At 36.7% G+C, this 144,179-nt stretch overlaps 1 protein-coding gene across 5 annotated transcripts; it reads right to left on the bottom strand.

Moving 5' to 3' along the window:
- Positions 1-60,350: 60,350 nt before the first annotated feature.
- On the bottom strand, positions 60,351-140,358 carry arhgef28a (Rho guanine nucleotide exchange factor (GEF) 28a). Of its 5 annotated transcripts, none has more exons than XM_067408444.1 (36): positions 140,195-140,358; positions 134,690-134,736; positions 119,575-119,725; positions 114,045-114,545; positions 107,653-107,833; positions 107,315-107,504; positions 105,034-105,094; positions 103,737-103,783; positions 103,454-103,520; positions 96,974-97,074; positions 95,108-95,397; positions 94,042-94,237; positions 93,787-93,901; positions 91,259-91,345; positions 90,557-90,596; positions 89,987-90,088; positions 89,328-89,451; positions 86,892-87,027; positions 86,630-86,685; positions 86,315-86,375; positions 86,055-86,187; positions 83,956-84,074; positions 83,439-83,579; positions 83,085-83,335; positions 82,666-82,791; positions 82,439-82,556; positions 82,110-82,361; positions 81,873-81,949; positions 80,991-81,169; positions 80,764-80,855; positions 80,123-80,305; positions 78,165-78,397; positions 76,622-76,669; positions 73,350-73,865; positions 66,681-66,999; positions 60,351-62,916 (listed from the first exon to the last, which is right to left on the bottom strand). In XM_067408444.1, the coding sequence occupies exons 2-36, from the start codon at positions 134,720-134,722 to the stop codon at positions 62,759-62,761; spliced, it is 5,484 nt and encodes a 1,827-aa protein (XP_067264545.1). In that variant the 5' UTR covers positions 134,723-134,736; positions 140,195-140,358; the 3' UTR covers positions 60,351-62,758. The 5 variants fall into 5 exon arrangements, with proteins under 5 accessions (XP_067264545.1, XP_067264546.1, XP_067264548.1 ...); XM_067408445.1 differs by having other exon boundaries at positions 93,826-93,901; XM_067408447.1 differs by lacking the exon at positions 89,987-90,088.
- Positions 140,359-144,179: the final 3,821 nt, after the last annotated feature.

The following is a 144,179-nucleotide window of genomic DNA, read 5'->3' as shown; positions in this document are numbered from 1 at the left end:
TTGCTACTGACCTATAAGGCTCTAAATTGTTTAGCTTCTGTGTACTTAACCGATCTTCTACCGCCCTACAATCCTTCACGTTCTTTAAGATCACAAAACTCTGGACTTCTGGTTGTACCTAGGATATCTAAGTCCACTAAAGGAGGGAGAGCATTTTCACATTTGGCTCCTAAACTCTGGAATAGCCTTCCTGATAATGTTCGGGGCTCAGACTTGCTCATCCAGTTTAAATCTAGATTAAAGACACGTCTCTTTAGCCAAGCATTCAAATAATGCATCTCATATCAGATTAATTGCCCATGACTATCTTTGCTTAATGTTATGAACAGCAGCTACGCTAATTATTCTCCATTTGCTTTTCTGTTTTATCTTGGGACGCCCGTCCCAAGGTGACTAGAGATGACATCAGCTTCAGCTTCATATATACTGTATGTGTATGAAGAAACAGCACTGACAAAATCACATTTTGGGATTTAATGATGTATTATGCATTTGCACTGTCTTCAGTGGCTTGAAAGAGTGAGACAGAAAAAAACTTAGTTTCATATAATTGAGTTTTGAAAAGAGTGATTTATTCCTTTAACAGCTGAGTAACCCCATCCTTACTCTTACTCTCTCTCTCTCTCTCTCTCTCTCTCTCTCTCTCTCTCTCTCTCTCTCTCTCTCTCTCTCTCTCTTTCAACACAATGGACCTCTTGTTGTGTATCAAGGGGCTTGGGAGTGATATTACCCCACTTTGCCCCACAGGAAACAGAGCAAACACCCAAGACCTCTCCCGTCTTTTCTTCTCCTTCATTCCTGTGCTCTCCATGTACCCCCACAGCACAAAAAGACATCCTGTCAACCCACGGATATTAGATAAAGTGGAAATTAACTATATTGGCACATCAAATAAAGCAGTTAGATGAAGATTAAAGCCATCTAAATTGCTGTATCATATTACGCACTGGCAGCACATCAGTCATTTAAAATGAAATATTTGATAGCTAAACAATGCTACAACATGTAGTACTCAGATATACAATACATGTTTGGATATAGAAAAGAAAAGCTGTCTTAATATTGGCCATGCCACTCTCATGGACATGCATAAGAGGAGGTGTGACATTAAAATGCATACTGACAAAGCTAGTGAGAGCATCAGTCATTTTCACACATACGGCTATAACATGTTTAATCTAGCAGCAGGTGTAGGCTACTTCATCATTATTAGACCTGAATAAACACTGCGGGCGACAGCTCTCTGGCAGGATTTGGGGAAATTTTGAAGATGTACTGGTTTTAGTTCATTACTTTGGAAATGCAAACAAAAATAAGGCAGGTATTAATACACATTTAATACAGTCTTTGCTTATGGGTGTGTAAATATACTGATTTGCTTTCTTTTACTGTATGACCTACCGTGGAAGTAGGTCAACAGGAAGAATTCATTTGTATCCACCTGCTTTAAATGAACAAACACACAGCAGATGCTCATAAGTGTGTTTGTGTGCATGAGAGTATTTGCACACACTGTTGAAATTTAAATTAGATGGCTGGTATGACAGAGTCTCTCTTCTCACACCCACACACATTCAAATGTGCTGTGAGCAGCAGTGTATGATGGTCATTTCTCATCTTTGTTGTTTGTGGCTTTTCTTTGTTTTTATCTGTTTGTATAACATCTACAATCTTCTCATTCTATTTTTTCTTTATCTCTTTATCTTCCCATAGGTGTCAGAAATAATTGCCTTGGAGCTGTGGCACAACGGGTAGTGCAAGTTCATGATTTATAAGAGCTGCAATGCTCACAGGGACACGGGTTTGAATCTGGCCTGCACCATTTTTCTGTCCCATTCCTCATATCTGTCTGTCCACATTCCCGATTGTCCCTGTTTTAAAGGAAGAGTCTATAAATTAAGAAAAATGGCTTTAAGCTCCAGTTATTTTAGTACCTTCTTTGAATAGGATACACATTATAAGGCCTGAAACTGTTAAGAAGGATTTAAATAAATAAATAAATAAATGGTCAGTAAAAGTAGATGCTTAACCTTTGGAAAGTTTCAGCATTAACAACTGGCTAAATTTTATGTTTTTGGTCATTTAAATTATTAATTTTTATAACTAAATATAAATAATTACAAATAATTTTGGTAACACTTTAGTATAGGGAACACATATAAACTATTAACTATGTCTTTTCCCTCAATAAACTCCTAATGTACTGCTTATTAATAGTAAGTAAGATAGTTGTTAAGTTTAGATATTGGGTAGGATTAAGAATGTGGAATAAGGTCTTGCACAATAAGGCATTAATATGTGCTTAATAAGTACTAATAAACAGCCAATATTCTAGTAATTTGCATGTTAATAAGCAACTAGTTAAATTGCCCTAAAAGAAAGTGTTACCCTAATTGTTTGAATTTAATTGTTGGATGGTCAAGAAGGTCAAAACCTCTGAAGTAGGACAGGCCAAAATCCCCATTTTTGGGAGATGTACAGATATTTGATGTTTAAAATGAGCTTCTCTTCATGGAGGTCAATTGTTAGATGGTAGTTTACTGATTACTGGTTTATGTGTAATAAAAGCATTTGTGGAAAGTGCTATTTCATGCCTCTTTTTGAACATTATTTTGAGCAACGACACTGTCCCCTGATCATTCTATTTTTCTCCTAGGTTCCATATGCGTTTTATCAAATCAACTGAGATAATCATTAGCTTACACCATGTGATTTTAGTTTGATTTGCATGCTAGGCGGAAGAGAAGGAAATGTTTAAACTTTCTCTTTGCCCCAACGCAGCCACAAACACACACCGAACCTCAATTTGCATTCCTCACTAACAGGTGTGACATCCAGCTGCTTCAAGAGAAAAATGAAAATAGATCAGTGTTTTCTCGGTCAAGGAAATGAATTCTAACGTGCTGCACTGTTGGATGGAGCAGAACTACACCCAGGAATGGAATGGGGAATGCAGGGTGGCACATAAAGAATGTGTGTCTCTGTGTGAGAGAGAGAAAGCTTTGTAGAGCCTCTGGGTAACCAAAATTGTTCTTTTGCAGTATTTGTGCAGGTTCATCATGTGCTTGCGTTGTTGAAGTGTGCTGCAAGAGGAATGGAATGGATGTTTGTTATTGTGTTTGTGTGTGTTTTCTGCTCTATTTCTGGAGAAATGGAGGTATGTGCAGTTATCTACAGTGACATGCATGCCTTATCATTTGTTAAAGCCATTGTGTGTTTTATATGGCAGGTGGGTCTTTCAAGTTATTTAGAGCAGGAAATATGTACACTAGTGTTCAAAAGTTTTGAGTCTGTGAGATTTTTAAAATGGTTTTGAAAGAGTCTGCATTTATATAATCAAAATACAGTGTGTGTGTGTGTGTGTGTGTGTGTGTAGATTCCATACTTCTTCCTTAGGATGAAGCCATAATATCATAATATGAGGTCTGTTCAGGGTGGTGGGATACAAAAACCGGTTAAAGGTGCCCTAGAACTTTTATTTAAAATGATGTAATATAAGTCTAAGGTGTCCCCTGAATGTGTCAGTGAAGTTTCAGCTCAAAATACCCCATAGAGTTTTTTTAATTAATTTTTTAACTGCCTATTTTAAATGAGCCGATTCAGGGCTACTGGCCCTTTAATTCTCCTGCTCCATGCCCACGGAGCTCGCACTTGCCTTGAACAGTGCATAAACAAAGTTTACACAGCTAATATAACCCTCAAATGGATCTTTACAATGTGTTCGTCATGTATGCGTCATGTATGCGTCGGATTATGTGAGTATTGTATACTGTTATATTGTTTACATTTGATTCTGAATGAGTTTGAGGCTGTGCTCCTTGGCTAACGGCTAATGCTACACTGTTGGAGAGATTTATAAAGAATGAAGTTGTGTTTATGAATTATACAGACTGCAAGTGTTTAAAAATTAAAATAGTGACGGATCTTGTCTCCGTGAATACAGTAAGAAACAATGGTAACTTTAACCACATTTAACAGTACATTAGCAACATGCTAACGAAACATTTAGAAAGACAATTTACAAATATCACTAAAAATATCATGTTATCATGGGTCATGTCAGTTATTATTGCTCCATCTGCCATTTTTTGCTGTTGTTCTTGCTTGCGTACCTAGTCTGTTGATTCACCTGTGTACATCCAGACGTTCTGCCCTTGTCTAATGCCTTTTTATAATGTTGGGAACATGGGCTGGCATATGCAAATATTGGGGGCGTACACCCCGACACATCTGTGTTATGTTGAGATTCGCCTGTTCGTCGGAGGTCTTTTAAACAAATGAGATTTATACAAGTCAAGTCAAGTCAAATTTATTTATATAGCGCTTTTACAATTGGTAATTGTTTCAAAGCAGCTTTACATATTAGAAGCACAGAAAAAAAAGGGAAGTGGTTAAAACTGTACAAACAAGCGTGGTAATATGTAACATATACAAGATGGTGCTACATTAAGCCAATGTCGGCTGACTTCCAGGGGTGGAAAAAAACCCCTAGGAGAAAAACCCAGCGTGCTAGCACTGGGAAAAAAGTCCTAGGAGGGAAAAAACCCCTTGGAAGATATATATATGTAAATGTATATGGAGATCAAAATCTGAATTGTACATTTTTATAATAGAGATTAAATATCGATTATATATAAATATATGTAAGCGGATACGGGGATTAAAAATCTGAATTATAGATGCAGCCAGAATTGGATCTTTAGGCCCATTGTCTCCTGGGCTACGTTGTGGTCAGGTCCAGACACAGGTTCTCCATCTGATCTGGATACGGCCTGGGTCCAGCACCCGGCAAACCTCAGGATAAGCAGAGAGACAGATATTAGCGTAGATGCCATTCTTATTCTGATGTACAGGTATATCTAGTGTTATAGGAAATGTTCTCGGTTCCGGCCGACCTAATTATTGCAGCGTAACAATCCTTTAACGGATTTGAAAAATATTAATGTATTGATAATGTGTTATGTGTATGCAAGAGCAAAGAGATGTGTTTTTAGTCTAGATTTAAACTGACAGAGTGTGTCTGCTTCCCGAACAATGCTAGGAAGATTGTTCCAGAGTTTAGGTGCTAAATAGGAAAAGGATCTGCCGCCTTCAGTTGATTTTGATATTCTGGGTATTATCAACTGGCCTAAATTCTGAGATCGCAATAAACGTGAAGGACTATAATGCATTAAGAGCTCACTTAGGTACTGGGGAGCTAAACCATTTAGAGCTTTATAAGTAAGTAGCAAGATTTTAAAATCTATACGATGTTTAATAGGGAGCCAATGTAATGTTGACAGAACTGGGCTAATATGGTCATACTTTCTGGTTCTAGTAAGAACTCTAGCTGCCGCATTTTGGACCAACTGTAGTTTGTTTAAAAGCCGAGCAGAACAACCACCCAGTAGAGCGTTACAATAATCTAGTCTTGAGGTCATGAATGCATGAACCAACTGTTCCGCATTTGTCATTGAGAGCATATGTCGTAATTTAGATATATTTTTTAGATGGAAGAAGGCGGTTTTACAGATACTAGAAACATGACTTTCAAATGAAAGATTGGTATCAAAGAGCACACCCAGGTTCCTAACTGAGGACGAAGGTTTAATGGAGCACCCGTCAAGTGTTAGAGAGTATTCAAGGTTTTTTCGTGAGGAAATTTTTGGTCCAAAGATTAGGATATCAGTTTTTTCTGAATTTAATAATAAGAAATTTCTTGTCATCCAGTTTTTAATGTCAGCTATGCATTCTGTTAGTTTTGTGAATTTGTAGGTTTCGTCAGGGCGCGAGGAAATATAGAGCTGAGTATCGTCAGCGTAGCAGTGAAAACTAACACCATGCTTCCTAATTATCTCTCCTAAGGGCAGCATGTACAGAGTGAAAAGCAACGGTCCTAATACTGAGCCTTGTGGTACCCCATATTTAACCTGTGATCGATACGACATCTCTTCATTAACTACCACAGACTGATAACGTCAGAAGGAGGAAACAATGGAGTTTGAGACTCACTGTATGTCATTCCCATGTACTGAACTCTTGTTATTTGACTATGCCAAGATAAAATCAATTTTTCATTCGAGGGCACCTTTAAGATTTATGTTGGAATGAATTCCAACCAATAGTTTTTTTATGTAAATTCCTCATTCTTCTCATGACTGGCATAGTTGTGCCTCTTGTGCAACTCGTTTGTAATCTCCAAAAATAAGCACCGAAATACCTGCTTCAATGACAAGGATCTCACCAATTTTGCAAATTTTCATTTTTAGATTTGCTGCAGTGTTCAAATAGTACATTGGTCATACAAAGTCAAACTACAGGAACTACACGTTCGGTCAAAGAGTATTGCATGAAATTGGGTCTCATAGACCTGAATATCATAGATCTGTCTTGTGACTCAGATTTGAACCTACCACCTGTCAGTTACCAGTCCAAATCTTTAACCATTAGGCTAAACCAATGTTTTACTTTCATGTTGATTGTGGAGGTAAGTGTTATGCAAGTGCTAAAGGGATAGTTCACCCAAAAATGAAAATTTTGTGAACATTTACTCACCCTCAAGTTGTTCCAGACTTGTATGAATTTCTTTCTTCTGCTGAACACAAAAGAAAAACAGTTCATGGGCCCCACTGACTTCTATGGGGCCTATCAACTGTTTGGTTACCAACATTATTCAAAATAGCTCTTTTTGAGCAGTAGAAAGCAATTCCTATAAGTCTGGAACAACATGAGGGTGAGTAAATGATCACAAAATTTTCATTTTTAGGTGAACTATCCCTTAATGCCCTTAATATTCCTTTAATCTTTGATTAAAATTTGGAAAATGTGCAAGAAGTGTCATGTGATGGGGAATTAGGTGCTTGCTGGGCATTCCACAGCTGATAAAATGATGTTGTAATGACTTGGAGCAGTTTGGACACTGTTGAGGTCTGAATAAAGCAGGCACAGATGCGTATCATTCCTCATGGTAGATGTTCTCTCACCTCAATGCACTACCACACACTTCAGTGTTACTGAAGATAATTTGAAAATTCTTTTTAGAAGAATGCTTGGACATTATTCAAAAAGTATGTATGAGTGTGTGTATGAATAAACCAATTATGTTCTCGCTAACTATATCTCTTTGACTAGAAGGGGTCAGCCACCTTTGCATCAGTATTTTTGTCTTGTTTACCTTTAACTAGATTATTTCTTTTGATTAAACACTCCTGCCATTCATTTAATGGAAACATTGTGTCCATTATATAATGTTTTTTTTTTTTTCAGCCTTTCTGTCTATTGAACTTGTTTTCACAATTAAAAGAGCTCCAAGATGGCTGAATTTCAGAAAAGGCAGTTGCTGGGAATGAATGTCTTTGTGCTGGGCTCCTGCTGAGCACTGATCCAGTTCCAGCGCACAGATGACTATTTGGTAATGGGAAAGCTTTGGTCTGGATGAATATCCTCTTCTTTTCTTAAACACTTATCCTGGATTTCACACCAGACTAGTCTAATCTGTACCGAGTTACAGAAATAGGGAATTTATACATCCGGCTGAGATTTACTCTCCTGTTCACGGACACACTTACACATAGACAGACATATGCTGCCTGATATCCTATTAAAATTACAAAACCAAGCAATACTAACACGTTAAAAGAATTCAGAATTAATGCATACTTCCTTTTTTAGAGATCGAGATGGATAGAAGGATAGAAACTCTCTCAAGACATATTCAGAATGCCATACTACCCATTAGGCACATTTTCTGTATGCATGATCAACTCCATTTGGTAAAAATGTGCAGTATACAACCAGACCGCATTGCAGTATATAATGACTTGACCTTCTATTTCGATTATGACAAATTAACTGGAAGTAATATCAACTGCGATTTGAAATATTAACTTGGTTTCTCATTATCAGACCACCAAAAGTTAATCTGCTGTATTTTACACAAAATTGGATTTTAAAAAATTACGGTATTAGTTTCCAAAATCACAAATAGATGCTTCTTGCTTATGTAACCATGTACATAGTGAGGTCATATGCAAATTAAGTAATTGCATTCTGCAGTTAATACAGATATTTTAAATATTATTAAAATCTCATGCTACGGTACATACCGTGTCATATGCAGTTTGGTAGTATTCGCCAGTCTTTGTTGAAGCTGCTCAGTGAGAGTTGAGCAGCACACAAGGCTCTAGTGTTGTAGGCCAGGGCCAGGGTCTCGCCCAGCTGTCTGCCCAAGAAGGGTGAGCTTAGGGTGGGCCTCTTGTTCCTGCTCCTCCCCTCCAGAGCAGCTGTCAGGAGCTTGGAGAAATGACCTATTCAGAGCAAGGACATAAGAGCAGTGTTTAAGAGTCCTGGTGAAGACTGATGGGCTACATTCACATACATGCACACACTTACATTCATGCATACGTGAAGTGGGCACACACGAGATCACGTGGTAAACACAAATTGATTCACACACAAATGCTGACACCTGCATGAACACAAAGAGTTTCTTACAGAGTATCACAAAATGCTCTATGAATATTAAATACTTCACAAATAAAGATGCACACATCCATATTACTTCTTTACTCTTCAGCCCCTTTTCAATGCTTGGTGATCAATCTCATATATATTCTTAACAAATGCATTTTTCCTTCTAGTTGTAAGTGCCAACAGCTTTGTGATTTCATTTCAAGTGCTTGTCAAAGGTGAGCATGCAGGCGTAGATCCATTTCCTGTAACCCTGTGAACGTCTCCATGCTGTCTAAATATTTATGAGCCTTTGGACGACTCATGCAATGGAAAATGTGATGGAAAATACGTACACTGTGACCATTCCCCACCTTTGACCAAGACATCGAGTTCAAGCAATCCATCATGCACTAACCTGAAAATCTAAATGAAAAAAAAAAAAAAAAAAAGACTTTAATCAGAAAAGAAATGTTACTTTTACATAATGGCTTAATGTGTGTGAATGAAAATTTAAAGCAGTCCAGGAACAACACTCCTGACCTCGACTTCTGAGTAAATTGGATGTGCGACAGGGTTGAGTCTGTTAACAAGCAAGCTGAGGGTAGGTAACAAGCCATGAAAGCTAGTCAAAGCATTTCAGTGAAGGTGTCAGCAGCTGCTGAGAGATAATGCAGTAAAACTCAGCTGATAAGGAGATTAATTTACAATTCTTAAATGAACATCTGCAAAGGTTCGTTCTTCATAGCCTGTGCAGAATAAATCACGTCTAAATGTACCCGCACACCTCCACATGCGACAAAACGCACGCTGCCTTGCCATAATCCGATGATGGATTTTTATGACAAACAATTATACCGTCCCACAGAAGTGCTTCTGTCCGCTGAGGATGGCGTGTTCATTTGCATCCACTGAATGAGCTGTTGCCCCGGTCTAATGTGTTTGTACCTTGAGGCCCTCTGCAATGACTGTCATAGTGAATGTTGGTTGATTAATGCTCTTCCATCAGCTGCTTTGAAGGTTTTAGTATTCTGTCAAGTAGAGGTGAAGCCATACTGTGGAAATAAGCTTTTGGCAAAGGTTTAAGTAGTGGCATGTTTTGCTAAAGTTATCTGAGCACTTACTGAGTTTGAACACTCATGCTAAGTGGTTGCTTTTAAGCCCGGCTGAATCTCTTAGCATGATAGCATGCTAAAACAGAGGCATCAGACAAACTGAGAGCTGATTAGTCAGCAGTGAAGACACACAGTGTGATCCTTGAATATGAGGTCATACGTTGGTCAACGTAATTTAGGAGCTATTTACGTTCATTTACTCTACAACAGCGTTTTGGTGGCCTGAAAAAGCAAACTTTTTTTTCAAAGTGCAAATGTTGTCATCTCAGTGTAAACTGAAAAAACGTGAATCTGTGAAAACAGTGACGTCATGTACATGCGTATAACATATTTATTCAATCCACCTTATTTTTCAACGTGTTTTTTGTGAATGTGCAAGACTTCCAATTTATTAGCCACTATAGGAAAATAACGAGAAGAATATCAAAGTGCGGTAAACTGTAAAAATATGGTGGATAGGCTTTGTAAAAGAATGCGTATGGGCAGGCGCGTAGTCTTTCTTTACAGATACAGCGTTTTAGTCATTTTCGGATCCGTGTCAATGGGGATAGTTTTGATAACGTTGTCATCTGTACAGAGAAAAAATATTTACGTTTTGTAAATGTACCCTAAGGAACATAGTTAACCAGCTCAACCAGAGTTAACCTGAACAGATTTTCCTGTCCCCCTTGAGTTATGGTCCTGATGAACCATCTAAACCAGTACTCCAACCTTATAGTGACTCAAACCCAGCTTACAAAAATATGTTCTAAGAACATTTTCTATAATGTTCCCATTAAGTTATGAAAATAATATTCTCTGAAAATTTCAATTTTTTAAAAAATGTTTATTTTTTCCTTGGTTATGTGAATGTTAGAAAAAAAACATTTAAGGGAATGTTTTCTCTTTTTCATAATTTTGCATTTAGTATCATTGAAAAAATGACTTCTGAATGCTCTCTGTCTAAACCATCTGAAAAAAAAAGTAAGTAGTAAGTAGCTAATAATGTTTAAAAAGTGTTCCATGATGCATTAATAACACTTTTAAGCTAATGTTTTAATAACATTATTAAAGACCAGATAGCTTTGAAGGAACGTTCTATTAATGTTACTGGAAGAATGTTTGTTCATAACTTCATAGAGAACCCCGCCAGAACATTAGCTAAAGTTCTGAGAATGTTAGCTGGAAAGTCCCTCTATAGTCCCTCTATTAGTCAGATGTCCTCATTTATACTCTTAGAAATGTTTTTATTGGCAAAGAAGGTTCTTTACTGGAATATGGTTTAATGAAGAACCCTTAACATCCATGGAAATGTTCCATTTCACAAAAAGTTCTTTAAATTGGGGAAAAAAAAAAAAAAAAGATTCTTCAGGTTATTGTTTTTCACTAAGAAAAAAATATATATTTCCACTAAAAGTTTCTTTTGGGAACCCAAAATGACATTGCTGTCAAAACCCCCTTTTGGAACGTTATTTTTAAGTGTGAAGGGCAGGATAAAATATTTTCAGTATTTTTGCTGTAATTATGACAAAGTTGCTTGTTTTCAAACCTTTATTTATTGACCTAAACTGGAATTATTTATATATTTAATTAACCACAATACATTTTGTAATTACAGCAGTTTTAATAACAGCATGTTCTTGAGTAAAATCAATAGTTATTGAGGGAATTGAGAAACATGATTTCAGGCCCCCTGGTTGAGAACCATTCATCTAGACAAACTAACAGTTTGTGTTTGTTGAAGATGACCAGCTTTGTCCAGTTAGAATCCAAGTTAATCAAGCTATCATAAAGGCAAAGAACGTTTAATAAAAGAAATCCCCTCCATTTGATATGCATGATCGCACACACACAAGTCAATATGGTGCTTAAACCATTCACCTTCTGGGAACATCTTATCTTGGGTGGTTTGATTGTGTTTTCACTGTGGCAACGTTATGATTGAGGAATGCACCTGATGTTGCAGGCAGTGACATGACGAGATCTACATCAAGACTGTTGATGTTATGCAGGCTGCATTTCTCAAATGTGTGTATGTTTGATTGTGCAGTCTGACATTCACTGGTGTATGAGCAGCACATGTCTAGGCCGTGACTGCAAGTGAAAAAGAGTGTCATTGTGAAAAAGCATGTGTTTGTTTGTGTGTTTGGCTTGCACTCTATTGCATATCCACCACATTTCCACTCTTATCTCTCATCTCTATGCATGGCAAATCATGAGTGCACACACCCGGCTTTGAAAAGCTGACAGTGTGTTTGTTGATGTCAAGCACCAGTGTGTTTCTGGGATTATATCCTCACTTTCTTCTTTCTTTGGTATCCACAAGAAGAACAAAGGGAGGCAGGAATCCTCAGAAGGTTCTGGGGTTTTCCTCTCTCATTTTGTGATGAGGGTTGCTGAAAATCTTTAAGATAGAGGAGAAAAGAAGAGAAGAGCTATGCTGTTTTCAAAGTCTTCCTTTTAGGTTTTGTTGGATAATTTTAGAATTATTCAATTCCTCTGATTGATATCCTAAGTAGATCATAGAAATTATTATATCATTTCAGAATTAGATTGTTTCCTAAAAGCACTGTAATTTAAAGGTGCTCTTGAGTAATGACAGAATGCTTCTACATTGTATGTTACACACACACACACACACACACACACACACACACACACACATATATATATATATATATATATATATATATATATATATAATGTACCTACTTACATATACCTACCCACATATAATATATATGTGGGTAGGTATATGTAAGTAGATACATATATACATATAGCACCTTTACATAATAAATATTGTCTGTTGTGACTACTTAACCCACATAGTGTGACGACATGTCTTGCTAAAAGGTCTGAATTTAATGAACTATATATTTTCTCCTGAGAAATAATGGTGGAAATGTTTAATTGATTTTTTTTGTCAAGACTTTAAGTCTCCCTGATTGCCTTTTTATTGCTATCATGAAAATAAAAAAATAAAATATATTCATAAATAATATAACATTATGCAATGCTAATTGTATTTACAGATTCATTAAGTTTCCATCTATTCAAATTACAGTTTATTAAAACCACTAAACATCCATAGTGCAGATTAAATAGAATTAAATTGAAATGTAGATTGAAAAATGTGGCATTTTTTGTAATACATTGGTTTGCTGGTCATTTACTTGCTGCTCACAATTTCAATAGAGTTATGCTAATATTTGCATTAAATGAGCCATATCAGATAAGTAAACATCATCAGATTAGTCTGTTGAATAGGGAAAGATAAGTGCACTCTGGTTATTTTATTAAAAGACAATATCGCATTGTCATTAATGCAGCCGAATCCCTTCACTGGATTCTGATGCGTTTGGTCATTGTCCATTCTGACTTAAACTGACACATAGTTTAAAAGGACAGAGCTGTCAGTAAAGAGCGATCTTGTTTTCACGTAAAGTGTAGTTGATATGCTCATGAACATCTCTGAACAAATGAGGAAAGAATCCTCTGGAAGGAAAGTATTTGCTGTATTTATGTTGTCATTTCATCTTCCTGGAAAATGTGTGCTTGAAGAGAAGCTTCTGAAGAAATTCCCCAGCAGTGCATGAGTAAGAGAGAACTGTATCCTACAGATTAAACATGTTCAGCCTCACAGAGACTGGAATCCCCCACACACCCCTGGAGTCTCCGGAGATGGAAAGAAACAGTCACAGATTGCGCTTTTATTGAGATTTTTTTCAGCCTCTACATTTGTTAACAATTCAGAATAATTTAATAATTCTGATTGAAACCCTTAATTATGTTTTTTGGAGCGAAGTTTGGGGGAAAATGTTACATGCTGAATTCACAGTAACTCTGCATGCATCTAAATGATGCTCCTCAGTTCGTTTATGATGCTGAACAAATGGTTGAACTGGATTTATGGATATTAAAAAAATTTAACTTAAACTCTTGCAGCTTATGCTGCATATGCTGGCTGAGGCAAGTTTAATAATGCATAATTACATTGTTCCAATATCTTACAAGCTTTGGGCCATCAAGACCCTTATTCATTTTAATAAAATTTTAATATTCTCTTTCTCTCTTAGTTGCTCTGTCTCTCTCTCTCTCTCTCTGTTTCCTTTCTGCTAACAAATGATACAAAAGTGTGTGCTGTTTTGCGGAAATTAAGACGATGAAAGCAGGATAATTCACCTCTGGGGAATCTCTCTTTCTCTTTTTCTGTTTCTCTCACTATCCCTCCTTCTTTCTTTCTCTCTCTCAATGAGTAGCAAAGTATACTGTAATTATCCATAATGCCTGACATATCAAAAGCACATTAAGGATGACTTCAAAGGGCTTTCAAGCAAACACATGCATTAAGCTGAACTAACTGCTCTACTGATGTCCTCCCCTGAGTCCACTGACTTCTTTATATGCGAGACAAATAACCTGCCAGGTCTCATTTCCAGCTTCCCTTTGTCTTCACTACTCTTTCTATAAACGTCTGGGTTCAAATGTCTTGAAAGATAGATGAGAAACTGTTTCTTCTGTCTCTGTCCAGATGATCTGCAGTTTTGTCATATAAACACTGTTAGATCAACAGCCATTAGTTTCATTCGCCTTGCTAATTGAGTTCAGATACGGCACATGTCCCGTGTCTTTTGTTTGTGATAACTGCTCATGCAATCATTGGAAAAAAGTAACAAAAGCATTTACATATGTTTTGCATTGAACTATATGTGAACTGTGGTCGAATTAAAGGGTTAGTTCACCCAAAAATTTAATTTCTGTCATTAATTATTCTCATGTCCTTCCAAACCCAAAAGACCTTTGTTCATCTTCGGAACACAGATTAAGATATTTTTGATGAATTCCATGAGCTACCTGGCCTCCGATAGCTTGCAACACAATTGCCACTTTCAAGGTCCAGAAAAGTTGTAAAAACATTGTTAAAATATTTCCCGTGACTGCATTGGTTCAACCTTAATGTTATAAAGCGGCAATACTGAGTCGGCATTCTGACGTAAAACCTGGATGTGTTTACTACATCAACAGCATAGGAGACTGACATGGAAGAGAAGAAATTGTTGAATAAATTCATTATTTTTGTTTTGTTTTTGTTTACAAAAAGTATTCTCGTCGCTTCATAACATTAAAGGGTTTGTTCACCCAAAAAAATGAAAATTATGTCATTAATGACTCACCCTCATGTCGTTCCATACCTGTAAGACCTCCGTTCATCTTCGGAACACAGTTTAAGATATTTTAGATTTAGTCCGAGAGCTTTCTGTCCCTCCATTGAAAATGTATGTACAGTAGAGTAGACTGTCCATGTCCAGAAAGGTAATAAAAACATCATCAAAGTAGTCCATGTGACATCAGTGGGTCAGTTAGAATTTGTTGAAGCATCGAAAATACATGTTGGTCCAAAAATAACAAAAACTACAACTGTATTCAGCATTTTCTTCTCTTCCGGAATCCTTTCCATTGAATTGATTCCATTGAATCCTTTCATCTGTCAGCGTTGGTAATGCACTTATACGTCGCCGTGGTTGTTTTTGGCGATTAGGACATCTGCGACATGCATGCTTATACACCGTTTTAAAAAATATAGCAATACCAAAATACAAACAATGTAGAATAGCTTGAAAACAGCGTGCGTCTCCATCAGACTGTAAACAAAGTTCGGGCACACCGGATAACACGTCAGCAGCGTCTTACATCAGCAGCGTCACTGCGGAGTCGTGAACCACACTCCGGGGCAGAAGGGGGCGGTAATGCACAAATAAGCTGGATGCCAACCATCATAAAACAGGAAAAAAGAAGAAGTGGAGTCACGAACGCGGATTGACAACAGACCCGGAAGAGAATACAATGCTGAATAAAGTCGTAGTTTTTGTTATTTTTGGACCAAAATGTATTTTCGATGCTTCAAAATGTCGAGGATGTCCTAATTGCCAAAAACAACCACGGCGACGTATAAGTGCATTACCAACGCAGATGAAAGGATTCAATGGAATCAATTAAATGGAAAAGGATTCCGGAAGAGAAGACAATGCTGAATAAAGTTGTAGTTTTTGTTATTTTTGGACCAAAATGTATTTTCGATGCTTCAAAAACTTCTAACTGACCCACTGATGTCACATGGACTACTTTGATGATGTTTTTATTATCTTTCTGGACATGGACAGTCTACTCTACCGTACATACATTTTCAATGGAGGGACAGAAAGCTCTCGGACTAAATCTAAAATATCTTAAACTGTGTTCAGAAGATGAACGGAGGTCTTATGGGTGTGGAACGACATGAGGGTGAGTCATTAATGACATAATTTTCATTTTTGGGTGATCTAACCCTTTAAGGTTGAACCACTGTAGTCACATGGATTATTTTAACAATGTTTTTACTACCTTTCTGGACTTTGAATGGTGCAATGACGTCGCTGCCTGTGTGTGGTTCAGAAACCTCTCAGATTTCATCAAAAATATCTTAATTTGTGTTCCGAAGATGAACGAAGGTCTTGCAGGTTTGGAAAGACATGGGTGAGTAATTAATGACAGAATTTCATTTTTGGGGGAACTAACCCTTTAAGTTTAGTAGTTTTTTATTGTAACATAAAGTGGCAGAAATAAATTAACAGTATCTTTATGATGTCATGGCCCATAATAGCATAATACCACAATGAAATCCATATTCTTAACAGGACTGTGCTTACATAATATTAACAGAATAATTTTAGAACGCAATGACCTGTGCATGTAGATTTTGTCACGGATGGTTAAGTAGCTCACAAAGACGATGGAATCAGGAAACAAACTTTAATTCAATAACTCACTGAACAGGCTGGAAAAACAGATACACCTCAACATTAACGTAAACAGGACAAGGAAATGATCAGAACACAGGGCTTAAATATACATGCAGGGACTAATGAGATAACAAACAGGTGAATAGAATAAGTAATCAGACACACTGGGAAACTGGGTCAAATGACAGGCACGGGGGAAAACAGAACCAAAACACAGCATACATGTTACAGATTTGATATGCGAGTTGATTTTCCATCATTTAAATACACTAATCAAATTTTTATTATGTTATGGTTTATATTGTTAATATTTATATAGCATGTGTAGTCACATAATTAATGACTTAATTCATTCATTTCATTTATTGCCATATATCCAGCATTCCGTTAACACATGTATGGACTATGGAGAAATATTACGTGTTCTTTCAGATAATCTAATGGTGCGAGCAGTCTTACTGCACAATGACCTCACAAAAATGACTGTGGAAAATACCATCCACCCAGAAATTGCCTCTTGTTTTGTTCCAACACACAGATGTTCAGAACCACCCACCACAAGCTGGGTGTCAGAACAAATGGAGAGAAAGGAAAGAGAATGAGATACAATGAGAACATGACAGTAAAAAAAAAAAAGAAGAAGAAGAAGAAGAATTACAAGGAGGTACATACAGTTGAATTTCTTTTGTGGATTTGAACAAAATAAACAGAAAGAAAATGTCTGCTGCCTTTGTTGTTTGGACTTCTTGGAGTTGATTGGTTAATTCAAACAAAATTAACATTTTGTCATCATTTATGCATCATGTTGTTTCTTTCTTCTGTGAAATGTCTCAAAAGAGTTTGTGTGTGTTGTTTTTTTGGTCCATACAATGGAAGCCAATAACAAAAATCATTCTTCAAAATATCTTCTTTTGTGTCCCACAGAAGAAATTAAGTCCTGCATGTTTTGCATGAAATGAGGTTGAGTAAATGATGACCGAAGGCTTATGTTTGGGTGATTTTTCCATTAATGGTTCTACTGGGTCCTATTAATATCTGGTGTTATTGAGGTGGTTTAGATGAACAGCCTTGAAACTGTCTCATTTGCAGCAGTTAGAGCAATAAACGGCTGCATGCTTGAAACATGCTAAATTATTCATTGATAATTAATAGATTCTTCAGTTTCTCATAAAGCGCTTACTCATAGTGATCCTTGATGGATGTTCTTGTGAAAACCTTACCATATATTGATAACATTGTAAACAGCTTCGTTTGATTAGCCATGCTTACAACTATAAGCAAAAATGAAAATTCAGTCTTCATTTACTCACCCTCATGTCGTTCCAAACTTGTATGACCTTCAACTCTGACGAGTGAAAGTCAAGTTGGCCCAAAACAACATTGGACCCGATTGACTTTCATTAGAATGGACATATATAGATATATAGATATTCTTTAATATATATTAAAGAATGGATGTTTTGGAAACAATATTAGGAGTAAATGATGACAGAATGTCAATTTTTGGATGAACTATCCCATTAAGGCTTTTTTAAATCAAGATTAAGCCACTGTTTTTAGAACGTATTAGACAGATTTGTAACTTGACACTGAAAGCTGTGCAATTCAGCAAAAATATTGCAAAACTGCAAACTCAGATTGGCAACCAGTCACCTACACAGAACGATTCTACTACGGCTTTGTGTTATTAGCCAAGTTGTTGTTTAATTGCACTAGCTTTCAATGTCACTGAAGTGCCTCTAAGCAACTTAATGTTATTTAAGCTACATCATTTTATTTATTATGTTATGTTTTCCCTTCTGAGGGCACCGAAAACCGTAAATTACCCTCTCCAGAGACAGCAAGGAAGAATCGTATTACTGAGCAGCAGATTGGCTCATAAAAACGTAATCTCCATGGCGAGTAGCACAAACACACGGATGCTTTAAAGCTTTCTGTATGCTGTTCGATAATGTCAAGGTTTTTCTTGCTGAGGCAACAAAAAAGCAGATGTCGAGGGCATAAGAGTTTCACTCCTTACTGATATGTGATGTATATAGCTTATATCAGTCGCTAAATCTGCAAAGCCTATTTTATGAAGTGGAAGCAGCGTTTCTGATCACTTTCTGATGCGAATCTCCTCTATTTGGTACATTATTTGTCATTTGAAAGGTAATGAGGGACTAATGCCATTATGTTCGGGCCTGTTATTGTACACAGGCTGTGGTCAGAGAAGGAAATGTAACACATGGCACATGGCCCTAAATAACCGTGCTGTAGCCATAGTGATGGTTCAAACAAAAGCCAGAGTGGTACATTCTGCTCCGACCATAGCGATACATCACTGACCCACAGGACTATGATAGGGTTAATTTAGTCTTAGGGATACGCCCTGGTTTTTACAGGGGATTGTGAATGTCATTTCTGTTCTTTGGAGATTTGTGTTTGTGTGCATGCATGATGTGTGTAATGACAGAGGGCGCATGGAGTGAAACGGCCTGTCATCAAAAAGATGAATGTGTGTCATTACGCATGTGAGTCTAAGAGTAAAAGCAAACAAACAAATATTAAAGAAAGCTTTCACACAAAAATGATATTTGAAGAATTGTTTTGTTTTTATCCATACAATGAAGTCAAAAGTGGTCCATTGACTTTCATTGGACATAAAAAAAAAAAAAAAAAAAACATGATTGCGTTATGCATAAGAAAGAAAGTCGAACTGGTTTGGAATGACATGAAGGTGAGAAAATGATGAATGATGCTTGCCACGCTTTCAAATGGACATGTGAAATTCAGAGTCTCAGTGCAGATTAATTTTTATCCTAGCCAGATTTAGGCTGGAAAATATGTTGGGTATGTGAAAAGTGTGTTGATGTGATTTTCTGTCAAGCCTCTTCCAAAAATCAAAGCCCTGAAGCTACAGTTGTGTTGCAAGAGTGTCAGTGCCAACAAGACAAACCGTATTGCAAAAAGTGTAAGAACATTTGTTGTATATTGATATTTCAGATGCTATGAAAACATATGTAGCGCTGAAGCAACAAATACTGAAAATTAGATCCCATAACAACACCCACCAGAACAGGAATCCATTATAAAAGCATGTGAATGTATTTTGCAGCTACTGTAACCTCCGAAGCTATTATCTGAGCTACTGAGTCACCTTTTCACAACCCCAGTGTTTAAAACTTTATTGAAAGAGTATCCAGATGTGCAGAGCATGATCAATATCAGTGTTCTGAAGCACTGTGTGTGTGTGTGTGTGTGTGTGTGTGTGTGTGTGTGTGTGTGTGTGTGTGTGTGTGTGTGTGTGTGTGTGTGTGTGTGTGTGCGTGTGCGTGTGCGTGTGCGCGTGTGATTTGAGAGCATGTTTACACACATGTTTTGGTCGGTTGCTGGAGACGGTTTTAGTCTTAACCAAATGAGAGTGTGTAAAAGTGGGTGGATTATTTTAATGGATAGATTTAACACCCTTTCATGATTTAAAGAGGCAATGAAAAAACAGCTTACACTCAAATTATGTTTGCATTCTTGGGTAGAACAAGCTCACAGAAAAAGCTATAATGTACATACACAAACTTTTGTGCACATATGCACTTAAGTAGCATTTATTATTTTTCCATCTCACAGCACAATTATAAAGTTTACATTCTTTTCTAAAGAAAATGTGAGATAGTTAACTCCTCTCCCCTGAGCCCAATAAATATGTTATATCATATATACTTATACTATGTTAAATAGGGCCTTAGTGGGCCCATCTTAGGGTCTGGGAGAACTTTCTGAGTTGTATTCCCTTGACAACAGTCCTTCACACAGGTAGTGCAGAATACATGTACACACACTCACACATTAAGAAGAGGATGACTGTTCATGAATGGGCTGCTTTGTAAGGTGTGTGTGAAACCCATTACTGTTAAAACAGACCAGTTTGCTGTGCAAGGCCAAATAGTTAGTCTCGACTAAATTGTTGAATAGTTTTAAAGGTATTTCTGTCAAAAGGGCAGCTCACGTTTAACACTATACATTCATTCATCCACAACAGATGTGAAACATACAAACCCACAAGGGCGTATGCTGTGTGGGCATATGCATTTACCATGTGTGTTAATGAGTTGAGAAACAGCTTAAAAGCAGATCAGTGAAGTCACGCACATTGACCTATAGCGTGTGCACACACACACACACACACACACACACTTACTGTAGAGTCGAAGTCAGTCAGATTGGCTTTATTGTTATTTCATCAATATACAGTGTGTAGGCTATGGATTGAAACTAGGGATGCACCAATAGTATTTTTTGGGCTGATATGATACCGATTTTAACCAATAATTATTGGCCGATACCTATATTTGTCACTTGCTCTTTTATTTGAAGTTTTGTCATTAAAATAGATAGTGTTTAGTAGTGTTCAAAAATGCATGCATTAGGTCAGAGGATGAAAACTACTGTTAAACATACCTAAAAAGCACTGTTTATATGATATGTATCTTTGTTCTGTTGTATTTATGTATTTATGTTTGCCTGCTGAATGTTAAGGCGAGACACTACAGGTGAATAGGGATTTTTTTTTTTTTTTAATTAAAAGATATCACTGTGAAACTTCTCCAGTTTATTACTGGCATAAACATAAGAAAAAAATGTATTACAAATTTTGTGTAAATGTATGTTTTAATATGCAAATGAGGCCTTATATACTTAAATATATGCTCATTTGCATACATTTCCAAAAACAAAATCTGAAAATTGGAATGGGCCAGGTTTAAATTTTTTGGTTATATTTGTTGACATATTAGATGAAAGGGCATTTACAGAAGGGATTCTGGATATCTTATTTTGTGCTTGAGAATACTCACAATAGCCTTAAAAAACCTATTTTCGCCATGTTTTTTTGAGTAAAATGACCTATAATTCAGGATAGGAATAATATATCAACAAATCCCTCTGTAAAAGCCTTCAGAATATAGTTAAGTATAAGTCTGGAAAAGGTGCTTGTAGGTGCCGCTGAAGTGGATATATCTGACTCTGAGTGTGAGGAATAACTCATTTTGAGAAAATGGCCTTTAAAGTTTTTATATTGTATAAGTTCATTTATTTCTATTGAAACTACAGACCTACAAACAATATTCAGTTTATCAATATCAGTATTATGTAATATTTAAAACACATGGAAATTGATAAATTATTAAATTATTAATAACAAAAGCCTTACATGGACCCAATCCACGTTCATTAGAAATGATTTGATGATGCAACAATAAACTGGCAAGTACAACTTAATGCAGGGGTGGCGAACTCTAGTCCTAGTGAGCCACAGTCCTGCAGAGTTCAGCTCCAAGCCTGATGAAAAATCACCTGCCTGTAGCTTTCTAGTAACCCTTCAGACCTTGATTAGCATGTTCAGGTGTGTTTAATAGGGTTGAAGCAAAACTCTGCAGGACTGTGGCTCTCCAGGACTAGAGTTCACCACCCCTGCATTAAGTTGTACTTAGTTTATTGTTGCATCATCAAATAATTTCTAATGAACATGGATTGAGTCCATTTAACATTCAGCAGGCAAACATTAATACAACAGAACAAAGATACATATGAAATAAACAATGCTTTTTAGGTAGGGTTAACAGTATAGTTATTAATCCATGTTAATGCAATTTAATTACAATTGTTTATTGATAATTCTTGTTTGTTCATAATACATTAAAATGGAAGTTGAAATGCTAAAAGCATGTATGTAGAAATTTACATTTATAAATGCACATGTACTGTTCATTGTTGTTTCATGCTATATTAATGTTAATAATTTGAAACTCTTTGTAAAGTTTTACCAAAACAACAACAAACAGAAGTCTATGGTAAGTCATTCACAAATCTAAAATTTACTTCACACTTTATTCTCCACTAAACTGCTCTGCATTGTCCTCACTGTGCCTTGTTCTGTGCTGTTGTATCTATTTGCACTCATTTGCCCGGGGTTAGCATGAACGCTCGGGACAACTGGTTTTAAGCCTTGTGAATTTAAATATTCAAGAGCAAGACACAAAACAGAACTCAATTCTACTCAGTGTGTGAGAAGTTCGCACACATCCGTAGTGTGCGCCTAAGACAGTGTGTGAATAATAATGAATAATGAATGAAGTTGGAGATGAAGGCCATAGTAACCCATACTTGGAATTTGTCCTCTACATTTAACCCATCCAAGTTAGTGCACAAACATTTGGAGTAGTGAACACACAGACACTGCAAACCTTGAAATAATTCACACAAAATTATATCAAAATGGCCGTTGAGTATCTTTGTAAACATAGTCGGTTATGTCTTAAATGAACGTAAACAGAACGTAAAGGGATAGTTCACTCAAAAATAAAATATCTGTCATCATTTACTCACCCTCAAGTAATTTCAAACCTGTATGAATTTCTTTGGAAGAAAGAAAGATATTTGAAGAATGTCAGTCACCAAACAGATCTCACCCCCCATTGACTAACATAGTATTTGTTTTTCCTACTATGGTAGTAAATGGCAGATGAGTTACTGACATTCCTCCTTTGTGTTCAGCAGAACTCAAATATATACAGGTTTGGAACTACTTGAGAGTGAATAAATGATGACAAGAAAATGCTCACTACTTCACTAAATACCTTTTGTAACTTTAATATGTACTGCATTTAATTTATACAGTGAAGAATGTGCAGTGTTATTTTATATTTGTTTACCTTACTTCTGTCCCTGAAAAACGCTGTTTCATTATTAGTTCATGATATCTAATGTTAATGAACTGAGCCTTATTAATAAAGCTATTTAATTATATAAAGTTAATAATAAATACATACCTAAAAGAAAACTTTTTTGTATTTTTAGACGTAAAATGTTTATTTTTAAATCATTTCATAACAAAGAAAAAGCAACAATACACACATGCCAATGCACTCAAACACAAAGGAAGTGTGTTCAGCTAGAGAATGCTGACTGTGAAGCATGGAAATCTAATATAGTTGGTTATGTCACTTCTCATAATTTCACATTTCTCTCATGATACAGATTTGCGATTGGTGTGGAAGATTCTCTTCACGTTCAGTATGACTTTTCTTAAAAACACATATTACTATTCCAAGCATCTCTCAGAGAGAAACAGATTTCCTTGAGCTCTGTCACCTGGCCAGGCGTAATCCATCATGCTGTGCGGGTCTCAAACAAACACACTCATGAAAGATCTCACCTTGTGTGGCCTTGATTAAAATGGGACCAAGTTGAAATAAATTTTATTTTAAATAAACATGCCACCTGCAGGACTTCATGATTGCTTGAGGTGATTGGTTGAAGAGAGTGAAGTCAGGGGGGATTTTAATGAATGAGTACTCGTGAAAACAACGTCAGGGTGTTGGTGAAGGTATTATGAAGACCCAAGTTCGAACCGACTCACTGTGGATATTTAAAGATGCTGGAAATTACAACAGGTTTGAAATCCCAGAGAAAGAAAGAAGGAGTGAGAGGAAACACACCACGGCTCAGTGGGGAATGTTAATTAGTCTAGATTACAGTTATGACTATGATTGATGAATATTTTATTAGCTTTGATTACATTCAACTATTGTTACAAATTTAGTTTTGACATTTCAGTGGAGACTAAAAGCTTCTTTTAAAGCCAGAAACAACAGCAAAGAGTGTGGAGCCAATAAACTGCCACAAATCACTTAACAAAAATAAAACAAAATACAGCATTGATCATTTCTAATTGTTTAACACAGATAACACTTCAGAGTACGGTTCTATACATTAACTTTAGCAGTTGCTAACATAAACTATCAATGAACTACAGTTTTACAGCATTTACTGGTACCTTATATTTAATCTAGATTCAAATGAATTTCTACATATATTAAAATCATTTTTAACATTTCAGTTTACAAATTCACATTAGTGAATACAATATAATATGAACATGAATTAAGGGTTCAGTGTGTGATAATCAGATACTTTTTGATTGAGTTAAGGACCTATCAGCCTGGGCCATCTAGAGTTTCATGACAGAACTTTGAATATAAATTTACAAAAAAATAAAACTACTTTTTCAAATAATTAACTGAAGTTACTTTATTCCATTTATTGACTGAAACTTCTCCTGTCCGCATGTTGAGAGTAATCGTTAGTAAAGGTGCAAACACGATGATTATTGTAGTTATAGACTAAAAGTGAGCAGGCATTCATCTCACTTTCACAAAAACAGATTCAATATTCCTCAATAAAAACACTGAAATGCAAACAGAATATTGTACAAACATGCAGTAATTAAATATGTTAAATAACATATACTTTATGTATTTAATCTCACTTTATTAACAAATGTATTTGCTGCTGACCTTGTCTGGTCCAATTCAAGCATATGAACAAGCAAAAATGACATTAGATTTATTTATTTTTTTCTGAAGTAAGAGTGTTGAACTTTATTCTCCTGCATCTATATTCTTCTGTGATCAAGAACGGCAGCACAGCTGAAAGGTTTGTTTGAACTTGTACCCTTTACTTTACAGGTATGAATTTGCACTTCCTTCATACTGAGACTTATTCATTTCACTTTCAGAAAGGGCCTTACATTTGCCAAAAATATAACTTTTTATTGTTGTTGTTATTGTTATTGTTGTTGTTGTTGTTAAAAAACAAACAAGCAAGCCCAGCCCTGGGGCCTGTTTGAGAAAGGAGGTTAAGTGAAAACTCTGAGTATATTAACCCTGAAATGAGGGAAACTCTGGGTTTTCTGTTTCATAATGGGAGGTATGTCAAACCTGAGAAAGCAGGGTAAGTCAAGCCTGTTTCTGAAAGAGAGGTAACTTATACTCAGAGTCAGTTACCATGGTAACTTACTCTGTGAACCTAACCTGGTCAGGAGCAGGTTTTCTTCGGTAAACCCAGAGTTTCCTTCAGTCTCCTCCCCTTTTTAAAGTGCAAGTGATGTTTAAAAAGTTAACTCACTCATTCACATTGCAAAAATGCTTTTCATACAAAGTTTTTTTTTTTAATCCTATTTCAATTAAATTTTTTTTTTTTTTTTTAATTCTTAAATCATGATGGATTTTCTATATAAGAAAATGATATAGGATATTTAGTCTTGTTTTTTGGGGGATCTAAATCAAGTGCATTTTACTTAAGTAAAATTATCAATATCTGCCAGTGTGGTAATAAAAATAATCTTAATGCAAACGGAAAGTGTCGGAGTGTCTACCCAGGTGAAAAAAAAAGTGCAGTAAAATACACTTTATTTTAGTACACTTATACTTCCATAATGTACAGTGCTCTATTTCCGTGCACTTATTTTGTACTTAATATACTAAAAGCTCTTCTTTAGTACTTTTTAAGATCATCTTAAGAACAACTCAACTGCTATTTTGTGACACCATGAATTTGAACTAAAATGTGCTTTTAACATACTATCTCTGTATAGAAAAATGTATTTAGTTACCACTTGTAGTACACTTGAACCCATCTTTCAAACACTTTTAAAAATGGACTTATGATGCATTTCAAATATAAGATTAATATATAATGAATATATACAAAATGTATTTATAATATATTGCCTTCAACATTACAAATACATTTTGTATATATTTATCATATATTATTCTTAAATTTGAAATAATTCATAAGTGTATTTCCAATGTCTGATGAGTACATTTAAAGTTGTATGAAAGATGGGTTCAAGTGTATTAAAAGTAGTAACTAAATACATTTTTTTAAATACAGATAGTATGTTAAAAGCACAGTTTAGTGTATTTAGTGTATTCTACTGCACTTTTTTTCACCTGGGGAAAAATGTACTTATAACTAGTACATTAGTTATATATTTGTAAGAAAATCAATGTCATTTAAACTACTGTATAAAGGTCTGCTAAGATTGAACTAATTTTAAAGCATTGGAAGCACACTTTTAACAAATAAAACTCCAATGTATATTTTTTTAATTTCATTGCACTAAAAATCAATTTTAGCAGTAGTGGTATTTAGTATACTTTTCCAAGTGCAGTTAAGTACTACTGAAGTACAAATATACATTGAAATAGTGTATTTACAGTGTATAACTTTGACATTTTTATTTAGCACAAAAATAAAAGAATGTACTAGCTTGTATTTAAGTATTTTTAATGCACTCAAGTAGGCCTATACTTTTTTTCACCTGGGTATTACTAAGTGCAAATTTACAGTAGCTCTACCCACCAGTGTCACACCAGGTTAAAATTAACGCCCGTTCTCGTGGCTGCAGTGGTGTAGGCAGTAGTGTGTCGGGTGCGGAGAATTAACTTAATGATATGATTGACTGGTTCAAATTCGCCTTTTGCCGAGCTCGCTATTCTCCCTTTTCCCATCACATATCACATCAGAAAGGCATTTATTTTCAATAAAAATGAAGAAAAATTTCTTAAAGTGGAAGTAAATTGCCTAACGAGTGTTTAATAATGATAAAATCATTTACACTCTTATTATTGCATCCTGCATTATTTATTTTTTTTCTTCTTCTTTTTTGCATGTGGGATGCCATGAAAATAAATATTAGTTCAATAACTTACCATTATATATATATATATATATATATATATATATATATATATATATATATATATATATATATATATATATATATATGAAATATATATATGAAATATATATATATATATATATATATACATACACACACACACACACACACACACACACACACACACATGTTTGTTTTTGTGAATTGTGGGGACTTTCCATAGACTTCAATGCATTTTACACTGAACAAACTGTACATTCTATCCCCCTACCCTGCCCCTACCCCTAAACCTAACCCTCACAGGAAACTGTGCAAACTTTTACTTTTTCACAAAAACTCATTCTATATGATTTATAAACCCATTTACATTGTGGGGACCGCTGGCTGGTCCCCACGATGTAGGTGAACTCAGGTTTATATTACATCATGGGGACATTTGGTCCCCACAATGTAATATAAACAAAAGCACACACACACACACACACACACACACACACACACACACACACACACACACACACACACACACACACACACACACACACACACACACACACACACACACACACACACACACACACACACACACACACACACACACACACACACACACACACACACACACATATTATGTAAACACAAACTTTTGTTGTAATGTTGTTCATTGTTAGTTCATGTTACCTAATAATAAACTTATTGAAACTAATTGAAACTGCTTACAGTGAGTTTGATCTGATTACATGCTAAGAAAACAGAAACATATTAAATGGTTTAGGGAGGTATTCATTTGGTTTTCTGCATTATTGCTGCACAAGCTATTATTATGTGTATTACCAAAGTTGAGTTTTATAGTCATATAAGACTAACAGATCTCAAAGTATGTAGCTGTATGTAGTATGTATGTAGCTAGGATGTAGCTGAATCCAACCTGAGCCAAATTAAAACACATGGAGAAAGGCCTCAGGACTAACTCTTTCTCTCTTGACCATGATGTCATGTTTCCTTGGCAACCAGGCAAAAACTTAGATGACCTTTGTGACTTGACTGAAATCACTGTTTTTAGAAAATGCTTGACTGCAAGCCAAAATGACACTTTTTGAACTCCTCCCTTATTTTCTTGGAAATTTCAGGACCCTGTCTGCCAGGTCTTGTATATTGATGTTCAGCTAAAATCAGCTGAGGCAAAGGCCAGTTAATATTATTGACAATATCTGGCATACCATTACAACTGTGACGATTCATCTGTTAGGGGTGCGTGTGTGTGTGTGTGTGTGTGTGTGGTCCTGGTAAACCCTCCATTGTATCAAATGCTCCCACAAGGATTTGGGAACAGCTTATAAATATACTTTTTTTTTTTTTGGAAAATGTAAAAATGCAGAAAGGGTAGATATAGGATTAGGGGATAGAATATACAGTTTGAGTAGTACAAATAAAAATATCATGTCTATGGAAAGTCCCCATAAAACATGGAAACGTGTGTGTGTGTGTGTGTGTGTGTGTGTGTGTGTGTGTGTGTGTGTGTGTGTGTGTGTGTGTGTGTGTGTGTGTGTGTGTGTGAAGTACACCTGATTTTCTGATTTCTTTTAAAGTTTTGTTTTTCTCCCTCTGTACTTTTATGACATTATACAAAAGCAGAAGTCTGACAGTGACAGTAACAAATCCATGACATGTTGTAATAATAGAAGACTGACTTCAGCAAATTTGCTTTATATTAAATGAAACTGTCATCAACTTGTTTTGACTGGCTTTAAACCAAACAAAATGCTGAAGATCAAGCTAGACATAAAAGATTTACTAGACAGCTGACAGTTCATGTATAAAAGAAAAGTGTTGATCTCAGTGGAATCCTCTTTACCTGTGGACTAGGAATTATGATTTATACTAATCCTCTATGATGCTGTCATGTCATGTTATTTGTTGTGTTCTTGCTTAGCGTGAAAAGAATGTATTTTCAATATGCCATCATACAATCATTATGTCTCCTGGAGGTTAATTCATAATGCATAGAAAAATAAATCATAACTGTCTCCCACAGGCATTCTGTACTTGTTTATACCTTACATTATCCACGGAAAAGCTAAATAAAAACACTCTTTGGCTGTTGCATTGCATCTCACTGCTTTTTTAGCTTGCCCATGAAGTACCATGTTTTTAGGATGTCAAAACTTTGTTGAGGCTATATCTTCTGTCTTATGTCTGTTCATACTTTTTTAGCAAATAAGCAAGGACCTTGTAGTATCATTCTAAAAATGTTATGCGGTGCATGTGTCTTTTTGCTGGTTTTTTTTTTTTTTTTTTTTACTAATTTTTAAAAAGTAAACAGAAGAATATGTTTGTAATATTTCAAGATGACTACTTACTGGTCTGAAGCAACTTAAGTTTACTTGATTATCCATATATGATTTTTTCATATTAGAATGTGAGTATCAGATATGATGCATCAAGCTTTTGAGGAACGTTTATTTGTACATCTCTCAATCATCACTGTAATGCATGTTTTGCCCCTCACAATAAAACTACTAAAACTAAGCATTTAAATTAAGGCTGTCAAAACTAACGCATTCTCTTTCACACTTGAACAGACAAAAACACATAAAATGCCCTTTTTATCGAGTATCCTCATAAGTCTTGAATGAAATAAAGTCTTAAATGCATGTAAAGAGTTGTGAGAAAATAGGATGTGTGAGTCAGATCTATGTGGATCAGGTCTTAAAGTGACATCAGCCTAATAAACCTGCTGCAGTCTGTTATTGATATTAATCAAAGAACAAAACAGTGAAAACTGATATTTATTATGCAACTTTTTTTTATGTAACTAGTCTGCTATGCTTTTATAATGATCTCATTGATTTTAATTACAAACAATCAGAATTACATCTTACTTTTTGCCATTTAAAAATCAGCAACTGCACTTAGCTGCAACTTAGTTTGGGCCTCTGAATAAAACTGAGGTGTTTTTTTTTTTTTTTAATCTCCTGGGGTATGAGCTCCATATACCCATATATCATATATCATACTAAGTCTTAAAAGCCTGATGTATCTTATATTATACTAAAAAAAAAAAAAAAAAAAAAAAAACAGACATATGCAAACTTTATTTATTTATTTTGTTTTTGTCTAAATCTTCAAAAAAAAAAAAAAACCACTGAATATTATTTTATGTGTCAGGCTTTAAAAGAAGTTCAACTTTTAAAATTTAAAACTGCATTCTTTTCCATTTGTCTGTGCTATCTCTCGCTCTTGTTGTCGCAAGAAGGTATGCTTTGCTTAAATACTGCTTACAAAGTACATTTAGTGTACCACCTTTAGATAACGAGAGAAACATAATGGACATGCCAATGTATTGTCTGCATTCTCTCTTGGATGCAGTATGCAGTAGTGATAAAAGTTACAGTGCTATTTCCCAAAACCCATTACAGTAAGATGCCTTGTGCTGTGCTGATCGTTAAGGGCCTTTTTATGACTGTTGGTGGGAAATCAAATTTACAAGGTAAGGTAAACAATTACACACCTACAGTCAGGCTCATCTCAGTCCTTTCAATGAAGAAGAATGTCTGAATCCCTGTGAATTCAGACATTCCCTTTTCTATTTCAGGTATCATGTGTTTCCTGTCATGTGTTACTATAGCAACTTGAAACCTGGCAACATTAAATTTCTCCGCTCATGAAGTGGTTGACATTAAGCAACATATTACAAAATGTGTCTGAAATCACACTAAGGTAATGTGTGCTTAATGCAAGATGAGATAAACTGAGCACATGATGATGAAAATGAGTATGAACATGTATGTTGCAACCATGTGTCGTGCTGAAAAGAGTATCATTAGAAGCAAACAAAGGTTTTTTAGTTTTTTAGACAAAGTCTTGTCTATACTATACAAGTTATTAAAAAAGATAGTGTTCCAAAGGTCTGTTATCAACACACGCACACATGATCTGATAACCATCGCATTAATAATTTGGGAAGGAAATAAAAAATTGTATCTGGTAAAAAAAACTTGTTGTGTGCAGAGTTTCATTAATATTTCATATGGAGCCCATGTGCATGTACTTCTTTGTAGAATAATACATCAGACATTCCGCGTCTCGTTTCCCTGAGCTCGACTCCCACACATGCACCGTATTGTTCTAACTTTGTTTAAAACGGTATGTTTGTGTGGGGGTGGTTTGATATAAGGCCTATCTCATTTGAATATACAGCAGCGCCTGTGCTCATTGAGTGGGGACCTTTTGTCTTTTTAACATTCAGCAGCATGGGTATTAGAGACAAACAGTATAAACCAGAGACTGAGAATATGAAACCATGGCAACAGCAGCCGGGTGCAATTTGACCCGTGTGCTTCACAAAATACCATTAATGAAGTGTTTCTACAAATTTCAGATGGACTTACAAAAGCCATTCAGTTAAAGGTGCCCTAGATTCAAAAATTGAATTTACCTCGGCATAGTTAAATAACAAGAGTTCAGTACATGGAAATGACATAGGCTACAGTGAGTTTCAAACTTCATTGTTTCCTCCTCCTTATATAAATCTAATTTGTTTAAAAGACTTCAGAAGAACAGGCGAATCTCCACATAACACCGACTGTTATGTAACAGTTGGGGTGTACGCCCCAATATTTGCATATGCCAGCCCATGATCGAGGCATTACACAAGGGCAGGACGTCTGAATGTGCACTGCTGAATCATCAGACTAGGTAATCAAGCAAGAACAACAGCGAAAAATGGCAGATGGAGCAATAATAACTGACATGATCCATGAGTACATGATATTTTTAGTGATATTTGTAAGTTGTCTTTCTAAATGTTTCGTTAGCATGTTGCTAATGTACTGTTAAATGTGGTTAAAGTTACCATAGTTTCTTACTGTATTCACGGAGACAAGAGCCGTCGCTATTTTCATTATTAGACACTTGCAGTCTGTATAATTCATAAACACAACTTCATTCTTTATAAATCTCTCCAACAGTGTAGCATTAGCCGTTAGCCACGAAGCACAGCCTCAAACTCATTCAGAATCAAATGAAAACATCAAAATAAACACTGTCCTTACGCGATTAGACATGCTGCATGACGAACACTTTGTAAAGATCCATTTTAATGGTTATATTAGCTGTTTGAACTTTTTTTTATGTTGTTTAAGGCAAGCGCGAGCTCTTGGGGCATGGAGCACCAGATTTAAAGGGCCACACACCCTGAATCGGATCATTTATACTGTTGCCCCAAAATAGGCAGTTACAAAAAAGTGAATAAAAAAAAAATCTATGGGGTATTTTGAGCTGAAACTTCACAGACACATTCAGGGGACACCTTAGACTTATATTACATCTTTTAAAAAAAAGTTCTAGGGCACCTTTAAGTGGTCAAATAATTGTACGGGGAAAAAATGGTAACTCTTTACAGTTATGCACTATTATGAACTAACAAAAAACTTGTGCAATATTTATTAATCTTCAGTTCTACAGGTTTTACCATTTCAAGTTGTGTAAATTAGTTTACGAGGCACTCAGTAGTTCTCTAGCTAGTTCTTTAGCTTGTGCAGTGGTCGTGGTTTTTCCCACGGAATTGGGAATTACACAGAATTACTCTGTTGTCGCAGGCTGTGTTTTTAGGCCCTGTTCACACTAGTGCGTTTTAGTTTTTAAAAGCATACGTTTTGCTATGGTTACGCCTGTTGTTTACACTACGCTGGTGTTTTCGAACCTCGAAAATGGAGACTAAAATGCTGCAGACCCCGTTTTAGTTGGAAAACACCGGGGTTGCGTTTCAGTATGAACAGAGCAAAACGAAACTTTTGAAAATGATGGCATGGCTGCCCACGTTCACTCTGCGGATCCTTGACAACCATGTAAACACTTACATGGAGATTGAACTGCAATCTTTGCTGGCTTTGTTGTAATTTTTAGCAGACATTGTGCAGTTAAACTGCATTAAAAAAAAAAAAAAACTGCAGCTACCTATGCAAAAGAGGCATCTGTTTACACTTCTATGCGTTTTCAGTCATGTAGTGTAGACGGAGATCGTTTCTGAAACACTGTGGAAACGCTAATGTAGACGAGGATCGTTTTCATTTTAAAATGCTGTTTTAAAACGAAAATGCACTAGTGTAAACGGGGCTTAGTCCGCGTGTTGAGGCGAACGCAATTTTTACCGGGGAGTCCCTGAAACTCGATTGGGCTAATTTTGGCCTTGATTGGGTGGGTTTTCGAGTAGATTTTGTTACACAAACCTGGCAACCCTGCTCACCGACGGCTTAAAGTTGGCCAAAGGCCGACCGTTGGCTTGGTGTGTAACGGCCTTAGCATCGCTGTTCTTCATGTCACCACAATGGTGTTAAACTGCCATCTGTTAACATAGATCGGCATAAGCGTCTCTAAATGTTATGTAAATTTCAGTGAGTTTTAAAGAGCAGTCTACACAAAAATTATTTCCCTTACCTGCCCAACAAAATAGAAGCAACTTAGAGATCACTAGTCAGGATTTTCCACAGCATCCAAATCTTTGCCGTACTGATGTTTACGACTGATTTTTTAGCTTTGTTAGTTTTTCAGTCTTCTGGCTTCAGACCTTTTGTGCTTCTTCAGCCATACTGCTATTGAATCTACAAATGCGGCAAATAAAGAGCATGAAGATTCTCTCTAATGTTGAGAAAAACAATGTCATTTCACAAACAGATAGAGAGGGGTGACCCATTCAAAATATAATTAAAACACTTTTTTTTATGAAATATTATGCGTACAGTCTTCATCTCATGTGAGTGTACACCATTCAGATGACTCTTTACAAAAACACATATTATTTCTTAATGTATACATCTTTTTACGTAGACTTATGAATTTACATTAAAATGAGCTAACCTAATACCCTAAAGATTATATGGGCAAACAAACTTGTTAACTAATATTAACAGATTAAATTGAATTTTAAAGTGTTACCAAAAAAAAAAAAAAAAAAAAAGAATTGAATTAATTTACCCCAATTGAGATGTTGAGACAAAACTGCACAGACTTGAAAGTGAACTTAGATGAATGAAAGGTTTGAGATAAACATCATTTCCCAATTAACAAGAATGAGGAACTTTCAGCATGGTGTCTCGTTCCCATGAAGCAAGTCAAAGATATGTCAGCCAAAAGATTAATTAATGTCAGTTGGGGTAGATAAAAAACAAAACAAAACACTGTTTCTTTCAAATATGGCGACAGGGACTCTCGTCCTGTCAGTAAATGATAGTATAAACTATCATTATCAAAGCTGTCAAAACTAAAATAATGCAAATAGCATCCTGCATGGTTCTTAGCATTCTTTAAAGTCAGGTTTCCTTTAATCTCATGCTGGTCTGTTAACGGCTTCATAGCGTGCATAGTTTTTATGTCACAAACAAGGATGGCTCTTGAGTGATTTAGTTACAGCTTGCTGATAGCCTAAAGGGCAAATACTTCATTTGTTAGCTAACCCTCGGCATGCTAGCACCAGCAGGTAATACAAGGACATGTGATTATGATTGAACCTGAACAGCATTAATGCGTTTTCCTTTGTTCTCGGTGTTGTTGTTTTTCCTCCACAAATGTGTTGTTGCGATTTCAATGTAAGATATAAGCCTACCCACAATTCCACAAAACCTCTAGTCTATGCATTCCATTCTCTTTTAGTTGAAAGAGAGAAACAAGAAATGCCAGCAGCTATGAAGTGCCTAGCAGCAGACATTTTCAACACCTCTGGCTTCTAAACTTCAGAGCTGGCCGGTAGATCTATATAAAGCTCCTGATTCAGAGCAGGTCATTACATTTAGGAAACTCTAGAATGTTTTTACTACACCACAAGGGCACTGTAGAAGGGCCTGAGACATTAAAGTTGTTGGAATTAGAGGGTGTGCGAGTGTGTGTGTCTTTATGTTTTACGAGGCCATTTTGGATCTTATTAGAGACTTGGTTTTGTGTTTCTTCCCATGAGAACAAGGTCTTTCCCTTAAACACTAATATGTTGCTGTGTAAACTGTGGTGTTGTCAGTACAGATAAATGGCAAGCGTTCCCCTGTACTCAAACATGGAAAGGCTTGAATTAGAGCTAACTCACTGAAACGTTTGCTAATAATCTGGCTATCAGCATGCACACACCCACATCCACACTTGTTTCTTGACATTTACTGCTAACTTGACTTCTCACCTTTCCTTTTATTGAATAAAACAAGGCGTACATATCAAACCAGTGTGTGTTTGTGTGTTGGAGCCGTTGTAAAGGGTGGACATCAAGAACAGAGAGAATGTGTGTTTGTTAGCCTGTGCACGCTATCATCTTGACCTTTAACCTCTTCTCACTCTGTGTACAGGTACCTGTTAATTAGGTTTAGTACAAGAACACTGATTAAAACACAACACGCTAATGATAAGACACACCCCCTTGTGTGTGTGTATGTGTATAGCAGAGAGCTTAGATCGTTTTGTGCTAAAACAAGAATTCCTATGCTACTAATTTGAGATTTGCAACACCTAGTAAACACTATTTGCCCTTAAGTGAATAAGGAAGTCAAGTCACCTTTAATTCTATTGCGTTCATACAATACAGATTGTTTCAAAGCAGCTTCATTGTAATAAACAGGAAAATAACAATCAATGATTCAAACTTCATCAAACATAAAACAAATTCAAATTCTGCTGTAAAGCTTTACAAAGACAATAGTGTTGTTATTCAGCTGAAGTCAGTTTAGTGTTGATTCAGATCAATAAGGTTCATCAATTATGAAATGCCTTCAAATTCAGCTACAAGCTACGGAACGCCTAAAGGGACATGGTGGTGAAAAAAAATGTGAGATGGGAGGAAAAATAATAAGTCGATGCTTTTGTGTTCTCTCACAAATGTTTGCCTTTCCTCCGAAAAACTCTCTTTGCGAGAGAACGCAAAGGTTTTGCGATCGAACTCAAAGTTTCTCGGGGGAATGCAAAACATTTGCGAGAGAACGCAAAAACAGACAAATAATTTTTCCTCCATTTCATATTTTTTGCCTTCACCATGTCCCTTTGGGGGCTTTGTAATAAGCAGCTCAACAGAAGACAATAGTGTCATTATAAGTTGATTCAGTTTAGTTTACTAATAAGTAAGTCATTTAAAACATAATGCAAACAAGCAAAAAATATTTAAATGTGAAAACAAACTATTCCTATATTTTATTGTTGTTCTGGTGACTTGACATTTTAATTTGTGGCTGTTACGCATGTAATAATATCAGCAATGACAGATATGTGTAAGGTAGTGTTGGGCCTGGTAGTCTTGTTATTATTAATAGAAAGTGTGCTGACAGGATGGTTTCTGCAGTAACCAGTGCATTTGCAGGTGCTTTCATAAAGGCCAGGGCAGTGATTGACCTCAAATACTATCATGTTTAGATTGGAATTGTATAAAATAATCAACATTTATTAATTTGGGTAGTTGTGTGCATTCACAGCTCACAATGTGGTCTGAAGATAAAAAATGTGATTTCTTTCCTGTAAACATGAAGCTTCTCTATTTTCCTAGAAGGAATAATAGGCTTAACTTATCAGATTTGTCCCTCACTGATCTCATCAGAAGTTGTTTATTACAAGAAGAATAAACTTTGCTTCCGTGTGACCTTTCGCTGGAGTTGGTAATGTGCTGCAGAGGTACCAGGTTAAAAATGAGAGACATAGCAAAGCTATATATATATATATATATATATATATATATATATATATATAGAGAGAGAGAGAGAGAGATAGAGAGAGAGAGAGAGAGAGAGAGAGAGAGAGAGAGAGAGAGAGAGAAAGAAAGAAAGAAGCTGGCACAAGTATTTACTTAAGAGGATAGCAAGATCTTAAAATAAGACCAAACAGAATAGTGATAAGGTTCACACAAGACACACAAACACATGTAGCTGCTGAAAGTCAAGGTTGACTAAGGACAGGGAAGCAGAATGCTATCAGATTTTCCGCCGATGTGTCTCGTCTTATACGATATGGTTCTTCTGAAATGTGTGTAAATGCGAGTGAGTGGAGAGGTGCGATAAAGTTTAAATGAAAAGCAGAAACGGGCGCAGCAAATAAAACAGATTTATCTTAAAATCAGAGGCTCATATATCCCAGCTGACTCATCCTCTGAAAATGTTTCTGTCTCAAATCACTCATGTCCTCACACACACATACACATACACACACACACACACACACACACACACACATGTTTGTTTTTGTGAATTGTGGGGACTTTCCATAGACTTCAATGCATTTTACACTGAACAAACTGTACATTCTATCCCCCTACCCCTAAACCTAACCCTCACAGGAAACTGTGCAAACTTTTACTTTTTCACAAAAACTCATTCTATATGATTTATAAACCCATTTACATTGTGGGGACCGCTGGCTGGTCCCCACGATGTAGGTGAACTCAGGTTTATATTACATCATGGGGACATTTGGTCCCCACAATGTAATATAAACAAAAGCACACACACACACACACACACACACACACACACACACACACACTGAGTTTCAAATGTTTTATGGGGACTTTCCATAGACATGATGTGACTGCATAAACTGTATATTCTATCTGCTAACCCTAAACCTACCCATTTTTACATTTTCAAAAAAACATTATATTAAAATGATGTATAAGCTGTTTTCCTCATGGGGCCTAAAAATGGGAACCTACAACACAGGGAAAACCTGAACCACACACACACACACTAGAAGAATACTAATTGTCCTCTAATCCAGACATGTAAAAGTGATTATACTTGTGTTTTTCACAAACACTTTTTGTGATGGAAGTCTCTATGGAAGTCTCAGTCTATGTCTCAGAAAATGTTCAGTCCAAATACAATGATAGACACACAGTCACTGAGCTCCAAAAACAAACAGCAGTCTCCTGAACCAAAACAACAAGCTCATGCTGCTTTCATGCTATGATGTAATTATCGTAATTAAGAGATGGCAACCCATGACTCAGATTTATGCATTTCTATTGCAACACTATCAACGTGAAATGAATCTGCAGGTTTTTACCTGAATAAAACTCAGGAAGTTGTTTACGTTCATTATTATTGTAATGTTATGTGCTTTTCAAGCTAGATTGCTAGCCTCTCTGAAATTGCCTACCCTACCTTTAAGTGTGAGATGTAGAGCAGCTGTGGCAATGTGATCTCATAAAGAGTGAATTTATGATTTTATCTCTCTGACCAGACAGGGCTAAAGGGGTGAGCTCACAGCATCTTGTTTCTGTTGAGTTTATATAGAGCGGTACAGGTAAGGTAAGTCTAATCCTCCGCTGGATCCTTCCAGATTTTCCTATTGGTTTTTATAATGGGGTTTTTCAATTTATAAGTAAAACAAAGCCTGTGGTAAACATAACTTGACAATACTTTGACGTTTTGTTCTACAACATACACTGCACACACTCACACCCCAAACCGTCTTAAAACACACATTTTCATGAATATAACTGCTTCAAAATTTGTGTTTTCGATATGGGTGTGTTTAATTTCCTTTTTAGAACAAAACGTCAAAGTATTATCAAGTTATGTTTATCACTGGCTTTATTTTACTCATGAATTGAAAAACCCCATAGGAAAATCTCAAAGGAACCAGCAGCGAATTAGACTTACAGGTTCTGACGTCATACTTGCACCACTCTATACATTGATAGGGGTCCAAAAGTCTGAAAATCTGGGCTTCAAAATATAATTTAAGTATAAAAATAAAGTGAAACAATTAAATCAAATTAAATTAAAATTAAAACAGTTAACAAAAGATATAAGAAATATTTCTGCCAGGACCACTATCATCAAAGACGATTGACAATTTCATAGAGTTTGTATTGGCGGTATGGTTCTGTTCTGGGCAAGAACTCCCTGTGCATCCATGCAGCCTAGCATGGATAAGAGCAGGAAAAGCAGCAATAACCCCCCCTAGGGTAAACAGAACAGAACCAACATAAATGTATTGCAGATATTATTAATGTTAATTAATTTAAAGGTGCCCTAGAATTAAAAATTGAATTTATATTGGCATAGTTAAATAACAAAGTACATGGAAATGACATACAGTGAGTCTCAAACTCCATTGTTTCCTCCTTCTTATATAAATCTCATTTGTTTAAAAGACTTCAGAAGAACAGGCGAATCTCAACATAACACCAACTGTTACGTAACAGTCGAGGTGTACGCCCCCAATATTTGCATATGCCAGCCCATGTACCCAACATTATGAAAGGCATTTGACAAGGGCAGCCAGTAACGTCTGGATCTGTGCACAGCTGAATCAACAGACTAGGTAAGCCAGCAAGAACAACAGCGAAAAATGGCAGATGGAGCAATAATAACTGACATGATCCATATTTTTAGTGATATTTGTAAATTGTCTTTCTAAATGTTTAATTAGCATGTTGCTAATGTAGGCTACTGTTGTTTAAAGTTACCATCGTTTCTTACTGTATTCACGGAGACAAGAGCAGTCGCTATTTTCATTTTCAAACACTTGCAGTCTGTATAATTCATAAACACAACTTCATCCTTTATAAATCTCTCCAACAGTGTGTAATGTTAGCTTTAGCTACGGAGCAAAACCTCAAACTCATTCAGAATCAAATGTAAACATCCAAATAAATACTATACTCACATGATCCGACACATGCATACAGCATGCATGACGAACATCTTGTAAAGATCCATTTGAGGGTTATATTAGCTGTGTGAACTTTGTAAATGCACTGTATTATAGAGTCGCAAGCTCGATGGGCAGGGAGCACGAGATTTAAAGGGCCAGCAGCCCTGAATCGGTGCATAGTTAATGATGCCCCAAAATAGGCAGTTAAAAAAATGAATTAAAAAAATCTATGGGGTATTTTGAGCTGAAACTTCACAGACACATTCAGGGGACACCTTAGACTTATATTACATCTTGTAAAAAAAAAAAAAAAAAATGTTTGATGGCACCTTTAATGTATACATAATTTGAGAAATTAGTCTGATTCAAAGGGGAATCAGAAGGACAAATCCTGACTGTATGATAGGAGGAGCTGGGGATGGAGGAGGGTAATTAGCTCCTGAGAAATGTGATAGCTGCTGATAATACTGAAGGAGCTTATATATGGATGCTGTGATAGGTATTGTATTCCTAGACGTGAGTCACCTGAGAGTCAACTGATGCGAGCTTGACAGATGTGACCTGTCAGAACTAACTCTACGCTTTTTCTTATAGAATTTTTCTTATTCATATAAAATATAATTTTTAGATTTTTTTTTTCTCTTTTTATATAGTTGGTAAAAAAAAAAAAAAAAAATTATATATATATATATATATATATATTTTTTTTTTTAGAATATATATATATATATATATATATATATATATATATATATATATATATATATATATATATATATATATATATATATATTATATATATATATTCTAAAAAATAAAAATAAAAAATGTCTAAATATATTTTAATGAATTTTGATACATTGTATGTTTTGGTGTCTGATCGGTAAAAGCATGAAGACAGTCCCTCTGCTTTCTGTATTCTCCCCACATCTGACTGCAGGTAAACTTTCCCTGAAGATAATCAAACAAAAACCCAAATATGCAGCTTTGTGTGATGTGGAGGAGAATGCTGTTTAAAATAAACTCCAATACAAAAGGAGGTGAGGAAACCTCAGAAGAAGTGAGAGAGAGAAAGACAACACCCTCCCTGACTAATGGAACAGTCACTGGAGCATGAAGGTAAAGGCAGAGCGCATATTGTATAAGACTGATAGAATTATCCTGCCACAACAAAACACAATGTGAGAATGAACTCATGAATTGGAGATGGTCATGAAAATACACAAATGGAGGGAGGAGATGGACCGATGTTAAAATAAGGAAAGGTCAGACTTTTCCCTGAGTGGGAACGAGACTGAGAGAATAAAAATGAGGATGTCTGGTACTGTTTTGTGTGCTAGTGTGTGTGTGTTATAGTTTCACAGGTATTTCTATCAAGATTTAGCATTTGTGAAACTGATTGCCCTGTTGTAATCAAGGGGTCCAGGTTTGACAGCAAAAAGTGCCATTAAAAAACTAACATACAGTAGGCATATATCACTAATATTTCATTATACTACCAGAGCATGAATATTTCCCTCAATGATGCCTTTCACATCACAGCTCATGATAGTTGCTAGTCAAGGGTTTGGGACTGTTCTTGTCGCACCATCATCCATTGTCATGATGTGTGCACTTTCAGAGAGATTAGTTTAGTCATTTACAGCTCAAGTGCTCAAAAAAGTCATGAGCAAAGACAACAGATTTTAAATCCTGTATTTCTGGTAGTTTCTGAGCCAGCATGCAACTTTTTTATGGACCTCTTTGTGCTATAAAAAATTTCAGCCCACTGAAATTTAAAACTTAATTTTAATTGCTGCCTTAAATTTTCAAGTAAAATCAAAGTTACATCCTGCAGTGAAAGTTCAGTGCAGTTTTACGACCACTTTGAAGTATTAATAAAATCAAGTTGAAACTGTGAAAACATTAAAAGAGTAGAAATGACAAGTTAGACAATTGCAGTCTACTGAACAGGACAACAGCTAGAAGTCATTATTTATTCAATAAATTCATTTTGAGAAGTCTGTGTTCTTTGACCCAAGATAATTAAAATCAAATGATATTAAAATATTATATTAAAACAGTCAAGAAAAAAAAGAGTGCAGCCCTTTTTTTACTCTTTCATACAATTGTTCAAAACAAGTCAACATCATACAATTACCTCCTCTCCACAAAACCATTAGTTAGTCTATGCAAAAAGATTTCATATAACAGCATGAATTAATGTAGTGTCACGCTATTGATTGATATCAGTTGTTCCTGCTGTTGAAATATCTGTTGAAAATACTGCCTTGTAATCTCGGGTGTACATCATCATTGTAATCGGCACACAGCATCCATTGCCAGTCAAACCCAGTGTGTCCACCTAAATCCAACCTTCAGAGTCTTCACTTTGCGCTGGGACTCATAATTGTCCCCATCCCGTTTGTGTGTGTATGTGTGAGTGTGATTGACAGTCCTCTGACTAAACGGCCCTGTGCCACCCTGTGCTCCCTGCGGGCTGAGATTCGCTCATTAAGCGCGCGTGTGTGACAGGCTGGCGGTGATCTACTGCTCTGGGCTGCCTGGCCCATGGCGCCTGGAGATTTATAGAGTCATAAAAGGACCCTCAGCCCCCCTGCTACCTGAAGAGAGAGAGGGAGGAGACAGAGAAAGATGTGGGGTATGTCAATGACAAGAAGTTCTAGAAAAGAAGTTTGGGAAACCTTAAAAAGGAACAAGTCTGCGCTTAAATTTATAATTCATTTATATGACACATCAAGCTGACAGAGTACTGAACTCAAAATGCCCTTGGAAAATAATACACAAGAACGCTCCTTCATTAGCGATGTTGTGTGGGAGTGTAGGTGACCGTCAGGCCGCCACAGGCCCTTCTAATTGCAAAGGACACTTTCTCCCTGTCGCTCTCTGTCTTTTCTTCTTGAAAGCAAAGGTCCAAAATTGACAGGTGTGATGCTGCATGTTGTGACTGGTGGACGAAGGAACATCGTTATAGCAAGAGGGGAGGAGAGGTGATCAGACACGCAAACCTGTCGTGCTCTCTTCACCCGTGAGTCAGAGATGTGAAAAACAAATGTGATAAAATGACAGAGAGTTGTCATTTTCTTAATGCTACATTGAGTTTTGTTTGTCACCAACTGTTTAATCGCCCATGGAATTACACCTTTGATGGTTTAAAAGTCAATGAGAAATCCAAAATAAAGAAAAGGATAAAAAAATCATACAGGTCAGTGAACGTTCTTATTATTTATTTATTTTTTTAAACATATTGTCAAGATTCGGTCTTCGGTCTTCATGACTAAAGAACTAGATTGCGGGTACAAGCGGCCAAAATGGGTTTCCTCAGGATGGTGGCGGTAGGGTGAGACAGGATGAGAAGTTCGGCCATTTGTGAGGAACTCGGAGTGGAGCCTCTGCTTCTTTCTGTTGAAAGGAGCCAGTTGAGGTGGTTCGAGCATTTGGTAAGGATGCCCCCTGGGCGCCTCCCTAGGGAGGTGTTCCAGGCACGTCCAGCTGGGAGGAGGCCTCGGGGAAGACCCAGGATTAGGTGGAGAGATTATATCTTCACATTGGCCTGGGCTGGGAACGCCTCAGGATATCCCAGTCAGTGCTAGTTAATGTGGCTTGGGAAAGGGAAGTTTGGGGTCCCCTGCTGGAGCTGCTGCCCCCGCGACCCCATCTCGGCTAAGTGGTTAAAGTTGGATGGATGGATATGTTGTCAAGGCAAAATTTATTTTGCTTACAAATACCATAAATTAATAACTCATAAACATTAGGTTTTTGAGAAATCACACTACATGCCATTGATTTCGCTAACAAAAGTTTTCAAATATTAATAAACAGTGAAATAGTTTTGTTAAAATATATGGTAAGACGAGTCATATTCACTATGAATTAGGCCTACAGCGTTTGCCTCAATAAGCTCCTAATTTACTGCTTATTAATAGTAAGGTAGTTGTTGTATCGTTTAAGTTTTTATATTGGGTAGGATTAAGGGGTGTAGAATATGGTCAGAATAAAGCATTAATATGTGTTTTATAAGTACTAATAAACAGCCTATGCAAGCTAATAAGCAACTAGTTAAAAGTAAGAATTGTTCCCCATACTAAACCAAATATATTTATTTAGAAATAATAATTATTAAAATTGAATTATTTTCTATATATACACTCTAAAAAATGTTTGGTTAAAAACAACCCAAGTTGGGTTGAAAATGGACAAACCCAGCAATTGGGTTGTTTTAACCCAGTGGTTGGGTTCAGTGGTTTGCCCAACCTGCTGGGTAGTTTTATTTAACCCAACTACTGATTAAAATGACTATATGGCTGGCTTAAAATGAATCCAAAATAGGTGAGAAATTAAAAATCAGACACATATTTACTAGAGGCAACAATAATAATCAAAAGGTGTACATTTATTAATAAGCAATTTAATAAATGTTTATTGTTTATTATTCATTATCTTATTAATAAATGCTCATTTATTAAACATATTAATAAATGTTAATTTAAAGCATATTTGGGTTCATTTTAAGCAAGCAATACAGTAATTTTTATACAACAGCTGAGTTAAATAAAACTACCCAGCACGTTGGGCAAACACTTAACCCAACCACTGAGTTAAAACAACCCAATTACTGGGTTTGTCCATTTTCAACCCAACTTGGGTTGTTTTAACCCAGCATTTTTTAGAGTGTATTATATATATATATATATATATATATATATATATATATATATATATATATATATATATATATATATATATATATATATATATATATATATATATATATATATATATATATATATTTTTTTTTTTTTTTTTTTTTTTTTTGATATGGCAGCACTCCGACATGTATTGTAGTTGCATGAATTGGATATTGCAAAGTATTTTTAAATAAACTAATGCTGCCTTCACATGCTATTTGAAATTTCCTACTTCTCACTTCATGGTCATGATTACGAAGTTGTTGCATTCAAGTACTTCGTTGTCAGAAAGAACAGAATTTATGTAGGACACCAGTGCTGTGTCCTCATTCGCCTACTTACACTATGCCATAAAAGTATGTATTGTTTTTGTGGAAAAAAAATAAAATAAAAAAATACTTTTGTGTGTAGCAGAAGAGAATGTAAACTTTAAGACATAAGCTACTACTTCATCATAATTGCATCTTTAACGGACACTCTATCACTTAGTTACTTGCATCCTGTCACCTTTAAACTGCCCTGTCAGTCATCTTGTCACAGTTAAAATCCTCCACATTCAATTTAATTTAATTTTCTACTGTTTCAGAGAGAAATGTAGTCGCAAGTTGATCCGCCAGTCAGGGGTCTTTAATGCAGAGAACTCTCCTCATGTTTTCATAATGATGCATTTAAATGTTAACCAAATGCATGGTTATAGTTCACATTGCTGTTGCAGACGAAAATAGTGTGGATAACATTGAATAAATATCTTTTCGTGAGATAAGACACTGATTATTAACCTGTTAGCATTCCACTGTACCACTCGTGACACATACCATGCAAAAGAGACCTTAAAAATGCTATCTTAACCGCTCTACTTAACCAAAGTCCCTTTAAGACAAGTCATTTCACTCGGCCATCTTTGAAACGCCTCTCGGGCATCCTGGGCATCATGCAGCTCCTATCTCTTTGAATGGGGAAACATTAAATTCTCCAAAGCTGTTTGCCAAGCTTTCGATTAAATTTCATATTTGTAATCACCAATAAAATCTGACAACAACTGTCTTATAATGTTTTTTTCCAAACGCTGGAATCACGACAAAAAAACCCTGTATTTTTTAGGCTGGATCAAGCTAATGCGCATCTCTTGTGCCTCATTTCCTCACATCTGTCATGTTTGTAGTTTTTTAAAACTTTTTTATTCATGTTTGTAGTTCTAATCAAATCCTCATCCAACGCGCAATGGGTTATGGGCAATATTAGCTGTTGAGTGTGCATGGATCTGCACTTCAGATTCTTCTAACTGGAAAAAGTAGACCATCTGCTTATTTTTTGAATACTCAACATATTACATTTTGGGACACTCTAAATCTCATTTCAAATACTATTTAGGATGATACTATGCAAATTGGGATGCAGCCCAGATTTATTCTTGCCTATTTATTGGGAAAATCTTATTAAAGGCAAAGTGATTTTAAGCATCCCATTCATTGACAACATTCGTTGCACCATCGAGATAGTCAGCTTGTTTTTTGCGATTTTAGTATTTTGGTCAAATAAAGGTCAAATACAATTTTTGCTGTGTATAAAACATATGCTTCAAATGAGTACTCATGTATGTAAAATGCACTACTTTAAAGACAAGACAAGTCAATGTAGCTGTTTGGGGAAAAAATAAATAAATAAAGAATACCAGTCACAGCAGCAATCGTTCTCCCCTCTCTTGGGTATCAAAATGATCCCAGAGCTTCCCAGTGGTAAACACAACTTGAGAGGGCATTCGTGTCCAATTTTCAAATACAAATCAGTATTTGAAATTCCAACGTGTCAATGACCAAAAAGCCAAAAACACATTTTTGATCAAAGCAACAATTCTCATTAGCATTTAGACTCTCAACAAACACAGCATGTGAATCCCCAAGCTAAATGGCTTATCATTATGTAAAATCAACTCAAAATTCATTGTCAGCTTTTCCTACAAGAATTTTAATGATCTGTAACACAAGACCTGTTGCCAAATGATTCGGCACCATGCTGGTGGAAAACTCCCTGGTAGCCAAGTGCGTGTAGGAAACCCTCAAGAACAAGGATAAAAAAAGTGTTTACACAGCAGATAAAAGTGTGTAGAGGGAGTGTTTTCCAAAGTTTCCCTCTTAAAGTGTTTTAGCATCACAAGCAATGACTCATGCAATAAAGAAACGTTATTGAGCTCGGAGCTCTTTCCACAGTAAAACACACGCACATACATGACAGATGGCAGGCACTTGACAAAGACTTCTGTTTTGTGGCCACTTGCTTTAATTAATACGTGCACTCTGAGTGTTGGCATTAGGCTTCAGAATTTGACGCTCAGCATCACTGGCCCAGACCAGATGAACAACAAGAAGAGCAGGCATCTTTGTCCTCTGAGGGAGGGTGTTAATAGTATTTTCTTCTATATTATTAATATATTTCTATAATAAAAATGTCCCTCATCAGACCTGCAGACATTTTTCAGTATTAGTTGACGTGACAGCGCCTGTTGTGTCAAAGCCTAATTATATTAAAAATAACATCTGTAAAAGTGATGACAGCATTGCATGCCAAGTCAGACAAATGAACATTTGATTTGGGTGAGACTGAGTTATTAATAACTATAACTTGTATACTATAAAGCTTTCTTCTGACACTTTCACATGACTGCATATTGTTTAATTCTTCACCAATGAGCAGGCTGACATTAAAGTATGATATTTATACATTCAAGGACAGGCCTTAGCTTATTTAAAGTTTGCACTATAACGTTGACCAGATGCTGGATTTGGATCGGTGTGTTTATTTTCAGTTGCTGCTGCACCAGTTCCGTCTATCATTCCTCCAGTGTTTTGCGTCGTGGCTGTTTGTGATCACGCTGTGTGACTCCACAGGGATGTTTAGAAGTAACTCACTTATCTCAGCAGTTTACCCAAATGTACAACTTCAGAATGCTAGCAGGGAAGCCCGAGGCTACTATTCTCATTACATTCTATCCCTGTATTTCTGTAAAACATCATGTTGGCAGAGATATGCATGTAGCCTATAACATTTAAAGCATCTCTTGATTTCTTGTTCTCTTTTACATTCTAAATATACAAAATTTAAAACAATACACTGGAGTCCAAAGGTCTGAGTCCACTAATATAAAGAAATTTATGACATAAAATGAGTAAGAAAATATTGAAGATTCTGCACTATTTTTTGGGTAATTTTGTTACCTACACTTCAGATTGAGTGCATGCATAATATATATATACTATATTGCCAAAAGTATTGGGACACCCCTCCAAATCATTGAATTCAGGTGTTCCAATCACTTCCATGGCCACAGGTGTATAAAATCAAGCACCTATGCAGACTGCTTCTACAAACATTTGTGAAAGAATGGGTCGCTCTCAGGAGCTCAGTGAATTCAAGCGTGGTACCATGATAGTTTGCCACCTGTGCAATAAGTCCATTCATGAAATTTTCTCACTACTAAATATTCCACAGTCAACTGTTAGTGGTATCATAACAAAGTGGAAGCAGTTGGGAACAACAGCAACTCAGCCACGTAAAATCACAGAGCGGGGTCAGCGCATGCTGAGGCCCACAGTGCACAGAAGTCGGCAACTTTCTGCAGAGTCAATAGCTATAGACCTCCAAACTTTGTGTGGCCTTCAGATTAGCTCAAGAACAATGTATAGAGAGCTTCATGGAATGGGTTTCCAAGGCCGAGCAGCTGCATCCAAGCCTTACATCACCTAGTGTAATGCAAAGCGTCGGATGCAGTGGTGTAAAGCACGCCACCACTGGACTCTAGAGCAGTGGAGACGTGTTCTCTGGAGTGACAAATCAAGCTTCTCTGTCTGGCAATCCGATGGACGAGTCTGGGTTTGGTGGTTGCCAGGAGAATAGTACTTGCCTGATTGCATTGTGCCAAGTGTAAAGTTTGCCAAGTGTAAAGTTTTATATAATATATAAATATATATATTATAATTTTCTTTTATGAATAGTAATGTCATAATTTACAAAAAAAAAAATGTTTTCAACATTAATAATGATAAAAAAAAAAAAAATTCTTGAGCCGCAAATCAGCATATTAGAATGATTTCTGAAGGATCATGTGATACCGAAGGGGGAAGTAATGACTGCTAAAAATTCACATTTGGCTTCATTGGAATAAATTACATTTTAAAATGATTGTGGAATAGTATTGTAGAATTATTTTACAATATTACCGTTTTTACTGTATTTTTGTTCAAATAAATGCAAGCTTGGTGAGTATAAGAAAGTTGAATGCATTAATATGTACATTCATTAGTGGAACTCAATATTGTGCAGATATACAAGGCAGATTATTACATTTTCATAAAGTTATTATGAAAAGTCAAAAAGGGCATTGTTTGCAAAAGCACTTGGGTATACCTTATATTTGAGTTATGCTAATATGTTACTGGGCCTTGGGTTGTTGTAAAGAAATCAATGAATTTACTATTCTACATCTCTCGCTCATGCTCTCCTCACCTACCTATGTGTGTGGGAGACAAAGACATAAGAGAAAAAGACGGAGTTCAGTATTTTGCTGAACCGGCTACTTCCTTAGCAATACAAATGTACCATCGTTTGCCATGCCAATTAATCATGCTGAACTTGAAAATAAGAGAAAGAGAAATGGATGTTTTATAACATATTGATCTGCATAGCTGATTTATGGTACCTCAAATGTTGTTCATTAATCAAGGGCTCATGTGAATTAATGTGAATTATGTTACATGCCCTTCATACATTGATTTGGTATTAATCTATTAGCTTTAGAATACAGATCATGTGTTACAAGCGGTTTGTGAGTGCATATATGTGCTCATTTGTCAGGGGCATTTTAAAATTGAATTTTATATGTGATGACTGATACCACTTGCAAAACATTCAAAGAGATGTTTCAGCATGCAAATTACTTTGTATGCATGTAATCTTATATCACAGTGCTTGGGTATGTGTTCAGGGTCTTACAGGGAGACTTAATTTACAACTTTCCATTTAGAAGCCTCCAGACCTGCTGTGCTCAGCATGATTTTGAATCAAACCTGCGCTGCATATCTGATCATGTTGAGTTCGTTATCTAAAGTACACATCCCTTGTAGTGGTTTGTCTTCTATTCTGTACTAGCCTTGACCAAATTAGAGCGCTGGGAGAGTGTTTCAGTTGGCATGTGCAGGAACAGAACTTATCCAGTTTTAACAGATTCTGTTACGCCCTCATAACCGCCAAAGGAGGAACAAAGGTTTTGTATTTGTTTTCGCACATATTTTGCAGAGTGGCCTATTCACAAAATGTTGGCACAAAAATATACACAAGATTTTAAAAATGTAAAAGGCATCTCTGGAATCTCACACTGAATTCTTTGGTGGTTTAATTATTGTATTTTTTTTAATCAGTGTTTTTGAATGAATGATTTAAAGGGATAGTTCACCTAAAAATGATTAACTAACTTACCCTCAAGTCACCCTAGGTGTATATGACTTTCTTTCTTTAGCCAAACACAATCAGCTCTTACAAGCTTTATAATGGGAGTGAATGGTGATATATTTTTTTGAAGCCCAATCGCATCCATCCATCATAAAAGTAATCCATATGGCTCCAAGGGGTTAAAGAGTTAGTTCACTCAAAAATGAAATTTCTGTCATTAATGACTCACCCTCATGTCGTTCCAAACCCGTAAGACCTTTGTTCATCTTCAGAACACAGTTTAAGATATTTAAGATTTAGTCCGAGAGCTTTTTGTCCCTCCATTGAAAATGTATGTACGGTAGAGTAGATGTCCATGTCCAGAAAGATAATAAAAACATCATCAAAGTAGTCCATGTGACATCAGTGAGTTAGTTAGAATTTTTTGAAGCATCAAAAATACATTTGGTCCTAAAATAATAAAAACGACGACTTTATTCAGCATTTTCTTCTCTTCCGGGTCCGTTGTCAATCCGCGTTCACGACTCCGCAGTGACGCTGCTGACGTGTTATCTGGTGCGCCCCGAGCTTCGTTTACAGTCTGAGGGAGACGCACGCTGTAAACAAAACAACCTTCGCAAACATGTCTAAGGATTTCGACACAGAGGAAGACTTGCATTTTTTTGCTCAGCCATATTTATTTGAACCCGAAGGACGAAGAACTAAGAGCGATGGAAGAAGCTACGTCAGCAGAGTCACTGCGGAGTCGTGAACGCGGATTGACAACAGACCCGGAAGAGAATACAATGCTGAATAAAATCATAGTTTTTGTTATTTTTGGACCAAAATGTATTTTCGATGCTTCAAAAACTTCTAACTAACCCACTGATGTCACATGGACTACTTTGATGATGTTTTTATTACCTTTCTGAACATGGACAGTCTACTCTACCGTACAAACATTTTCAATGGAGGGACAGAAAGCTCTCGGACTAAATCTAAAATATCTTAAACTGTGTTCCGAAGTTTAAGGTCTTACGGGTTTGGAACGACATGAGGGTGAGTCATTAATGACATAATTTTCATTTTTGGGTGAACTAACCCTTTAATAAAGGACTTCTGAAGTAAATCGGAGCATTTTTGTGAGAAAAACATCCATAATTATAACTTCATAAACAATAAATACTAGCTTCCGGTAACGTCCGTCCGTGTGTTTAGAGAAAGTCGAGTTCCAGTGTATGACGTATAGATGTAGGCGTATAGCATAAGTAGACGTCTCTCACAGTTCGAACAAACAGAGCTGGGCAACACACTCAAGCTTCTCTGACATTTCTCTTTAAAAATGTTCATTCATGACTGGTGTTTTGTTTTACTCTATCCTCTGCTCTTCCGCATTCATCAATACATCATGCGTCAGGTTAGAGGTGACTCTTTCGCCAGAACTAGACTCGCATATGATTGTTAATGATATAAAGTTATAATTATGGATATTTTTCTTACAAAAACACATCGCTTCGCTTCGGAAGGCCTTTCTTCATGCCATGGTGCTGTTTGGATTATTTTTTATGATGGATGGATGTGCTTTTTGGGGCTTAAAAAGGCACAATTCATTCCCATTATAAAGCTTGGAAGAGCCAGGATATTTTTAATATAACTCTGATTGTTTTTGGCTGAAAGAAGAAAGTCATATACACCTAGGATGGCTTGAGGGTGAGCAAATTATGCGATAATTTTCATTTTTGGATGAAGTATCCCTTTAATGACTCACTAATAAAGACTGTCACTTGTCACCACCTACTGGTGCAACAATCTAACCTGCAGAAAGAGTCAATGAAAATCCCCACCGCACAGACATCTGGAACAAACAAGCAGAATGATTCAAATATTAAATGCTGTTGGACTATAAGTAATGCTGGATATAAGCACTCTAGTAATGCTGCTCAGTCAAACAGGTCCAGAATTGTTGTATAAAATGGAATTATCCCACTTTGAGTGAGTGAGTTTTCCAACAAAGTCCAGAGAGCATCTTATGCACTGCTGTACAAATAGCATTTGATTACGATTACGATGTATCTGTGCTAATGATTTAATCAGTCAGTATTATGTTAAATGTATATAAAATTGTCTGCAGCAATTATCATGTCATCATTAAGCACTTATCATCTAGAGAATTTATTGACAGCCAACTGCAGTTTCTGGATTACACACTGCTGTGATGTGGTGTGTGGGTTAGCTGGGGAGCTGTAATGTTTTATTACAGCTGCAATCTTTGTGGATCACTGAGTTCATGAGATATTAAGCATTTGCTTGGAGGTCACACACAGCGGGGCGTTAATGACTGGCACTTAGTTTAAAAGCTGCTAGTCTCTCTGACTCATGACAATAATGACAGAATGTGTGTATCCACAAGGACATGCTCGAAAGTGACGAGTTGGTTTAGCTAAATTATACATAATCACATAATCTGCACTGTTTTGGCCCTTTCTATGTTTAGTTTTTTTTATTCTTGAGACTTGTAGAATATAGAGATCTGTAAGTACTCTTTGTTCATGTTATCCAGCTCTGAAGAGTTATGTGGAGTAATATCCCCTTTATGCAACATAGATATTAAGTGTCTCCACTATGCTATGTTAAAGGCGCTGTATGTAAGAATTTCTGTGTTAATCCCTTTTCATTGCCAATGTGTGAACAGCTTGTAACCAAAAAGCTCATAGACTGATTTTTATGTGTATTTAGCACGTTTTTGCCAAGACAATCAAAAGGATGTGATGTTTACGTGCGCTCCTGAGAGCCTCTCTTCTGTTCTATGACACATGAAACAAATGCTATTCAACAATGTTCAGGTTAATGCTGAAGGAGCTATTCTGTAATGTCAATGTGTGAGGCAAAGGAAATGGATTCATTTAAAGTAGTCTCACATAGCCAGATCTATATAAACTATAGTCTCAAATATACTTTATAATCGAACCTTCATAACAGTGTAGTTTTAATGACCTAATCTGTCGACTTGATGAGTGAATTGCAGAGTTTGTGCAAACATATTCACATCACATTATCAGATGCGGTTTTCTCACCGCTGTCATTTTTTGATGAGCACCGTGGATGGCATCTAGATATTTGTTACTTTTTACTTCTAAGCAAAAAAAAAAAAAAAAAAAAAAAAGGAAAAAGGAAAAAATAGAATTTTGCAGTGCATATCAGTGCATTGAATCAGTTCAATGTCAGTTTTTACAATTTAAAACTTTTTTTTTTTTTTTTTTTTTTTAAATGTAATTTATTAATGTGATGGCAAAGCTACATTTTCAGCAGCTAATTTATTACTTTAGCCTGTCTTCATTGTCACATGATCCTTCAGAACAGCAATTATTTGAAATGTTTGTAATATTATAAATGTCTTTGCTGTCACTTTGGATAAATTTAATGCATCCTTGCTGAATAAAAGTTTTTTTTTTTTTTTTTTTTTTTTTTTTAAATGGCCGTAACCTTTTGTGCTGATAAAAAGGCAACAGTAACTCAAATAACCACTCGTTAATAAATGCTTTTCTTACTTACAGTTTTTGTCTTGTTTCTAGTCCAAATATCTACAAATTCTAAAAATTTTTCTTGTTTTCAGGAAAAAATAGGTAAAAATTAAGTGAGTTTTCCTTAAAACAAGCAAAATAATCTCCCAATGGGGTAAGCAAAATAATCTTTTTCAAACTGAAATTAGAAAATGCTTTTTGATTTAAGAATTTTAGGATATTTTGACTGGAAACAAGACAAAAAATCTAAGTAAGAAAAACATTTTTTGCAGTGTACAACTGAGGTATATGCAGAAGAGCATCTCTGAACACACAACACGTCAAACCTCGAAGCTACAGCAGCAGAAGCTCCAAAGAATTGGACAATAGAAGATTGGAAAAAAGCTAGAGTTCTGCTGCAACATTCAGATGGTAGGGTCAGGATTGAACATAAACAACATGAAAGTATGAATCCATCCTGCCTTGTATTAGCAGTTCAGGCTGGTGGTGGTGCTGTAATGGTGCGACCGGGAATATTTTCTTGGCATTCTTTGGGCCAAGATGTTTACAAGGTACTCCTACTCTTATCTTGTATTCTAATAATGCTAGAGAGATTCAGACATACTTGGGAATGTATGTTTCACTCCTTTTACTTTTTCTCCCAGTTTAAATAGTGTGTGAAATAACATTTTAAGTTAAGCATCGTTTAAATGCCACAGCCTATACCTGAGTATTGTTTCTGACCATGTCCATCCCTTTATGACCACAGTATATCTATCTTCTGAAGGCGATTTCCAGCAGAATAATGCTCCATGTCACAAAGCTCAAATCATCTCAAACTAGCTTCTTGAACATGACAGAGTTCATTATGTTCAAATGGCCTCCACATTTACCAGATCTCGAGCGCCTTTGGGATGTGGTGGAACGGGAGATTTGCATCATGGAAGCGGAGCCGACAAATCTGCAGCAACTGGGTGATGCTACCGTGTCGATATGGACCAAAATGTCTGAAGAATGTTTCCAGCACCTTGTTGAATATATGCTATGAAGAATTAAGGCAGTTCTAAAGTCAAAGGAAGGTCCACCTAATAAAGTGTATATTTGTGAAGACAAAACTTATGGATGTTTACAAGGTACTCCTACTCTTATCTTGTATTCTAATAATGCTAGAGAGATTCAGACATACTTGGGAATGTATGTTTCACTTCTTTTACTTTTTTTTCCAGTTTAAATAGTGTGTGAAATAACATTTTAAGGCTGATCCACAAGAACTCTAGTGCTCTTCACTGCAGAGCAAGGACAAGTATGGTAAAGTATGAAATGTGGCATCATTACTTCCCTGGATGTATGAGGATATCTTTATGAGGACATAGGGCAGAGAGGGGCGCTGGTCCTAATGAAGAGAGATGGAGGAGTGTGGTTTTTAATAAGCTGGGATGGGTCCTGATGACAGGCCAATCAGGACAGCTATTAACTCCTGCCCTTGTGACTGCCTGAAAAAAATAAGAACCTTTCATTATGAGACAAAGCACAAGTTGCATACACATCGTTACGAGGCACTTGTTCTCACCCGGCGTGATATAGGATGGGTGTCAACACGCAGACACACACAAACATGCACAGTGGGGTAATTTCAGGGAACAAAGCCGCCTCCAGAAGCTCACCGCTGAGAGAGCAGGTGGGTTGACTGGGATGGTAATAACCTTAGTCAGCTGAACTGCAGAATGAACCTTCATCTTCTATCATGCAGACTTCATAATGTTGCCCTGCTGGTCCATGCACACACACACACACACCACAGACATTATTAAAACATCCTTTCAACGAGGCTCTCTCTAACACACACACACATGAACACATGTACCCCTGACACAGACTCACTTTGTGGAGGACTCCCACCCACACAATCACTCTCAACTCTGTACGACTTTACTGAGGTCACACTGCTCCTGTAGATTAACACACACACACACACACACACACACACACACACACACACACACACACACACACACACACACACACACACACACACACACACACACACACACACACACACACACACACACACACACACACACACTCTATCATACAGAGTCATTATTACTCTTCTGTGCTTTTATCTCCCTCAAGAACAGCTGAGACTGAGTGTAGTGAGTCATTAGTAACATACACACAAAGTGACGACAGGTGTGCGTGTGTTTGTTATTGTCCACGGCGGTGACATGTTGAAAGGTTGAATATATGTGAGTGTATTCACCCACACAAGCCGCAAAGGCCAAACGGTATCAATTACAGACACTGTGTGTGCGTAGCAGGTTTTGCGAAGGACTGAATTAAACAAGTGACAAGAACAGCTGGCATATGACTTCACAAACCATCAGTGACAGCAAGTCAGTGCTCTATCTATCTATCTATCTATCTATCTATCTATCTATCTATCTATCTATCTATCTATCTATCTATCTATCTATCTATCTATCTATCTATCTATCTATCTATCTATCTATCTATCTATCTATCTATCTATCTATCTATCTATCTATCTATCTATCTATCTATCTATCGAAAATGACACCACAAATGTGCAACAGCCGCATTTCCTTAGAAACTGACTAAAATCATTTTCACACAATAAATATGAAAATGGTCATGATTTTTTATTTTGCTTATATTATGTATATGTATATTTTTATAAACATTATCATTTAGATTTTTGATGGATTTTCACATTCTAAGATTTAAAGTACAGAAAAATCAGGGTAAAAAATTTGTGAAGGCATTGTAAATTTTTCCAGACAGTTTTAATGGGGCCTTTATATAATAAACAGTTCTGTTAGTACAGTATTTACATATTTAGAAGTTTGTGGTAGTAAATTAAATTGTTTACATTTTATTTATTTATTTATTTTAATTTTAGGATTTATTTATTGAAAAATGAATAGCTTTATTCAGCAAAAATCCATTAAATCAAAAGTGATAGTAGAGATGTGTATAAAGTTACAAAGGATTTCTATTTAAAATAAATGCTGTTCTTTTGAATATTACATTCATCAAAGTATCCTGAAAAGATGTATAACAGTTTCCTCAAAAAATGTATTATCTGTTTTCAAACCTAGTAATAAGACATGTTTCTTGAGCAGCAAATCAGCATATTCGAATGATTTCTGAAGGATCATGTGACACTGAAGACTGGAGTAATGATGCTGAAAATTCAGCTTAACCGTCACAGGAATAAATTACATTTTAAATATATTAACATAGAAAAGTTATTTTAAATTGTAATAATATTTCCTCATTAACTGTTTAATGTGTTACATACACTACCGCTCAAAAGTTTGGGATTGGTAAGAGTTTTAATGTTTTTAAAAGAAATTTCGTCTGCTCACCAAGGGTGCATTTACTTAATTAAAAATACAGTAAAAACAGTGATATTGTGAAATATTATTACAATTTAAAATGACTTTTTTCTGTTTAAATATATTTTATAAAAGTAATTTATTCCTGTGATCAAAGCTGAATTTTCAGCATCATTACTCCAGTCTTCAGTGTCACGTGATCCTTCAGCAATCATTCTAATATGCTGATCTGCTGCTCAAGAAACATTTATTGTATACAATTGTACAAAATATTTGCGTACAATATTTTTTTTCAGGATTCTTTTATGAATAGAAAGTTCAAAAGAACAGTGTTTATTTTAAATATAATCTTTTGTAACATTATAAATGTCTTTACTGTCACTTTTGATCGATTTAATGCATCCTTGCTGAATAAAAGTAATTTCTTTAATTTATTTTCAAAAAAATAAAAATACAAATTCTTACTGACCCCAAAACTTTTGAACGGTATAAAATGTTACAAAAGCTTTGTATTTCAGATAAATGCTGTTCTTTTGAACTTTCTATTCATCAAGGAATCCTGAAAAATCTAACTTTTGAGCGTATCATTCCATCCGTCCGTTGCAAAAAAAAAAAAAAAAAAGAATTCAAGTGTGCTGTTAGTATATTTCTAAACTAAAAATAAGAAAGCATACCTTCTGTCTACTTTCTGTACTTCTCAGAAAAATAAAAATACACTTAAGTACACTGACAGAAAGCTTTATTTAAGTATAATTAAGTATAAAACAAAATGTTCTGCATTTGGGCCATGAAAGTTTTGTGAAAATAATAATAATAATAAAAATGTTGCCACTGATTGATATTTTTTTTTTTTTTTTTATTTTTTTTTTTAACACTGGCAGGGAAAGAGTTAAAGTATACAGTTAAAAGTATAAAAATGAATACCTAAACAGTAGTATACTTAGAATCCAAAAATAATATATAAATAGTAAACTACAGTATGATAAGTTCACTTAGTATACTTGCAATATAAATCTACTAAACTAGTAGTTTACTGGGAGTATACTTCAAAGTGTATTGTCATAAACTAAAAAAATGTGCTACAAGTATTTACCTAGTAAACTAAATCAGTATACCTCTAAGTTCACTTATAGTATAGTTGCAGTACAAATGAAAAACAGTTGTAAACTTGGTGTACTCAAAGTTTAATCTTACACTTAAAGTATAATTTTATACACTAAAAAGTGTATACATTTTTTTTGTCCCAATTACTGCTGAAATGGTACACTGATATTAGTATATTTACTACTTAAAGTATACTTAAAATATACTTGACTAATATTAAATATACTTTTTTTTTTTTGTTTCATATACACTGGCGTAATCCTTTCCTACTAAGTCAAATAAACCAATGTATGGTTTTAAATTATATTTATTGTTTCTGTGCCTGTTTTTCATTTGTGTGGTAAATGTTCTGTTGATCTATTAAAGTAACATTTCGGGAGAATCCCTTTGTTAAGCTGGCAGAGAAAGACTGTAATTCAGAGACACTTCAAAGTGCTGCACACACCCTTCAACACTAAAGACTCATTTAAAGTTCTTATCTGACAGGTACACTGCCCCATTTCTCTTTCTTTCTCTCTCTCTAATCTCTTTCTGACATTCCGTGGTATTTCTTTGACTGACATCCCCTCAGAATTATATTAATACATGAAATGTTTTTGAAGAAAAGTACATGCACCTCGGTGTGTGTGTATATATTTGTGCTGACAGCTTCAGAATAGAGGCTTCTCTGTGACTGAAGGCTGCGTGTATTTGTGGACTGTCAATGTTACAGTTTTGACGGATACAGGCCTTCAAATTGATACAGTGAATAAGTGTCTTGTTGACTCAGAGGCTTTAGGGATTGGAGGATTTACCGCAAGTGACACTCTTTTAGATACCTACTTCAGCATGCTGTGCAGATGAAGATCTGCGTGTTTGCATAAGTGCACCGCTGACCCATGTTAAAACCCACTCCCTAAGCGCCTTTCACAGCTTTACTTTATTACTAATACATCGCTCACAAGCCACTACAAAGACACAATGACGGGTTTCGACACCCGCAGCACAATTACTGGGATGCTTCATGGTTCACATGGGACAGAAGGCTTCAAAATGTTGCTCTATCAGCCACACGCAGACTAAAGTTACTGGCCTTCAGTCAAACCTGAATCCTCTAATTACTGAAGCTCATGAGGTGATAACGTGTGTGTGTGTTCGTGAGGGCTTTAAAAAAAAGGACAAATTGGGAAGTACTTGTCTTATTCAAGTGATGAAAGATAACACCGGCACACCCGAAGGAATGGAGAAATGGAGGGATTAGTAAGAAATGAAAGAGTGCGAGAGCACTAAACACTTGATTGTGCGTGATGGCTGCGGGCCTCTGCCCATCATCAAAGCTCAGTCATGTGTGTATGTAATTACTGTGTGTTTAGAAAACAGGGATACGGCTTTCCTTTGTAGCTGAAGGGAGCTTTGTGTGCAGATGTGTGTCAGTGTGCGATTCACTGATACCCACGCAGGTTACCAAAAGTTACATGACAAGGAAAAAAAAATGATAGGCTATACTGTATATATATATATTTCTCCAAACTCTTTCAGAACCCCACACAAAGATTTGTGAGGGGGGAAAAAAACACCCACAAAGTATAAATCTTTTTGTGTGTGTGTGTGTGTGTGAAAACAATTGCAATATTGTTTGAATATATATCTGCATACTGGTATTTAAAGTCGTATTGATATTACTATTGTTTAAATGCAATGTGATGTTTTAATACAATATTTCAACAAGTTCATATTGAGTAATTTATTTTATTTTAGACACATTAATACTAAATGTTTATCGGGCGTTCGTTATTATGACGTGAGTGACGCATTCAAGCCAGAAATATAACAAGTAGCCTAAACAAAAAGAATTATATTGTGAACAATAAACCCAATCAACTACATCTGAATTCAAATATTATCAAAAAATAAAAAAAGTATCAAAAAAGTTTTACATAAAGCACACTGGTAAAGTTGAGTGATTAACTTTACGTAGTTCTCTACTCTTTCCACTCACTGATCTCTATAGGCCTATAGATTATAGATTATATGATATTATCTGTATTATGTGTCAGTGTTTTTGCCATGTTTTAAATCGACATGCCACTTCCGATGTCACAACTTGGCGACTTTTAAAAACGATTTCACTTGATTGCTGATTTCAGAATCCACTTGAAGGGCACATGGTACACAGACAAGCAGAATGATACAGACAGTGAAGTCGCATTGCTCTTAAAGGTGCCCTAGAACGTTCTTTCACAAGATGTACAGTAATATAAGTCTAAGGTGTCCCCTGAATGTGTCTGTGAAGTTTCAGCTCAAAATACCCCATATATTTTTTTTTTATTAATTTTTTAACTGCCTATTTTGAGGCATCATTAACTATGCACCAATTCAGGCTGCGGCCCCTTTAAATCTCACGCTCCCTGTACTGAACTCTTGTTATTCAACTATGCCAAGGTAAATTCAATTTTTGATTCTAGGGCACCTTTAAATATCAGCGGTTGGAACCAATGCTATCTCACGATCAATTGTATGTATTTTGTACGAATTAATACGAATTTGGCAACTTGCAAAATACATACGATTTTGCTTTTAAAAAACACGAGATGTGGGCCGGGCAGTGGAATGGGGAAAAACGCAAGGTCTCATTTTTTTTAAAAAGTTGAACAGATTTTATCTTACGCACTGCATTTTTAGAATGGCATGTCATAAGCGAGATGCTGCAAAAGATGCAAGATGCAAGATGCAAAAAAAAAAAAAAAATCGTTTACATAGAAAAACAAAGGAAAAGTAGCGCAGTGGAATGGAAAAATGCATTCTGTGTGAACTAATAGGACGTTCGAACTCATGGGCAAGACACTGCAAAAGATGAGAAAAATTGTCAAAAATGCCTGTCTAGCACATTTACGAAGAAAAACAAAGCAGCGCAAAAGAAAAAATAACAGTAAAAAATTTTCCAAACCAAGTTTTGTGTGAATGCCCCCTAAGTCTTGTAACATTTATTTTTGGTTCCATATCTAGGCTTCCAAAATGAAAGACAAAACTTGGGCCGCTTGGTAGCCATTTTTTATATTCATTATGTTTGTGTCCACTTGTGTCTCTAGATTAACACACCTGTCAGAGTAATATGTAGAGTATGTACAGGAAAGGGGGTACTTCTTTAAAAGTGCCATAGGTGGGATGCTAGTTAATGGCCGTTATTTATTTGCTGGGATGACAGGTTTACAGTGGAACTGCTCCTGAAGTCATTACGGTGCCATGGGGAGGTGTTTTGTACGGTTGGCTGTCCCCACCCACAGATGCATTACTCAGCAGCGCTATATATTGACTTTGTTAGTGTGTGCAAATAACCTTTAGAGGTCCCTAAATAGTAGGGGAGGGAATTAGACAGAAAAAAGTATAATCAGGGTTTTGCTCTAGTCACCCTAAATATATAAACACATGAGATAATGAAAATATATGACATTATGATTTAATATCAATCTTAATCACAGTAATTGTATGCAGTGGTATCTGCAGTGAGGCCATTTCCTTGGTCAGACCTACAGTACTTTGTTCTTTCCTAATAGCAAATAAAAAACATAAAAACCAACACATTTGCGCAATTACTTTTTTTTCTGTAGAGGAGCAGGTGTCTTATCTTGTACTGTTAAATATTTTACAGACTACTTGAAAACTGTAATGTGGATTATTAATCAGTTGGTTATAGAGTTGCTTTTTGGGGGTTGCTCATTCTATTCACATTACTTGTTCAGATAAATGCATTTGTTGCAGTAATAAAAAGAGAATTTACAAATATTTTGACATTTGCAATTATAGTCTGATATACTGATGATTAACGCCCTACTCTAAAATTTCTATACTATAATAAGAAGTTCCAATTCAATTATTTATGTATTTTAAAGTCAAGACAAAATCAAAATTGACGTATTTAGACCTGCATTCAAAAATGCATAGATGACACATGTACCGACAAAAAATGTAATATATCTGTTTGGACCTGTGGTCTAGCAGTTGGGTACATAAACGCATCAGTGTAAATATTAGTTTTCATAATGCTAATAAAAAAATGACAATTATATAAAACAATAACACAAGCTGGTGTATGAACATTTACTATGTATAACATCTGATACACCTGTCTACATACAACAATTATACAAAACATGCTCTATGTACATAAAATTATTCCTTAAAAATATCAACAATAAATAGGGTCTATGCATCAGAAGAAACAAAACACAAAGAATAGCAAGTGTTCTCATGCACAGCAAAACATCTGCTTTTCAATCTGTGACAAGTCATTGAAAAAAAGCAAATACACACTGAATTCTTGTCAGTTTAACTCAAGTACATATTAACCCCTAGTACTGTTTTTTTTTTATATATTTTTTTATATTTTATCAGGGCTCGAATTTGGAAAGGAATTTTTTTTAGTGTGATTGAAATGACACCGAAATGTATGCTATTTGTATGACCAAAAAGTGATGACAATGTTGATCCACATAAAAAACAAACAATGAATAACGTAACTGACAACATGCAAAATGCATGAACAAAGCCTTCGGGCTGATATGGCAACATACTCTCCTAAAGTATCAAGAGATAAATATGAATGCCAGTGTGTAATCTGAATGCTGATGAGACTTTTCAGATGTTCACTACATATGTGACATTATGGGCAATGTCTCATGAGCACCAAAGGATCTGAACGGTTTCAGAAGAGTATGGCAGGACTCATTTTACACATTCTCCTCCATATGTACATGTGAAACCAATTTCCAAATGTGACAGATTGAATTTGAAATAGGTGGTGATGTGATTCCTTGCGCTAACACACACACATACACGCATACATAACCCTGACTCATATTTATATAGGCAGAGAATGCTTTTATAGTCAAATTCGTAGATGGACGAAACGAAAGGGTCAGTATTTTTGTGTCCTGATGTAAACTGACATGGACAGTTGGAGAAAACTACATTGTGCAGCATTGTGGGTGGGGGACTTTTGTGTGTGTGACTAAACGTATGATGAAACTGCCTAACCTGATTCTGTCATTGCAGGCTCCAGGCTATAAAGCAAAATACAGTCACTCGACAAGCCCCATCTCACACACAGACCTATGAAGTCTGGAGAATGTCACAGAAGGCCAAAAGTGCACTGAGATTAAAGAAAGAATAAAAGAAAACACACAAATAAAGAGTGGGATCAGATCCTGGTCCAAATCTCACATTGCAAATCCAAGTCCAAATGTTTTGTTTCAAAACCAACTAAAGCTTGTTTGTTCATTTCAGAGATACACAATGTTCTCCTCTCCATCCGTATCTCTGTTCTCTGTCTCCATGGTAACAAAGGGCTGGTCGACAAGCAGGACGTCGGCTTGATTAAGCCCCACCCCTGTTCCTCCAGCTGTCCAAGACTCTTGGACATGGCTGAGATGACCCACATCTGGGAAGACAAGATCCGATGTTATTAGTCATTATGTCATCAATAGTCACCAGAGGTTAATCATCATTTTCTTTATGTTGTTTTATCCTAATATTATTTCCTCAATTAAACAGAAAATGAAATCTGAGGCTGAATATTTTGCATACAACTATGGATTTGGATGGTGGATGACATTTTATAATGGAAAGCTCCATAAAAGGACAAAAAAAAAGTATAAAAATGTCTCACAGAAGTGGCTTTGTGTGCTATACTGCAAGTCTTCTACTAGCTTTGTGTGAACAGATTGAAATTTAAGTCATTATTCACTATAGTCCCCGCAATAATTGGAAATGGCCAAATTGTCCCCCCTAATATTTGATATTTCTTAATACTGCTTGCCATTATGTACTGCTCAATTTGTTGTTAGGATGACAGACAGTTTAAAAAAAATTACATTTTTTAGGTTGGTCCGCCTCAGCAGTCTAACAGCACTCGTCAGTGTCAAAATGATGGCCAATCAGATCAAAGAAGGCAGGGCTTAATATTCACTGAAGACGAGTGTGCATTCCAAAGTGAGGCTTTTAGTTTTTACAGTGAAAGAGTGCGTGTGTGGCAAGATATAAGCAGCTAAACGTTTAAAATTTGACAACCATTTTACGATGAATATGTTTAACAAGCCACAGTAACATACAGTGATGGAAACTACTCAACGTTTTTATGGAATTTCTCAATTTTTAAAAAAATATGCCATCATTTAAATTCATAACTGAATTTGACGATACAAGAGACAGTCTTTACATTGTTAACATATTAGACATACAAACAAGAGTGAATGTGTGCATATTTTTAAATAAAAAAATATTTGCAAAGAGTTTAAATGGATTACTTCACAACTATAGGCTATAATTAGACCTAGAACTTCTTTTACTATTCTTATTTTTTTCTTTAATATCTCTTAAATCCCCTTTACTCCATATTTTTATTTAATTATAAATTGATTATAAACTGATGAATCCCTCTCACATTTAATTACCTGGGACTATGCCCCAGTTTCAATACCTTCATTCAGACTGTAGGATATCTTTGTGTATGTGAGGTAATGTTAGCTGAGGACTGTTTGAACAGTGAAGGTCAAACAGTGACTATTGTAAGGCTGTGGTCTTGACCTCTGAATAAACAGTTAAACAAAGCAGTGTTATATTCATGTTGATTTAACAAGAACTTCAATCAATCCCTTCATATATCAACAGATAATGTGAAGGACAGGTAGCATTCATATTCAAGAACTTCCATTAACAAAAACAAATGTCCAATTTTGAAGGTGGAATGTAAGGAGATTTTTGCAAGAAGCATCAGTTTAAGCCTGTGCATGTGTCATCAACATAATCTTTTGTGACCCTAGATGTTTAGAATGTAATTCTTTATCGGATTCTCTTTTTTTGTCTTTGTTTGGTTGCCCCAACAAAACCTCCAGATAAAGTGGACCAGTACAGGAATGTTTGAAAGTCTCTTACGCTATCCAAGGATACATTTATTTGATCAAAAGTATAGTGTAAATCACATGATCCTTCAGAAATTATTCTAATACCTGTATGCTGATTTGGTGCTCAAGAAACATTTCTCATTATTATCAATGTTGAAAACGGATATGCTGCTTAATACATTGATACATTTTTTCAGGATTCTTATATGAATAGAAAGTTTTTTTGTAGCATTATAAAAGTCTTCGTCAGTTTGGAACCATTTAATCTATCTTTGCAGAATAAAAGTATACATTTCTTCATCCGTAACCAAATAATTCCCTATATAGTATGCGAAAAACAGTACGCCAACAGATAAGTATGTTCGAATTCAAAGTATTCAAAAACAGTAAGCGAAAAGACCTACTACTTCTGCCGAGATTCTGAAGTGAGCATCTGATGGACACTTTACTGTCCCATGAGGCCACATGAGAGGATCTGTGAATGGTAGTGAAGCGACGCGACGTGACAGTAACAACATGGCGGAAGTAGTATGTCCAAATTCATACTACCCATATTCATACTGTATATAGTGTACTTTTTAATGTCGTGAAATAAGTTCAAATTCAAGTGTAGTACCTACTCAGTATGCAATTTCAGACACACCAATAGAGTTTTCATGTAGAAAGCAGGGGATTCTGGGTTAACAAATGTGGTAAATATGCATTATGGATTTTTATGTCAAAAAAAGACTATAGATGATAAGGCTAAGAAGTGGGACCCTTATCTAGCTGAACATGCACCCTTGTGCACATTCTGTCAATAGTGAAAGAGAGTTAACGAGGCAATCAATAAACACACAGGATACAATTTTTAAAGCAAGTAAATAAGATGTGTCATTTACTGTAGTATCAAAGTGCAAAAATGTTCATCACGTACCTTTTACAGAGATGAAGTGTATGTGTTCGTTTGTGTGTGACAGTGGGGCGATTTATAATGTTAAACAGACAACTCGGACAGCTCATGTGTAAATATCAGATGAATAAGCCTCGCTCTTGTACGATGACAGGTCACTCAGTAATGAGTTTGGTAAAGATTTTTTAGATCAATGTTCCAATCAGTCTCCCGTAGCTAGCGGCCCTTGATTCACACGCCAGTGTCATCCCGACAGTCAATAGACAGAGGTGCAATTGATCGCTGAGACAGATGTGTATCTGTGTGTGTTTGTACCTGGGTGTGATAGAGCGAGGATGAATCTTTGTTATTAAACACAGATTAACAACACAAAGAAAGAGAAATCGACCTTCGCTGCTGCAACACAAGTTTTAATAATGATTCGCAAGTGGATGTGATGAAATCAATTATTTCTTTTGCATCTGTGGCTTTGTTAAAGGCCAAATGTAAAAAAAAAAAAGTTTGGCTTGGCATTCTGCTATGTTGTCAACTAGCGGAATGGGCAGGTATGTAACGGTAGAAATGTACCAATCATTAGACATTCTGCAATGCCATTTATATTGCAGCATATCCATGACCTGATTTTAAATTAGAAATCTAGCACACACTCCAATGTGAGTCACAGATGGGTGTTTCCTGTGTGCAGAGCTTGACGCGTCAACAAGAGTCTGGGGCAGGCAGGTATTTTATAAAGGCTTTAAATGTGACATCCAATTATTTGTAATGTATTCCTGTTTTGAGTCTTGTTTTTAACTCAGGTGTTACATAAGGAGAAGCTGTTTTTACATTGAGCCAGGTTTCACCGGTTTGGGGTCAGTAAGATTTTTTTATTTTTAAAGAAACTATTACTTTTATTCAGCAAATGTATTCAATTTAATCAAAACAGGACTTAGTAAATTTAATCAAAAATGACAGTAAAGGCATTTATAATGTTACAAAAGATTTCTATTTCAAATAAATGCTGATTTTCTATTCATCAAAGAATCCTGGAAAAAATGTCTTATGGTTTACACAAAAATACTAAGAAACTGTGTTCAATATTGATAATAATAAGAAAAATGTTTCTTGAGCATCAGATCAACATAATGATTTCTGAAGGATCATGTGACTGAAGACTACAGTAATGGCTGCTGAAAATTCAGGAATAAATTACATTTTAAAATATATTAAAACAGTTATTTCAAAACGTAATAATATTACTATTTTTACTTTTTTAAGCATTTATTTTTATTTTAGTGGTGGGTAAAGGTGGAGAATGTTCAGCATAAATTTTTTTAGAACATTACTCAAACTGTGACATAAGACTCATCATACATCCCACCCATTACTGTCAACACAACTAAATAACAAGCGATGCAATAAAAACATTACCATTATTTGGGCTCTCTGTTAGACTTCTCAGAGAGGTTGAGGACATTGTTCCTCCAGTCCAACTCTCATGCCCTGCGGGGGCATCGGACACTCCAGCAGAGCTCTGTCTGTGGTTGGATCGTGCCAGGAGTGAATTGAGACTGTTCTGGGTACTGGGAGAATCTGAGAATCCTATAGATCCTGAGTGCAGGTGGACAGTCTGATGAAGACGGTGTGGATGATGCTGAAGGTGGATTTGCCTGTTGTTTAGAGAGGGAGACCTAAATGCTGCCTCATTCACAAAAATGGATCCATGCTCTTCCTGATGGTGACCAGCGTTCTGCAAGACAAAGATGCGCATCGCTCACTATAATATCTGAACAATACAACTTACCTAGAAAACAACACAATCATAGTACTGTACATACTCATGCACCTTTAAGAAAATACAAATATATATAAATTTAAGAGGTCAGCCATGATATTAAATTAAGTTTTAATTTCCTTACCTTTATTAGCAATCAACTACATTACTTTTAATTACCTCCACGTGACCTCATCTTTTCTCATTTCCCCCCATAGATTTCTTGTGTGTACTTAATTTTAATCACATTTATAAATAGCTGCTTTACTTCAGAAAACTGACAACACAGCCTACAGTATGATGTTTTGCCATCAGACATCATATCCACCTCTTCACCTCTCTTCCTGAGCTTTTCCTTATTCATTCAGTTGGTTACAGATGAGTAATACATATGTATTAAAGGCCAGACTGAATCATTGACCCACAATCTCAAAATCACTGTTATATGCTAATCAGCCCCCACAAACAATACCACAAATATCTTGTTTAGTTCATGTGGGAGACTCTTACAGAGATATATTCCCAAAAAGGTCAAAGCTTAGATGGTGGATACACACTCACAAGCTATTTAAGTCACAATTTCATTCCGAGGAGGAATCCACGCAACGGCAATAACAACAAGAGGCTTTGGAGGATTTTACCTCATATTCTGTCTCTATTCATAAAATTTCTAAAAGCAGGAATATCTGATAATGTTAAATTACCTGGAAATTAAAGCTTTATGATACAACTGGTTTCCCACAAGCGACATACATAATGTTCAATAATGTTTGGTAGAAGTCACATATGCTATTTATTTGATCAAAATAAAGTAAAATTATTGTGAAATATTGTTCTAACTTTAATTTTCTATTTAAATATGTAAATTTTCAGTATCCATTTTTCCAGTCTTCAGTGTCACATGATCCTTCAGAAATCATTCTAATATGCTGATTTACTGCACAAGAAACATTTCCTATTATTATCAATGTTGAAATTGGTTGTGCTGCTCAATATTTTTGTGGAAACAGAGTTTTTTTTCCTTTTGCAAGATTATATAAGTCTTTACTGACACATTTGATCAATTTAATGCATACTTTCTGATTAAAAGTATTCATTTCTTAACTAAAAAATTACTGACCCCAAGCTGTAAAATGTAAAATATTGGCTTCTACCTCTGTATTTATTTATTTATTTATAATCTATTTTCAAAAGCAATTTTTTTTCTAACAAGAACTAATCTATGGGCATATTGATGTCTTACATAAATACAACTGATAAAGTAAAAAGTAAAACTAGGAAATGGCATAATTTAGAATTTATACAAGTCAAACACTTTGTGTCAGTGATGAATAATCCAAATATATTGTTTTGCATTCAGACTTTATCAGTTGTGCAACAATATTACGGCCAGGTAGAGTTCAATCAACTTGTTTACGGTAAAAACTAGTGTTTTGAAAACAGCTGAACTACGGTCACATACTGAACAATGTAGTCAAGTAGTTTAAGTTACTCCCCAATGCTGTGTGTCTGAAGACTCCATAGAGCAGTTAGCCATTAGATAGACAGCACTGTCCTACATCTCGCCCTTGCACTCTTTGCCCTTCCTCTTTCCGATCATTTTTAAACTGCCCTTTACAAACCACACATCCAAATGAAACATCACTTCCCTGACCTGCAGAATGAAGTTCACAGAGTTGTTTTTAATTATTTTGCCTTGGTAGGGGCTTTTCAATTATCATTAATCATTAGCTTGTTTATTAGCACACACTCAAGAGGTTGAAGCTTAGACCACCTCACACAGCCTAAGACTGATGAGCCTTGAATTGCTCTCATTATCGCAGGTAATGAATCAGAGACTTAGCTGTGTGAGAGAAACAGACGCTTGACCACAACTGAATCCTCCCTGTGCACAAGACTTCAAGGAAAGGAATGTTTTCTTCCTCGGTGGACTGCCACACCTGATTTGACTTATTGGCATTGGACCTTATAAATCCACTGTGTTTGGGTTTTTTTCCATACTCTTGTTTATTTGGGAGGACTGGTCAGTGGGTTTAATCCAATCATCTGAAATACTGCTCATCCTAAAAATGAGAAAGAAAGAGAAAGAAAACCAGCACACGAGTGGCTTTCGCACCGGGTAGTTATAGGAACTCAGTTATAGGAAGAAGTCACCAGGGGAGATCCCCAGAGAACTAAATGTTCCCCTAGGACCATTTTCCTGGTTGCATTCACACCAGCAGTAGGAACCCTGAAGTGACATATGCCGGTCGACAGCAAAGTCATTTAAGCACGCCATTAAACAACACCAACAACTCCGTACTGTAAAGGTTAAAAAGTGCCTCGAATTCGGCTTTGGTCCATCTATCACTGTTTTCCATGTTCATGGAATAAGTATATGTAAACTGTTTACACAGCTTTTTAAAAATGTTGGGTGCCGGTGTGCTGGGTTAGACCCTACTCTAAAGTACAGTAGGAGCTAATTTAGTCCCCCAAAAGGCATTCCTATAACTAAAATTGTTCCCAGTTCCTGTGAACATGCCAAAAAGCAGGTACTTCCAACAATAGTTATAGGAAATATGAAAATGTTTCTTTGGTGAGAAAGCCAAACAATAAGTTCAACCTGCAAGAAATAGGGATCGAGCATGACTACTTATTTTCATTTTGATCCAATACTAGTTACGATGAAGATCAATACTGCCAATAATAATACAAACATCAATACGTCCAAGTAATTCAAATATTTTTGTCAACTCTGATAATAAAATAGGTAATTATAGGTAATTTTTATACTTGTAAAATGTAGGAAATATTATGTATAAACACACACGTTAACACAGTACAATTTTTTATTTAGCAAGGATGCATTAAATCGAACAAAAGTGACAGCAAAGGCATTTTTTAATGTTGCTCTCTTGAAAGTATTTTCAACATTGATAAGAAAAAATGTTTCTTGCATCAAAATGCAAAATAAGAATGATTTCTTAAGACTGGATTTCTGATCATGTGACACTGAAGACTGGCATAATAGCTGAAGAAAATTCAGCTTTTCCATCATTATTTTAAATTGTATAAAAATATTTTGCAATATTACAATTTTTACTGTATTTTTGATCAAATAAATGCATCCGGGTTGAACATACAGGACATCTTTCAAAAACATTTTAAATGAGAAAGAAATAAGTGAAAAAGATAGAAGAATGCAAAATCAGCTGAAAAAAATTAAGAAACAGAAAGAAAGAGAAGAAGGGAATGAGACAGAAGGGAATTACATGACCAAAAAAGAAAGCAAATGGGATCAAGCGAAACAGAAAATATAGTTTCTCTGCCTTAAATTCATAACTGACAGTTTTGTTCCATCTTCAAAGTCAGATGAGAGAGGATTTGGGAGCGCTATCCTCTGACATCACTACCTGGGTGTTTTGGCAACAGAGTAAAGGAGGGATGAGGAAAGAGCAGAGGAGCAAAGAAATATGCCAGCGTTTAGAAGACAGCTGTGTCTCCAGACTCACGCTGTGCACGAAGGCTTTTATGACATTCCCACAGCTCACAGCTACAGCTTTTAAGTATGTTTCAAATACACAAACAGATACGAAAAACATACATATACATGCACATGCACATGAACAAACTGGCAGAAAGGGCTAACAAACAGGCTACAAAGTCCCTAAAGTAAAACAAAAGTAGCCCGTGGCACAGTCCATCACAGGAAGCAAGAGAGCTTCAGCCTCCTCACAAATTATTCTAAATAAACAAATGAAACTACTTTTAATCAGTTAATGTGCATAACACAAATGAAGTAAATTCCTCTTATGTGGTATTCTAATTTAAGCAAATTCAAATCATTGTATGAAAGCCAGAGAAGTCTGACAAAAAGTGCCAATTCTTCTTTAATGTTTAAATTGAACGATATCAGAATATGAATGACAACACATTTCTTTCAAAAACATGGCTGAAAAAGGCAAAAGAACTCAAATTTGCCTTCTTACAGATAAATAAGCAATCATAATCAAGTACATTAATAAGTGGCAACAATGATGGAAACATCACATGTATGCTCTGTTTTGTTTAGTTTCTATGTTCCCGATTGCCTTAGTTCCCTAGTTAGTCTATTTGGTTCTTAATTAGTTAATATCAGTTTAGTTTTTCCTTGATTACACCCTGTTTTTATAAACCCTTAGTTTCCTTTGTTCAATGTTTGGTCTAAATCAAGTTAAACGTTATTTTGCTAAGCTTTCTCCTGCATGTTTTTTTGTTGTTGGATTTTTTTGATTAAAGACTGTTCTCATTCAATTCTCCATTGCCATGCACTTTAATACAGCCACAGCCTTTAGTTTTTAGTTATAAACAAAATACTATTATTCAACCAGTACATACAAAAAACTGTTGAAAACTAAGTCATATTAGTTTTTAAGTGATATTCAGAGCTGTCAGGTTCAATTTAATGGGAAATCTCAAGTTTCTATCATTCCACCTTGCATTTTTAAAAGTAAACACCGCAAATCACCAGATTCATTACTAAGAAGAGTAGTGCAGAAGCACAACTGATGTAAAAATGTTCCTTGGCAAGTAATGTGCAATTTTATATTTCAACCACAGATAGGGAACCCCCAAAAAAAGGAATATCTTACAATCTTCTATTGCTACTTTGTAAGGTGAGCAGGTTTGAGCAATATTAAAGTTTGGGTCATAAAGAAATAACCAACGCAGCCATGTATTTTATGCACATGGTGCCCGCAAATATCATCAATAAAGCCAGCTCCAAAAAAAGTTTGTGTGTACATGTGGGTAAGGAAATATTGTTTAAAAACTGAAAATAAAAACAAAATTGCAATATTGACCAAAAAAATCATAATAGTTTTTTATCCATATCGCACAGCCCTACCATGTGACTGACAGGTTGCAAGAAGGGAAGGACTGAAATTCATCTGGCCATTGGATAACCTTATTGTCCCGCCCTCGTGTCAATGTTTATTATTAAAGATTACAAGGTCACATGTTTTTAAAAAAAGCAATAATATGACATGGACAAATCATTTATAATAAACACTACAATATTATATGGCTGTGCAGTTAATCGGAATTGAATTTTGGCTTCCAACGATTATGAAAAAATTATTATTATACCTTCCTTTCCTTCACAGCGGTGCACTTTCCTCCCTAAAGGCCCAAATTTAACATCAGCCAAATAAGTGAGTGTTATAAATTGCAGTCTACTGTTACTAAACTGCGGAGATATTAAAGGTGTTACTGAAATCATTGCACCTTCTGCAGCCATGGAACGGCAGCAAAGTTCCTTGATTATTACGCCGGAATGAGAGTATAGTTCATAGCCATATCAGCCTAGAAAATCGCAACTTTTCATTTTCCGTCGGTCTTAGTACACGATGTAACTACAGAAGAGTCAAGTTTTAAATAGGAAAAATATCAAAACTCTTTGGTCATTTTTGAGCGAGATGCTAACGGTCTAATCAGATTCAATGAACTATGCTAAGCTATGCTAAAAGTGGTACCGCCAGACCCGGAGATCGGCTGAATGGATTCGAAAACGGTAAAACTCAACTGTTTAACTCTAGGGGAGTTGGAAAATAAGCCTATTTTCCAAAAAAGTGGAGTGTTCCTTTAAGGCCCGGAAGAGATATGGTTCCCTAGGCGCCCTCCTTTGCGTGCGTACTGAGACGGGATGGAACACGCATAAACAAAGTTTACTGTGGGCTACAGATACACACCTAAACGGTCAAATAGCCTACAAACAAATACTTTGAAATGCCGTTTTGGTAAGTATCCTCGTAAACACAGATTAGTCAAAGTTATGTCTTAATCTTAAGTGAATGTTAACATTGAAAAAAATTGAGTTGGGATACGGGTAAGGCTAGGGAAAGCTTTGGTGGTATGGGTAGGTTTAAGGGTAGGTTAAGGTGTAAGGGATGGGTCAACAGTGTAATTATAAATGCAATTACAGAAATTAATTATAGATGTAATTACATGCAGGTATTTTTCAAATATAAGTACAATGTAAAGTGCATTGTATCAAATGATTAATTTAAATGTAAGTAAATAGTAGTTAAGGCCAGTTAAGTGGGATCGTTTTGAAATTTCACTGACATTTAAAATGAATCATATCATGAAATAAGACTTTGATCATATCACTCACCAATATTCATATTAAATAATCGTGATTTTAATCTTGAGCAAAATAACCCGTATTAGGATTTTTGCCTCGATCAGCCCTACAATATTCCATAAAAGGTACAAATTTTCAGTTTTGATATCATGGTGATTTTAATTTACACATCACACACACCACCAGTGAGCCCAACACATTCCCATCCACTGACTGATCCTACCTGTGTCTGCTGTCCATCCAGTGGTATGACCATGGCCGGCAGGTTCTGCTGGCAGCCATGCTTCAAACTCTCCAACAGCCTCCGCTGAGCATCCAGCTTCTCTTTCTCTTTTTCTACACTCCTCTGGCCTTCTCGCAGCCTCTCTAGGCTTTGCTGGTACTCCTGCAGCTGCTCATGGAGTTCCTGACGTTCGCTCTGCAGCCTCCTCTCCTCTAGGTGGCACAACAGCTCCCTCTGCTCCAGTGACATCTCCAGCTCTGACTGCTGAAGCTGCCGCACCTGGCACTCTCGCTCCCACTGCTGCCGCTCTCGCAATAAGGTGCCCCGTAGACGCGCCACGTCCACCAGCTCCTCCCGACGCCGCTCTGCCTCCCGCTGGCGCTCCTGCTCCTGCAGGGCCTGGTTGCTGCGAGTGATGGGCAGTGGGCGAGAGTGTGGCTGAGAGGAGGGGTTTGATAACAGGAGGAGGAGGAGCCTCTGGACTTCATAGCAACTGTCTTGGATGGTGACTGCGGCCTATTTGTAAAAAGCGAAAGTATTTAGTAGTTGGCTTAACCATCACTAGGCAGATACCCTCAATTCATCTTGATGAAATCCAAGAGCTTTCTGACTCCTCCATAGACAGCAATTTAACTACCACATTCAAGGGCCAGAGAGGTATTATATAAAATCCTTCATAAAATTAAGGTTGAACCACTGAAGTCATGTGGACCATTTTAATGATCTTTAGTACCTTTCTGGACCTTGAAAGTGGTGGTTAAAATGCTGTCTATGGAGAAGTCAGAGAGCTCTCAGTTTTCATCAAAAATATCTTAATTTGTGTTCTGAAGATGAAATTTCAATTTAATTTGTGTTCTTACAGGTTTGGAAAGACATAAGGGTGAGTAATTAATGACAGAATTTTCATTATTGGGTGAACTAACCCCTTAAGTTACAAGTGCACTACTATTCAAAAGTTTGAGTTCAGTAAGATTCATTTAAGGAAATTAATATTACCAGAATAATAATATTATTAATAGAATAAAAAGCATCACTGTTTCCCAATATATATTAAGCAGTGCAACTATTTTCAACATGTTTCTTAAGCAGCAAATCAGCATATTAGAATGATTTCTGAAGGATCATGTGACACTGAAGACTGGAGTACTGATGCTGAAAAATCAGCTTTGCCATCACAGGAATTATTAAATTTAAAATATATTGAAATACAAAAGTTTTTTTTTTTTTTTTTTTAATTGTGGTAAAATTTTACTGTTTTACAGTATTTTTGATCTAATAAATTCAGCCTTGGTAAGCATTAGAAACTTCTTAAAGGGTTAGTTCACCCAAAAATGAAATTTCTGTCATTTATTACTAACCCTCATGCCGTTCCACACCCGTAAGACTTTTGTTAATCTTCGGAACACAAATGAAGATATTTTTGTTGAAATCCGATGGCTCCGTGAGGCCTTCATATGGAACAATGACACTTCCTCTCTCAAGATCCATGAAGGTTCTAAAAACATATTTAAATCAGTTCATGTGAGTACAGTGGTTCAATATTAATATTATAAAGCGATGAGAATATTTTTAGTGCTCCAAAAAAACAAAATAATGACTTATTTGGTGATGGCCGATTTCAAAACACTGCTTCAGGAAGCATCGGAGCATAAATGAATCAGTGTGTCGAATCATGATTCGGATCTCGTGTCAAACTGTCAACGGCTGAAATCACGTGACTTTGGCACTCCGAACAGCGGATTCAATACACTGATTCATTTGTGCTCCGAATCCTCATGAAGCAGTGTTTTGAAATCGGCCATCACTAAATGGCGCACCAAAAAATATTCTCGTTGCTTTATAATATTAATATTGAACCACTTTACATATGTTTTAGTACCTTTATGGATCTTGAGGAGGTGTCATTGCTCCCTATGGAGGCCTCACGGAGCCATCGGATTTCAACTAAAATATCTTAATTTGTGTTCCGAAGATTAACGAAGGTCTTACGGGTATGAAACGACATGAGGGTGAGTAATAAATGACAGAATTTTCATTTTTGGGTGAACTAACCCTTTAATGCCCAAACTTCTGAACAGTAATGCATATGAATCAACTTACACAAGCCCCATGCACAAATTGTATCCGAGATCTGCATCCGTTTTTGAACACTTCTCTTGAGTCGTCTCTAGTGACTTGTTAAATGGAGCTGTTTTTAGTACTTAAAACCTGAGGAAAATTTGCATTTCTGAGACACTGGTTCCCTCTGGTATATCTAATGAGATTTTAGCACCGCAGTTTTTGATTTATGAGTAAAATAAGGTCTGTGGTTAACAATACTTGAAGACGTTGAAGAATTACTTCCAAGTTTTGTTCTAGTTCTACACAAATTACTGTCATACTTAAACGCATGTTGCCAAAAATGTAAGTCTTTGCTCAGGTTCAGATTCATTATTAGAGAGAACTGACTGTGAAAACTGTTACATTATCAAGCTAAACATTTTTATGGATTTTATTTATTGGTTTTATTTTTATAGAAACCTTAATGCATTTTTTCAGGATTATTTGCTGAATAGAAATGTCAAAAGAGCAGCATTTACTATATATGTTATCTTTCTAAGACTTTTGCTGAATAAAAAGGTATTAATTTAAAAAACGAAGAAGAAAAAAACCTTACTGACCCCAAACATTTGAAAAGTAGTAGTCCTTGAGTAGCAATTTGCCATCAACTATTTTTAAAGCACACAAATTCACATTTGAGGTATGACGGTGTACATTATGCTGTAGAACAAAATGTCAACATTTTATTTCACTCATGAATCAAACACAGCTATTCCAAAAACCCATTAGATACTCCAGAGGGAACCCATTGTGAATTAGCCTTCCAGGTTGGCCTACAAATTGACATCATGACTGAACAGCTCTATTATGTTTGCCGACTCACAAACAAACAATAAAAATGCATCCAAATGTATTCCTTTGAAAAAAGTTTTAAAATATTGATTCAAAAAGAAAGCTGATCTCTTCTAGAAGCCTTTCACAGGTGAATCACTTATGTCTACATCTATCATCACCTGCATTACAATAATCCTATTATATACATCCAAACCACAGCAAGTTATATAAGAGATAAAGCTACATATTTGGTCAAACATGTTCAGGCGAAGAAAACCTAAGGCTTGGACAGAGCTATTACAAATGAGTCATGTCGCGTGTTTATGCGTGTCTGACATAAGGTCTGTCCACTATAATTATTCTTTCAGTTGGTATGTAGTTGTGTGGCATGAGCTCACCTGTAGACTGTACAGCAGCTGAGTCAAGCTCTGCACACTCTGACTCACCTGCATTAAGACAACAGACAAACAAACTATGAGCAAGAAAAAGTAAAGAACTCTAAATCAAAATAAGACTTGTGTCAGATTAAATATGGAGTCTACTCCAACTAATGTCTCTTCCTCCTGGAAAGATAACAGCATAGCTGTGTGCAGTATAGCAATATGTTTCATTCTACTGCAAATAACGGTGCAATACATTTCATTTATATATTTTTGGCAGAAACCTGCTTCCTGTAGCACATTGTACGAAACTGCAAACGTTGTGTTTACTTCAGCAAGTTTCTAAGGAGGATTCAAAAACTTCAGCATCTGTTGACTCAAACACCATTTGGTTCTTTATCCACAGTCAACAGACGGCATAGAAAAACACATGCCGGTGACCTGAGTTAAAGAAAACAGCATCCTAGCCAAGTAGGTTTATAAATGAGCAAGGCAAAGCATTCACTCAAGGATGTATGGGTATTGTTGGGGGGGGGGAGGGGGGGGACACATAAAAGCATCGGTATTGATTATCTCTAAAAAAGTGAAAGGATGAACAAATTCCTTAAATGGGAGTTAAAATGGTTGTTATGCCCATTTACCTTAAGTTGGGTAGTAGTTACCTAGGTTCAATAAACATTGCGTTGGACTAAAATCAAATTTTTTGTGAGAGAGAATTAATATTATTAGTGCATTTTAGCACAATCTGGATGTTAGTAGACTGTAATGTGGAAGTATTAATGGTTGCAACAAGTGTGTTGAAATTTAACACATACAAGTCTGCCCTCTTAAGGCAAGATTTATGCCCTGTCCATTTCAATGTCAAGTTTATAGCACCACCTGGTGGACACACAACTATGTTTTTGTTTGCTGCTGGTGTAGGAATTGCTTTTGTGCCAACAGATTTTGCCAAAATCTATGACTGAACTGAATATGAATGGTAATCTAAAGCTTAGAACCAAAATAAATAATAAAAAATATTAAAAATCCAGTAAACCACAAGAATCCCTTGCTTTTTTAACAATAAAATGTAAATGCCTTTTAAATATTGATAATCTCCTTTCATGAGCTTATGCCCATGTCAGCAGCACAAAAAAACTTATCAGCATGACATACAGTGCAGTGCACCACAAGACGGCAACGACAGCAGAAAAAAGATCCAAGAAAATGAAAGCCTAATTCTTCGCTTTTATTTTTAATGAAACTGGACCCTGGAGGCTGTAAAATGGACTCCTCTTATTTCAAGCTCATTAATACTTAGTAACATAAAGAATGAGATGTGATAGTGGAAGAAGAATGTGAATTATTTATGTGGGGTGACTGTACCTCTTATGCTGAACACTGCCTTTTGGGTAAGGCACTAATACAGGAAAATAATAAATATTTCTTATTCATATTATTATATTTCTATTTGTAATCATGCTGTGACATTTTATTACCACAATCCATCTTCTAATAGTAATTGCTTATACAAATAATGCCTGTTTAAGTGCTGTTTACGAGCATGATACAGAACATTTACCTTTAGGTGTATGTTGTGATCAGCGTCTGAATTGTGATTAAAGGCCTGTATTTTTAAGCCTTCCTCTCCTTTCCACTCCTCCTCCTCACTTTGGAGGGTGTCCGTCAGTGGGCTCTGGTTCTCAGAAGGCGAAGAGGAAGCACAGGGCTCAGATTGAGTCTGCTCTTCTGGACTAGACAGGACAGCAGCAGTAGAAGCACAGTGAGAGGAGAGAGCTGCTCTCAGGTTCTCCGCTAATAAACAGAATGCAACGGCACAATATTAACTGTCAAGATTACTATGCATGCAGTTGTGTGTATTGTGGTTCAAAAGCATCAAAAAAACTTGTAGTACTGTTAAAAAGTATTGAAAAAGCAAAGCTTATTGTGTTTATAAATCTATGGGTGTGAGTATATGCATGAGCGCATACACGTACACTAAATTTCACACACACACACTATATTGCCAAAAGTTTTGGGACGCCTGCCTTTGCGTGCACATGAACTCCACAAGGTTTAGGAGTGTGTTTATGGGAATTTTTGACCATTCTTCTAGAAGCACATTTGTGAGGCAGTGATGTTGGCAAAAGAAGGCCTGGCTCGCATTCTCCGCTCTAATTCATCCCAAAGGTGTTCTATCGGGTTGAGGTCAGGACTGTGTGCAGGGCAGTCAAGTTCCTCCACACCAAAATCCATCATCCATGTTTTTATGGACCTTGCTTTGTGCACTGGTGCACAGTCATGTTGGAACAGGAAAGGGCCATCCCCAAACTGTTCCCACAATGTTGGGAGCATGAAATTGTCCACAATGTCTTTATGCTGAATATGCTGAAGCATTAAGAGTTCCTTTCACTGGAACTAAGGGGCCAAGCCCAACCTCTGAAAAACAAACCCATAATCCCCCCCTCCACCGAACTTTACACTTGGCACAATACAGTCAGGCAAGTATTATTCTCCTGGCAACCGCCAAACCCAGACTCATCCATCAGATTGCCAGACAGAGAAGCTTGATTCGTCACTCCAGAGAACACGTCTCCACTGCTCTAGAGCCCAGTGGCGGCGTGCTTTACACCACTGCATCCGACGCTTTGCATTACACTAGGTGATGTAAGGCTTGGATGCAGCTGCTCAGCCATGGAAACCCATTCCATGAAGCTCTCTATACATTGTTCTTGAGCTAATCTGAAGGCCACATGAAGTTTGGAGGTCTGTAGCTATTGACTCTGCAGAAAGTTGACGACTTCTGAGCACTTTGCACCTCCACTATACCCCTGAAGGTGTGCTGTGGTATCTGCACCAAGATGTTAGCAGTAGTTCCTTTAATTCCTATAAGTTGTGAGGTAGGGCCTCCATGGATCAGACTTGTTTGTTCAGCACATCCCACAGATGCTCAATTGGATTGAGATCTAGGGAATTTGGAGACCAAGTCAACACCTCAAACTCATTGTTGTGTTCCTAAAACCATTTTTGCTCCGTGTCAGAGTGCATTATCCTGTTGAAAGAGGCCACAGCCACCAGGGAATACCATTTCCATGAAAGGGTGTACATGGTCTGCAACAATGCTTAGGTAGGTGGTACATGTCAAAGTAACATCCTCATGTATGGCAGGACCCAAGGATTCCCAGCAGAACATTGCCCAAAAGCATCACACTGCCTCCGCCGGCTTGCCTTCTTCCCATAGTGCATATATACCAGCGTGCATAATATATATATATATAATTATATATTATATATATATATATATATATTATATATATATATATATATATATATATATATATATATATATATATATATATATATATATAATTATATATTATATATATATATATATATATATTATATATATATATATATTAGATTTATTTATTTATTTAAATCTTACTGACCACGTTGTTTTGAATGGCACAACACTGTTTTGACCACACAAATTTGAATGGTAGTGTATATATGGATGTGTCTCTCTCAGCAGACTCCCACCTTCTTTAAGAGCAGCGCTGAGCAGTACTCCGGCCTGGGGGATGTCTTCAGTGCTGGGCCGTACCAGCAGCCGGGGATCTGGTCCTGCCTCACGTTGTCCTGCCATGACTGACAGCTCGGCGTAGATGTGTAGCTTCTCCTCCAAATTGGCACAGATGAGATGATCGTGGCTGCATAGAGACTCTGAAAGAAAATGTTCGGTTGTCATGTAAAAAAAATTCTTTCTTTAGCTGATGCAAAAGTTCACAAATAGCTTAAGTAACTACACCACTCATTGACCGCATTTCAAAAGAAACTGTATTCTGTATTCTGAAGTAATTAATTATATTATTAGATGTTTTACCAGTAACAGATTGTTTTTGGAGAGCTCTCAAAGCATGAAATGGACTCAATGCATGCACAGACAGTATAGGTCAGTAAGGGTTAGGAATTGTGTGCATTCTTGAGATTCAATCAGCATTTGTCAGAATGTAATTTTCCTGCAAATCCAGAGGAATGGCCTGCACCAGTCAAGCAATTTGAGATAAATTAAGATGAAAGGTGATGCTAATGGATAGCTATATCTTGGTATAATAAATTATACATTTTAGCCATTATAAACCCTCTTTGGATTCATCAGCATAGGCGGTTGATTGTATCACCTTGAAGCCTGTGAATCTTTTGGACCTTTGCTTCTGCAACTCTCTTATCCTCTTCTGATTCACTCATAGTCTCATCCTCCTCTTCAGGGCAACTTAGAAAAACAAATGCAATATAAAATTAGTACATTTCGTCTCAGCTGTCCTTTTAGAGAAGGCTAAATATACACGAGTATGACATGTTTCATCTTATGGTTTTAAGTGGAACATCACTCCTCATCACTACACACCTCTCCACAGCCTCTCTGATGAGTCTCATCCAGGCGTTGCGTTCATCTTTAGAAGCAGCGTGCACCTCATACATCTCAGGCCCAGCTGAAGATGCACTGATCAGAAACATGCCTCGCTCCTCGTTGGCCACCTCACGCACGATCAGCTTCTGCAGAGAGATCACTGGAGGCTTCTGGTCCTGAGAAACAGAACAAGTGAGTAAGATAACATATCTAATTATACACACAGTTACATTAAACAGACTATCACATTTACACAAAAACAACCTGTCATTATATCCACACTTAATAAAACATCAAATCAAATATATTCCCTGAATACAAATAGTTACACTACTGCTCAAAAGTTTGGGGTCATCAAGATTTTTAAATAAATTAATACTTTTATTCAGCAAGGATGCATTAAATTGATCAAAAATAACAGTACAGAGATTTAAAATGTTACAAAAGATTTCTATTTCAAATAAATATTCTTTTGAACTTTCTATTTATCAAAGAATCCTGAAAATTTGTATCATGGTTTCGAGAAAAATATTAAGCCGCACAACTGTTTTCAACACTAATAATAATAAGAAATGTTTTTTTTGTTTTTTTGGGGGGGGGTTTTGAGCAACAAACCAGCATATTAGAAAGATTTCTGAAGGAACATGTGACACTGAAAATCCATAAATAACTATTTTAAATATATTAAAATAGAAAACAGTTGTTTCAAATTTCAATATTTTGCAATATTATTTCCCCACTGTACTTTTCATCAAATAAATGGAGACTCTGTGAGCATATAAGACTTCTCTCAAAAACACTAAAAGAAATCTTACTAAACTATTGAACAATAGTGTATGCTTTATGGAGATGATCATAATAATAATCATAGAAACAAACCACAGCAGCAAAGATGTATTTCTGATCTTTCTCTTGAAGGAACACCAATGAATCAGACAGCAAAAACGCCAGAACATCTGTGGATGATCAAATAATGTCATCAGATCTATGTCACTCAATATTCAGACCTTTCATCCGCTTAGCCAGAATTAAGTACAAATGGCTGTTCATATGTCTTTCATATTGGCTACTGTGTGATGTGTTGTGACCATTTCATTGGACAATTAATTGACTCACCTTTCAGTCTTCCTGTGGCCGTCTTCCAGAGCAGCGGGCCCTGGTGCAGCAAAGCCCTGCCGCTGGTGATGTCCTGCTTGCGGAAGGTGTAACCACTCTTCAGTTTGGTCGCGCACTTGTTCTCCATGCGGCCAAGGACTTCACTCATCTTCTGGTTCTGCTCGTACTGACTCACGCGCTGGTCCACAGCGGAGATCAGCTCTCGGATCAGGACTAGCGCACGAGACAGGTCAGCATGCTCTTCTGTGTGCTCTGAAACAAAGAACAAAAGAAAATGAGTCTAAACGATGTTTGCTTGTGATTGTGTGTGTGTAGGTGAGGTAAAATACCCTCTGTGTACTGCAGTATTCTCTCCAGGAGGACAGGGTATTTCGTAATTCGCTGCGTCACTAACAAAATGCATTCTGGGATTTCTCGCCTCTTTACCAAGGAGTTGCTACTCTGTTGCTGTGGAACCAAAAAGATTAGAGTGATTAATTGAAATTCAGTGTAGCCGAAAGCATTTATAATACATCAAAATGCAACTGATATAGTCATTGTGTGATTTGGCTCTCACCTTGATGAAGAGCTGAAATCTCTTGTTCTGCTGCTGAAGCTCTTTGAAGTAGCTGACTGCTTCTGTGTGATGACTGCAAAACTCACCATACACCTGCTTCATGTTCTCTGCATTCTCCTGAGAGAACTATGATGAACACAAACACACACCTATGATGTGCTTCATGTATAATGAATACAATTATAATAGTCAAGCAGCAAATTATGTTGTTGTACTAGAAACACTCTCCAGACATGTACTATGAACTGTCTCAAATGAATCACTGAAAAATATATGACTCTAAAGAATGATTAGTTCATGAAAATGACATTGCTGCTTCTCTCATGAACGTGTCAAGGAGGCCTAACTCCACACCTAATGGGCAAACTGCTTGATCACTGCTAATACATTTACATAGGATACTACTATAATTTCTATACCTGTTGCAGAAAAATGTCACCCACACGGTGGATGAGGTAGTTCTTGTTGCTGTTTGGCTGGACGCAGCTTTGCCGCCGTTCCCTCATCGCCGACAGAAAGTCACGGTGAAGGAGGAGCAGCTCATCTAAGCAAGGGAAAATCCGACCAATGGTGTCCGGATCCAGCCCGACTTCCTCCCGCATTCCCCTCCTAAAGACCTCTGCCATTACCATGAGCGTCTGTACGTGATGGAGCTCGGTCTGCATGAACTCTGAGTAAGACCAAGAGCACAAGAACACTTTCAAATGATGAACAGCTATGAACAGAACGCAACTGCACAACATGTTTTAATGAGGAAGACTGTTTCAGCTGACCATAAATGACATCCTGTCTCTTGATGATGCGCTTTTCTTGCATCTTACAGAACTGGGGCTCCACCGCTAGGCTCCATGACTCCGCCTCTAAATCCACAGCATTCATCAGCAGCTCATTCTGTAGGGGGGCATCTACAGTGTCTGAGGTGGGACACACAAAATGTTTACTTTCCTTTTAGCTGTTAAGGCAAAGTTATTCAATTTCTTTATTGGATTTTTCTATACAGAATAACAATGGCTGCTGAAAATTCAGCATTTTTCTTTGCATTACATTTGAACATTTATTTAAATCAGTTATTTTAAATTGTAATACCATTTCTCAATATTACTGTTTTACTGTTTTCTTGATCAAATAAATGTGAGCAGAAGATTCTACTTTCAACAACATTTAAAAAATATTAATTATTAAAAAAAAAAAAAGGGGGTGGATAGGAGGGTCTCTTAACACGCTGTTGAGCTTGGAGTAGGAACATAAAATATTTCAGCAGTTATTTCATCAAATGTCCAGCTGTTTTACCTTCAATGAGGGATGAATCAGTGGATGTTGAGGACTCCATAGTTTGGAGGAACTCCTCTGGCTGGATATTGTTCCGCCACGAGGGGGAGTCACCATCTGCTTCTGGGCTCTCACTAAGCCTGATGGAAAAAATGTCATAAATGTTTTTACGACACTAAGGAGTCTTAAACATTCTCACTTATTTCAACAAATACAAACTTTAGGCACTTATGCACTCTTGGCTCATCCAAACATTGAATATTTGAACAGCTGAAGTCAAGAAGTAGCAATTAAACAGAGGAAATGGAATGATAAAAGTAAAGTTAGTTAACTGTAATTCTTCTGTAGCGTGTTAAGACTTCATACGCTTCCATTAGAATGTTCTGGTTATTTTTGGACAAAATGCACCTTTTAACTTAAAAAACAAAAAAACAAAATGTCCCAACTAAACGAGAAAAAATTCTAGATAAATCATTTCTAGAGTTGGTTTTTAGTATACACTGCGTTCCAAATTATTATGCAAATGACATATCAGTAAGATTTCAGTAGAGTAAACATTTAGATTTTAGTTTTTCCAAGAAAATGTTTGTTTGTTTATTTATCCATGTCTTTTTAGATAACTGGTATCAATCTGACAAAATAATATGCCAGGTCTATGGAAACCCTACTTAGAGGTTGATCCACATTATTAAGCAAGTCACAGTTCTCATGCAATATGGGGAGGAAGAAAGATCTTTCTGAAGATGAAAAGCATGAAATGGTGCAATGTTGTGCAAAAGGCATGAAAACAACTAATATTGTGTGAAACTGAATGGAGATTATCAAATTATCATAAGATCTGTGAGTGATTTAGAGCACAGCAGAACTCGGTCAGATAAAGGTTATTGAGGAAAGTTCCTGTCAAAAAAATTAATTGTATTAAAAGGGCAGCTATAAAAAAGCCAGTGTTGAGCAGCAAACAGGTATTTGAAGCTGCTGGTGTCTCTGGAAGCTCTCCATGCAGGTTGGCAGTTGTGTGTAAAGATGCATTTTAGCCACTCCAAACCAAACCTCACAAAGAGAAACATTTACATTGGGTGTAGAAATACATTTTCAAACAGTTTTATGGCCGTGGTGTTTTTTGCAGCATGGGATAGTGCATAGTGCATTGTACAATAGTGTATTGTACTATGCACTATCCTCCTTTTTAGACGATAGCTGAAAATGGCCAGTTATGAACTCCACATATCTTGCAAAAGTCATTTTAATACCCTCCATCTCACTTCCCAGTATTCCAGCCCAAATCATCACCCGCCAGCTCCTTGCTGACATCACAGTCTTGTTGGAACGTGGTGGCCATTCACCAACCATCCAGGAATCCATCCATTTAGACCATCCATTGTAGTACGGCATTAGTCAGTGAATAAAACTATTTAAAAATGAGTCTTCATGTATTTCTACACCCACTGTAAATGTTTCTCTTTGTGAGGTTTGGTTTGGAGTGGCTAAAATGCATCTTTACGCACAACTGCCAGCCAGTATGGAGAGCTTCTTGAGACTCCAGAGACACCAGCAGCTTCAAATACCTGTTTGCTGCTCAACACTGGCTTTTTTTATAGCTGCCCTTTTAATACAATAAATTTTTTTGACAGGAACTTTCATTAATAAGCCTTTATCTGACCGAATTCTGCTGTGCTCCAAATCACTCACAAATCTTATGATAATTCGATAATCTCCATTCAGTTTTCCCAAAATATTAGTTGTTTTCATGCCTTTTGCACAACATTGCACCATTTCATGCTTTTCATCTTCAAAAGATCTTTCTTCCTCCCCATATTGCATGAGAACTGTGACTTGCTTAATAATGTGGAACAACCTCTAAGTAGGGTCTCATAGACCTGGCAAATTATTTTGTCTGAGATTGATACCAGTTATCTAAAAAGACATGGATAAATAAATAAACAAACATTTTCTTAGAAAAACTAAAATCTGAATGTTTATTGTACTGAAATCTTACAGATATGTCACTTGCATAATAATTTGGAATGCAGTGTATTTAAGCATATGGGTCATTAACATTCGTGTTTCATTCATCTAGCTAGTTTTTGGTTGAATATTACTACACAGTAAGAGTTTCGGACCTTTCTGTGACTGCAGGCACACTTCTGGACAGAGGGCAAGGAAGAGGAGTAGAGTCTCGTGATGTCATCACAGGAAGAGAGGCAGAGGTGGGCATCTGAGACGACGACGAGGAACTTTCACGCACTATAAAATCTAAATGTGACAAAAAAAAAAGACCAAGACAGGAGTGTCAATGTGTGAAAAACAACTTTAGAGTTAAATAAGTATATAGTGGGAGTGATATTATAAGCTTTCGCTTTATGAAGCTGGTAAAACTCACTTTGAGGGAGGGAGGCTGTCCTGCTTTTTACTGTCATCACAGAATATTTGTCTTGAGGTTTCTGTAAAAGACAGTTAATATACTTTTATTAATTATTAATATCATTTTTTAAAACTTAACATTTCTTCCTTTTATGTTACACTGATTGCCAGTATTCTGTAGTGTAATAATGGGGCACATCATAGATCCTCTGTACTTTGTGTCTGGCCAAACATGGGCAAATGTGTCTCATGGTTTAAATTTTAAACTTAGACAATCAATCAGACTTTGATGTAGTTAAAGAGAAAAAAAACAAAAAACACAAGCACAGTGCACCTTCATGCATGGTGTCGATGAGTCCTTACAGCCCTTATGGACACTCACTGCACAGTCTAGGATGAAAGAGCAAAATAACAAACAATATTACAATATACACATACACACTGACAGATTTCCAAGAAATTTTCCAAAACACAAAAACCGATAGAATGATTCATTACAAGCCCCTATGTTGCCAGAAACAAAATACATCTTTTAAGATGAATAAAAATGGCAGATTAATTATTTAAAATATTTGCTTCTACTTTAATGAACTCACATGTGCAGTGGAAGACCTCTTTCCCAGAAGCTGGCTTGCCGCAGATCTCACAAAGTGTGGACCCCAGGACAGATCCTGCTGTGAACTGGTGTCCATTGACCTGTTTGTCTTTGGTCTCTCTCTCTTTTCCTTTACCCTTAAAAAACCAAGAGAAAGACATCAGATCACTCACAGTCCATATCACCATCTGCCATGACTGCATATTAAACCCATCTCTACATGTTTTCTGATTGTGGAGTCAGTTTAAGTGTGACATGCTTGTGTGGCAAAAAAAAAAAAAAGGCCATAGGAGAGTTTGCTGCTGGTAAAACAGTTACGGCCAAAAGAAAGTTTAATGATTAAAAGAGACTACTCTGGTTGTTTTTTGAGCTTAACAATCAGTCTTTACCCCCTTCTCTTTTTCATCCTTCCTTAATGGCTTTTAAATGGACATTGTGTGCAAAAACCAGGCTTAAATAGTTTTCAAACAAAAACAACATTGTATGAAGTAATATGGTGCTGTAGAAATTAACTTAGACTAGAAAATGAAGTCTTTTTATATGTATTTTTTATATTTATATGTCTCTGTGACCTTTAACATTATTTGACAAGAGATGTTTGAGAGGATTAATGCTTATATATATATACACGTTTATATATCATAAATATATAGGAATTATTAAAATAAGCAAGATATTAAAAATATACGGTCCTTGTATATTTTTTATTTTTTAATGATCAATTTGTTTTGTGTTTATATACATATTACCCTTCAAAAGACTGGGGTCACACATTTTTCTTTAATGTTTCTGAAACATGTTCACCAAGGCTGCATTTATTTGAACAAAAATACAGTAAAACAGTAATTTTGTGAAATATTATTACAATTTAAAATAACTGTTCTATTTTATTATTTATTATTTTGTCCTCAAGAAACATTTCTTATCAATGTAGAAAACAGTTGTGCTGCTTTATATTTTATATATTATATATATATAAAAAAATTGTTTTTTCTTTAATAGAAAGTTCAAAATAAGAATTTATTCAGTAGTGTAGTCTACCTGATATGCAGGATTTCCATATACCCACTTAAAAAGTGTGAGGATACGCAACCATCCAATTAATCGCAATAAACTTTGTGCTTTGTTGCATTTGACATGAAACAAAGTCTCATATTTCAAATTCTGCCCATTTTACTACGAAGAAAACATATGTTTGTTATTTCCATTTTGGCACTCTTTAATGTGGCGTGACGGATCACTGCAGCGCCTCAGTTCAAGAGAAGCGACAGCGTGAAGAGCACATGAACTGATCCTCTCCACTTAAATACCAGTTACAGTGCGATATAAACATAATTGAACATCTAAAGGTATGATAAAAGATACAGTACAACTGAAATCCATATCATGTCTCGTGTAATAGCTCAATCAGTGTTTCAACGCAGAAAGACGGCAATAAAACAGCTTGTAAATGTCAACCAGAGCAAACATATTCAGTGATCATAAACTCATTAGTCAGCTAGGAAAATGAACTTTAGAGAGGAGCATTTAGCTAAATATAATTATGCACCATATTACATATTAATTATAATTTTTAATGTTCTTCAATAGCCTATATAATGCATGCTTGAATAAATCTGTCAAGTCGACAGCCACCATTTAAATGAGAATATTTAAAAAAAAAACGAATTGGAGTAGAAATAATTTTAAAATTAGTAGGCCTATTATAACTTTTTTATTATAAAAAACTCCTTAAGAGCAATTTAAGTTTGTATATAAATCAGTTAATTTTAACCTTTAATATTAATGTACCAACTGATTCCCATGTATATTTTACAGCATTTATTAAGAGATTTTTGTTCTTGAGAAAATGTCATACTGTACCTGATATACAGTATATCCAAAATAACTGATATTTAATCGAATTGCAAGCTTGTGATTTAAAATGCATAACTATGATGACAGACTGGCAGGAAATGGTGCAAAACAGAAAACAAAGTTCAAACAGGGTGATATTGTGACACTGATAAGCCTCATCTTTCCATTATTGTTAATAACTGTTGTAACTTGCACTCTTAAATGTGCACTGAAAATTGCTAGCTGATAAAAACCTATGCTCCAGGGACCAAATTCATGTAACATCTAAGGCTAAATGTAGATTTTAACTGGCTGAGTTAGATGGTGATTGACACTAAACAGTAAAAAAACAACAAAAAAAAACAGTCTAGTCTCTCCAGCTGTTAATGTCATTGGCTATTTAAGTTTTGTGTGGCTTATAATAAATTGACACACATAAGCAGTCTTTCAATATGCTCTCAATTACATGTAGCCTAGATCAGTAGCATACTATATGCATTAGTGGGTGTGGTGGTGCTAATCGGGTGTCACAATTCTTACAGAAAAAAAAACTTGAAAAAAAAAAAAAGTACAAAAGTACATATATGACATGTATGTTTACCTTGTTTTTGTTGCGAGTGCTATACATTCGGCTCTTTATGAAGCTGAAAGTGCGGCTGACTTTGTATTTTTCTGACTCTGTTTTGGAAGGGATGATATATTTGTCCCATTCCTCCTCCTCAATCCTGGAACACACAAGCCCACATCCATTAATTACATGGAGCATGTTATAATCACAAACACACACCTGTGCAGCGAGTGTTTTAATGATAACACAGATTTTACTTTTCAGAACATGATGCAACAGCTGGGTAGTTTCATTAATGCATTTGTTTCAGGCCAAGTCATTCATTCTTTTCCAGGCTACAGGAAAATTAATAATTAGTCATCACCCTCTGTGCCAAAAATAAGACATACCACCTGAGCAGTGCGGACATTCCCTGCATTTCAAACATTCCTGATTAGAAATCTTTGCTTGGTGGGAGGTGAGTTGTTTGACAAGTACCACAGTTAGGTTCACAAACAAGGAGTGTTATTACATATTTTAGTGTTGACACTGTGAAGTGACAGCAGCATTTGGAGTTATCTCACAAACGTTAAAAAGCATTAGATGTGATTTCATGCCAGTGGGTAATTGTGCATTCTGGTTAGGTTATTAAAAGGATCATGCCAAGGGTGCACTTGTTGTTTTGGAGCTAGGGGGACACTGTATTGACATACTCTTTGAGGAATTCGGAGAGCGTGAGGTGTTGGAGGGAGTCGGCCAGCTCTGCACTGGGCTCATCATCAGCCGACTGAGCACGCCTACGAAACCTTAACTCCCTATAGAGGTACAGTACAGCACTCTTGATTATTTATACACATAGAAGATGCATGCATTTCCATTTTAATGTATGCACAGACACATACTGTCCCTGGAGGGCGCTATTGTGCTTTGCTGTAAAAAAAAAATAGTGAGAAAGACATACGGAATTTAAAATATCACATGGAAATAAGTTGACAGATATGGATGATCATGATATATGAGATCCAAAACCACAGACAATGGGCTCTTAACGCAGAAAGTGTACCTCGCTCCCCAGCTCAAACATCTTTTTTGTATTCATTTACATGCAGCCAATACTTTTGAAAAGGTTGACGGCTGAAACAGGCGCATCAACCTTCAAATCAACAGGAAGCACTCTGTCTCCTGGCAACCTTGGAGAGTTCTGCTCAACACTGTTTTCTTCTCTGATTAATACCTAATAGAGGAATCAGGGCAGATGACAGGTTGTTAGGGATCTGAGTTACCTTTTCTCTTGAGCCTGCTCTGATGTGCTGCAGACACGTTCTGTGGAAAAGAGAATATGTATGTTGTTGATATAAATATACATTTACATTACATCTTTAAGAAATTAAAAAGGTCTCCTCCTCTCATCTGATTCTATAAACATCTAAAGATTGATGACATCATCTTTCCTTTCCAGTAACATCTTATCAAATAATGATGACATCCCTTGAGGGAGAAGGCAGACAGACGCACTGCCATTAGGCTTCCACAACCAGCAAGCCAAGCAAAGCCATAAAAAATCATGCATACTGTACACACTCCCAGAACAGTGTTATACATGTTAACTAAAACTATTAACTATCATTTTCAGTAACTGAAATACAGCTGAAATAAAATATTGCCTTGGCAACAAACTAAAATAAGTTTCATTTTTTGGAGTATAAGATGGGGTACAAAAGTTATTAAAACAAACTTTTTTTTTTTTTTAAATAAAACCTGGTGAAACAAACAAAAAATACTAAAACGAAACTGAAAAAAAATCTAATCTTATTAAAATATGAATACATCATAATAATAATTTAACACTGATCCATTATATGCACTTTTTTTCAGTTATTCACTTTCTCCCACGCAAAGACACAAAGCACGTTCAGCAGCAGAAGTGTTGCGCTTTGTTGTTAGTAGCGTGTGGCGAGCAGGCGAGCAGGCGAGGCTGTACTTACTAACAGGGTTGAGCAGAGACAGAGATTTAGACAGAGACAGGGCGTGTAGGAGAGACCTGCTGCCACTGCTGCTGGAAAGGGCGCCATCTACAGGACACAGCGGACATGACACTCACTACAGCCCGCCACTACTCTACACATACATACTGTGCTGATTTTAAACGAAAGGGTTTGAATAAATGATTAAATGTTATTGCTGAAATGGCCAAAAACAGGTGATATCATCCTCTGTTCAAACAGAAAAAAGAAAAAAAAATTGGCTGTGTCTCAAAACCAAACATTCAAACATGCCCATCCCTGCTAGAAAATCCAAGTTAAGCTAGCAGCTAAATGTTTTGGAACAAAGGTGGTAGAAGATGGATTACTGATCCAAGATGGTTTACCAGCTTATGAACAGTTTATATCATGTTCTACAAAAAACAGTTACACTATTAAATTGTTTTTTCCTAGCAGGGATGATGTCTAAACAAGCTGTATACATTTGCCAGCTAACTTGGTTTTGTTAGTAGTGTGTGTCTTTAGAGTTTAGAGTAGAATTTTGTTAGTGACTACCAAACATGCCTCTAGCAACCCATGACCAAGCATAAATGCTATTACAATACATTCTGCTATTATTTTGGTGTCTATAAAAGATTTTACAGATTTCGTAACCAGATAGGCATATTCAAATAGGAAAAATCAGACATTTTCTCTAGGCTAAACATTAATAATCTACCAAATTGGCTTAGATTAATGGAATAGAACAAGCTTGATGATGCTACTTATTGACATTCAGGGGCATTAACTTCTGCAGAAACTGGTAATTACTGGGAAAATCCCTGACTCAGTAGATGTTAATGAATGCAGATAATCTTAGGGCATTAGACAAGCTGTATTTTGTAGCTACACCCTTTTAAAGAGATAAAAAAATTGATCCAAGTAAATCATAAGCTGAAAACTATATATTTTAGCTTAGTTTCCATGAAATACATTAAGAGAGTAGGCCTCTTTCACATTGTATATGTAAGCAGTGCACAATAAAAGCAGAAGTGTGACTGTAACAGCTTTTTTTTTTTTTTTTTTTTTTGTCAGTGAAAGCGCTTCTGTAGCATAACAGAGCTGTGGCTCTATAAAGAAAATGAAGACATTTCTGGGTTGGAAACTGGAAAATGCTGCCTTCAGAGGACACGTTTCTAGGTAGTAAGGCATCAAGGCACATCCGAATCCAATGTTAGCTTAACTTCCTGTCTCATGAGATACCTTCATCTGATCGATTTTTGAAGGAAGCATAGATGTATCCTTAGCTGCCTTTGATATCCCACAATCCTGTGCTTTTCATTCTGTGCCAGTTGAGCTAGAAAAATAAAGATGTCATCCGAAAGTTGCGTTTGCTGCTCAGTTTGTGTATAAATGTACGATTTTGTCCAACATATTTCAATTTTGATATAATTTATATCGAGAAATTACTACTGTAGTAATTAAACATTTGTTTAGTTCTCACCAAAGCTCGCGCTATATTGTTGTAGATCATTAAACCGTTACGTTACCTCAGAAGTCTGTCTGAAATCAGTTTCGCAAGGTACCTTCATGCACAAACACTGCCGTACAAGTCATTCTCTTATAAGACAGCGAGGCAGCAAGACAGCTACCTAGGTTTTCGGACGCAGCCATTGAGTATTGCCAAAGAGTATTGTCCCTTTAAAGACAAGTCATTTCACTCGGCGGCCATCTTTGAAACGCCTCTCGGGCATGCAAGTGCAGCTCCTATCTCTTTGAATGGGGAAACATCATATTCTCCAAAGCGGTTTGCCAAGCTTTCGATTAAATTTCATATTTGAAATCAATGAAATTGACAACAACAGTCTCAAATTTTGTTTCTAAATGCTCAAATCATGACCAAAAAACAAACAAACTATTTTTTCAGACTGGATCAAGCTAATGCGCATGCACAATCCTAAGTGTGCGTCTCTTGAATCTCATTTCTGAGGTGCGCGTCTGAATGTTTCTACAGGAACCAGAGCTTCTAACGACCACTGCAGTGAGGTGATGACTTTACCAATCAGCGATTGGCTCAGCTGAATTTTTATTTACTCCACAATGCACAGTGTGAACACTTTAATCTGTGTGACATAAATATGCACTGCTTACACATGCAGTATCAAACAGGACCTATTATAAAGAAGTGTTCCGATCTTGCTATAAAAATAAAAACAAAGAAAATAATCATATTTTAAATGAGTTACAAATCCCATCATCCCTTAAAAGCTCATCATGCTTAAAACAGACTAGACAGGAAATACAAGAGATGTTATGACCTCTATGCTCAGTCATTTCCAGCAATGAGAAGAAACAGATAATGCTTTCAGGAACTTTATATCTCAGAATAATCAGACTTTTGTTTATGCATCCTGACTTCTCTTTTCATATTTGGCTTTACTTCCTGTCATCTGTCCCTGAGAAATGCTAACATTGGAAAAAAACATGCATGCCATTTGGGAACTAATGCAGATAATGTGAGAGGTGGAAGGTGAGATGTTAGAGGATCTGACCCTGGTTGAGGTCGGTGGGTGGAGGGTGGGCATCCCTACTGAATCGTGGAGGCAGCAGGCTGATTTTAGGGGAGGTATAGGAATATGAACGCAGACGGATGCCCTGCTCAATATCCTGAGAAAAGAAATAATAACAATTTTCACTCAGTTTGCACACAGTTGATCTTCACAGATCTTAAAAAAATATATAATAATGTAACGATCATCATGTGTATAGTCTGTCTCACTGTAAGTAAGGGAAAATAGGTATGGTACCTTTGCAGGGGTGTGGTTACAGGCAGAGGAGGCGGAGTGAGAACGCGTGCAGGTAAGACCAGGGGTGGGACTAAACATATTCTGCTCATCTGTGCTGGTTTTGAGCTCAGGCTGTGGCTGGGGGAGGGGCTTCTTCATTAAAATGTCGTCATCATCATCCTCCTCGCTGTCCATTTCCAAGGCCACCAAACTCGGGCTTAGAGAGAGGATTGGACTTCTAAAAATTCTCAACAACCACTATGAGTAAGACTAGCATCACTTACACATTGTGAATAATTCATACAGTGTTGTGTGTGGCACAAACGCTCCTCTCATATCTCACGGCAAGCCCAAAGTTTTCAAATGACGGTAAAATTTTTCAGCTACATTCCTGCTTAATTGGGCAATTGCATCCAGCAAACAGGGCCAGGTGACTTGTCAGTTTGCCCTGGGATTGTTTTCTGTTTCACAGGCCTTCTATTGCATTAAGTTCTCAGCAGGTTATGCTCCAAAAAGCAAGTGGTGACCCAATACAGTAAAATTTATGTTGTTGTAAACTAGAAAACAAAATGTCCTTAAAATGTTTTTCAAACATTGAAATCTATCAGATCTATCATTGCTCAAAACACATGGCCTGCACAAATCATACTAATTCTTGCTGAAAGTGAACCTCTATTTAATGTAGTCTGTGTTGTTTTCTCATGTCACACAACCTGTCCATGTTGGCATCTGTCTGATTTGGCTACCTCAAGCCACTAGGAAGTATAAAGTGAGGATGTAAACATCCATTTATAAGTTTGGGGTTCGTACAGTCTTTTTTAAAAGGAATTAATACGTTAATTCAGCGAGGATGCATTGAATTGTACAAAAGGGACGTTTAAAGCATTTATAATGCTAAAAAAGACTGTTTTTACTGTATTATTGATCAAACAGATGCGGTCTTGGTTAACCTAGAAGTCTTCCTTCAAAAACATTTTTAAAAATCTTACCAACCCCAAAATTTTAAAGGGTAGTGTATAAAGTGTCAATTTTTTAAACACCTCCTGAATCGATGGACACACCAAAACATCAATGTTAGCATGCTTACCTTACGTCACATGACTCTGTAGGTGAGCTTGAGCTGTTATAGGTCAGTTCAGCAGGTCGTGTGGCACGCATGAGTCTATCCAGCATTAGTGCAGCTGGGGAAGTGGGAGAGAAAGAACGAGAGCCGGAATGCCGTCCTCTTTGCCCTTCATCATCTTTGATAGCTGGAGACATATCTGTTGTCCCTGGAGATAAGACCCCTGTATCTGACATTCGCCACACGCCACTATCTGTCCCAGAACTGCCCTCTGTGACACCTGTAACAGCGTACTTCATATTGAGGTCATTGTCCTACATCAGAAGAGAAAACAAACATATTTTAATGTAATAGAACAATGGCAATATGGTGATTTAATGGTCCCTTAATTGGACTAACGTTTTAGTCCCTTGGGGTCAGATTGACCCCAAACTTTTACAGAGCGATTGCATAAGGAAATATGCATTTTTTATATGATAAACTATATATCTTTTTTTTATTTATTTCTCAACTATGCATTTATGCTGTGTTTTTGTGGATATTTTGTAGTTTTTTACCTATTTACTGCACAATTACTTAACCATGCCATAAATTGGCTTATTTTTAATGAAAAAAAAAAAAAAAATCACTTTAATGATGAACTTAATTAAATCTAAATTGTATTTGGGGACATTGCTCTATGTGTTAGGATAGAATACTACCATCTACAGGTTTGTGGAAAAACTTATAGTTAAAGAAAGAAAGTGCAATGACCACATATATCCAATAGAGGTCAATAGGGACTCATTTCATTTTCACTTCATTTTTTTTGATGCTTCAACTTCTCACAACTTTATGATATATTTTGTGAACATACTTGTTCCATGTTGTATTAGTATTAGTCCTTCATTTATGTTTTCAATTTTTAAGGTGTTTAAAACAAATTTCAGGTTTATGCCAGTTTTGTTGATTTTATCTGACAATTTCTACAAAAATGCCCTCTGTTGCAGTGTGTGTGTGTGTATGAGATAGAACGTTCATTCCACTTTGTGTTTATGGTCAAGGACCAGAACTTTATTTACATGTAAAAATTTTCAGATTTATGCCAGTTTTGTTGATTTTATTTGCCAATTTCTATAAAAATGCTCTCTGTTGCAGTCACACACATGTGTGTCTGTGTGTCTGTGTGTGTGTGTGTGTATGTATGAGATAGAAAGTTCATTCCCATTTGTTTATCTGACCCCGAGGGATTTTTTTTTTTCTTACACACCTTTAGAACAACCAAATCAAGCCCATATTTTTTGTGCATGTTTAGATAGATTATTTAGGAAAAGTCACAGAGTCTCATGCTTCTGAGATGAAGGGAACACTTAAAAACAAAGGAAACTGTCAGCGGGGTCAGATTGAGCCCAGGGACCCATTAAGGGGTAAAGAGGTAGTTCACACAAAAATGAAAAATCTGTCAATCACGATTTTCACTGTATGCACAAAAAACTGACATTTTTCAAAATATCTTTTTTTGTGTTGAACAGAAGAAATAAAATCATACAGGCAAACAAATTATGACAGAATTTTCATTTTGGGGTGAACTATCCCTTTAATTTAGTCAAACTCAAAGTCATGGTTCTTTTATCAGCGGGTCTAAGAATTTAAACGCAAAGCCTGATGTCACATAAATCAACTAAAGACTTTTGTGGCAGTAAAAAAGTTGCGGCTTAAAGTTCAGGCTACAGTATGCAAGATCAAATAAAGACTTTCCCCAAGACTTTCCCAGAGATCAATCATAAGATAAAGGCACTAAATGAAGGGAGGAGATGGGATTTGGATGAAAAATGTAACAGCTGAGTGTCTGTACATCTGGCATACTGAACGAGCGGATTTATAGGAGCAGCGATATGTGTGGCGTCTGACCTTAGTAGAACCTCTTAGCATGGCAGTGAGCCTGACAGCAGCAGCGCCTGCGGAATGAAGGGGAAATGGAGTGCAGGAACCAGGAGACGAACACAACTTCTCTGTCAGAAAAAAAAAAAAAAGGTCAAATTGATGCATGTGTGTCAATACAACTGGATGGAAATGCAGTATTTAAAAGTTAGCTAATAAAAACAAATGTAAGTAACAGCTGTCACTTCATATGCTCTTGCCTTTGTTCTGTTCTCTGGAAAACTTTGTGTCCATATGTGTGTGCATGTGTTTTGGCAATATCTGAATGCCAAGATGGCATTCAGAAGAAACCAGTAAAATAGAAAATAGCACAACAGCATGGTCTCTTTATGGACATAAAAATTCTGTATACTTTAAGGAGTTTTACTTTCCTTTTGCACAGTTAACTCTATATTTCCCTGTGCATTTATATTTCTTTAAGACTCAAAAAAATCTATCATTACAGTCCTACACTACCGTTCAGAAGATTGGGGTCTTGAAGATTTTTTTTTTTTTTTAGAAATTAATACTTTTATTCAGCAAGGATACATTGAATTGACCAAAGTGACAAAAGATTTGCATTTCACATAAATGCAGTACTTTTGAACTTTCTATTTATCAAATAATCCTAAAAAACAAAAAAACAAAACACTGATGATAATAATAAAAGTTTCTTGAGCACCGAACCAGCATATTAAAATGATTTCTGAAGGATCATGTGACACGACTTAAGTAATGGCTGCTGAAAATTCAGCTTTACCATCACAGGAATAAATTACATTTAAAAATATATTAAAATGGACAACTGTAAAATTGGAATATTATTTGACAAAACTATTGTTTTCAATGTATTTTGATTAAATAAATGCAGCTTTGCTGAGCATAAGATACTTCTTTCCAGAAACATTAAAAAAACTGAACAAATAAAAAGTTTTGAATGTTACTGTATATTTTCTCTCACACCACCTCATCTAGATTTACACATTTATTCATTTATCAGACACTTTTATCCAAAGCCACTTACAAGTGAGGAAAGTAAGCAATTATTTAAGCAAACTTGCTATCTGCTTAAATAAATAACTGATATTTTCATTAAAATATTCTAAACTATGAATAAGAAACCTGAATAATAAATTATTTTCTGGGCACACACACACATAATTTGTGGTCCCAATGCAGACAAAGTGGTGCAGTGTGTAAAGAAAATAGAAAAAACAGACATTCACTCTTTTTTTTCCCCACACCCATTCGTAATGATCTTTACAGGTATGTGCCGAAACACAAACTTACACAAGTACCTATCCGTTTAAATGACAAAATCTTCCAACACATAATATATAGAATTAAAGATAAAACACAAACACACCAAGATTACATTACAAAGGAAAGATGTGCATATGTTGGAATGTAATCAACTGTGCGTGTTTGGTTTAACTGGTGTGTACAGTATGTTTAAGTAAAAGTGAGATTCTAATAACTTGCAGGGGCACCCTGTCATGAAGGATGCATGTGAAGGCACTCCAACAACAACGGAAAAACCAGATACTGACGTCAACTCTGTTTCATTCCTCTCCACACACACAGCACAGACTTTACTCATTCAGATCACTTGGTGAATCACACAACTGCAGGAAACACAAACAGTGCTCATGTGTGCTGAATCCCCATCAACTCAAAAGCAGATGTGCTGCTACTGCATTTATAAAACTAGCACAATACCTGTTTTCCAAAAGCTGAATGATGCAGTTTTGCTTTCAATGGATGAATGCTGACGACTCACTTAACTTGCCATGTGACTGGCAGTGAAGTTTTTCCTTTATCATTTTTGGATGGTACCTCTGACTACACCATTTTTGGTCAGGATGACCATACACATTTTTGAGGGGAGAAATGAAAGACTAACACCAGTGGAATGACCACTGTAATGTCCTTTCAAAAACATCTCACTGTAAGCCTGGATTGAAACTCATATTGTACGACAATACCAGCTATTTGAGCTCTGACTCATGGCTGAATTAAGCCTGTAACGCTGCCCTGCACCACAGACCAAAAACAATTGAATCACTTAGACTAAAAGTCTTTGTTTGTCTCTCATGACTTTGAGTTTGTGTGGGTTTTTTTGGGGGGTTTTTTTGCCTGTGTATTGCATTGTATATGTGTATCTTTGTTGCATGCATCATTCATACAGACCGGTTCTCACTCTCTCTCGCGCTCTCTCCCTTACTCTCTAGTTACCTGCTTTTGATGTCCGTCTCCGGATTCTCATCTTTGGGAAGGATGGCCATGAGTAGTTAAATGGAGAGTCTGAGTCAGAGTCCATGTTTTTAATTTTTCTCAACTGTTCCGTTTCGTAAAACTCATAACAGTAAAATCACCAAGCAGTTACCAAGGAGTTTAAGAGCACCTTTCCAAAAAATGCAGATTCCACAGATAAGCTTTGAAGAGATGAGTCTGTGTGTGTTTGTGTGCGTGTCGGAGAAGGTGGGCTCAGTCTCGACACTCTATACTCCCACTTTTTTGTTGCAGAGAGAGTCAGGGCTCAAACTGGACCTGGGAGAGCACGACAGAGGGAGTTTCAAACTAAGGTGTCTGTAGGAATCTGGAAGGTCAGCCAAGGTTTAGGAATCATTAACCATACACGCTAATAAAACCCCATGAGGTCCCGGGATGCAGAAAGACACAAACCTCCCCTCACTCTTTATAAAAAAATAATGCAGCAAACTGCAACTTCACTGTGAAACAAATCACCATAATTATTTTTCATAAAATCATGATAGAAAAAAAAAAAAAAAATCTTTTCAATGCAACTTCGCACCGGCAAGAATGAGTCATGCATCACCTCAAAAACAGTACAAGAACAGGCCAAACTGACTTGCAACATACATTCATTAATTTCAACAACAATTCCAGAGCAGTGGACTATTAATAGCTGTACAAATCAAAGACTTACTCAATTCTGAGTGCGTGTCAGAATTTTGCCGGGAAATCTGTGCTGTTATATTGGCTCCATTTCTCACCGTTACTGGAAAATCAACAGCCCTAATGCTAAACTGATTGCTACTGATAACTAAAATATTAAAACAGAAATAGATATTTGAAATTAAACTCTTCCACAACAAAATAAAACTTCCAGCATTAGACAGACTCAAAAAGACACCAAATCAACCTCAAATCCTACAAATCCCAAATATACAAAAATATCCAAATTAAATTCAGCAGCACAAACTGACAAAATCAACCTCAATAAAATACTCAACAACATACATTAAGGCCAAAGTCTACTAGTTAAAAGACTAAGTCACCACCAGCCAGGAACTTTTAAAATGCAGTATTACAGCCAGGTGTGTGTGAGCCCAAGTCGAGATGTATTACTCTCTGCATGTGGTGGACATTCAGTCTCTGCTAGAGAACCACTCAGTGTGTGTATGTGTCCGTCCTTCAGCAGGAACATGTGTTCCAGTAATCCAAACAGCAGACTCATTCAGCCCAGCAAACGTCTTAAAAGCCAACAAAGACTTTCATTTCACAAGTTCGAGTTCTAAATAATACCATGAGTGTAATTATACATATCTGCGTGCAGCTCTTTACAAATCCTGTTTATGAAGATAGATCTCCTGATAGGTAAAGGTGAGTAAACAAAAATGTCAGACTTAATTCCTTTTTTTCTTATATCCTCTTGTCCATGTTCTTATTCCTTCACTTCAATGGCAGCCACATTGTCCATTCAGTTTAAATAGAGCCCTCCAGAATGGTTTGCTTCCAGTCGGCCTCCTCTTTTCTGTGGAGTGTGACTGTTTTAGTCTCTCAAGAAATCTGGGCTCCAACCCCAACTCTCTCCTCCCTCTGCCTCCAGAGTTTTTAGTGGCTAACCGTCTGTGTGAGAGTTTGTGTTTAAACCGAGAAATGGAGGAATAAGAGTTCAGTAAAAAAAAAAAAAAATGAGAATAGGTTAGTGAGTGTTAGATGAGTGTGAGTGCATATTAATTGAATAAATTAATAAATATTCTTATAATCATTGTCATGATTAAGACCCTGCACTACTGTTCAGAAGTTTGAAGTCAAAAAAAGTTTAAGAAAAAATTAATAGACAATTATTCTACACTTACTACAGAGAAAAATCAGCTCAAGGTTGATCAACACAAGGCCATTTAGCAAAGACCTTTGAATCTTTTGTGTGGTGCAATTTAATAATTGTAATATTTAATAATAATTTTATCACCCAAGCTCAACAAGTATGAAATATCATCCATAGGTCATACAACTTTCTTCCTCAAAAACTGACAAGGCTCACACTATTTAGTTTTCTTTCCTTAAAAAGAAGATAGGGGGAAAAAGCATGAGATTATTCACTCAAGTATTTTTTTTTAGGTTTAACCAAACAAAAACCAAATCTGTCCAAAGACTCCTAAAACCTACTAAAGTAACCCTTGAGGTACACATAGGCCTGTTTGGGAATCATGAAGGTAACCGGGAGAAATCAGTGAGAGCATCTGTATTGGGATGAGGAACACGTTCTGTGGGATGGGCTAAATTTTAAAGCATTATCTTAAATGTCAGCTTTTGTGCAAGTTCAAAAATCGAAGCTTGTTAACATTCTTTCCTCCACTTTACAGTTGAAACTGTGAATGTGCATGTGTGTGTGAGAGGGTGGTTCTGTTGAAGGGGCCAATGCTGTTTCAAAAGAAAAGAGCCCCATCTTCTGTCCTGCTTGCTGAGCTATAAATCTCCCTCTGTTCCTCTAAAAGACTTGTAAAAAAAAATAATAAATTGCAATTTTAACCAAGGACAGCAGATCCATAAGAGCAATAGAGGCGCCTGTCCTCCACAAGGCACTTTTTCCCCCTGAGCAACAATGACAAACTAATCAATGAACACTGAACAGAAGGCCTGCCCTGCACTATTTCATTTAGATGGAAAATGAGTATGTTCAGTTGCCAGTGCCTGCTACTTTGTAATCGTACTTGTAATACACTGAGAGTATGATTAAAAACACAAGATGTCTGTAGCCAAACTGATTCAACTACACTGATATGAAGTAGGTTAACATTAGTTCAATAAGAAAATGCTTGTCTACTACATATTCAATAACCCCCCTCATGCGTGCACGTACCTACACAATAAATCAAAGGCAATCAACATCACATTTCCTTGTTGATGTTTACTTACAAGGAACTTCATAGGCCATTAGAAAGGACATTTCATCAAACAAAAGGATGTTTGTTGAAATATAGCTGCAAAAATGACTTTTCCCATCCATTTTAATGTCAGAAATCCAATATGACACATGAGTCATGACCATCCAGTGTTCCATAACCAATTCCATATAAACAGAATATTAGAATACTTGAAATTCTTAAATGCTCTGTTCAAAACCTAGTGAGCTCCTTACAGATACGAGATACAGCAGAAGTCTGTTCCAAACATTAATTATGCTTCCTGCTATAGTAACTTCTTTTGGCCAAAGTCTAAGGCAGCATTCTAATGGACCACAACGCACTGCAACAAGCTCAGTGAGAAATTAAACCCAAGATGGCCATATGAGATGGAAAAAATACTAATTATATATAAAATTGTGTTTGCTATATTTTTATGCTTATTAGAGTATCACACTGTTAGCTTAGCAACATGGCATGCTAACACCAAGCTATATTGTAACCAAAGACTATAGATATAGAAAGATGGTTCACTCCGAAACTGCAACGCGCAATATGTCGGAATACAACCCACCTTCTAAGTAAAAGAGCCAATCGCTGATTGATAAAGTCATTGATAAAGTCATTGCATCACTGCAGCTGCCGTTAGAGGCTCCGGTTCCCATAGAAACCTGAGACTCATGCTTAGGACTGCACATGCGCATTGGCTCGTCTAGGCTGAAAAATAAGCATTTTTAACGCTATTTGACAAACAACATTTATGGGACAGCTGATGTCAGATTTTGTTGATGATTTGAAATTTGTTATTTAATTGTGAGTTTGGTAAGCAAGCAGTTTGAGATTTCAGGATTGCCCTATTCAAATAGATAGGACTTGGATGCCCGAAATAGCTGCCCGGAGGCGTTGCAAATATGGCAGAGTTGCTGCTACTGTAGAGTGTACACTTACGATAATCCATGACAAAAAATGCTGTATTTATGTAATCAAAAATGCATTAAAACATAGTGAACTATTATTACAATTTTCAGACAACTTTTTTTTTTTTATATGCAATGACATCTGACAATGTGATGACAAATCTGAATTTTCAGCATCATTACTCCAGTCTTCAGTGTCACATGATCCATCAGAAATCACTCTAATATGCTGTTCTGATGCTCAGGAAACATTTCTTATTATCAATGTTGAAAACAGTTGTGCTCTTTAATATTTGTGTGAAAACCATGATACATTATTTTTCAGGATTCTTCAGAAAGTTCAAAAGAACAGCATTTATTTGTAATAAAACACATCAGTAAATGGACGGATACATGTGTACCTGAGTTAAATGTGTTTAGATCTTCATCCTCTTCATCTAGGCAGAGAACAAGCTGTTCTTCAAAGACCTGAAAAACAAGATGACAAAAACAAACTCGCACAACACAATTCAACTGTTTTGAACAGACCAAAATAAGAACACGGGTATGAACATCTGTCCATTAGCAAACAGAAAACCCCCACAAGAGCACATATGGCACGTCTAAAGAAGACTAAGTGATCTATTATTGTGGTTCTGATTCCAGGAATTGATTTATACACACTCAAACACAAAAATAACTCACACTATCCACCAGTGTTTGGTCCTCAATTCTAAGTTGACTGTTCAGATCTGAGAAGCAGAAACAACACATACAACATGAAAATTGATTTCCACTTGTACACAATTGCCAAACCTGTCAAGTAATTCATAAAATGGACACATTCTCAACTAAGCTAAAGGAAAAAAACAAAAACAAACACAAACACTTTTCGGTTAGAAAACCTGAGACACTTATCACCATGTTGAGCAGTGACAGGAAGTGTCTGCACATTAAGGTCAAAGGGTCACAGAGGCTAAACCTGCTGAGGCTCCCTGATGGCAATCTCTATCTGTGTCTCTTTATACTGTAGCATTTACATCATGCCATTTCTTCTTCATTAGTCCAACTGTAGGCCGATTATTTCTCTCATTTTGTCTTACCCCTCCCAAACATATAGTGTCTCTGTCTTTCAGCCCACCCAGGAGGAATGTGTCTCCTCATACTGGACATGTTTGGGAAACCAGCCGGAGGTCCCTCACAAAGACTGCTCTGTGTGTGTGTGTGTGTGTGTGTGTGTGTGTGTGTGTGTGTGTGTGTGTGTGTGTGTGTGTGTGTGTGTGTGTGTGTGTGTGTGTGTGTGTGTGTGTGTGTGTGTGTGTGTGTGTGTGTGTGTGTGTGTGTGTGTGTGTGTGTGTGCGCGTGTGTATTAGTGTATGTGTATTCCTCATCCCACATTCTACCACAATGTCCTCCTGACTGAGCCAAATTCACCCAATGTACTCTAACAACCCTGCCAGACCTAACTCACAGTGACAGACAGACAGTATGAGAGAGAGAGAGAGAGAGAGAGAGAGAGAGAGAGAGAGAGAGAGAGAGAGAGTCGGGTGTGGGGAGAGCTGGGGTCAAGAAGAGGGAAAGGAACGAGAGACAAACAGAAAAAGAAAAAGTAAAATAACAGAAGGAGGACTGAGGGTAAGTGAGAGCCAGAAGAGAAGAAAATTTATCACATCAGCAGGATGAAACGTGATAAGACCTTGGCGAGTGCAAAATATAGAAACTAGTCATAAAATAAACCCAAGACAGGAGGAGTAAAATAAAGTGAAAAATAATAATATGAACATTATGGCCAGCTGTGATCCTGTGGAGTTTGAATTCTCACCACACAGCTTATATTTAATTTCCAGAAACCCACAAATATCAGTTGAAATCTTAGACTGTAGATTAAAATTTTAGCTTAATAGTTGGATTGAGTTCATTTTTGCTAACAAGGGCAAAAACGTCAACAGACAGACAGTCTGTTTAATTGGGGTAAAATCCATTGAAATGAGGTCTGGCTTACCTGCATCACATACATCAGATGTGTGCACACTCCCCTCAGAAGGCTCGCTCAGTCGCCCCACCTGTAACACAAGTATCAGACTGTAAGGGTTGATACAGAATCACATTTGTGTTTGACAGCAGTGGAACGAAGGTTTGGATTAAGAAGAGAAAGTGGATTACGGACTGAAATTTTTGCGTTGTGAATAATTCACATAATGGCAAAGAAATAGCTGTAATACTTCTGGTCTGATCATAAATTCACAGAGTTTTGATACACATATGAAATACGATCTGATCTTGTTTATATGTAAATACAAAGCAAAGCAAGAAAGCATTTTAAAAATCTAATTTTGACTGGAGGTACACGACCATTCAAAAATTCAGGGTCAGTAAGATTTTTTTAAAGAAATTAATACTTTTATTCAGAAAGGATGTATTAAGTTGATCAAAAGACAGTAAAGACATTTATAATGTATGGTGGTCTTTTGAATTTTCTATTCATGAAAGAATAAAAAAAAACTATTTTCAACATTGATGAGAAGAAATTTTTCTTGAGCAGCAAATCAGTACATTAGAATGAATACTGAAGGATCATCTGACACTGAAGACTGGAGTAATGATGCTGAAAATTCAGTTTAGCCATGACAGAAATAAAATATATTTTAAAATATACTGAAACAGAAAACTTAATTTGTTTTGTTTTTTGTTTTGTTTTTTTACATGTGAGGCTTCTTTCAAAAACAAAACAACAACAAAAAAACTTTTAAACTACTGTAAATTTATCTTTTAAACCATGTACAATTACAAATATAGTTTAGAGAAACGGCACAGGTACATGATTTACAGCACTTGTAATCTCTCTGGTGATCTTGCGCTGCTTGCCAGCAGTTGTTATATGAGAAATACCAGTCAGCTCAATGCAATACCTGTAAACGATACTGTAAACTGTAATAAAACTTTCCAAAGTTATGACTTCAGTCATTTATAGGCTCATAAAACTCTGTTTCACACATCATTCTCCTGTAACCTGCTCTTAGTGGTTTATTTCTAGACGGCAGAAGAAAAATGTTGTGGTGTATTTCTAACTGGGGATTATTTTACCTGCAGTGTTTCATAGTTCCTATAACTATTGGCAGACGTGTTCGCACCAAAGGAACTGGGAACGATAATTTTTTTTAGAAATGAGCTTTTGGGGGGACTAAATTAGCTGCTACTTCAGAGTAGGGTCTAGGAACTAACAGTGAGGAAAAGTGTATGTTGACTGGCCGAACGCGTGCCATACGAAACACCGGCACCCACCATTTTTAAAAAGTTGTGTAAGCACAGTTTACATATATACTTACTCCACGAACATAGAAAGCACAGACACCGAAGTCCAGGCACATCTCAAACTTTACAAGAGTTGTTGACGCTGCTGAACGCCGCACTTAAATGATGTCACTGTCGGCCGGCTTATGTCACTTCAGAGTTCCTACTTCCGGTGCGAATGCACCTAGGATAATGGTCCTAGGGGATCATTTAGTTCTCAAGGGATTGCCCTGGTGGATAGTTCAATTAACCCGTGCGAAAAACCCTATACATTCACATGGCAAGCACATACAAATAACTATTCTGATATTATATTATCAGATATTTATTTATTCAAAATACACAGCTAATTTTGAATTCTTCTGAAGAACGGTCAATAGAGAAAGATGATTTTGGGGTCCAGATGGTGCAATTATACAGCATCTACCAGCTAACAAGACCAGCTGAACTTTGACCCCTTGATCTGAATGACTGGCAGGTTGAGGGAGTGTTTGTGAAACTGGTTCAAAAACAGCCATCATTTTTGTAATTGTATTTTGTAATGCTTCAAGAAATACAGTTTACTTTTAAACTCTTCAAAAGTAAAAAAAATAAAAAAATAAATAAAATAAAAAAATATTCAGAAATGCTTAGTTAAAATTAGGTAAAATAATTTATGTCTCTTTACATACTCCTTATTCAGGCAGAATTTAAAAATTACCAAGGATTTCAGAGAGCACAATGAACAGTGAAAGTCAAATTGAAACCGGACTGTTTAGGCTCATAATAGTAGTTTTTATAACCTGAAAATAATGCCCAAATATTATATAACAGTCATTGTTCCTGTCTGTTGTTTGTGTCGTCTGTCATTTCACAATCCTTCCTTTTTACAAACAATAACTTTGAGCTTTCCACATTCTTTAGATAGCTCCCCAAGACAAGACAGGAAACAAATAAAAGATTTTCCTTGAAATTTGTGTACATGGGCATGTAAGCAAGTATGTAAGACTCACCCGTGCAAGTGTATCCGGCTCTCTGCTCTTCTCTCTGTACAGCTGGATGCTGCTTTGTGTATCTATCTGTGTGCCGTGTTTGACAGACAGGCTAATAGATTCGGTGACGGGACAGATACGGAGCTGGTGAGAGCCATCAGTCCATATCTGACACATCCACACTGGCCTCCATGCACTGCTACTTGAGGGACTGATCATAACACAGTCACAAGACACATGAAACTCAGCCCACACTGTACAATGGATATTGACTAAAGTGACACATCAGTGATTAATGGATCTTTTTAAGATGTAATCTAATTATAGTATATTGTGTCAGGCTGGATGGAGTGACTCACTCTGTTAGAGCGCTGATGAGCACTGGGTCTCCATGCTTCTGAGCCAGTGCGAGAGGACTCTGCCCTTCATCATTGGCCATGGAAACCATCCTCTGACCTTCAGACTCCTGGAAGAAGTGACTGAGGTGGGGGAACCCCAAACGTACGGCCACATGTAGAGGCATTTCCCTGGAAAGAAGATCTGAAAGAGACAGAGAACGACAAGCGATCAGACTTGGAAAATCACGTACGGCATGTATGGCTTTTTCACACTTGTAATTTAGAAAAGTTATTTTTCTATTCATTTGATTTTACTGACAAACTCAATTGAAAAACTCTCCCTTTTCCATGTTGGCGAAAATAAGCTATTTATAAGATGCACGAGTATTAAAGGACTTGAAACTGAAATAATTTTTCCCCTCAATAAATATGCCATCACTCTCGTCTTCAGTTCTCTCCACAAATTCTCAATTGCATTCCAGTCTGGACTCTGGCTTGGCCACTCCAAAAGGTTGATATTGTTCTCTGCCAACCATTTCTTAACCACTTTTGTTGTCTTTTGGTTTGTTATCTTGTTTGAAGGTCCAGTGCATCCCTAGGCCTCAAATTTTTCTGCAGACGGCCTGATGTTTTGCTCCAGAAGCTTAGGCTGCCTGGTCCAAAATCCCAGTGGAAATGTGTGGAAAACTGGTCACTAATAAAAACCGTTAGACAGCGGTGATGAAAAATAAAGGCTTTGCCATGGATTATTGAGAAAGGGTATGAATAATTGTGAACATGGAATGTTTTGTCAAAGTGCAAAAAAACAAAAACAAATGATATATAGATTATATATATATATATATATATGTGTGTGTGTGTGTGTGTGTGTGTGTGTGTGTGTGTGTGTGTGTGTGTGTGTGTGTGTGTGTGTGTGTGCGCTTTGTGTTCTGTGTAAACAAGCAATAGTCTGATAACAGGTTTAATGCTAAGACAGTGGTTCTCAAAAGTGATTGGCAATATCCAAAGGTCGCTCCTCCATATTCACTAAGCTGCTTGTTTTCAACCCTTTTTATTGATATATTGAATTAATTAACATAGTTAAATTTAATATATAAAATTAATTATGTTCTGTATTGCAGAATTGTATGTTCTTCAATAAAACAACAGTTATTGAGGGAAAATAAAATAGGATTAAAATTAGATTTTCAGTTTATATTTTAAATTTTAAGTTTATTTTTAGCACAATATTTAGAATAAAGTTAGAAAATGGTAATATTTAATAATAATTTATTCATTTAAATACTTTTATGTCTTCCTGAGTCCCAGTTGTAAGTTTGCTGAGGCCCCCTAGTGGACCTCGGCCCCCTGGTTGAGGACCACTGGTCTAAGAAATAATAGACCATATTATCCTGATGGACTCTCACATCAATTGTAGTTCAAACAGACAGCTAATCTCTGCGCAGTTCATATCTGGTCATAAACATGTGGTAGGGTGACAAAATCATATGGTCTCTGCAATATTTAAGGAAGGTAAATTCAATTATTTAATCCAAGCTGGACCTCAAACTACAGTGTGTGTGTGCCACAAATATTTAAAAAGGCAAGATGTGTAGATCTGAGTCAAAACCTGCTCATCAGGTTATCGCAATAAACACAAATACAGAATGATTTCCATCATGGACTCACTATAAGCAATCTTCATTTGAATAAAAATCAGGAGGTTCAGGATACAAAGAATCAAGTGCATAAAGCTTCTTATAGGAGTGGGATTATTTTTTTGTCCCAATTCATTGAGGACAAGTTAGTGGGTGTTGACAGACAAACTAAAGAAGGGACTCCAAACCGGACTGGTGTGTTTATAAAAACACAGAACACGCACACAGAGTAATTGATTGAACAGATGTCTACGACTCTTTGTTATTGACGGTGTTATTCAAAACACGGTTCAAAGAGAAGGGTCAGTGAGATGAAGCAACATTTCCACAGCAAAAATCACACTGCTCTTGGTTTACAATTTCTGCAAGTACAAACCCGATTCCAAAAAAGTTGGGACACTGTACAAATTGTGAATAAAAACAATGCAATGATGTAGAAGTTTCAAATTTCAATATTTTATTCAGAATTCAACATGGATGACATATCAAATGTTTAAACTGAGAAAATTTATCATTTTAAGGGAAAATAAGTTGATTTTAAATTTCATGGCATCAACACATCTCAAAAAAGTTGGGACAAGGCCATGTTTACCACTGTGTGGCATCCCCTCTTCTTTTTATAACAGTCTGCAAATGTCTGGGGACTGAGGAGACAAGTTGCTCAAGTTTAGGAATAGGAATGTTGTCCCATTGTTGTCTAATACAAGCTTCTTGTTGCTCAACTGTCTTAGGTCTTCTTTGTCGCATCTTCCTCTTTATGATGCACCAAATGTTTTCTATTGATGAAAGATCTGGACTGCAGGCTGGCCATTTCAGTACCTGGATCCTTCTTCTACGCAGCCATGATATTGTGATTGATGCAGTATGTAGTCTGACATTGTCATGTTGGAAAATGCAAGGTCTTCCCTGAAAGAGACGAAGTCTGAATGGGAGCATATGTTGTTCTAGAACTTGGATATACCTTTCAGCATTGATGGTGCCTTTCCAGATGTGTAAGCTGTCCATGCCACACGCACTCATGCAACCCCATACCATCAGAGATGCAGGCTTCTGAACTGAGTGCTGGTAACAACTTGGGTTGTCCTTGTCCTCTTTAGTCCGAATGACATGACATGTCAAATTTTGATTCGTCTGACCACAGAACAGTTTTCCACTTTGCCACAGTCCATTTTAAATGAGCCTTGGCCCAGAGAAAATGCCTGCGTTTCTGGATCATGTTTAGATATGGCTTCTTTTTTGACCTATAGAGTTTTAGCCAGCAACGGTGAATGGCACAGTGGATTGTGTTCACCGACAATGTTTTCTGGACGTATTCCTGAGCCCATGTTGTGTTTTCCATTACAGTAGCATTGCTGTACGCGATGCAGCCATCTAAGGGCCCGAAGATCACGGGCATCCAGTATGGTTTTCCGGCCTTGACCCTTACGCACAGAGATTGTTCCAGATTCTCTGAATCTTTGGATAATATTATGCACTGTAGATAACTGATGATAACTTCAAACTCTTTGCAATTTTTGACCTAATAAGTTGCAAATTGGTCCTCCAGCTGTTCCTTATATGTACATTTAACTTTTTTGGCCTCTTATTGCTACCTGTCCCAACTTTTTTGGAATGTGTAGCTCTCATAAAATCCAAAATGAGCCAATATTTGGCATGACATTTCAAAATGTCTCACTTTCAACATTTGATATGTTATCTAGATTCTATTGTGAATAAAATATAAGTTTATGAGATTAGTAAATTATTGCATTCCATTTTTATTCACAATTTGTACAGTGTCCCAACTTTTTTGGAATCGGGTTTGTACGTCACATATATTTTGCAAGAAGTTGCAAAAATCGAACCAGTTATTTGTTAAAGGATTGCTGTTGTTCGATTTGTTTTGTTGGTGAACTGTGTAAAGTGCATTTTGTTAAAACTGTTTATCTCAGCAAACTGCCAACAACAATCCCAGAGGAATGCGATCAATTTAAAGGATTAGATAAACATATTCATATCCAATATGAAAATGTCCAGGTTGTTTTGCTACATTCAAAACAGTAATAATACTTGAGATAAATTGCTGTTACTTTCACTGAGAGTAGCAAGAATGTTGCTAAAGAGTGCTGTCTTTAATTGAAGCTGACACATCATAGCAATGAAATGAACGCTAATTCAGCTGTGCAATTTACCGCAAACAATCGCTAGTGTTATGTAAGGGGCCCCATGTGCACTACAGACATTCTTTAAATCTTTCTCCCTTCTCACTGTTCAAGAAATTGGTTAATGTTCCATGATGGAGTGGGCACATTATCCATTCTCCAAGAGAACTCCAGACCATTACAACAACTACAATGCAATGCAATGCAATGCAATGCAATATAATATAATATAATATAATATAATATAATATAATATAATATAATATAATATAATATAATATAATATAATATAATATATATAAATGTACAGTCCAATAATATTGGATTATTATTTTCATTACAGAACTTTCTGCAGTGAACAGGCTTTTTATATCAATATGCATGTGAGGATCAATCGGAATTATCTGCGTAAGTTTTCCTAACTCAGATTAATTATCCTACTGTAATTAAAGCAAATTACAAATTAAAGCCAAACAGTAAGTAAATACACACAAACAAAGATTTTTCAATGCAAAATTGAACTACTACAACACATTTAAAAAAAACAACAACAAAGAAAGCAGTTCTTTCTCAGTTTAAACATTTGATATGTCATCTATGTTGTATTCTGAATAAAGTACTGACATTTGAAACTTCCACAACATTGCATTCTGTTTTTATTCACAATTTGCAGTGTATCCCAACTTTTTTGGAATTGGGTTTGTAATATATTCCAACAAAAAAAATGGCTATGCTGAAACTGTGCTCTGAAATGTGGCCAGCACATATATAGTCATATTATTGTTCACTATTTAAGTTTATATCACTGTGTGTTTATATTGGCTGTCTGTCACATGAGAAGCATGCTCATAACACTCATCCTCCTGATCAACTGCTCTGACGCAATAGAGTTTCCTCAAACTGGAAATCCCCAATGCACAAAAAATATGAGTTTAATCATGAACATGCTAAGATACAAGTTAAGATATTATATTATATTAATCATATTATATTACTTTACATTACATTACAGTATAGTATGCACAGATTCATGGTAGTGTACATTGGCCCAGGAACTCAAATCTGCTCACCTTGATGAGTCTAAGTGAATACAAAACACTATTACTTAGAGTTACTCAGTTGTGACTAAAGGGGTGTTGAATTTAACCCTATGTTCCACTAACGAACCATAACAAACACTGTGCAGAGCTCGCTCTTTCTCTCTCTCTCTCTGTGAGAGTTTTATATATATATATATATATATATATATATATATATATATATATATATATATATATATATATATATTAGGGCTGTAGTCAACCAAAGAAATGCTTAGTCGACCAAAGTCCTGTCCTGCGCAACGATCAGTCGACTAAAAAAAAAAAAAAAAAAAAAAAAAGGCTTTTTTGATTGAACATTTATTAAACAATTATAATAGAGCATTTATAAAACAACAACGAAAAACATCAATAATACATAAAACTATAATAATAATACAATTCTTTGGAAATTAGGTTATTTTTTAAACTGCAAAGTGAGGAGTTCTGTCCTAGGTCTATAGTGACCGTCACAATCGCGCACCTGACCACACCACACGCTACAAAAAATATAACTGCTAAAACTGCCAAATAATGAAAAATCCTAACAAAAGCTCTCGATTATACAGGCTGTATATTCTTCTTTACTTTCAAAGCTATGGGTTAACTTTTGTCCAAACGATCTAGGCGTTTTAAAACAAACACAAACAAACGCCTGTGGCATGGCCTGTGGATGCGCCTAGTACATAACCAATAAAATATATAAACTTTTCGACATTAGACATAGCAAAGCTGTCTGACACATTTATATCTCGCTTACCGCTTTTAGGTGATCGGTCATATTGGTCGTTGAGCTATGGTAAGTTAGCTTTAGGCTGCATAGCTTGCACTCCACAGTCTTGTCGTATTTTTTTGTAAAATGCAGCCAAACAAAAGATTTACATTTCTTGGACATTTTTTCGACTAAAGCCCAAAACAAGTAGCGTTCTAACTGAATGAACTACCTATATTCCTTAAGGAGCGCGAAGCAGCAGTGCAGCCAGCCACAGGTGCGGTTCCCGAGTGTTCACGTGGTGCGCTTAACTACGGCGCCGTTATAAAATAGCCTAAATTAAAGCATTTAAAGTTTGGTATAAAACATAGGCTAATTATATTTAGAATACAGTAATATATAACTGCTAATAAAAGGAATAAATATCAAGGAGTAAATCAATGAAAATTTCTTTATTGGTAAAAAAAAAAAAAAAAAAATTTGCAACTGGTCGACCAATGAGAATGTCAGTCGACCAAAACGGCATCGACCGATTAGTCGACTAAACGACTAAAGTTGACAGCCCTAATATATATATATTATATAAACCTGTCAAACTATGGCACATCCGTAAATATCACATGACGCTCTAAACATTTCAGAAAGGTGATTATGTTTCCAAAACACAAATCACATGAGTACATAACAGTCTGGGTTATTGTGCTTTGAAGTACTATTTTTTTCTGAAAGCTAATTATTTTGAAGACTTTGCAAAATCTATTTGTACATAACAGTATCTAGTGTAGACAGGAATAAAATAAGGGTTAGCAGTTCTTAAAGTGATAACAATGACACAGTGACTGACCTTGCTTCTCCCATTCAGCTTGGCTGTCCCATCCCAGAAAGTGCAAGTTAGCCAAGGCCTGTGTGATTTTTTCATCAGCAGAACTGTGTTCTCCCACTGTGCATCTGTACTCTGGATCAGGCTCTGATGTTCCTGAAGCTTTGCTCTGGCTGAAAATCCTCTGCTCGCAAACATTGCGCCCTTGTTCTGTCTCTGCTAGGCTTTCCAATGGAAATAATTCCTTTGGATCACAAATCCCATCTGTCCCATGCTGGCCAATCTGTTCTAAATGATTCGTCTCAGATGAAATCCTTTTCTCTGGGTAGAATTTCCTTAGAATATCCTGGTGGCTGCTGGATATCAAGGGTTCAAAGTTCATCAGCTGCTCCGCCACCTCTTGTGCATCATCCTTTATGTATTCCAGAGAGAGCTCTCCTGATTGGCAGAGGGGGCTGATGGGACTTCCGCTGTTCCTCGTGAAGCAGTAGACCTCCACAGATACTTTCTCTGGAACATTGTGACCTTGATGGAGAAAAGGCAAGACAGGTTAGGTGAGACAACTCATCAAATATGTTAAATGATATCTACTCATGATGAACTACACATTCATGTTTATCTGGAGGTGCATTATAGTAAATAGTAAAGGCTACAGGCTACTGAAAAAGGAAAGTAATTTAATATGTCGTTTCTGGGGACTTTAAAATCCTTTAAAAATTAAAAGGCCAGGGTAATATTTATACATCACAGCATTCTCTTGGGGTACTGTCTTGATTCAGGTCAAACTGCAAAACACAAAAACAGGAACTATATCCTATAAAGGAAAAATCAGCCACTGGCTCATTTTTACTTTCACTGACACTTAAAACCATCAGGTAACTTAAGCTCATATCTCCATTTCATTATGTTTCAAGACTTAACTGTTTCTTTCAGGTATCTGTTGCCTTCTAGCTAGTTTTTTTTTCATAGAAACAAATTCTTAACACCTCACCATATACTAACAAACACGCCAGTGATATCCTGGTTTCCATGTCAACAGAAAATCCCCTTACAGTCGTTCACACCAAGGACGATAACTATAAAGTTTCAATAATCGTTCAAATTATATGAAAATAGGTAAGACCACACCACAACTATAAAGTTTACGACAGAGAGGAATGATGATGTTGTTAGATTAACTTTCAGAAAATTTTCCAAAAAAAAAAAAAAAATCAGTCATAAGGGTCAATTTTTTTTAAATTGAGATTTATACATCATCTGAAAGCTGAATAAATAAGCTTTCCATTGATGTATGTATAGAGCTCTGGAAGTCACGTGACCCCACTATGTTTACACCACGATGCTGGCAGGCAGTGACAGCCAGTAGCGAATATGAAATGAATGGCACCAGCGTCAGTTTCAAGGCAACAGAGTTAACTGCGCACTTTAATTAAAAAAAAACATAGACACATAGCAAAATATAATAGATTAAACATAACAGATCCCTATAATGTCCCCGGAGTGCTTTTAACGTGTATCAATAAAGGAATGGATAGCTTTTCTGACCTGATATGTACAACTACCTCATCAACTTTCCCTCGTCCTACTCTGGAGACTCTTTAAAAGCCTACGAAAACCTGGAGGGGTACAAATGGACACAATCTAATTTTGTGATTAATATTCAACTTTGGAGTCTGCCAGCTAAAACCTGCTTCGTCGTCATTGGAAGCGTAAATCAACTGTGTAGTTAGGTAACGAAAGCCACAGGGTCTATGTTGCGCGTGGAACACCAATCAACAAAGACCGACCATTTCTGGGCATAGAGGCGTCTCGTGGACGGGGCTCACGCCTGAGATATGGTATTTAGAATGTCGACGGCGATACATATCGATATTGAACGCGATATTGCGTGTCTTATCAGTGAACTACGGCTCTGTCTATTAAATGCCGCTTCATTTGAAAGCAGGTGATGGCGATTTAGCGGCAATCAGGGAACCGGCTTTACTGAAGAAATGCGCGTGACTGAAATCGCCAAAGCGCGTTCCGGCGAGACTACTGCCGTCATACAGACTAAAGGCCTTTGCACACTGAGTCCGAAATTTTCGCATGCGTTTTTTCGTATTCGCAATCCTAAAACTTCGTCACGCACCGAGACCTTGCACACTGAGTCCGATGCGTAATAATGAATGCGTTGCGAAAAAAAAAAAAAAAAACGCAAAACAATACAAAATGAAGTCTTCAAGCAGTGAGCACGATTAGTTGTCTCCTAGAGAAAAAGAAAGAGAAAATATTGGGTCTATTCAATCCCGAGATTGCATAGAGAGAAAGGAGAATTCACCTCATCAAGGAGCTGCGGGATTATCCGAGCGTTTCAAAGTTTACTTCAGAATGTCAGTGGCTCTGTTTGATGCTTTACTACTGGCACAATCTGTCTTTATATTCGGTCTCTTTGTATACCTCACGTTGTTAGTCATTCAGTGCTGCTGTTTTGTGCTGTAGACGACGTGGATCAACTTGTCAGATGGCATTCTGGATTTTTGCATTCGCGTACGGTGGCTCTGAATTGTCAAAACGTCTCTCAAAATGCGTGCCACGGATGCGAAAAACGCAGAAAATCGAACCTGATCCGAATATTTTTTTGACGGACGAAAGTTTCGGAGGCAGTGTGCAAATGCGATTGACATAACGTGAGGTCGAATTTATTTTTTAACGTGCGAAAGTTTCGCATGCGAATTTCGGACTCAGTGTGCAATGACCTTAAGTCGAATACTGCCCCCAGAAACGAGATTTGCTGGCTGGGGCATAGCGAGCTCTTGGTTAAGTTGACCCTGAGACCCAGACATTGTAAATGGCTGAGGAGCACGGATCTGTGGTGTTCCAGCTCGGCTCGCGAACGGGCTAGAATGAGCCAGTTGTCGAGATAATACAGAACCCGGATTCCCATTTGTCTCAAAGGGGAAAGCGCCGGGTTCATGCACTTGGTGAAAGTGCGAGGAGCCAGGGACAGCGAAAAGCGAGGGGGCCGTCGTGCAAATTGGAGCGAGTAGCCCTGAGTTATGATCCCCAGGATCCAGTCTGACACATCGGGGATGGCTTGCCAAGCCTCGGCCTGAGTGACGGGGGGTCGTATAACGTCGGATGACAGGCCGCCGGTGAGGGAGCCGTACACCGAGGGAGGTGGAAGAGGATATTTGCTCTTTTTTTGATGAAGTAAAATAGTGTTCGCCGTGAAAACGGCGGTTTGTGTGGCCGCAACAGGTGTGAGCCCAATTACAGCATGAAGCATGTTTCCCATGCCCGGAATTAGACGAGGCGGAGGGGAAACTGCACGCAGGAGCTTTGGGGGTGGTCCGGTCGCAACGAGACAATCCCCCATCCTCTTCCTTTCTGACAAATCAGGATGTCTTCGGAGCCACCGGGTCCAGCACAATCTTGGGCCGGGGTCCCTGGCGTCTCGGGAAGGGGGACGCTTTGCAGGGCACGAGCACTGGCGGTGCTCCTTTGGTGGCGCTGCCTGGGAGGCGGGTGGGGCTGGCTTGTTCTGCTGAGCCGGTGCAGTCCTGGGGCGGCTGGAAGCAGAAGCAGAGCTGGAGCGCTTGGGCAGGAAGTGCCTCATAGCCTGAGACGACTTCTGCGCCGTGGCGAAGCGTTCAGTAAAGCCATCCACTGCTGGCCCAAAGAGACCGGAGCGTTCAAAAAGGCCGTCTTGTCTAGGTCCTTGATCTCAGTCAAGTTGAGCCAAAGGTGGCGCTCCGAGACAACCAAGCTGGCCATTGAGCGGCCAATGGCTTGGGCCGTCGCCTTCGTGGCTCACAGGGCTAGGTGGGTGGTGCTGCGGAGGTCCTTGAAGGCCGGTGCGTCTATGCCAGACTCGTCCAGCGAGCGGAGGAGTTTGGCCTGGAAGACCTGAAATATGAACATAGAATGGAGCACGGAGGCAGCTTGGCCCGCCGAGGTGTAAGCCCGTCCAGCCAGGGTAGAGGTAGTTCGGCAGGGCTTGGAGGGAAGGGACTTCTTCGTTTTCCATTCTACAGCTGCAGGAGGACAGAGGTAAGCTGCCACCGCTTCGTCCAGGGGCGGCAAGTGCTCGTATCCCTTCTCTGCGGCGCCGTCGTCAGCAGTGAGGGAAGAGCGATGAGTCGTGTGGAGGCGGGCAGAGTAGGGAGCGCGCCACAACTTTGTCAGCTCCTCGTGGACCTCGGGAAAGAATGGAGCTGAACGCTGGCGAGGTGCTCGGCGGCGACCTGGCAGAAACCATTCGTCCAGGCGGCTGCGTGATGGTTCCTCTGGAGGGGCCCACTCGAGGTCCAGCTCTTCCAAGGCCCTGGACAGGCTCCGGGCGCTGTATCGCTCTACCCCGCTGTCTCTTCCTAGCCGGCTCGTGGGAGGAAGGAGACGGGAGGGCGCGAGCGGCGACCCGCGAGCGCAGGGAACCGAGACTCATGCTCTCGCAGTGCGGGCATGAGGCTCCAGCAAGCGCGCTGTCAGCGTGGGACTTGCCCAGGCAAGCGACGCACTCGCTGTGTCCGTCATCATCGTGCAGAGGGACTCCACACGAGTGGCGCGGCATTAGAAGAAACGCAGCCGCTGTAATAACGGCGATTGGGGGGCTCTTTGAGAGCGGCGAGGGCCACGGAAGCTCTGCGGAGCGGTGAAAACCGCTGTTGTTTTGCTCTTTTAGAGCAGCAATGAGCCGCGGAGAAGCTCTCAGAAGGTGCGCCGGATGGCGGCAGGAGACACGCTAGTGAAACGGCCAGAGCGGGAAGCGGGAGGCGGCAGCTCGAAGACGGCGAAGAAGGCTGCAGTCAGCGAGGGCACTCACTCACAGCGCATCGGTTATGCGGTGATGCGCTATGATATTGTGGGGCAAATTAATTACAATATTATCTGAATAATAAAAGTAGCATAATAATAAGAAGAAGAATTTAATAGCCCTGCGTGCCCCGTCCGATATACGCCACTGTGAAGGGATAAACGGCGTTCGGGCACGGCATCAAAGCGATTAACTGTTTTATCCAAATCCACATGCATGGACCGTCCAATGTTCAGTACTGCATGTCTCCTGTATCTGATGTTTATCATGTGTTTTCAGAAACGTTTACTAGACGGTGGACTAGCTTTGACTCTCTGAATAGTGGCCACGTTTTTTGTGACCACGGTCTTTCCGCGCTCACGGGCAAATGACTCGGAGTAGGCTATCTTTGAAAAGCTCGCGCTCAACTGTGCGCGAGAAGGAGCGATGGAGCTGTAGCCTACCCGAGAAATTTTATATATATATTATATATATATATATATATATAACCTTTAAAGTTGTATTTTTACAAAATATCTTCATGGAACATGATCTTTACTTAATATCCTAATGATTTTTGGCATAAAAAGAAAAATCGATAATTTTGACCCATACAATGTATTGCTACAAATATACTGTGCTACTTATGACTGGTTTTGTGGTCCAGGGTCACATATAGTAACTGTTACAGTTATCGTTGTTGATGTGAACAGGTCTATACACAATCAAAGAAAAAGGCCCTAAATGCATGTATGACACCCTGTGATTTATTCAGTGTCTCACCAGGCACAGTGAATCTAAGTGAGCCGTGATCCTCGGCCCTGTGAGCTGTGGTTACATGGTGAAGGGATGAGCCCACAAGGACCACACAGTAGTCAGCTTCCTCATGAACACACGGAAACACCTGCAGCTTCACACAGACCTCCACCTGACCCTGAGAGAGAGAGAGAGAGAGACAATTACATCGACATTATCATTTCTGTTACACACAGCATGTCATAATGGATTCGTTAGAAATTTATTTTAAAAGCCCAGACAAATCTCTGTAAATAGAGCGTTTTTGTAAAATTCACTGAAATATGATGTTAGCCAAAATGAAAATGAAACTAAACAGAGGGAAATAATGACAGACAGGGAAAAGATCGAGAGAGAAGATCAGTGAGTAAGCGAGAGATTCTTGTTGTTTTTGTTATTAGCTTGTTAATGATGTTAATGTGATGTCTGGTGCTGCAGGAGCACACTGTAGATTGAAGGCAATCTGCACCTCCAGTTTCTTTGATTTAGCAGCATTAGGTGAAAAAGGAGGATATGAAATGTTCTCCTTTATCTCCAGCCTTTTTTGTTTGTTCGCTGAACATTGGGCTCCTCCTGTACAGAATTGTTTGCATAGACATTTGGTTATACTGCAGCAAAGGACATAGCAAAATCATGATGTAAATTTAAAGCAAAAAAAAAGAAAAGAAAAAAAAACACGCCACAAAACCAGCCCAGTTCCCAAGTGCTTCCCAACAGAACAAAAATACTTCATTTTGGGCATTTTACAGAAGCTTTCGGTCCTAAACCCTAAAACCTGTATATATTAAATGCAAAAAAACTGTGTGACAGTAATTCTTTATTTAAAGTGTATCTGAAGTCTAAACAGAGGCTGAATATTTATGCAAATGCTTCTTTTTTGTCTCCGATGCAGCTGTCGCAGATCAACAGTATCGTCAAACTGACTCTATAAGAGACAAATGAACCGTCTGTGCTGATATTGAGCCTGGTTATGACACACATTTGCTTTTTGTGAATTAAAAATCTATAGGGAGCGTGTACAAAGTCTGATTGGTGAAACAAACTGGTATTGGTTTTTATAATGAAGTTCAAATATGGGAAATGTAGCAATATTTATGAGGCTTTGAATTTTTTTTTTTTTTTTTTTTCATATTGGGAGTCTTAAATGCTGACAAAGTAATTAGGGTGATTAATCAGCGGGCAGGCTCATTATCAAAAGCGTGAGGTCATACATCTTGATTAGTACAGAACTTGGCTCTATTGTTTCTCCTCCAATCAAAATATACAACCCCATTTTTTGACTGTGATCTCATGGAAGAGAAATAGATAAAATTGTGTTCACTTTTAAATTATTTATCAAGTTAGCAAACATTAAGATCAATGGTTCATGTATCATCAAATGTTTGAAAATAGCGAATATGAATAAAACATTCATTAACATTCATATTTATAACTATTTGAATGTACATGACATAATGCATAACATTTGTTAATGCTATGGACACTATAATAAGGTGTAACCCATCTTCATGTTCATATGAAATACTGTCTACTGAGATGTATACAGAATGGTATCAACGTTACAATAAACAAAGTTCAAGTGTGCTAAATACATGAGAAATGAAGAGTCACAATATCTCAAACATAATACAACCAGAAGCATGGAAAGTTTTCCAAAATGAAAACAGAGCAATTGTGTATATCAACACAAGCACACGAAAAATAACAAATCCAAAAGCACAATCATCCATCACCATCATCAATGCAGGCATTCACACGCACTTCCCAACACACACGCGGCCTATATACATTTACCCATAATTCCACGCTTCAATTTCATTAAACAGACCCTGGATCAAAGAAACACCCTGTAAAAGAGGGAGGTGAACAGTAAATTCAGTCTCGCCGGGGGCATGTGTGTGACAAGGCACTTTTCTCTTTCTCCCTCCATTCAACATAAAGCCCCTGTTTGATTGTTTGCCTTCCTTCACCAGACGTCTCCCTCACTTCCTGTCATTTAAGGGGCCCTGCAGAAATAGTGATGGAGAGAGAGAGGAGGGATACACAGCAGGTTTGGTGTGGGAATGAGGGAAAGGTAAGGTCTCGCTCTCTCCCCCCTTTTCTCAGGCACTGCACTTCATATGGGGATGAATGATGAGCATGGGATTCTCTCCCTCCATCTTTCTGCTCCTCCTCTCATTTCTTTCCTCACTCTGTCTCGCAACTGCACAGATTTAAAGTGTTCCTGCTCTTTCCATAGCAGTAAAAAAAAAAAAAAAAAAAAACAACTTTTAAATACTTCATCTAACAGACCGATGTTTTAGTTTTACTTAAATATTATGGCTAGTCTGTCCAAAATCTTACAATATCAAATGATTTCTATTTTAATAATTCACTTTTTTTTTTTTTTGAAAGTCCAGTCAATTAAACACTAAAAACAGAAAGGGTACTTGATTATTTTATCGTTTTATTTGGAAATGAAAGGAGTCAAACCAAGAGATAAGATTATTCATACGAAATGAATAATGAGTCTGGCATCAGTGCAAAAATGGTTGCTTCACATTGCAAAACTTGAGTTAAAAAAAAAAAAAGACAAAACACACACACACACACACACATATTCATACATATCTCACAAAAATGGCTTGTTTTAAAGATATAGAAAATGATGCACATCCAAAAATATTTACTCAACCTCATAATTATATTTCAAATATTGTATAAAACAGATGGAACAGAGCAGTTAGCAAGTGCACGCTTTGTCATGTTTAGTCTTGTTGTCATGCTGGCTTATAAATGAGGAAAAGAGTAGAAGCTGCAGTTACTCCCTGGATCAATGAAGGGATGTTATTGTCTCTAGCACCTGTTTACAGACTAGTTCCTGGAAAAAACACCTCACTAATACACTGCTGGTCCCTGTGGATGGCATGTGTTTGTTCCCTTACCAATGACATAACCACTGCCATCTGAGAAGGGTGTGTATAGATTCTCATGTTCAAACAGGATTCATGTCCAAATGCATGTTTTGGTGAGCACGGCTATTCAATGGTGATTCTTTATCAGATGTCTGTGCATCTCACATTTTACATCATGTAGTCTGATACACAACATCACAAATCAAATTTTTTACATACAAATCAACCACTTTATTTATGACAGAAATGGGTATAACAGTATGTGATGAATGTCTGTGCAATTTTGTTTTAATTATTCCCATTTCTAACCAGTCGAGTTAGTTTCAGAACAACGTGCCAAAGCTTTAGAACTATAAACATTAACGTATTATTGGTCACTTATTCACTAGAGGTTCGGTCAATTATGTGACACAAGGATGGGTTGTTATTATTATACACCATAAATATTTGAATTCAATAAAATAATTTACGATCATAATTTTAACATTCTGAACTCCACATTATAAAATGTCTGTTTTATCATTTATCAACAGCCTTTGCAGAATATGATCAAATATCTTAAAACCATTCAATGTAAATTTATATGAATAAAATACAAACCCAATTCCAAAAAAGTTGGGACACTGTACAAATTGTGAATAAAAAAGGAATGCAATAATTTACTAATCTCATAAACTTATATTTTATTCACAATAGAATCTAGATAACATATCAAATGTTGAAAGTGAGACATTTTGAAATGTCATGCCAAATATTGGCTCATTTTGGATTTCATGAGAGCTACACATTCCAAAAAAGTTGGGACAGGTAGCAATAAGAGGCCAAAAAAGTTAAATGTACATATAAGGAACAGCTGGAGGACCAATTTGCAACTTATTAGGTCAATTGGCAACATGATTGGGTATAAAAAGAGCCTCTCTGAGTGGCAGTGTCTGTAAGATGTCAAGATGGGCAGAGGATCACCAATTCCCCCAATGCTGCAGCAAAAAATAGTGGAGCAATATCAGAAAGGAGTTTCTCAGAGAAAAATTGCAAAGAGTTTGAAGTCATCATCATCTACAGTGCATAATATCATCCAAAGATTCAGAGAATCTGGAACAATCTCTGTGCATAAGGGTCAAGGCCGGAAAACCATACTGTATGCCCGTGATCTTTGGGCCCTTAGACGGCACTGCATCACAGCAATGCTACACAATGCTACTGTAATGGAAATCATAACATGGGCTCAGGAATACTTGTCGGTGAACACAATCCACCGTGGTCAAAAAAGAAGCCATATCTAAATATGATCCAGAAGCACAGACATTTTCTCTGGGCCAAGGCTCATTTAAAATGGACTGTGGCAAAGTGGAAAACTGTTCTGTGGTCAGACGAATCAAAATTTGAAGTTCTTTTTGGAAAACTGGGACGCCATGTCATCCGGACTAAAGAGGACAAAGACAACCCAAGTTGTTATCAGCGCTCAGTTCAGAAGCCTGCATCTCTGATGGTATGGGGTTGCATGAGTGCGTGTGGCATGGGCAGCTTACACATCTGGAAAGGCACCATCAATGCTGAAAGGTATATCCAAGTTCTAGAACAACATATGCTCCCATCCAGACGTCGTCTCTTTCAGGGAAGACCTTGCATTTTCCAACATGACAATTCCAGACCACATACTGCAACAATTACAACATCATGGCTGCGTAGAAGAAGGATCCAGGTACTGAAATGGCCAGCCTGCAGTCCAGATCTTTCATCCATAGAAAACATTTGGCGCATCATAAAGAGGAAGATGCGACAAAGAAGACCTAAGACAGTTGAGCAACTAGAAGCCTGTATTAGACAAGAATGGGACAACATTTCTATTCCTAAACTTGAGCATGCCATGAAATTAAAAATCAACTTATTTTTCCCTTAAAATGATACATTTTCTCAGTTTAAACCTTTGATATGTCATCTATGTTATATTCTGAATAAAATATTGAAATTTGAAACTTCCACATCATTGCATTCTGTTTTTATTCACAATTTGTACAGTGTCCCAACTTTTTTGGAATCGGGTTTGTAAAATACATGAAATAAATACATTTATAGCATGCTTTACTCAAACTCATTAAATGTCACATATATTTTAGTCATTATTTAACGTGAAACAACACTGTTGTGACCTCTGAACTCTCGTATGGTGGACTGTGAGCTGGGCGAATGCTGCCTGTGACTACTTGTGTGATTCAGCATTTTTCTTTGTGTTAAGATTTGCAGATAGGGAAATAGCTCATCTCCAACTCTACTATTTGCTAACATAGTACGTTTTTCACCAGAAGCTTGTGATATGCATGAAATCAATGTTAAATAAATAATAAAAACACTCAGGATCGATGTTGTATTAAGATTGCTTTTCTCAATCAATCAACATCAGTACTGAAAGGAACAATATTGTAAGATCACATTTTTCACTGTAATTTATGCTTGAAAACATCCTGCATTAAATTAAACTGACAAATAAAACCCCATTTACTTTCACTTGTTGACCATAAATATTCAGATAATAAATTATTTAATCAAATACAGATGTCATTGACATCACCCACCCAATATGTATAGTATATGGTGTAACTGACTTTCAAAAGAAAGGCCACCTGACCAAACAGCTCAAGCTTTACTGACAAGCTATGAAATATGTAGTCTGTGCAAAGCATAATCTTCTTAGGGAGCTGAAATATTATTTCTAGAAATGTCCTCTTTATTAGAGATAATCACCTGTTGGATTTTCTTTGATCATGGTGTTCCTGTCTGAACAAAACAGGGAAGGAATCTCAAAGAATGAGATTATATCTTAGAATATCTTTGTGGGATCCAAAATGGGGGTAAAAATAGTAAGAAGGATTTGTAAGATGTAATAATATAAAATTACATAATCTGATAAGGTAAACCCAAAGCCAGAATAATATTTTTGATATTATAAAGAGATAAATAGGATAAATGTCAAGTGTTCAACTGAACATTTGTGGACATAAAAAGCTTAGTGGTATTAGTGGCCATCTCATTCAAAATACATTGTCAAATACAAGTCAATTAAAGCTTCCCATTAGCGCACAGTCAGAGCTGATCGATAAGTGCCATTTAGTCAGCTAGCAACTGTTTTGCCCTGTTTACACCGGATCACAAGTAGGCGCGGGAGACACATACCCTGGTGTTTTAATCTGTCTCTTTTGTCCACTTTCAACCACTTCTGTCCTGATTTCTTCAATGGGAGGGTCTATGGGTGGGTGAATGTATGAGTTTTCAGATCTTTCAAACTAATGGACAAAATAAGCTTTTTAGCGCAATTAGCTTATGAACTCGCCCGGAGATGACAGAAAAACATACAGCTTTTGTTTCTGCTCTGACAGCCACAAGCCCACACCGAACGCCATCAGGAATGATTAGACAACATTGTGTTTGGTACGTTTTTCATCTTCAAACCAAACTTAGGACTTCAAAGTTTTAATCCCATCCGGCAAGAATGCTTCCCATAATGTTTACACCAGTGGCGAGGCCAGAAATCTTAAAGTGGGTGGACCTTGATGAAATAGGGTGGACCTCTATTTTTTGTCTAATGTGTGTATATATATATATATATATATATATATATATATATATATATATATATATATATATATATATATATATATATATATATATATATATATATATATATATATATATATATATATATATAAAATTCACTTAATTTTATTATCACGGGAAATTACGTGGACAATATGCATCTGCCGCTGCAATAACGCCGCAAATCTCTTAGAGACAATGACAGATTAATCTAGTTTATTTTCTTATTATTTCTCTTGTAGCCCATAGTGAGAAAAAATAGTATTTTTCGTGAACTGATTAGTATTTCGTGTTAAACAAGTTGTTGAGTAGTAAGCTATCTTACTAATATTTTATTGTCCTCGAAGCGCGTCGGTTATGCGGTGATGTGCTATGATATACCTGGCCAAAAGAATTGCAATATTAATTTAATAATAAAAGTAGCATGATAATAAGAAAAAATAATAATGAAAGGATTAACGCGAGGTTCGGGCACGGCATCAAATCGATTAGCCTAACATTTTTACCCAAATCCACATGCCGAGTCTCTCCTGTCCCATGATGTTTCTCATTATGTTTCTCATGTGTTTTCAGTCGGCGCAAACAAGAAATATTTACTAGAGTGTGGACTAGCTTTGACTCTCTGCGCAGACTAATTTTTATGACCATGGACGGTTCATGCGCCGAACGCGTCTTTCCGCGCTTATGGGCAAGAATTGCACTCTTAACTGTGCGCGAGACGGAGGGGAACGTGGGAAATGAAGCATACCCGGGCCTTAACCGCTCCAAATTAGTGGACTGGAGCTGACGGATCACGTCAGGAAAAATATGGGGGGCATTTGCTTGTTTGGAGAGTTACCGTCTTAATGGTGTGGGGGAAGCTAGGAAACAATACTGAACCAAAGCTCGATTTAATTTCATTGTCATCACTTCAATTTTTAATTTTTTTTACACATAGGTGACTATGTTACCATAGAATAAATTGTTACTGTAGAATAAATAGGCTAATCACAGTAGAAATGAAACAAACCGGCACACATAGTCTATTATAAGCGCAAGTCATGGACGGTGACGCACGCCGCATAGAAACAGCTGCTGTCGCGACTCTGGAAAGCTGAGTTTACCGGCGCAAAATAAAAACACATTATGTATTTTTAATAATACATTTTTCAAATTATATATAGGCTTTCACAACAGATATGACTATTTCCAGGCCAAAGTAGTGTCTGGAAATAAAATGAAATATTCTGGCACCTTTGATTGGGTGGGCCAGCCATCAATCTGGGTGGGCCAGTGCCGCCCTGGCCCTTCTGTAGCCTCGCCACTGGTTTACACATTAGGTCAGTGGGCAGAGAGTAGGCAGTCTTTAGTGGCTTTTCTAACACATTTGACCACATGAGCATCTACAGTAGGAAAGCAAACCGTTCAAATGCGTTTTCGACATTTCAATTAACATCTCAGCACCCAGCGGGCAGGTTTATTTAGGTCAACATCAGCACAAAATCATTCTGTTTTTATCTAAGCTGTTCTGCTCAACGCATCTACATAATTTTGGCTGAATTTCACAGCCATATTTTGTAGGTAAGTGTTTAACCAGAACAGAGTATCATGTGTCCATTGAGGAAATGCCTTCCTTGCGATTCCAACTGATATCCAAAGCAGTACACAGGAATAGGAAGAACACAGTGCACAGGATTCTTTCCAAGCTCATAGTGCCACGTGAGAGGATTGTCCAAATAGCCCCCCAAGGACTCCACATGACTCACAAGATTACAGTTTTCCAAAGACATCCAAGATTGAAGCGTTGTAGTTCTAAATGCTTAATGACATAACTGAGGGAGTCATGCCAGCAGCCAACATGACCCACATCACTTCACGAGTTCACATTTACAAATAATCAGATAGCTAATAGTATGCGTATCGGATAGTAATAGTATGCATATTTGGCGTGCTGTCCGAGGAAAGGGCTCCGAGCTCAGTATTTGGCCTGAACCCAGAGTACTCCCCCCGTATTTCTGGTTTAGGAAAGGAACCAGGCAAGTGTGAGGAGATGGGGTGGTGGAGGGATGCTGAAAACGGTCCAAAAAAATAAAAAATAGGCGAGTCAGCTGCCTTTATATACAGGTCTCCACTCATGCACATTGGGTAGATATGTTGATTGCTGATTGAGGACTGCTGGTTGGAGTGATGTGATGATTAGTTTAGATCATTTGAATGTGTTCTTCCCAAACGTTGTCAATAAAACATCATTTAACACTTCACCTAATGTAGAAAGCTGAACATCTAGAGAATCATTTACTAGCATAATCAGCATTGTCCAGTGCACAGACATACCAATAATGTAATTGTCTTCACACTATACCATTCAAAAGTTTGGGGTCAGTATGATTTGTTTTAAGGGTTTTTTAAAAATCTCTTATGCTCACCAGGGCACATTTATTTGATTAAAAATACAGTAATATTGTGAAATATGTAGTTGGCAAAGCTTTGTTTTTTCAGCATCATTACTCCAGTCTTCAGTGTCACATTATCCTTCAGAAATCATTCTAATATGCTGATTTTTTTATTATTATTAAGAGACATTATCATTATTATTAATAGTATTAACAGTAGTGCTGCTTAATTATTTTTGTGGAAACCATGATACAGAAAGTTTGATGGACACAAATAAAATATTTTATAACAATATAGATATCTGACACTTTTGATCAATTTAATGTGTCCTTGCTGAATAAAAGTATTAAATTCTTAGTTTTTAAAGTGTATTTCAGGACAGGGCTCCCCTGCAAGAGGTTCTTTATATATTTGGGGATCCTTGGCATGAAACAGTTTGAAATGCCCTATACACTAAATAAGGTCAACCTATCTCCCTCTATTTGATCATATACTATCACCACTCTGTGGTTCCCTAGCTGCAGTTTATTCAGTGTTATCAAAATACTGACGGACAAACAGAGGCCTTTTCCTCATGCTGTTTGTTCCAGTCAAACATCAACAGAGCTCTCCTCACTTAACAGAAGAAAGTGCACACAGAGCCAGACTTCACTATCTCTGTAATGATGTTTGGGAAACAAAACATGTCAAACATGTCCCCATATCTCTGCTGTGCGCAGCAAGAGTACTTCTTATCATTCATAACTAGTCAAGAAGACATGTTTATATAACCCTGCTGCATTCAACAGTTTGGACAAACCAACCCTAGTGTGTAAGTGTTCTATGATGGAATATGGTATTCATAGTTTAGACAAGAAAAGATTAAATGCATATAAATAAAACTTACATAATTTAGCTATTACTTTGCAGAACTTATATTTTATAGAATATCTCAAATATCAAATATAAGTATAAATGAAAACATGCTAACATAACTGTCAAAGTATGTCTTAAAATGAACAATGGGGATTACAAATCTACTGCAGTAATATAATTTAAACAAAGTCTATAAAAAGTTACTAGGGCTCTAATACAATAAGAAAAAAAAACATTCTGGGTATATCATATTTGATGTGCTTGATGAATGTGTGCGTATCAGAGTTTATAGGTGAATAAATGCCTAAATTAAATCTGTTTATGACTAAGCAATCATGCTTCTCCAAAAGACTTGAACCGCTTGATTCGTTTGGATTTTCATTTACTTTATGAACTTTTCGAAGAGTCAAAGTTCTGGATGAATGGACTTTCAGTGGAGGGACAGAAATCTCTCAGGTTTTATTACAAATATCTTCATTTGTGTTTCAAAGATTAACAAAAGTATTTTGGGTATGGAACAACATGAGGGTGAGCAGAAATCTAAAATCTAAAAAAACTAAAACATCCCAGATCTAGTAAAGTCATTTGAACTCAGTGAAAGTTTTGATGGAAAATTGCTCTGGCTCTAATATGGTAGGAAAAACCACTGGGTTGTTTTCTTTACCAGGTGATTTGAAACTTGCTCTCCTTGACTATGACTCATTAAACATTCCTCTCATGTATCCACACACCAGGTGAGACTCTGGTCGGAATGACAATATCCAGACACACCCTTGGACACAGGGCCATGCTTACGCACACACTTACAAACTGAACACACTCAGATCTACTAAAGGAACACACACAGTAATGATGACTCTATTAATTGCAGTCTAGGGCTGAATCAACGTATCAAGATAATCGATTACATCGTTTATGCACCGTTTATTTCATCCCTAATCCCCTGTCATGTTTCACAAAAAAACAAAACTCTAGAGCACATGCTAATGGCTAGTATGTCATTAATACGGTTGCGTTCATATGGTGTTTTGTTTTTGACAAGCAAAGTAAATGATGAAACAATAAGAGATGCCTGTGATGTCATACAGCTACTTAACATACAGCAAAATGTTCAAAAAATTGGAGTCAGTAAGCTCTTTTTTTAACAAAAGTGACTTATGATTTATAAATGTTACAAAAAAGATTTCCATTTTAATAAATGTTGATCTTCATCAAAGATTCCTGAAAAATATATGACTGTTCCCACAAAAATATTAAGCAGCAAAATATTTTTCAACTGTGGTAATAAGAAATGTTTCTTGAGCACCATATCAGCATATTAGAATGATTTATGAAGGATGATGTGACATGATCAAAACTGGAGTAATGATGGTGAAAATTCCATTTTGCCATCACAGGAATAAATTACACTTCAAAATATATTAAAATAGAAAACATATTTTAATTGTTTAATTTATTTTAATATAATAATATTTTACTTTCAAAAAAATTGCACAATAATTTATACTGTCTATAGCCAGTACAACAGTGACTGCTTTCTGACTGATTTCTTAATAAAAACACAACAGCAGCAATTCAACCACTAAAGTTTTGTTTTGAGTTCAAACGTCAAATAAAACTGGGTGTTTAAAATAAAAATCACATTACTCCATTTTGACCTCTGACTGAAGCAATACACGGATACATTGAGCAACTACAGGATGCTGCTCCTCACAGTCAATGCAGTTCTTCTGAAGCATATATATAACCCCTTTGCAAGGAGCACATCTTTAAAAGTGAAAAACCACACTCTCTCAACCACACTAGGTACCTTAGCTACAAGGGACCAGAAACACCTGAAAGCATTTATCACATACACATACACATACACACACACACACACACACACACACACACACACACTAATTGCTTTTAGCTCCGAGTGAATGAGACTGTTTGTCTGCAGTGCCGTACTGGGAGTTGAGAGTTGACACTATGCAAGTCTGCTATAAACTCTCAACATATCCCCTTACAATAACACATTATCCCCATCGCAGTCACACACACCTTAAAAAGCTTACACAACTAACACATAGTGCCCCTCTTTCATAATGAGGTCACAGAGAAGGATTGTGCGACACTCTCTTGCACCCCACACACTGTGATTATACAGCTGAGCCAGCAAATGATGAAGAGAGCTTCAGACTTCACAAGAGCTTTCAAACATCTACTCCTGTAGTCTTGGGGTTAAAGATTTGGGCTGGTAACAAAAAGTTTGGAAGTTTAAACCTTGCAAGAAGTGATCCAGGTTTTTACAGCAGCATTGTATTGCATGTGTCAGCTAAAATGATTCAGTAAAGTAGTATAGAAAAAAGACATGTAGATAAACTGGATTATAGTTTCATGGGCCAAGGTAATAGGTTTGATTCCCAAAAATGTGCATAATGATAAAATATAGCTTGGTTGTACTGTAATTAGCTTTACATAGTTGGCAAATGCATAAATGTAAATGTCATTGAAGCAGCTTCACTGGAAATTCAGGTTGAGGGAGCTGTAAATAATTAGTGTGAAAAGACTTACAGTAGTGTAATGTTTTCTTAGGAATAATCTAAGGAAGTTAATGAAGGGAATAGACCTTAACAGCTAGTTAAAAAAAGACTGCCATTTCTTTATAAATCTTAAAGCTTACAGAGAGTTCTTTCTTTTGGTCTCGGTCACAGTGACTAGAAATAATAAACTGCCATTAAGGCTACTGGACACCTAGAAATTTGAATCGAGGAAAAACACTGCCATAATTTACTAAAGAGGTAAGGGTGAGCTTTTTGTCCATATAATGAACGTCATTGATTGTCATTGTATGAACAACAGCAGTTAAAGGGTTAGTTCAAAAATTAAAATTCTGTCATTAATTACTCACCCTCATGTCGTTTCACACCTGCAAGACCTTTGTTCATCTTCAGAACACATAATATATATATTTTATATATATATTATATATAATATATTATAATTATATTATATTATATTATATTATATTATATTATATTATATATATATATATAATTATATATATATATATATATATATATATATATATATATATATATATATATATATATATATATATATATATATATATATATATATATATATATATATATATATATATACACATACAAACAAAGATACAAAGATATTTTTGATGAAACCAAGAGCTTTTTTTAATCTCCCACAGAAAGCAATGAAATTACCACATTCAAGGTCCAGAAAAGTAGTAAAGACATCATTAAAATAGTTAATGTGACTACAGTGGTTCAACATTAAACGTTATGAAGCGATGAAAATACTTTTTGTGCGCAAAAACAAAATAAAAATAACAATATTCCTCTCTATCCTGTCAGTCTCCTAAGCAGTTGATGCAATGCAGCGCATCAGTGTTTACGTCAAAACGGCCAATACAGAGTCAGCATTCAGACGTAGAACATGGAAGCTCAGAAATGTGTCAACGTAAACTGTGTAGGAAAATGACAGGGTAGAGAGGAAATTGTTGAATAAAGTCATTATTTTTGTGCACAAAAAGTATTCTCGTCACTTCATAACATTAAGGTTGAACCACTGTAGTCACTTGGACTATTTTAACGATTTCTATACTTCTTTTCTGGACCTTGAATGTGGTAATTTCATTGCTTTCTATGGGAGATTAAAAAAAACTCAAAAAGATGAACAAAGGTCTTATGGGTTTGGAACGACATGAGGTCTTCATGAGTATTTAAAGTGATAGTTCACCCAAAAATGAAAATTTGATGTTTATCTGCTTACCCCCAGTGCATCCAAGATGTAGGTGACTTTGTTTCTTCGGTAGAACACAAATGATGATTTTTAATTCCGACCGTTGTCGTCTGTCAGTCGTATAATTCATGTCAATGGGAACACAAAAAATTAAGGTTTTTGATGAAAACATTCCAGGATTATTCTCCTTATAGTGGACTTCAGTGGTCTCTCCAAACGGTTGAAGGTCAAAATTACAGTTTCAGTCCAGCTTCAAAGGGCTTACGGAAAAAACGGAACTGGCGCCGCGTTTGTTCCATAAGTAGAATAGGACATACAGCGCAAGCTTTTTGAAGAATACGGAAAGCGGAAGCATGTGCGAGGCGATCATTTGTGTTTATAACGCATATACATTTGTATTTTTTTAGAAAATGGCCGATTGTTTTGCTAGATGAGACCCTTATTCCTCGTCTGGTATTTTTTAAAGCCCTTTGAAGCTGCACTGAAACTGCAATTTTGACCTTCAACCGTTTGGAGACCATTGAAGTCCACTATAAGGAGAATAATCCTGGAATATTTTAATCAAAAACCTTTTTTTTTTTTTGACCGAAGAAAGATCTGGAAAATTTTATTTGAAAGTGGACTAATCCTTTAAACTACGCCAGTTGTGCACACACCTCACGCACCGGATGCTGTGCACGCGCTCAAGGCAGTTGGACATAGTGGTGTATTAGAGGTAAAAAATTATATAAATACTGTTCGGTTTCTCACACAAACCAATCGTTTCGTGTCTTAGAACATCAATGTGTCGTCACGAGCCGCAGGGTATCATTTGGATTTGTCTGTGCATGTTTTTTTTGACTCTTATAGAGTTATGGAGTTCTCATTGACATGCATGATAAGACTGACGTACGGCAGCGGTTGCAGTTAAAAATCATCATTTGTGTTCTACTGAAGAAACAAAGTCACCTACATCTTGGATGCACTGGGGGTAAGCAGATAAACATCAAATTTTCATTTTTGGGTGAACTATCCCTTTAATGGCAGAAATTTCATTTTGGGGTGAACAAACCCTTTAAAACATTCTTTAAAATATCTTTTTATGTTCCACAAAAGAAAACAAAGTCATTCACAACATGAGGTGGAGTAAAAAAAAATAATTAAATAAAAATATTGACAGAATGTTAATTTTTGGGTGAACTATCCCTTTAAGACATAATAGCTATGCCTATTTCCCAGATAGACAGGCAAATTCTCAAATCTTAGGTAACGAACACCAACTGTACCATATAATTTGTTAAACTTTCCGTTCTTGTTCTCTGTGATGTTATAAACACAATACAAACACGGTTATGAGAGACACTGTCCGTACAATGCAGAAGCTGGACGACCAGAATAGTTTCTGGAGTAGTTTCTTTCTCATGCACAGTCATACAAAGTCTTTAATAAATGAGTTTTGTCATTTGGCACTCAGGTGAATGAATGGACAGATCCCAAAGGAACAGGGAAACAAGAAACGAAAGGGTGAAATTTAAGTTAAAAGAGTTAAGTTAAAAAGAAAGAAACAGGACATCAGGAAAAACAGAGAAGAAGGTGAGAGAAAGATATATGGAATAAAATGAAAATTGTTTTGTCAGACTCACATAGAGCGGCACCTCTCCCCTGCTGAGCTCCATTATAGCAGCAGCACCTGAAAGGAGAGAGAACACATGTATAATATACAGCAAAGCCACACACACGTGCAAATAAGCCACCTTAAACCAAACACATCTGTAGAAATAAGCACATATGAGCAGAACAGCCCCTAACATGTGAGTGCTGCACAAGAGACCAGTTGAAAAACCCTGAGAGAACAAACATCTATTCATCACAAAAACAAAACACGACATTTAACTGAACACTGGCACAGAGAGAAAGAGAATAAAGTACACAAGGGACAAAAAGGCCAAGAGAAAGAGTATTTGACGTCACTTATGCTGTCATAAACAATCAAACAAATAAAAAAATAAAAAAAAGGACAATCACAATGATTTTATTTTGCTGACTCATTGAGTCACCTGACTTCTCTTTTAATTAGGCCAAATCCTCCGAGAGGGATGGGAACAAAAACCTTGCCTTTTAATTGGGACATGTTCACATGGCTGTGCAGACAACAGAGGGCTTAATCTTTTGATCCTCCGAATGTCAGAACACAGCGTCCATCAAAATGCAGCCCTCTCTCTGTCTAACTCGCTCTCGGCCAGAGCACTGCTGCCATGTTCTCTCTTGCAGTCAACAGGTGGGAGAGCTCAGCCTGACAGACGACACATGTGAACATGCTTGAACTAAAATTGGTGAAATTGTGCTTTTGTCTGTTGAGTAAGCTGTGAACATGTTAAAAATTAAACTTGAAATGAGGGCTATTTTGGGGTGATCTATCACTTTATTTATAGGTAGTTCAGATGAGCATTTTGAGTGCTGTAGTAATGATGTTATTTATAAGCCAAACTGAAAGCTAATGTTAGGCTATAAAAACATCAGTTTCATCAAAAATATCTTAATTTGTGTTCTGAAGATGAACAAAGGTCTTGAGGGTGAGTACTTAAAGGGATAGTTCACCAAAAATGAAAATTATACCATGATTTACTCACCCTTAACCCAACCTAGGTGTATAGGACTATCTTCTTTCAGACGAACACAGTCAGAGATATATTTAAAAAATATCTTTAGTCCTACAAGGTTTATAATGGTTGTGAATGGGGGGCCGTGTTTTGAAGCCACAATAATGCATCAATCCATAAAATAAAAGTAATCCATACGACTCAATAAAGGCAATGCATTTCTGTACGAAAAATATCCATATTTACAACTTTATAAATTCAAATAACTAGCAAATAGGGCTGTGCAACAAATTTAAGCTCCTCTTCTCTTATATCTAAATCCTCTGACATTTCTCTTTAAAAATGATCATTTTAGACTTATAATCCATAACCGGTGATTTGTTTTGCTCTATCCTCTGCGCCTCCGCGTTCAGCATTATGTTGTGCGTCAGGTCAAAGGATACTCGTCCGCTGCAAATTGACATGCGCATTCTGCATACGGTCGTCCACCGGAGGCAAGTTAGTTGAATTTATAAAGTTTTAAATATGGATATTTTTCTTGCAAAAATGTATCGCTTCGCTTCAGAAGACCTTTAGTAACCCCCTGGAGTATGGATTACTTTTTATTTTTATGGATGGATGCATTATTTTTGGCATCAAAAGAGGGCCCCCCATTCACAACCATTATAAACCTTGAAGGACTAAGGATATTTTTAATTAATCTCCAATTGTGTATCTTGAGAGTGAGTAAATAATGGGATAATTTTCATTTTTGGGTGACATAACACATTAACTACCCATTCAAAAATCCCAGTGACTTCATAAAAATGGAACTGGAAGTTAAAAAATGCTTAAAAAACACTTAAAAAACACTTTTTTTAGGACTCATTTCTGCAGCATTCTATGTGTTTCTATACACAGATACATCAGATACTAAATAAAAAATAAATAAAAAATAAATTGTTTGTAACAATGGTCCTTTAATAGCATCAGGCTGCCAAGCCCTTCTAGTTTCTACCTGCTGTCTTCATTTTTTAGGAGTTAATGATACAGTGTTTTGTTTGGTCAAGGTCACGACGTGTGTTTCAGACATTAGTTCTTTATAAATTACATAATTTGGTGCTACTCACAAAGGAAAGTGCACGTGTGAGACATTTAAAAACAAGATTTCTGTTTGTTGTTGTCACACAAACGCTGACATAGTGGGTGACTTTTCATGGGACGATGCGGCGTCACATGTAACTCAATACAGCCTACAGATCCAATACACATACAAACACACTGTGAGACACAAACCATGAATACTGCATAGTTAGACAAAGACTAACAGCCCTGGTGAACATATCCCGAATGTATGTTGTATATTTGTTAAAGAATGTATGAATAAACAAGGAAATCAAAACAGAAATGGCTGTCTGATAGTTTCGCCTGAAGCTCAGAGACTCTTCAACTCTGATCAACCTTTTGATAGAGACTGAGCCTCTGTTACACAATCCCAACCAGTCAGTCCTTAAACACTGGGAACAAATATCTTTTCTCTGTCTAAACCACAATAAGCCAACAGGTGCACTGGAGTCCACTATATGAAATTATACTTTATGAGGTCTTTGAGGCTTACTAGTTACTCATATGTGTGTTATTAGGCAGAACAATGATACCGTATTATCATGATCTCTCTCTCTCTCTCTCTCTCTCTCATGCACTGGCATAATTCAGTTTTACCTGGAAGGCATTAAGGGGTTTGAAGTGTTATCAGGGCTTTTATGGTGTAATTGCCACACCCTAAGTATGACATAAAGGTGGACTCCACAAAAGAAAACTACAGCTGAACAGACAGCTTTTATAACAAACACAGGCACGCACACACAAGAAACAGATTTCACGAAACTCTCTAAAAAAGACAGACAAACCAAATGAACAAGACGGAACAAGAGACAGCAGAAAGACAAAACACAAACAGAGCAAAAGAGAGAGAGAGAGAGAGGGGTGCCCTGAGTGACCTATGTCTGCTTCAGTTTCTCTGGGTGAAATCAAGCTGACTTCAGCCAGACGCGCTCAGATTCCACCTGCAGTCCACTGACACATGCCAGATGTCTTCTGTATTACTCTGAGTACCATTCAATCCATCACAATTACAACCTTTATCAGGTCAAAATGATAGCAAAGAAAATTATGAGGTATTTGAGATTTAACTAGTGCTGACGAGGTGAAACGTTCACAAAAACTTTTAAAAGTTCGGTTCCCAGCACCAATGAATGAATCAATGAGGGAATTTTAGATTTGACTTTTCAAGTTCAGAATGCTGTTGTTATCTTATAAAGTCCCCCTGTGGTGAAAATCAAGTTTTTAAATGTTGTGTATATGCCTATGTGGAGTTTTTAAAATGCTTTAAGACAAACCATGTGCAAATTCATAAGTCAACACCATTGGTGAGTACGTCACAAACTACTTTGTGACCAATCACGTCAACATGCTGGCGGGCTTTAGCATATCATTAACGATAACTGCTCTGAAGCAAGGAAGTCATGTAACATTAGCAACACATTAGCTGTTTGATAACGTAGTCAAGCAAAAGGCTAATCATATTAATTACCGTTGTGTCTGACGTTGTAAAAAGTGATACCATTTTGCGGTGTTTACCTCAGTAAGTTGACCGAGAAGATCTCTGAGCTCATGTGAGTGAGTGGAGGTGGGGCTAATTAGCATATTCATAGATCCATGTATACTAAATGAAGCAAGGGTGTAGAGTTACATTCAAGCTATTTTAAGGCATGAAGATTTTTTTTCCTGTGAATTTTTTTTTTTTAAATGTCATTTTGGTGATCAAAGATGAGTTTTAAGGGATAAAATTATTGACTACAGTGGGACTTTAACTAAAACTTAACTGAAATAAATCTATATAAGAATATTTAAAAATATATAATAAAAATTATTTCAAAACTAAAACTTAGACTAAAATTAAACTGAAAACATACAAAAGCTTCTTCAAAATATTAATAAGCTATAAGAATTAATAGAAGTGATTTTACAAAACAGCAAGGTTCACATTTCTGCTTTTAAATTAAGTTCCCAAAATCCCAAGGAGTCCAATTTACTTTCATTTTGAGTGCCACACCCTAACCATGATTTTTAAGAAAACTACAAATTACATTATTTATGGTAAATCAACATTATGCCACACAGACACTATTTACGGACTTTAACTTGTCTTCAACCTGGAAAATTCATGTAAAATGACATTTTCTGTTAAACATTCTAAAATGTGACAAGACTAACATTAGTCTTGTGGGATATTCGCTAGCTACCCTGTAGGCCCGTGAAGCATTCTTTTGTTGCCTCTGTTTGCTCAGTATTCAACAGAGCAAAGAAGAGAGACAAAGACTGATGAGGAGCGCACTTCAAAGTGCCTTTCATGCCAGACCCTCCTATTTCTCTTTCTCTGGCCTGAAAGTGAGGGCTGGGACTCTCGCAGGCCATGCCATTCATGCAGGATACAACAGGGGAAGGAGGAAGTCAAAATCACTCCTGATTACTAGGACACAATGCCCTTGTCCCCTTTTTCTCTCTGCGTCCTCCAGTTTGGCTCTGATACATCCACTAGCTTCAAGTAGATTTCTGTAAACATAATCATGGCTGCAACCCAAACATTGTACAATCAAGTGCTTAAAACACTTTTGATGACAGCTCTACTTGCTACACGGCCACAATACTCAGGGTCACAATTTATGTTAAGTATATTCTACCTAGTATGTACTAATTCACATTTGCTGCTTAGGGCAAGAGATATGAGTAGGGTTTGGTTTAGTGTCACTGCAGGGCTCCAAATAAAAACAGGATATGAATATCGCATGCAAATCTCACAAGATGTTTTGCAGAACAAGATCACCATCTATTGCCCCACTTGATCTCCCAATAGTTTCCACTGTTATGATTTGCGTCTTTTAGTAAAATGTCTCCTTGCTTCAAAAATACATTAGCTCAGGCTTTCATGTGGACATGAACAGATAAATTAATGTTTAATTAAATTCGATTATTTACATGAACGTAATACAGACAGACATCAGTTGTCTAATTCATATTTCTATATCATAACGCCAGAACATTTTGTGCATGTAAACAGTGCTACTGCTGTCATTAATTGCAATAATATGTATAGCAAACACACTGTTGCCAAAAAGTGTCCATTTATAAAAACAAGTCAAACTGAAAACTTAAAGTGGTGCCAAAGTTACATCCTGTAACTTTTCCTCACCATTTTAAATAAAATCGAGTAGAAATGACAGAAATTAAGACAAGTTAAACCGATGTAAACAAAGATGTTGTTATAATGATGAAAACATTTTAACAGTGCGCTCCAGTTCCCATAGCTGCGACTGTCAACTGACTACAAACAATGACAGCTTTCATTGGCGCTTACTTTTTCCAGGCAAACTTCACAGCAATTCCGAAACATTTACAACAATATTCGAAGGTAAAAAGAAGAACCGTTTTAGAAGCCGCGGGAAAACTACTTCCTACACTTTAATTTAAGTGTGTCCGCACCTGTACAAGACATGCGAGAACACTTACCTCACTCCATACGAGTGTATTCTCTTCAACTTCACAATGTAACGCTTTCAAACCGCTTCTACAAAGTATCGTGACTGACTCGCGCCCAGTACATCCGTGTTCGCGATTTGCTCTTGTACAATGCCGAATGTTTTGAATGGACAGGGGTTATGGATGCGCCACCGGTTCTCACTCTCTTCACGCCGTGTGTGATGATGGCCCTGCCCCCTCTAAGAGCACATTAACCAATCCTACTACGGTGAGGGGTTGGCTCATGAATATTAAGTAGGACCCTGCAGAAAGGTAACCAAGCAACGTCATCAGTACGACCTAATTAATATTCAAGTGTTAATCCTTCATCATAGCAGGCCTCGTAGCTACATTCAAATAAGAAAGCGAGAAACCTGCAACAGGACACTCACGTGTTTAGGAACTAAACATTGTCTCAGGCTGGTTAACCTAGAAGACTTTTTAATCTTTACTTGTAATTATCATGTTCATGCTTGTTACAATCACATTTTGTATAATTATAGGCTAGTACACACTACATTTATGCAGTGGGCTCCGTCTACCATTATTATTCATGAAAAAACATACAGTATAAATGATAAGAAAATCTCTTAAATGTATGCTCCATATAAACATGTTTTGGCAATTGGCATTACATGACAATTAATATATGTACATTTTAATGCCTTTTAAAATACAAAATAGCAAAATTGCTGAAGAAAAAAAGGTGTCACACATCAAATTGGTAAAGAACGTAAAGGTTATTATTGGTTCTCTTCTATTGCATGCTATCTGACCAAGCCAGTGACAGAGACCACAGCTGTGGTTATGATCCATGTTAAATAACAAAAATCCTGTTAACACGCTCGTGAAACAGGATACAACCATTCCACTCTTAAATCCTAAATCATCTAACACCTACTCTGCCTGGTCGGTGCAGATAAAAAAAAAGACATGTCAAGAAGTGTCACTCCTAAAGTCAGAGGATTGGTTTACCCAAAGTGCCCCTGGCAATTGAACAGGAAATGGAGAGGAAGTAAATCAGTGTGCCCACCCTTCCTGTCTGTTCAGGCTGGATTGAGTCCAAGGATCACAGACAATTTTACGGAAAAACCCACTAGAGGTTAAGAGTCTGTGCTTCAAACTATATATATATATATAAGTAGAGCACCACCTAGTGGTCGATCAGTAACAAACTGGTAAGAGATGTTAAAGGGTTAGTTCACCCAAAAATGATGTCATTTTTACTCACCCTCATGTCGTTCCACACCCATAAGACCTTTATTCATCTTCGGAACACAAATTGAGATATTTTTGATAAAATCCGATGGCTCAGTGAGGCCTGCATTGCCAGCAAGATCATTTCCTTTTTCAACTACTGATTCGAAACAAAAGATTCGTAAAGCTTCGAAGCTTCATGAAGCAGTGTTTTGAGATCGCCCATCACTAGATATTGTTGAATAAAGTCGTTATTTAGTTTTTTGGCGCACAAAAAGTATTCTCCTCACTTTATAACATTAAGGTTGAACCACTGTAGTCACATGAACTGCTTTAAATATGTCTTTAATGGCTTTTCTTTCTTTTTTTTACTGAAAGTGTTAATTATCTCGCTGGCAATGCAGGCCTCACGGAGCCATCGGATTTTATCAAAAATATCTTAATTTGTGTTCTGAAGATGAACAAAAGTCTTACGGGTGTGGAACGACATGAGGGTAAGACTTTTGTTCATCTTCGGAACACAAATGAAGATCTTTTTGATGAAATCTGAGCTTTCTGTTCCTCCATAAACAGCAACGCAACTGACACTTTGATGCTTCAAAAAGTTCATAAAGATATTGTAAAACCAATCCATATGAATTGAGTGGTTTAACAAGCATTCATCAACTCAGACATCAGTTGTGTAAACAGAAGCTCAAGCATGTTTGCTTGATGCATGTGAGAACCAATGAGGTTCGTTCTCATGTTACGCAGCACGTTTGAGCTTCTGCAAGAGGTTTGTTCTTGTGTGTTAAGCTTCTGTTTGTGTTCGCGAATCAAAGTTTATATGTGAATAAAAGCCTCAGTTAAATCTGTTCATCATATAAAGCGATCGAGTCTCTCCAGAAAATTTAGACTAAACCACTCAATTCATGTGGATGCGTTTTACGATCTCTTTATGAACTTTTTTAAGCGTCAAAGTTTCAGTTGTGTAGCTGTCAGTGGAGGGACAGAGAGCTCTCAGATTTCATCAAAAAAGGTCTTCATTTGCATTCTGAAGATGAATGATGCATTTAGAACGACATGAGAATGAGAATTAATGACAGAATTTTCTTCTTTTTTTTTTTTGAACTGTCCCTTTAAATGATCCTGAAAATAGTATAAAGTAAAATACTATGCATTAAGTTGTATGACTGTTATAACTTTCATTAGTCTTGTGAATCATTTGCCTAATTCAAGTCAAGTCACCTTTATTTATATAGGCTATATTGCTATATACAATACAGATTGTTTTAAAGAAGCTTTACAGTGATAACAGGAACATGATTCAATGATGCAAACAGGGTTCATATCTGCTCTACATCGACTCTAAAAGAAAACAGTGTCTCTGTTCAGCTGAAGTCAGTTCAGTGTTGATTCAGTTCCAGTGGTTAAAGATCATCAGTTATTAGTTCAGTTCATCTATGAAGCAGTAGGCCTAATTATGAGATATTAAATAGAAAGCACAAATCTAATTGGTAAAGACCTTATTTCGTGTCCCAACTCCCAACATGAATAAATAAAACAGTCAAAATAAAGGTGGACCCTCTGGTGCTCCCAAATGTGTATTTAAAAAGCTTTCAAATGTTTATGCTTTAAATAAATAAAATAGCCTATATTTGATTCTCGTTCAATGCTGTGATTTGTTCAAGGCAAACAAAAAGACAGAATAAAACAACAAAAAAGAATATTGTCATACAAAATGTCTGCCTATTTATTGTACTAAAGGTCATTGTAATTTATTGTAATAAAGGTCAAGATTGAGGCTGGTTATTAAACCTCCTGTTAAGATTTCAGGCACAGAATAGAATGGGAGTTTCAGCAATATGAGTTTACATTGCCACCTTCTGGACATCACTGCACAATGCATCCGTGGCACCATTTGGAGACGATTAGACATTGTAGACTTTTACCCATATAACAAGTGTATAACTATAGTAATTCACACACACACACACACACACACATATATATATATATATATATATATATATATATATATATATATATATATATATATATATATATATATATATTACTACTACTTTAAGTTCCTTTTTTTATCACATTCACACACACACACACACACACACACACAAACCGGATGTGTGACAACTTTGCAAATGCATTAAAAAAAATTGAAATAATTACATTGCATAAGCATTCAAACCCTTTTCTGGGACAGCTATCTAATTTTGCTTTTAGGTGTTACTAGACTTTGACTTGAGTTAACCTGTGCAAATTCATTTGCATTTGGAAAGGCTTTTATCTCTCAATAAAAGGTCTAACAGCTGAAAATGCATATCAGAGCAAAAACTAAGCCATGAGGTTAAAAGAACTGCCAGAGTTTAGAGACAGAACTGTGTCCAAAAAAAAAAAAAACTGCTCTGGGGAATACTACTACTACACACACACACACACACACATTTGTTTTTGTGAATTGTGGGGACATTCCATAGACGTGATGGTTTTTATACTGTATAATGAGTGGTGGCCAAGAAGCTGATGGTCAGTCTGGTTGAGCTCCATGATCATATATGGAGATGGGAGAAATTTACAGAAGAACAAACATCACTGCAACACTTCACCAATCTGGGCTTCATGGCTGAGAGGAGAGACTCAAGCCTCTCCTCAGTGAGAAAACCAACTTGGAATATGCAAAAAAAAAAAGCACCTAAATGACTCTCTCAGACTGTGAGAAACAAGATTCTCAGGTCTGATGAACCTCAGTTCCAAGAATCATGTATGGAGGAAACCAGGC

Source organism: Chanodichthys erythropterus, chromosome 13 (genome assembly GCF_024489055.1).
Source record: "Chanodichthys erythropterus isolate Z2021 chromosome 13, ASM2448905v1, whole genome shotgun sequence".
Taxonomy (NCBI): Eukaryota; Metazoa; Chordata; class Actinopteri; order Cypriniformes; family Xenocyprididae; genus Chanodichthys; species Chanodichthys erythropterus.
This window is presented reverse-complemented; position numbering and strand designations above follow the sequence as displayed.

Excerpts from the sequence above, each read along its gene's own strand:
- arhgef28a (XM_067408444.1), bottom strand. The coding sequence starts at position 134,722 with ATGGAGCTCAGCAGGGGAGAGGTGCCGCTCTAT. Across the intron at positions 114,546-119,574 it reads ACTTAGATTCACTGTGCCTG|GTCACAATGTTCCAGAGAAA; the intron begins GTGAGACACTGA and ends TTCTCCATCAAG. Across the intron at positions 73,866-76,621 it reads AGCTGCTGTACAGTCTACAG|GCCGCAGTCACCATCCAAGA; the intron begins GTGAGCTCATGC and ends TTTTACAAATAG.